Source organism: Hylobates moloch, unplaced genomic scaffold (genome assembly GCF_009828535.3).
Source record: "Hylobates moloch isolate HMO894 unplaced genomic scaffold, HMol_V3 SCAFFOLD_8, whole genome shotgun sequence".
Classification (NCBI taxonomy): domain Eukaryota; kingdom Metazoa; phylum Chordata; class Mammalia; order Primates; family Hylobatidae; genus Hylobates; species Hylobates moloch.
In genome coordinates, this window is record NW_026652283.1 from 63,961,265 (window position 1) to 64,105,443 (window position 144,179).

Genomic DNA, 144,179 nt, shown 5'->3' on the forward strand with positions numbered 1-144,179 from the left:
TCCAGCTTTATTGAGATAAAATGGACAGATTAAAAATTGTATGTATTGAAGGTGTACACTGTGATGACTTGACATATGGATACATTGTGAAATGATTATCATAGCCAGGCATGGTGGCTCACAGCTGTAATCCTAGCACTTTGGGAGGCCGAGGTGGGGGGATCACTTGAGCCCAGGAGTTTAAGACCAGCCTGGGCAGCAAAGAGAGATCTCGTCTCTAATAAAATTCAAGAAAAAATTGGCTGGGCATGGTGGTGCATGCCTGTGGTCCCAGCTAGTTGGGGGTGGGGGGAACGCGAGGGGTGTTGAGTTGGGAGGATTGCTTGAATCTGGGAGGTTGAGGCTGCTGTGAGTCCTGATTGCACCACAGCACTGCAGTCCGGGTGACAGAGTGAGGCCTTGTCTTAAAAAAAAAAAAAAAATTATCATCACCACAATTAGTTACTATTTGTGTGTATGTGGGGTGGGGAAGGGGGAAGCCACTTGAAATCCACTGTCTCCAAATGTCAATATACAATGCAGTGTTAGTAAGTGTAATCAGTGTGTTGTATGTTAGATCCCCAGAACTTAGTCATCTTAAACTGAAAGTCTATACCCTTTGTCCAGCATCTCCCCGTTTCCCCCACCCCACAGCTTTGGGCAACTGCCTGCTACTGTCTGCAAAGGAATCAGTTTTAATTTGGTGATTTTGAAAAGGAGAACCACACAAGTTTGGAGGGTTCATACAAACTCCAGAAATGGAGTGAAATAGTTGAGAAAGGGATGCTGAGCCTGTATTAGTCCATTCCCACACTGCTAGAAAGAACCACCTGAGACGGGGTAGTTTATGAAGAAAAGAGGTTTAATTGACTCACAGTTCCACAGGCTGTATAGCAAGCATGGCTGGGGTGTCCTCAGGAAACTTAAAGTCATGGTGGAAGGGCGAAGGGGAAGCAAGCACCTTCTTCACATGACGGAGCAGGAAAGAAACAGAGCAGGGGTAGGTGCCACACACACATTTTTAAACAACCAGATCTGTGAGAACTCTATCACCAGGAGAACACAGGAAATCCACACTTATGATCCAATCACATCCCACCAGGTCCCTCCCCCAACATTGGGAATTAGGATTTGACATGAGATTTGGGTGGGGACACAAAGCCAAACCATATCAAAGCCTATCAATCATTTCTCATTAAAATTACCAAGTCTAGCCACTTTTAAAATTTTTTTTTAACATCTCTAATGTCTTTATGAGTATCCCCAATTTTTAGTTTTTCTCAAACCTGACAGAATATAACAGAATATGACACAGAATATGTTATAAGGCACCTGCTGTTGATAGAGTTCCATTTTGTTTCAACGGTTAATGACTTGATGAATGTGATATTCATCTCCCTTTATGTGCACCTGTGTACATGCTCGTACACATAGTGATATGGTTTAGCTCTGTGTCCCCACCCAAATCTCATGTTGAAGTGTGACCTTCAGTGTTGGAGGTGGGGCCTAGTGGGACGTGACTGGATCACGGAGGTGGTTTGTAATGATTTAGCGCCATCCCCCTAGTGTTGTCTTGTGACAGAGTTCTCACGAGATCTGGCTGTTTAAAAAGTCTGTAGGATCTCCCCCTTCACTCTTTTCCTCCTGCTTCTGACACGTAAGATGTGCTTGCTTCCCCTTCGCCTTCTGCCATGATTTTAAGTCACCTGAGGCCTCCCCAGAAGCAGAAGCCTGTACAACCCACAGAACCATAAGCCAATTAAACTTCTTTTGTTTATAAATTACCTACTCTCAGATATGTTTTTATAGCAGAGCAAGAATGGACTAATACACATAGCATGGTCTTTTTTTTTAATTGAGAAATAATACAAATAACATAAAAGTACCTTTTTAAAATTTACATTTAAAATGTACTTTAAAAATATAATTTAGTGGATTTTAGTATATTCTCAAGGTTGCACAACCATCACCATTATCCAATTCCAGAATACTTTCATCACTCCAAAAGGAAACCTCCCACCCATCAGCAGTCATGCCCCCATTCCTCCTTACCCCCAGCCCCTAGCAACCATGTATCTACTTTCTCTCTGTGTGGATCTATCTAACCTGGACATTTCATATAAATACACTCAAAAAATGTGTGGCTTTTTGTGCCTGGATTCTTCCACTTAACATGATGTTTTCACAGCATCGCACGTATGAAAACTTTATCCCTTCTAATGGCTAAATAATATTCCATTGTTTCGAATACATTTTATTCAGCCATTCATTGGTCCAGGCATTTTTTTAGGCGGCAATAAAAGTACTCAAAATGAAGATACAGCAAAGCTCCAAATGACAAGTGACTTCACTAGCAGACAAGTGACTTCACTGTCTGTTTACTATCACGGGGAGCAGAAAGACTGCCCTGAATTGAGCTCCCCTGAGACCTAACCAAATGCACACTTGGCCCAGCCTTTGTCTGGAGAGTTTTGTGGTACCAATTTCTGTTTTAGTTTTTCTCTCTAAAGCAACTTTATTAGTGTAATCACATTTTCATGTAATTCCTAATTACCCTTCTTGGTCTGAATTCCTATTATTAAAATGCCATATTTACATACTTGGTTTAGGGCTACTCTGATTTCAGCACATCACTACCGGATTTCCTTTAGCTGTTTCTTGCTTTCCTATTTCTTGCAGAAGATAAAAAAGACAAATAAGCCCTTCTTCTTCCTCTGCACCTCTCTTATCAAAAATGGTGAGAAGATAGCAGTGGTGCTATTCCTTGTGTTTTGGGAACACACGCGTCTTTGTCACTTGGTTGTATGCACCGTAGTGGCTTCTACTGCTGATAATGTCACTGGATCAATAAATTCGTTCCTAGTGAACTCCATTTAGATTCCATACAGTGAGAGGCAAAGTTAGGGGAAAAAAATGAAAAAATTCAAAAGATTGGTGAGAAAACAATTGCTGTGAGAAAAGAGGAAAATAATTTTTTAAGAAACCAGTATCGAAATTGAGGGCAAAAGTTTTCAGAGGAGGTCTAAAATCACTAGGATTTGTTTTACTTGTTTTTAATATACTTGCTGATGATGGAACAGACATTGCACTGAATCCCTTTGTCCCATAAGCAGTAAGTTCCCCGATTTAGCTGCTTCTTCCTTGAGGCGGAACTGAGACTGGGGTGGGTGTTTGTTTGCAGGGAGGAGGGGAGGGACTCAGGAGAGATGGCAGCCCTGAGAAAGACTTGCAATGGTACAGTGAGCAAAAGGGAATTTTTTTTTTTTTTTAAGGAAACAGAGCAAATGGTTTTTATATTGCTCTGAGCTAGAAGCACAGCTTTGGAGAGGACTGAGAAACTAGCTAAAGATCATAAGTTACTGTTTCTTGGCATAAATTTGTAAAGTTAACTGCCATCTATACCTTATCAGGAAATGTGACCATGCCGTATCCCCTCGTTTCCTATCAATGCTTTGGAGCTACTATCACAAGACCCTCAAGATTGTTATCATATGAGGAATTACAGGCTACGGGCACTGTTTCATAGATGTAAGACTCAAAAGTTTCCAATTTAAGTGTAGGAGACTAGAATACGCCCAAAATATGCCTCCTTGGCATAGGATTATTTTCAGCTAAAGGCAATTGAGAAGCAGCAGATATTTTTAAAAAGCTCTCTATCCTACTCCTACTTCCCTCAAAACAAGATATAAATTTACAAAAGTATCCCTCCTTCCCTCTCCACTAGGAAACACAAAGTTTGATCACTAAAGGCAGCTTCTGTCCACACTAGAAGAATCTACATTAAAAACTTCCGTTTATTTGCCTTACCATGGTTTGCCATCCTTTCTTCTGTCTTGTTATCTCTCTAAGAGTTTATTCTTCTTTGTTGAAGATGCTATATATGCCTGAGTTCTAAGTCACCTCTTTGAGTATCTCCTATGTGTATATGAAATACACATAAATAAACTTCTGTTCGTTTTTCTCTTGTCAATCTTTGTTATAGGGGCCCCAGACAATGAACTTAAGAGGGGGAAAAGGAAAGATTATTTTTCCTCCTTTATACAACTTTACATTCAGTTCCTCATCTCTTTATTAAATTATCTTTAAAATTACAAAAATACATGTGTGTAATCCCAGCACTTTGGGAAGTCAAAGCAGGAGGCAAGGTGTTCAAGACCAGCCTGGGCAACACAGCAAAACCCCGTCTCTACAAAAAATAATTTTAAAAATTTATCTGGATGTGGTGGCACATGCCTGTAATCCTTGCTGCTTGAGGGGCTGGGATGGGAGGACTGCTTGAGGCCAAGAGTTCAAAGTTATAATGAGCTATGATTGCACCATTGTACTTCACCCTGGGTGACAAGAGCCTGGACTCTGTCTCTTAAACAAATAAATAAACAAAACCAATGTAGGCTCACTGTAACACATAAAACAATATGCAGATATATAAAAAGCTATATAAAGAAAGTAACCTCTCCCTACCTTACATGGTGAATGTTGACAGACTAGTGTATATTTTTCTATACTTCCATTCACTCATTCATCAGTAAATATTTGTTGAGCATCTATAATATTCCAAGCATTGTTCTAAGTATTTATGGTAGATCATTGAACAAAACAGATTTTTTTCCCTTGTGAAACTTAACATTTCTAGCAGGGGAGAAAGAAACCATTAAAATGTAATTTTTTAAAAAAAGTACAATGAGGTTTCTCAGGCAAATATAAAATGAACACATGTCAAAGACTCTATTTAATGTTTTTATTAAGGAGGGAATCAGTAAGATTTTAAACTAGTCCAAATAGCAGCTGAGAAGATAGGTGTATATGTGGGCAATTTGACAAAGACATGTCAGGTTCAGGTTGCTGGGTTAATGACTTACAGGACAATGAACTGTAACCATTAAGATGATTTGCTGTGCTGGACAAACTTAGTTACATCTCTAGTGGGTGAAAATGAAAAAGTTAGCCTCTGCCCCTAAAAAGGTAATAAAGAAGGGGTAAAATAACCTAGTCGATAGGAATTTAATCCAGAATTGCATGGGAAGAAAGCCACAGTAACCTCTTTTGCCTATTTTAAAGTTTCATATAATTTTTTTCTCTCTAAACCAAAAGCCATAATACATAAGCAAATTGCCATATTTCATCAAATATATGATGCCATCACATTTAGGAAGCATCAATATATTTGGTACCACTAAGAAAAAATTATTGACAAATTATATTATGCCATTTGTGGTAAAATGCATTCTGACCTTCAGGGATGTTAAAATGTGAAAAACTATAGTTTTTACAATCTAGAAAATACAGTATATGGCTGTTTATAAGATGGTCAGTGCTATGGAGGGAAAAAGCAAAAGAAAACAGGATAGGAAGCACCAGGAGTGTAGCAGGAAGGAAGGTAAAAGTTGTAGAATTAGAGAGGGTGGATCAGGACAGACTTCATTGAGAAGATGAGATCTGAACAAAAAATAGAAGTAAGAGACTTAGTCAAATGGACATGTGGGAAAAGAGAATGACAGGCAAAAGGAAGCGCTAGAGCAAAAGTCCTAAGGGAAGAGCTCACCTGGCATGCTGACAGGACAGCAAGGAGGCCACTGAGCGTGGGCCATAGTGAGTGAGCAGGAGGATAGCAGTGAGGCCAAAGGAGGGAGGCCTTAGATCATTTAGGGCAGTTCTCAAACCTTCCTGCAAGGTAGGTGCCTGCAAATCACCTAAAGATCCTGTTAAAATGTTGATTCTGACTCGACAATCTAGTGTGAGGCCTCAGCTTTTGCCTTTTTAACATGCTTCCAGAGGATGCTCATGTTGCTTTCAAATATTAATTAACCACCCCTACAGGACAGATCTAAGTTAGTACACATCTGTATCTCCCTGAAGGCTGAAGTATTTTAAAGAAGATGTAGATATATAATGCACACATTGTTTGCCCCAAATCTGTCTCCCAGCAGCACGATTCCAAGCTGATTCATGGCACTTTGAAGTTGAGAAGCAATTCACACTTCAGAGGGTTTTAGCATCTGAAAGATTTCAATGAGAAGTCTATACTCCGGGGGCAGATACTACAAGCACTTCAGCTATCTCTAACTCGGATCAATACTAGTGGCTTTAAGGATGTTTAAAAGTGAATTTTCATGGCCAAAACAAGTAATTTCAAGATGGACAGAATGAATAGAAATGTTGCCATGCCTTACATGATCAGAGTATGAGAATCTAGCGAGTCTAATAGTCTACACGCTTTGGAAAGGTGCCCTAGATTTAGGATTTCAAACCAGCCCCATATGGAGAAGATTACAAAAAGATTTTGTCACCCAACTCTAATTAGGATAGCTGAGTCTGCTATTAGAATACTGTCCCATCTTCCTGCAGCGGATGGAGCTTTCATGCAAGATGCTATTCAAGCTCCTAAACAAGGAAGTGGAACCTCACTGAATTTGTATAACAGCTCTACTGTCTGTCTTTAAACCTTGCTAATAAACGTGTGAATGTGTAGAATCCCACCTCAGACTTGCTTTTATTCTCTCTTTGTAGTGGTGGCAAGGTTATGGTGGAACTTAGACAACACATACTTCTCATTACAGAAATCTTCCAATATCTATGCAAAGTTCCTAAAAACAATGAGAGAGCAAAGTGGCTTAGGTCAAGGTCAGTTTTCTATAAGGCATCCACTACCTATGGATGCTGTATGTATTTATCTGAAAGGTGCCTGAAGGAGGGTTTGTCCTTAACGCAAGTTTCCCCCTTTACACTTCCAGATTCTAATGGCAATTACGCAATTACACAAATTATTGAGGTAGAACATTAAATAGAAATCACTTGAATAACTTTTACTGTCTTTGGTTTTCAGGTAGAGCTTGTAAAAAGTTAGTTCAAATCAAGTTGGAAAAAATAATTAAGTTGGATGGCTAAGGCTTTTATAGAACCAGGAATATATCCAAGATACTTACAGTCTACTTGGGAGTCTAAGTTAGAAACATGAAAAAGATTAATTAAAAAAACACCTAAAAGTCAAGCTGAATACAATAAATTTGACATGTTTTGATTTGAATTAAGAAGAGGATTGGTTGAAAGTAAAATTCAGGTTGATCCTTAAACAGTATGACAAGAAAAAATTATTTCTATTAAGAAAACAAACTATTTGTTTATAATTGTCCCACCGGCCACATTCTAAGGACAGAGGATTCAAGTTGTTGGAGATTCTTTTCTTTCCTGGCCTTAGACATATTTAAAATGAGGACTGAGGAATCAGTGAGGGAATACAAGATTTCTATGCATAAGAAAGGCAGAATGAGCTCAGAAGACAGCTCCAGGGGACTCAGAACTGGAACCAGAGCTATAGAGGGCTCTGTGGGGTAAGGGCTGGGAGGCAGAGAGATGTAGGGAGGGTGCCTGGGACATGCAGTGTGCTCTCAGTAAATTCATTTGTGTGTTTAATATTTACCGAGTATCTAGTATGTTCTAGGCACTGTGTTATGTGCTAGAAATATGGCAGGAAAGAAAGAAATGAAGGAAGGAAGCCCTGTTTTCAGGGAGCTGATGTTCTAGCTGTGGGACAGAGATGCTGAACAAACAAATATGTGCATTGGTGTTAAGGAAAATAAGGCAAAGTCAAAAGACAGGAAGAGGCAGGTAATGTGCTGTTTTAGACAGTGTTTTCAGGGGAGCTGTCTCTGATAAATTGCATTCAAGTAGAATTTTCAAAATATAATTATAACTCTCATGCAAATATAAAATGAACACATTAGTTAATGAGGAAACTAAAAAGACATTAAGACTGTTCAAAGAGCATTTGTGTAGCCACATACTTACAAGCAATTTTATAAAGAAATATAGTAAGATTACTAGATTAGATTTTAAAATTAGAAATGCTCTCTAGTGCAATAAGAATAAACTTTGGGGTTATCTTTTCCATTGGACAGAAAGATTTGCATCTTTGTTGGACAAAAATATACAAGTTAGCCTGTGACTTCAATGCCCCAAATCTTTAAGAGTCTGAACAGGTGACATTTGTTCAGAGACCTGAATGACATCAAGAGCAAATAGGTGAGTAAATGAATAGTGAAGAGGGGAAGCATTGAGTGTCAAACTCCCTCCCATCTCTCTCCTACTCCATTCACTGCAAAATATTCCTTTCTCATTGATATTTGGAGGAGTGGGTTTACCTTGGGGAAATGAAAGGAAATACAGAGTCCTCTAGGCTGATGAATGATTATAGAGGATACCCTGGAGCTCAGCACATCTGGACATAAGATTAGGGAGCAAGGAACAGGGTGGGAAGGCCAGCAAAGACTCAGAGGTGAGGACACTGGGAAGAGGGTGGGCCAGCAAGTAGCTGTGTTGACTGTAGAAGATTTCATGTACTGGTTGAAGGGACTCATCTGTACTCCTCCTGTAAAAGGAAGAAAAACATAGTTATGAACTCTCGAGGGATAGTGTGAAAGGCAAGAGAATCCTTCTGTCTTTCAAATCTACATCCTCAGCATGTTCTCCCGCTGTCTCCTGGTGCTTGGGTGGCAGCTGCTGTTACACCCACAGCCATTTCCTTTAACAGGGAGGAAAAACCTTTCCTAATCCACCGTCTGTCTTCCTCCCAACTTCTGCTATGTCTCACTGGCCAGAACTTGTGACCACCCTAGCAGGAAAGTAGGCTCAGAAAGTGATCTTTTTTTATTTCTTAACTTCTTTATCGAAGGTGAACAACGGAGAAGGGGGCGAGGAGTGGGAATGGATGTTGGAGCTAGTAAACCTAGGGTCTATGTGTTGTATTTCTTTTCTAACTCAGTCTTGAGGTCTCTCTCTGGGAGTGGTTATAAACGTTAGCTCTTCCGTGATGGGGTTTGGATATTTACAGTGTGCCTTCCATGGAATACTTCTTTATCCTGGCAGACGGCCTAAATCCTAGGTGTCTGACCCATGATGGGAGGTCCCTCTCACAGGAAGCTTGTTTATATTAGCAGGCACATTTGTGGCTCTTGTCTGCCCCATGTCTGGTTTATTCCAACCAAGACAGCCACTCTCTAGGAGAGCCCTAACCAGGAAACAAGTCAGGTGTGGGTGTATAGCTCTGAGACACAGAGGAGGTGAACAAAACATGTGAAATAATAGAAGCAGTTTCATTACTTACAGATCCATAAGAAGAGGACAGCATGCCTCACAGGGCCAATGAGAAGGGGGACACACATGCTCAACCAGTAGGAGGGGGACGAGACAGAGGGACCCGTGGGCCAAAGCCTTCACTGTGGTCCTGGGTCCAACATCTTAGTCCCACTGTGACTAAGAGGTGGTCACTGAGGCATATCTGCAAAGTATATGTGGGGTATTGGGGTCAAGGGGATGAAGCAAGTAGCTTGTACCTGATGGTTCGATAGGGAGGTGGTCACCAGAGGTGGTCATACAAGGCAGATGTCTGGACTGACCACATAGAGGAAGTGGGAGGAGGCAGAGAACTAGAGACTGTCCAGGGTGACAAAGCCCTGCTTCTAGTTTGAGAAGGTTAAACCTGTCCTCAGAATGGATAGTGAGGCCTTTGATATGTTCTCCCACCTCTTCATCAAGCATATTGACAAATCCTCTTTCACCAACTTGTCTTGCTGTAACCGCCCAGTAGGTTCACCTTGCCGGCTGCCTAGATAGAGCCAATTTATCAAGACAGGGGAATTGCAATAGAGAAAGCTGGCTGTGTGGGGGGCCAGAGTTTTATTATTACTCAAATCAGTCTTCTCCAGCAGTCGAGTTTTTAAGGACAATTTGGTGGGTGGGGAGGGGCAGTAAGTCAGGGAGTGCTGATAGGTTGGGTCCGAGATGAAATTATGGGGCATCACTGTCTTCTTGAACTGAGTCAGTTCCTGGGTGGGGGTCACAAGATCAGATGGGCCAGTTTATCATCTGGGTAGTGCCAGCTGATCCATCAAATGCAGGGTCTGCAAAACATCTCAAACACTGATCTCAGGAGCAGTTTAGGGAGGGTCAGAATCTTGTGACCTCCAGCTGCATGACTCCCAAATCATAATTTCTAATCTTGTGGCTAATGTTGCTAGTCTAGACCCCAGGCAAGAAGGAGGTTGGTTTTGGGAAAGGGCTTTTATTGTTTTTGTTTTAAACTGTAAATTATAAACTAATTTCCTTCCAAAGTTAGTTCAGCCTATGCCCATGAATGAACAAGGATAGCATGGAGGTTGAGGACAAGATGGAGTTGGTTAAATTGGATCTCTTTCACTGTCTTAGTCATAATTTTGCAAAGGCAGTTTCATTGCTACCTGAATGATTTTCCTAACTTCTCCATCAATCTCCTGGAAGCCTTTCTCCTTAATCAATTTCTTCAACCCTGCCAGACATGTGGCAGCTTCTTCATCAGCAGATGTGGCCTCTCCAGTTATTTTTATGTTTTTCAGTCCAAACCTATTCCTGAATCTGTGTAGCCATCCCTTACTTGCAGTAAATAGCTTGGTGTGCCTAATTTCAGCGGATCCCTTTCTGAAGTCTTCCTATAGGCTCAACACTTTCTGGCAAAACATACTGCGGTCAGCTGAAATACGTTTTCTGTTCACGTCTCCCACCCACAAATGTAATGCCTTTTCCGTCTTTTGCTATTGCACCTCCAACTACAAAAGTTACAGCCACAGTGCATGATAGGTGCTTAGTTAACTAGCACGAATCTTTTTCCTTCTTCACAATTTCATGGATAATTTGTTCTTATCACAGATTTTGGCAACCTCAGCATATGACTCTTTTTCTTAAGTCCAGAGCTTTCACCTTTTCATTTAAAGGAAGCACTTTACGGCTTCTCCTTGGCATATCTAAATTGTCAGCACCACAATTCCTGTGCTTTGCGGCCATTATTAAGTAAAATAAGGGTTACCTGAACATAAGCAGGTGTTCTCTCTCATTATCTCTGCTATACTATGGGTGCATCTGTTAACCAAAGCCGCTACTGAGTGGGTAATGGGTGGATACTGTACACAGCGGGGCTACCTGCGACAAAGAGATGATTCGCGTCCAGGGTGGGACAGAGTGGATGGCCCGAGATTTAATCGGGCTACTCAGAACGCAGGCCGTTTGAAACTTCACAATTGTTTATTTCTGGAGTTTTCCATTTAACATTTCTGAACCAAGGTTTGACCACAGGTAAGTGACACTGCAGAAAGCATGGAGGGGGCAAAACTACTGCATTAATATTAAAATTTTCAAATATTACTTTTTGCTAAATGAAATGTGATTCAGGACCATCCCTCTCAAAGATTAGGCGAGATAACCACGACCTGCGCCAGCAGCGGCTCTGCACGACTCCGCCCTCGCAGCGCAGCCAATCAAAGCTACAGGTTCAGTGACGTCACTCTCCTGAAAGTCCTCGCTAATTCCCGTACTCCTTTTCTCCGCCCTGCACCTCTACTATTTGTTACAAGTGACCAGCAGCCATTTTGGATTTGGGCGGAAATGAAATTAAAACTGTGCTGTTAAAAGCCTAAAAATTCAAGTCAAGACAAACTTGAGCATTCGACCCAAACGTCTAGAAAGGGGGCATCTTCGTGGACTAACTAGATCACTGGGGCAGTGAGTGAAACGGTGTCGTCGCGGCGCCCACACTTAAGATGGCACCGGCCTGAGACTCACCTGTGCGGCCGCTCTACCTCGGTTCCTGGTTAGTTGGCCTCATTGGTGGCGTCGGAAGGAGGAAGGTGGGCCTTCTGTCCCGTTTCCGGACCCGTCTCTATGGTGTGGGAGAAACCCGGACCCCAGAAGATTGTGGGTGTAGTGGCCACAGCCTTACAGGCAGGCAGGGGTGGTTGGTGTCAACAGGGGGGCCAACAGGGTACCAGAGCCAAGACCCTCGGCCTCCTCCCCCGCCGCCCTCCTGCAGGTAACAGGGAGCCCTGCGCTGCGCCCCCAGTCCTTGCAGGACTGCGCCGTGGGGGAAGGGGCCGGGCGGGGAGGAGGTGGTGGGCGCGCGCCCCGCTCGCGGGTTTGCGCTCTGGGGCCCTCGCGGGAGCGAGCGCGGCGCGGCGCCGGCGGCCTGTTGAGCAGCCTCCCCTTGCTGATTGTGGGGCGCCCTGTAATCTGCGCTTCGCGGGCGACCCCCGACGGGTGAGGCGCCCGCGGCCAGAGCTCTCCAAGGCAGCCGCGGAGTCGGTCCTCGCAGGGAGGTGTGAAAGGTGAGGGGCCAGCGAAGCGAGAGCGGCGCCCTGCCCCTTCAGTGACCCCGCGGGGTCGCGGCAAGCAGGGTGAGGGTGCTCGGCTGGGCGGGTCACTGTCCCGGGGCGGCAGTGCCCGAGCCCGGGGGGATCCTGGGGGCGCGCCTGCCCTCGGGAAGGCGGCCTCATTCTTGATCCAAGACCAGTGCCCGGTCCCCCAAGGCCCAGCTGGCTCCTGTCTTGGCATAGTGCTTTCTGTTTAGAATAAAGATGAAACATTTCTCGGAAGGGCATATTCAGGAATCCATGTGAAATTCTCGGAGTCAGGTCTCGAATTTTGGGAGTCACTGTTACTGCTGTTTTTAAGGACCCATGTCCTTATAAAATGTAGTATCTTGAGCTGAAATCGTAATTATTTTGGTCCATAAAGACTTAATTGTGTATTGCTTGTCAGCTAGCAATGCTGGACTGAGTTCCATAGAGGGAATATATATCTGAAACAGACGAAAGCGAAGGGCCGGAGTAATGTTACCGCTGGATACCAGAATATCGGCCAGTACAGTGCATCCTTAATACTCACAGTGCAAGCCATTATCTTTGGAACTTTCAGGCTAAGGGAGCTAGCACCAAGGTAGTTTCGATTAATTGCTGGGAAAAGAAAATATTTGGTAGAAACATTTCCCTAGAGCACACGGGTTTCTTAGTTGAGTGTATGAGTCGCCCTTTGACCTGGACAAGGGTTTTCTTAATCTACAAGCAGTCCCGAAATTTCATGTGCTGCCCAAGTAGGCAAAAGAGTGGAGGGACATTATTAAAGGGAAGACTCTGATGCATATTCAAGTCAGAGACTGTCAACTCAGCATTATAGAGTGGAGATGCTAAGTGCTACAAAATACCTGTTATGTGATACTAGGATATCCTTTTCTACCTTCTTGTAACTTTAATTTCAAAGCTAACGAGCAAGATTTTGTGTTTTTCCCCTCCTCAAAACAACAGGAAAGCATTTTGGAAGGCCAAGTGTTTTTCTTACATTTCAATAAATCAATTTTAGCTGAATTATTTTTAAAGCACTGGCAGGCATGGTGGCACATGTCTGTAATCTCAGCAACTAGGGAGGCTGGGGAGGGCGAGTAGCTTGAGCCCAGGAATTCCAGGTTACAGTGAGGTAGGATAGCGCCAATGCACTCCAGGCCAGCAACAACAGAAAAAGACCATATCTCTATTTAAAACAAAAAACAAACAAACAAAAAAACTTGTTCATATAACAGTATTTGTGCTTCTTTAGATACATTAGTGTGAAGAATTACTGCTTCAAAACATTCTCAAATTGCAATAATCAGCACACCTTTTTAATTTTCCCCCAATAAAGTTTGCACTGGGAACATACAATATAATCCTACCACTTTCAGTATTACACTGATGGTATCAGTGGACTTCTGTCAAAGTTAACATGCTTTCAAAACAAGAAAATGGCATCCTTTCTAGTTCTCTCAAGAAATTGAGTCATCCCTTTTTAATTTTTAAGTGATTTTTTTTAAGTCTTAGACCTAAAATACAGTAAGAAAAATGAATTTTAACTACTTCCTAATGCTTTTATAACTTTGTTAATTTATAATGGAATTCATATAAAATCTAAGGTTAATAGCTATTGCAAGGCCAATATTCTCACAAGGAAGTATTTTGCTATTTAGAAATAGCTAAGTAAATTAAATGTTCCTTTCTCCCGCCTCTGGTGACTGCCATTCATCTAGCCAGAGCACTGATCCTGAATCCTGGTGGCAGTCTTATCTCCCGTGAGGATTAATATTAACACTAAATAAACAGCATGATTTCCTGCCAAGAAGATATTCATTTACATACAGTCCCTTATTCTCTGCTTTTCTCTTATTGTGTGTTGATTTTGGAAAACTATGTTTTGTGGGTAAGAGAGAGAAGGTCAGACTAGCTTCAGATACTTTCAGAGTAACACTTCCATAACTCACTCTTCCAGTCTGACTGGCTTTTCAGGCAGGAGTTGGAGACCAAGTAGAGCTTTCTGCCTATGAAATGGCAATTAGTTTCAAAGAGCATAGACCCATTCAGGTTACCTGAGGAAAAGGGGGCTGGTTGTAAGGGTGTCAATGGGATGTTAGGGTATCTGGATGGAATTGGATTTGAGGCTGGGTTTCTGGTAGTCTTGAGATGGATAGTAGTAATGTGCCCCCTAAGTATGACTAAGCTACGGTCCCAGTGTTTGCTTTCTTAAATTTTACTACCAACTGACTTCCTCTGTTTGGAAAGTTTCTGACTTCATGTGGCTTTGGTTTGCCATAGCTCCAACTCCACCTCATAGCATCCTTCTACCTTTGGCTATGCTTCTAATAGGCAAAAATTGTTCTTAGTTCAAATTCCTGGGGGAGACAATGATCTGGCCAGTTTATCTCTTCACTCAGGCCGTGAAATTGATGGCTAATTTGTGAATTGACCGCCCTTTGGCCCAGGATAGGTACCTGACAACATTAACTGTGCCCAAGAAGAGGTGGCAATATCAAGTGCTAAGCATGATCCTCCCTACTCAGCAGGAGGTTGTAACAATCTGGCCAGCACTCCATCTCCAGAATAGAGGGATTAGCATTGTTGCTTTTACCCATGGTCCCACATAAACTTTTTATTTGTAGTCCCAGTAGAAAGGTGAATGTTACCATAGTTGCCATACTTGGCATTTCTTTTAGTACTGTTTTTTGCTTCTCTGTCATTTTTAAGAAAGATACATTGCCAGGTAGGTAGGAATTCAGTGAATTTGTTACAAAGCAGATTTAGTTCTTATTCTCAGCAACATTTTTAGATTTTGAAAAGCTTCAATTTTAGATAGCTTTAGGCTTTATACACGTGTTTCTTATATAACGATGGTTGTGGATCAGTAGGCATTTTAAATTTTGTTCTAGGCATGTGTTTTGAGCAGCATTACATACCCAGTGTAGAAGGTGTTGTATGGAATTTCACCGAAGTGGGGAAAAATTCCAAGTAGGGGGTCAATGTGTAATGATTATTGAGTTTATATTTGTCCAAAGAATACAGATTTTAAACAAATTTTTAAAGGCCTACATAGAATCATTGGCCGTATTTGTAGCAGTTTGCTTTCTACATTGCCAGAGTTAGTAAGAACTCTATTTTCTAATTTTTATATTATGGTAAAGCCACCACTGAAAACTGACTGCCACAGACATACGTTTCAGACATACGTTGTTTGGCCTATATAGGTTTAGAAAACATTTGATTCAACATTGAAAAATGTGGAGATTTCCACAAAACTAGTCAGGCTCTTGGTTCCTCACGATAAGTGGCATGATCTGACAGTTCTGAAACTGCAGTCCTGGTTGGAACTCTGTGATAGCCACTGTCTTCAGAATGCAAGCCTCTCACAGTAGGTCCCATGCACTCACAGTAGGTCCCTCTGCCAAGCTGCCAGGACTGCTGGGGCACTGCACATCACCTGTTGTCACCCTGTGAGTTTGTATCCCTGTTGTCAAGAAAGCTGTTCGTATTGTAGAAGGTTTGGAAGGTGCAGGCAAGTGTGTGTATAAAATTACCTATAATCTGACCTTCCACTGGAAACCTCTGTTAATACTTCAGCATATATTTTTCAAGTCTGTGTGTATGTATACATATATTTCTTTTCAAAACAACTTTGAGGTGTAATTGATACAGAATGAATGAAAAAAGTGTACAGTTTTATTTTTTGACATTTATAATCACCCATTATCATCATCATAATCAAGATAATGAATATATCCATCCTCCTAAAAGTTCCTCATACATCATGATAATCCTTTCCTCTCCCTTGGTCCCTCTAACTGTGCGCCTTCGCTAGGCAAGCACTGAAGTATTTTGTCATAGTTGCATTTGAATTCTGTGTATGTGTGGGCTTTTTTTTTTTTTAGCATTTGAGATTATTTGAGATTCAGTTTTGCGGTTTCTCCTTTTTACTTGGGATAGCTTTGAAGGGTAGTGCGATCATACTTTTTCTTATGTTTATTGTCATTTGTGTTTCTTCAGTGAGTTGTCTGTTTTCTTTCCCATTATTGTACTGGTGTTTTAGTGTTTTACTTGGTTTATATGAGCTCTTCATTTGTTAATATGTTTTTCATCATATTAACAATGGTTTTCAACATATTAACATTAAAACAATGATTTTCCTCATTATTATAAGTATTCTCTAATTTGTATTGTTTCCTTTATAATTTTAAGTTATTTTCTACATACAGAAGTTTTATTGTTTTTGAATAATAAAGTTTTACAACATTTTCCTTTGTGAGTGAGGATATTCAAGTGAGTTGGGAAGTATGAATTACCTTATTCTATTTTTGATTGCCTTTCCACTCTGAAAGTTTGTATGTAGTGGAGTTTGGGGAGGGACAGTAACTACATGTGACTAGTAATGTGCATTTTCTCTAGAGTTGTTAGTTGTTAATTAACAACCATTGCTGGTAACTTGCAGAGCATTTACCATTTTTACCGTCAAATGTCCTAGTTATGAGGATTGAAGAAACTAGTAGTTTGGGGTGGCTATGTCTGGATATCTCTTGTTGATGTTGCAGATAGGGATTTAATGTTTGAAATTGTTTTCTATTTTCTTTTAGATCTGCTTGGCTTTGAGGAAGAGTGGCAGTACTGCCTCACTGCATAAGGGATGGGATCAGAGAACAGTGCTTTAAAGAGCTATACACTGAAAGAACCACCATTTACCTTACCCTCTGGACTTGCTGTTTATCCTGCTGTACTGCAAGATGGCAAATTTGCTTCAGTTTTTGTGTATAAGAGAGAAAATGAAGACAAGGTTAATAAAGCTGCCAAGGTACCATAATAGGTGACGACTTAATAGTTAGTACTTTTTACTATCTTGTTTTCTTTAAAAAAAAAATATATGAAATTAGTAAAGTTCAAAGGAGGTAAGATCATAAGGACCAGTATTTTATTTATGTCCTTTCAAAACATTGCTCTTACTTCATGGGCCTATCTTCCATTTGCATGACATGGTCAGGTACCATACCTGTAGCCAAAAAACATCATAAAAGTCAGTACAATGGCTTTTATCATCATATTTTATTTTTCTGGTGAGAAAGTTAGGGAGACATTTTTATATAGCTAATATAAGATATAAGGAGCGATATAAGGAGTTAATCTCGTCTAGCAAAATGCAGTTAACTATTGACAACATTCTGGAGGCTTCAGCTTCCTCCTTAGGGAAAAGATCCTTATAGTTCATGCCTTATAATTGTTGCTCCAGGCAGAGGGTGCATTAGCATGCTGTCTGACACACTCAGGAGACCCTGGCCTCTTATCAGAAAAAATGATTGTACTGTGGAATATAAGTCAATAAAATAAACCCAAGTGTCTTTTTGAATTAGGGAAAATGAAGGCATTAGTTGATGCTTCTTTGGATAGCTAGCACTTTGGAAATTTAGCCATTCAGCTATCTTCTAAAAAGGGAAATGTAGTTGTATTAGTAAATTAATTCTCCAGTGTTTATTCTGGTAGGCATGCTATTTTCAGGTTGAACTTGATATCTTGATTTTGTTAGAACTATAATCTCTATTACCTTGAGTCCCTTAGTAATATCAACAGGTATGGAACATTGATATCTATTTCATAGGACTCTAAATTGTTTTTACTTTTTAAAATGATGATAAAGGATTATATTAGTAATGGAATTTTGGTCTTCACAACAGTTATTTATTTGATGTTGTATTTTTGATCAAGCATGAAATTGTTATAAGATGGTTCCTAAAGAAAAAGATGTGTAACGGTTCTCTCGAGATGCATTTCCTAGTAATGCGTTGTGGTAAAAAGTATAGCTGGCTGTTTTCTTGCTGGGTAATTTTGCTTTTTGGTAGAACCACATTTTTGACTCTTTTTTTACATCATCTAGGTATTGTTAAGAATTTTTTATTGTGATTTTACAAAAGACAAAATGCCTTACTTCACTTTCTTGTTCTTACAGTTAACGTTATTTCCATCTAATATATATTTCATCTCCTGTTATTTTCATCTAATAAGATTGTGCATTTTTTTTAATAAACTATTATAAGCAAGGTACTAGAGACTTATCTTTCTTAGTATTTTTTTCTTTATAAGATTTTTTAAAAACCGTGTTACCCTTTGTGGTACACATACCAAGAAAACTGAATAACCTAGATTGAGTTTTTAAAGGAAGAAAACACCAAGACCACTCTCCATTTTTGAGGACTTCTGTGCTGGAGGAATTGCGAAGCTTGAGAGGGAAGACTTATTCCCCCTTAATATTCATAGATATCCTTTTAAGCCATGTTTGAGTCTTTGCACATAGTTCATCTTTGTTTCTTGTTAAGCCATTCTGTGGCTTTGAAAATCTCATATGAATTTGGGAAATTTGAAATTGCAACAAAGTGATAACTTTAGATTCTCAGAATGTTTCTCATAATCTTAAAAAACTAGGTCATAGTACTTGAGAAATGTATGGCATTCGATGTGCTAGATTTTAGGAATTTGATGTCCTAGCTATCTGAAATACTAAAACAATATATTTAGCTTGCCTCACTTTCTCTAGAGTTTGGGTTGTTGGTCACACCTTTGGTAGTTTTAACAATTATTTCAAGCAGATATATAGTGTTTTCTGTGGCAGATGTTATTGGATAACAATATACACTTTCTTCACTGTTACAAGTAAAAAACAACAATCATAGTACACCAAGATGAAATGCAGGTATAAGCTCTGGCTACAAAATAATATGAGAAATACTTCGTTCTATCTGACCATCTCATTTTATATTGAATTCATCAGCTACAATTAACAGTATAATTTGCTAACTGATGATGATGACTCATATATGTAAGCCTATAAACAATGATAAATTCTAAGCCCGAATTTGGTTGCTATAGTTTGCTGTAATCTAACTGTTTAGTTAGGGCTTTGTGGTAAGCTTATAAAAGCTTATAAAAATGATTCTTGAGTGTCTTTTTGCCAGGAATCACACTGGACTCTAAGAGTGGTATATAGATGCTATATAAGTGCTCTATTTAGTATTGTTGGAGTCATTATGCTTTTCTCCATAATGAATTTGGGCTGTTGTGGAAGGGTTAGTCAGCGTATTTAAGAATGCACATTGTGTGGGCATAACAAGAAATGGAAGAGATGATGGCTATGCCCAAAAGAGCTTGCATTCTAGTTGGAGAAAGCTGTTCTCCTCTCTCATACTGACGTTTTTTTTTTTTTTTTTTTTTTTTTTGAGATGGAATCTCGCTCTGTTTCCCAGGCTAGAGTGCAGTGGTTCGATCTTGGCTCGCTGCAACCTCTGCCTCCCGGGTTCAAGTGATTCTCCTGCCTCAGCATCCCAAGTAGCTGGGATTACAGGCACACGCCGACACACCCAGCTAATTTTTGTATTTTTAGTAGAGGTGGGGTTTCACCATGTTGGCCAGGATAGTCTTGATCTCTCGACCTCGTGATCCACCTTCCTCAGCCTCTCAAAGTGCTGGGATTACAGGCGTGAACCACCGCACCTGGCCCATGGTTGACTTTTTAAGAAATTATTTTTTGCCCTTCGTAATCAGAATCCAGTGCTCTTACGTGGCTCCTGGGCACTATCCACTCAGAAGAACTTCAGAAGTATCCCCCATGCCTCAGGTATGATGGACCCACCAGATGGATGGCCAGCTACTTGCTCCCCACCACACCTTTCAGACTTCACGCTCTCCTTTTTCCTTGAATGTTAATAACCATGCAACCTGCCATTCTAAACTAATTATCTGCCGAAATCTCTAGTCTGAGCTCCAGATCTGTATTTTCACTTACCTGTTGAACATTTCCACCTAAAAGTTTTATCAGTACCTCAAATGCAAGCTCTACAGAATGGAATTTTTATTCCTTTCTCTTTCTGCATTTTATTGTTAGTTTATGATCTAACCTTCAGATAGTGGACATTTACAAAAAAAAAAAAAAAAGTATCTGTATTTTGTCTTAGATTTACATCTTCAGAGAAAAAGGAATAATATTTATCCCTGAAGATCTTTGTTCTCTAGGCATCTTGGTTATTTTGTTTACTTAACATATTTAACAGCATGAAATTATGGCTTTGTCCCATCTAAAAGCCTGCAGGTGGATTTGGGCTGTAATGCCGTGTCAGTTAACTTTGCATAGTTCTCAAAGTGAAACAGCGAATCAGAGGCAGAACAACAATAAAAAGTTAAGCCTCTGAGGCTTGAATGAATTCTCTGGATAGCTGAATCATAACTGATTCCTGATAAATGGGAATCATTTGTATTTAGGGATAGAATCTCATACTTAAGATCCCTGATTGGGTGTAGAAAAATGTCATCATTGATAAATTATATAATACTATTCATATTTAACAATAAAGGTCCTTACCCAGAACCCTCTTTCAGAGACCATCACCTAGGACAGTAAATGGGATGTAATAGGTATTCAATAACTTTGGGGAAAGTGCTTTCAAGACACAGTCATTCAAAAATAGTCATCTTCCTCTACTAGGGCAAGAGCCATTTATTTGCTCAACTGATGTTCATTGAAAAATATCCTAGTTACCATTAGCAAGTATGTCTTGTTGCTGTTCTTTAGAGCAGCAGAGGCTTGAATCAAAAAATGTCCTATTTGATTCTGAAGTGCTAGCCTTTCCTGTGAGTCTATACGCATAATTTATGCTTAATATTGAATGTACCAAAGGAGAGTGACAAATAAGGTTCTTGCTAAGTTAAGTGCCTTGTTCAGAAACATGCAATGAGTCATTTCTTCCTCTCCTTCTTTATTAAACAAGTACTCACTTTGGATCAAGAAAATTTCTAGGCATTGTAGAGTAAAACAATAAGCAGAAAAGAACATGAAAGATTTGGTTTGAAAATTATTTGAAATTTATTTGAAAATTACTTGAAATGATTCTTCAATGAAAATATGAGGGAGGCTACATAATTTTATGCAGAAACCGTAGCTCAAAACACACTTGTAGGCCAGGCATGGTGGCTCATGCCTGTAAGCCAAGCACTTTAGGAGGCTGAGGTAGGTGGATCACCTGAGGTCAGGAGTTTGAGACCAGCCTGGCCAACATGGTGAAACCCCATCTCTACTAAAAACACAAAAATTAGCCAGGCATGGTGGTGGGCGCCTGTAATCCCAGCTATTCGAGAGGCTGAGGCAGATGAATCATTTGAACCCGAGAGGCGAAGGTTGCAGTGAGCTGAGAACACACCATTGCACTCCAGCCTGGGTAACAAGAGCGAAACTCCATCTCAAAAACAAAACAAAATGAAACAAAAAAAACACTTGTAAAAAATTATTCCCAGTTAACTGCACTCATTTAACCAACTTGCTAACACAATTTTTGGTTTATCTGAATCTTTGCTGCATTTATTAGTTTGTAATTGCTAAAGAAATTTTTCTTCAATATTTTCTTAATTATTTTTTATTAAATTAACTCGAGGGTAACAACTTTCTTCCTAAGAATAAATAAATAAACCTTATTGGAGCTATTCCCAGAGTTGGCAAAATTTGAGATTATTATAAGAAAATAAAAGAAATTAGAGGCTGGGCGCTGTGGCTTACACCTGTAATCCCAGCACTTTGGGAAGCCGAGGTGGGTGGATCACAAGGTCAGGAGTTTAAGACCAGCCTGGCCAACATAATGAAACCCCATCTCTACTAAAAATACAAAAACAATTAGCTGGATGTGGTAGCGGGTGCCTGTAGTCCCAGCTACTTGGGAGGCTGAGGCAGGAGAATCAGTTGAACCTGGGAGGCGGAGGTTGCAGTGAGCCAAGATTGTGCCACTGCAATGCAGCCTGGGTGACATAGCGAGACTCTCTCAAAAAAAAAAAAAAAAAAAATGTAATTGGAGAAACCAACCCACTGAGAAGATTTTCCTATGACCCTGCCTGGAAGTAGTTTAATAGAGAAGTTTGAGGCATCTGATACAAAAATTGTACCAATGCAGGGTATGGATTCTTATGCTAGCCCATAGTCTTCCAAGAAGGTGTTTGGAACGTTCGGTACTCATTGCTTATTTATGAAAATGGCACCTGATAATATATTGAGGGTTATCTTCCAAATGAAATATTCCATCACTCTCCTCCCAATCTGATTGCTTTACAGGGCTTCCTCAGTGATTGTATAGGGTAGACCCTAGAGCTTTAATATCATGAAATTTCTTTCAGAAATTCATGGTTTGTAAGGAAAACCACCATTCCAGCAGTTTCTTTTTGCTGTAAATAAATGATAAAATTATTCAGTGTTGGGGGAATTTTGGACTGTGGATCTCCTGTTACTCATGTTAAAACTTTCAAAATACGCTGCATGGGTGGGGATTGGAAAGTCAGGATCTGATAGAGCTGTACAGGACTATCTAGAGAAGATACTCCACAGATTTAACCTCCCTTGTTCAGACACAAAATTGTTTTATACTTGTCATTTCATCTGTGTCTACTGTCTGGTTAGAAAGTAGGACAAAAAAAACAGGTCAGGAAGCGGGAATATTCCATTGTAGGGGTTTCTAAAAGTTGGGTTATCCATACCCAGTGAGTTGTGATAAAAGTTTAAAAGATGTTTAAATGTTTTATTTATTTAGACAGGGTCTTGCTCTGTTACCAAGGCTGGAGTGCCGTGACGTGATCATGGCTCATTATAGCCTCAACGTCCCCAGCTCAAGCGATCCTCTGACCTCAGTCTCCTGAGTAGCTGGGACCACAGGTGGGTGCCACTGTGCCCAGCTAATTTTTGTAGTTTTTTGTAGAGATGGGGTTTCGCCATGTTGCCCAAGCCGGTCTTGAACTCCTGGGCCCAAGTGATCCACCCATCTCAGCCTCCCAAAGTGCTAGGATTACAGGGGAAAGCCACGGCACCCAGCATAAACATTTTCAAGGGGAGTAAATAATAAATAAAAAGGTAAAATGTAAGAAAACAGAATAAACAAAATTAAAATATTTTGTAAATGTGTTTTACATTCATTGATGATCTGTGGCAGAGGTAAGCAAACTTACACCCAGATTAGCTAAAAATGGTTTTTACAGGTTTTTTTTTTTTTTTTTTTTTTGAGATGGAATCTTGCTCTCTCGCCCAGGCTGGAGTGCAGTGGTGCGATCTCGCTCACTGCAAGCTCCGCCTCCCGGGTTCACGCCATTCTCCTGCTTCAGCCTCCAAGTAGCTGGGACCACAGGCACCCGCCACCACGCCTGGCTAATTTTTTTTGTATTTTTAATAGAGACGGGGTTTCACCGTGTTAGCCAGGCTGGTCTCGATCTTCTGACCTTGTGATCCGCCCGCCTCGGCCTCCCAAAATGCTGGGATTACAGGCATGAGCCACTGCGCCTGGCCGGTTTTTACATTTTTAAAGGGCTGTTTAAAAAAAAAAAGAGAAGAGGCCACAGATACCCTACGACCTTTAAAGCCAAGATATTTATTATCTGGCCCTTACAGAAACTGTTTGCCAACCTCTGGTCTATGATGTGCCTGCATCAGGGTAAGCGTAAGGTACTAATCCATTCAAAATTGTTTGATGGCCCAGCATGTAGTCTTATTTTTGTGATTATTTCATGTTCACTTGAAAAGAATGTGTGTTCTGCAGTTCAGTGTAGTGTTGATGTTATTAGATCAACATAGTTGACCTTATTCATGTTTTCTTTGTTTTTCTTGTTATTATTTTGTGGGGAGAGGCTAGTTTTATTGAGAGAAGGGCGTTTAAGTCTCCAGCTGTGATTGTAGAATTGTCCATTTTTCGCTTTAATTTTGCCAATTTTTGCTTCATGTGTATTTTCAGACTCTATTATACAAATACACATACATAATTATGTCTTTTTAATAAATTATTTTTCTTTAAGAAATACCCATTTTTATCTCTGGCTGTACCCTTTGTCTTGAAGTGTATTTTGTCTGATAGGAATATAGCCACTCCTGCTTTCTTAATGCTTACTATTTTTGTAGTGTATCCTTCTTTATCCATTTACTTTCAATCCATCTGTGTCCTTATTTTTAAAGTCTCTTTAATAGGCAACATATAGGTGGGTATTGCTAATTTAATCTACTCTTATTTCCAGTGTTTAGATCATTAACAATTAATGTAATTATTAATGTAGTTGGATTTTATTGTTTGCTTTCTATTTGTCCCCTTACGCTCTTTTTTCTTCTGTTCCCCCTTCTTTTGGATTAATTGAATATTTTTTAGTGTTCCATTTTAATATATCTTGATTTTTTTGGCTATATTTCTTTATATATTTTTTAATGTCTGCACTAGGGATTTTAGTATATGTTAACTAGTCTTTAATAGTCTACTTGTTTTGCAAACTATCCACCTGACAAGGGATTAATAACCATAATATAAAAGGAGCTCAAACAACTCAATAACAAAAAACACAAAATAATCCAGTTTTAAAAGGGGCAAAAGATCTGAATAGACATTTCTCAAAAGGCACACAAATGGACAACAGGTATATAAAATAGTAGCAGTAATCATTAGAGAACTGCACAACAAAACCACGATAAGATACCCTCTTGGCCAGGTGTGGTGGCTTACGCCTGTAATCCCAGCACTTTGGAAGGCTGAGGACGGCGGATCACATGGTCAGGAGTTTGAGACCAGCCTGGCCAACATGGTGAGACCCCATCTCTACTAAAAAAATACAAAAATTAGCCTGGCATGGTGGTGTGCACCTGTAATCCCAGCTACTCGGGAGGCTGAGGCAAGAGAATTGCTTGAACCCGGGAGACGGAGGTTGCAGTGAGTGGAGATCGTGCCACTGCACTCCAGCCTGGGTGACAGAGCAAGACTCTGTCAAAAAAAAAAAAAAAAAAAAAAGATATCCTCTCATCCCAGTTGAAATGGATTTTATCAAAAAGATAGGCAGTAATGGATGCTGGTGATGATGTGGAGAAAGGGGAACCCTCATATACTGTTGATGAGAATGTAAATTAGTATAGCCACTACAGAAAACTGTCTGGAGGTTCCTCAAAAAAGCAGAACCACCCAGTGATTCAGCAATTCTACTGGGTGTGTATCCAAAATAAAGGGAATCAATATAAAAAAGAGATATTTGCACTCTTATATTTATTGCAGTATTATTCACAATAGCCAAAATGTGAAATCAACCTAAGTGCATCAGTGGATGAATGGATAAGGAAAATGTGTATATATACGATGGAATGCTGTTTAGCCATAAAAAGAATGAAATCCCATCATTTGCGATAACATGTTAGGACCTAGAGGACATTATGTTAAGTCAGGTGTCCCCAACCCCTAGGCCGCAGACTGGTACTGGTTCGTGGCCTCTAGGAACAGGATTGCACAGCAGGAGGCTGTGGGCAGTGGACACGCGAGCATTACCATCTGAGTTCTGTCTCCTGTCAGATCAGCAGCAGTATTAGATTCTCATAGGAGCAGGAACCCTATTGTGAACTGTGTATGCAAGGGATCCAGGTTGTGCACTTCTTACAACAATCTAACTAATGCCTGATGATTGAGGTAGAACAGTCTCATCCCGAAATAATCCCCCCACCCCTGGTCCATGAAAAAAATTGTGTTCATGAAACTGGTCCCTGGTGTCAAAAAGGTTGGGGACTGCTATGTTAAGTGATGTAAATAAGGCACAGAAAGACACACACTGCAAGATCTCACTCATGTGGAATGTAAAAAAGTTGATCTCATACGAGTTGAGAGTAGACTGGTGGTTACCAGAGGCCAGGAAGGGTAGGGGATTGTAGGGGATGAAGAGAGGTTGATTAATGGTACAAATACACAGTTAGAAGATACAAGATAGAAGATCTAGTGTTTGATAGGTCAGTAGGATGACTAGTTTACAGTAATCGATTGTATATTTTTACGTAACTAGAAGAGAATAATTCTAATGTTTCTAGCATAAAGACAAATGTTTAAGGTGATGGATATCCCAATTACATTGATTTGATCTTTACAAATTTTATGAAAGTATTAAAATCACAGGTACTCCCGCAAAATATGCATATTATCAATTTTTTTAATTCAAGAAAATTAAAAATAAATAGGGCAAAAAATAGTCTACTGTGGTTAATATTGTATCATGTCACATAAAACATAGAAGCCTTGTAATGTAGGTATCTTCAGTCTCCCATCCCTACCGTTCTTTGTTACACACATATTAATTGTACATTCATTCACAAACATTGAAAACCTCACCAGGAAGTATTACAATATCTGCTCTAAATAGTGATTAAATAACTGAAGAGGTAAAAACATGGCCTTCACCTGGGCACGGTGGCTCACGCCTGTAATCCCGACAGTTTGGGAGGCTGAGGCAGGCAGATTGCCCGAGGTCAGGAATTTGAGACCAGCCTGGCCAAGATGGTGAAACCCTGTCTCTACTAAAAATACAAAAATTACCTGGGCATGGTGGTGCAAGCCTGTAGTCCCAGCTACTCGGGAGGCTGAGGCAGGAGAATCGCTAGAACCCAGGAGGCGGAGGTTGCAGTCAGCTGAGATTGCGCCACTGCACTCCAATCTAGGCAATAGAGTGAGACCCCGTCTCAAAAAAAAAAAAAAGTGGCCTTCATATTTATTGTAATATTTACCGTTTCTGATGCTGTTCCTTCATTCCTGAAGATCCAAGTTTCCCTTTGGTATCATTTTTTCTTCCATTTGAAGAACTTCCATGAGCATTTTTTATATAGCAGGTCTTCTGGCAAGAAATATTCTGGTTTTTTTTTTTTTTTTTTTTTTTTTTTTTTTTTGTCACCAAAAGTGCTTTTATTTTGCCTTTTTCTCTGAAGGTTACTTTTGCTTAGATACAGTATTCCAAGCTGATAGTTTTTTCTTTCAGCATTTTAAACATGTCTCATTGTTTCTTGCCCTCCACCTTTCCTGATGAGAAATCTGCAGTTGTTTAAATCACCATTCTCCTCCATGTAATGTGTTTCCTTTAGCTGCTTCTAAGATTTTTTTATCTTTGATATTTAGCAGTTTGATGGTATTATGTTTAAGTGTGCTTTTTAAAAAATTTATCTTGTTTTATATTCACTAAAATTCTTAAGTCTGTAAACTTAAGTATTTAGCCAAATTTAAATTTTCATCCATTGTATTTTTTATGCCCCAATTTTTTTCTTTTCTCTTTTTGGGACTTAAGCTATATTTATTTGACCTTTTGTTATTGTCACAGGTGTCTGAGGCTCTGGTCTCTTTTTTTTCTTTCTTAATTTTTCTTTTTGAGACGGGGGTTTCACTGTGTTGCCCAGCTGGTCTTGAACTCCTGGGCTGAAGTGATCCTCCTGCATTGGCCTCCCAAAGTGCTGGGATTACAGGTGTGAGCCACCAAACCTGGCCCCTCTGATCATTTTTTAAAAATACTTTTTATTCTTCAGATTGGTTAATATTTTCAAGTTTACTGACTCTTTATTCTGTCATGTTCATTCTGTTAATGAGTCTATACATTAATTTTTGATTTTCAATCTTTTATTTTTCTTTTGGAAATTTATATTTTTCTATTTATTTTGTAACTTTTCCTTTATCTCTAGGACGATGATTATAATAGCTGTTTTAAATTCTTTCTGGTAATTCTAATATCTGAGGCCCCTTGGAGTGGTGTTTGTTGGTTGTCTTTTCCATTGAGAATGTGTTACATTTTTGTGGTTCTTTGTATGTTGAGTAGTTTGGGGTTGCATCCTGGACATTTTGAATGCGATGTCACGTAACTGCTCTGTTATAATCTTTTGGAAAATGCTGATGTTTTTTATTTAGCAGGCAGCTAATTTAGGTTCAGGCCTCATGTTTTTGAACTACTTCCTCTTACTCTTCCTGTGAATAGTATTTGCAATCTGTCTGTTTCTCAAAACTTTGTTCTGTTGGTTTGGGTCTATCCTGTGGATGCTTGCTTCTGAGAATTTGTGGGTATATGAAAAATCAGGGCATCTCTCCAGCTCTCTCCTCTCTGGGATACCCTCCTCATACTCACCTTCCTTGGTTCTTTTCTATCATTCAGCCAGAAAGATGGTAAAGTTTTTGCTGGACTTTTAGCACCTTTGTTACACTGCTTTGCAACTGGGGCCTGCCTTCATGCATATCTGTGAGAAGGGGAAAATTTCCCCAAACCACCCCCATGGGTGTCGCTTCTTCGGGTTTGACTCCCCTCCATAATCTGTTTGCATTTGCTTACTTGTCAGGATTTCAGTTGTTTCTGGCACTTCGTTCGGTTTATAGCAGTAATCGTTGAGAGATCTGGGCTCTTTTGAGGCTTACACTACCATAATGGAACTGGAAATTTCTGTAGAGTCATTTAAATGTTAGTAAATTGAATGATGTCAGAACAAGTCATAGATCTTTGCCTTATGTGAAATTTAGTGGGTAGGGAGGAAGGTAGGGAGCTCAAAAGAGCCTTAACTGCAAGTATACATTTTCTGATTTCCCACATAATGTATATGAAACTATAATCTGGTTTGGGGTCATTAACTTCAACTCTTTGGTTTGCATTTTTAAAGCATTTGAAGACACTTCGTCACCCTTGTTTGCTAAGATTTTTATCTTGTACTGTGGAAGCGGATGGCATTCATCTTGTCACTGAGCGAGTACAGCCCCTGGAAGTGGCTTTGGAAACATTGTCTTCTGCAGAGGTCTGTGCTGGGATCTATGACATATTGCTGGCTCTTATCTTCCTTCATGACAGAGTAAGTAACCTGTATAGTCTGCATCACAGACTTTGATGTAGATGGGGGTGGGGGGGTGATGTGTGTGGTAATACTTACAAATTATGGTGTGTATAGAAATTGTAAGTTAAGTGTTATTATTAGAAAACTTCCTGAGGAAAAATAGCGTGTTGGAAGGCACAAGAGGTGCTATAGATAGAGGTTTTATAGAACGGACAACTAGTTCTGTGTCCCTGGACAGTTACTTATAGAATTTTATTTTAGTTCACTGTAGTCTGTCTCTAGTTTTGGATAATTCTTTGCCTAAAAATAGCTACAGCTGGCATGAGTTACTAAAACAAAGAAAAGGTGTAATGTCAGTGCTGCCATAGACTAAAGTTCCTATTTGTTTTCAGGAGTTGTGTCCCATTTTAGATTGTGAAGAAAGAAATGACCATTTCTTAGGAAGAGGCAGAATATATACATATCCTTTCCTTTCCCATTTGAGTAGTTGGGGCCAATTGAGAGACAGCCTCTTTACATTCTGTGGTGTAACCAGTGTGCTTGGCTCTCTGATGATATTTGCTATTACTAGAAGATGGTTCCTAGGTTTACTTCTGGTCTGTTTCTTGACGGTATTACTGTTTTCTTAATGGTATTTGCATTCTGAAGCATTAAGGTCTTTGGCAGTCCACCAAGATTAAAAAATACTAGTCACGGGTTAGAAACACTTGGACTTGACTCATCTTTATGTTTTTAAATTTTTTCGATTAATTGGAGACATATTCTCCAAATAGCATGTTGGATTTATAGTCTCTTGAAAGTGTATTTATAAGGTCACATGAGAACGAGAATTATTAGTGGTTCAGTGGGGAGAAATATCTTCTTTGTTGACAAAAGTGCATACACATGGTTAAAAAGTTTGTACAGTATGTGGGTGAGGTGTCCCTCTCCCATCCTTGAATCCAGTGCCCTAATTCCTCCTTCAGAGGCAATGGTGGTAACTCGTGTATTATTCCAGAGATGTTCTTTGTGCATATAAAACAAATATCTAGTGTGTATACTTCTTCTCTTTCATTTTTTTCTCAAATGGAGATATACTATACACACTATTCTAAACCTTCCTTTAAAAAATATTTATCTTTTGGAGTATTCTCTATAAAAATATTTACATATTTGATGTATTGGGTAGAATATTTAAAGTGCTCTTTTGGCCAGGCGCAGTGGCTTACACCTGTAATCCCAGCACTTTGGGAGGCCGAGGCAAGAGGATCGCTTGAGCCCAGGAGTTTGAGACCAGCCTGGGCAACATGGCAAGACCCTATCTCTACAAAAACATTTTAAAAAATGAGCCAGGCATGGTGGCACATGCCTGTAGTCCCCCTACTCAGGAGACTGAGGTGGGAGGATTGCTTGAGCCCAGGAGGTCAAGGCTGCAGTGAGCTGTGATCACACCACTGTACTCCACTGTACTCCAGCTTGGGCAACAGAGACCCTGTAATAAATACATACATTACATACATACATAATAACTTTAAACATACTTTTTTGTCTACTGAAATGATTTTTGGTTTGGGGAAAAAAACTTAAATACCTGAATCCTGTTCCTATTTTCTCCCTTTCTTTTACTTATTTGACTGTACTATTTTTACAGTTTTTAAAATGGGCTCTTTTGTGTCTGTGGGATATTTATTTATTTATTTTTATTTATTTATTTTTTTGAGACGAGGTCTCTCTCTGTCGCCCAGGCTGGAGTGCAGTGGCGCAATCTCAGCTCACTGCAAGCTCCACCTCCCGGGTTCACACCATTCTCCTGTCTCAGCCTCCCGAGTAGCTGGGACTACAGGTGCCCGCCACCATGCCCGGCTAATATTTTGTATTTTTCATAGAGACGGGGTTTCACCGTGTTAGCCAGGATGGTCTCAATCTCCTGACCTCATGATCCGCCCACCTCAAACTCCCAAAGTGCTGGGATTACAGGCGTGAGCCACCACGCCCGGCTGGTCTGTGGGATATTTCTGGTGGTCCTTATCATTCCATTTTCCTCTTCTTCAGGCAGAATTTTTGTAATGCCTACTAACAAGATTTCAGGTGAAGTGGATCTGGGTTCGTGATAGAATGTAGGTGAGAAAGAATCTAGAGAAGAAAATTAATAAAATAACCTATGTGAGCAAAGATATATTTTATCTTTAAAAAGGCATTGGAAGCAAATAATATAGGCTATACAGACTTGTAAATATATGTTTAAGAACATGTATATCCCCTAACTCCCATAGAAATGGGGAGATGACTGTGTGCACTGGCTTTAATGTGTTTATTAACCTGCCACATGAGGCAGGGGGAGATAACAGAAGCCCTTCCATTCCATTTTCCTTTTTATCTAACTTCATTCAGTTTGTTGTTTCTTAAAGTCATAGTTCCATTTATTATGCCACAAGTGGGAAGGCTTATCATAATTTTTTTGGTGATTAGTATTTAGTTTTTTAAAATAAAGATTGTGAGAGATGGAGAAAAACATTTTTTGAAATACATTTCTATTTCAGATCCTGGAGTGGCACTCTTCCTTCTGTTCTTTTTTTTTTCCAGGGACGCCTAACACACAATAATGTCTGTTTATCATCTGTGTTTGTGAGTGAAGATGGGCACTGGAAGCTAGGAGGAATGGAAACTGTTTGTAAAGTTTCTCAGGCCACACCAGAGGTAAGCCAGGGGACAGCCCCTCTTCCTTACCTGGTTTTTAATAGTGTCTTGGTATGTGGTTCTTGCCTAGGCACTTTCCTTCAGTGTTAGCTTGGTCTTAGATTTGGAGACTTGAATTTTTTATCAGTGCCCTCATTTATAGAATTATAGCATTTTGTTCCTCAGAGGCAGTGGGGGTCATGTATCCTTTCTCCTTATTTTATAAATGGGGAAACCTGAGACTGAGAGAGGTAAAATGTTTCGTTCAGATATTTGAGTTAAATGTCCCTCCTCTTTGCCCCATAGCACCTTGTACTTACTTGGATCATACCACTTGATAGTGAAATTACCTTTATGTATCTGTCTTGTATTCCAGTGGTTGGGCTCTTAAAGGTGTGAGTCTCTTATCTTTACACCTCTACCTAGAACAGTGCCTGGCACATACTAGGTATTCAGAAAATGTTCTTTGAACAATTGTCCGAGTTGCCCAATTTCATACATGGTATCGTAGTAGTTGGATTTAGGACCTGTGCACCTTAACTCCTAGTGGGCTGTGTTGTTGCTGATGTAGTATTCCTTATACTTTTGTCTGTGAGTTCTGCATGTTTCCCTCCTAGGATGATGAACCTTTCTGTTTTGTTTTGTGTGTTCTTTTCACATTTTGCATGTTGCCGCTGCATTCACTTAAGAAAAAATAAAAACTATTTCCATCTTAATATCCCTACGGAAATGGTGGCTCACTGTTGACTTACTGTTTCAGCCTAATTTCCCCTATTCTTTTTTTTTTTTTTTGAGACGGAGTCTTGCTCTGTTGCCCAGGCTGGAGTGCAGTGGCGCAATCTCGGCTCACTGCAAGCTCCGCCTCCCGGGTTCACGCCATTCTCCTGCCTCAGCCTCTCCGAGTAGCTGGGACTACAGGCGCCCGCCACCACGCCCGGCTAATTTTTTGTATTTTTAGTAGAGACGGGGTTTCACTGTGGTCTCGATCTCCTGACCTCATGATCCGCTCGCCTCGGCCTCCCAAAGTGCTGGGATTACAAGCGTGAGCCACCGCGCCCGGCCAATTTTTTGTATTTTTTAGTAGAGACGGGGTTTCACCGTGGTCTCGATCTCCTGACCTCGTGATCCGCCCGCCTCGGCCTCCCAAAGTGCTGGGATTACAAGCGTGAGCCACCGCGCCCGGCCTCCCCTATTCTTTTTTGTGCTGCTTCCACACTTAACTTGGGCCACGTCTAACGTGCACCTTCGTGGGTTCTTGCTCAGTTCAAATGTTCTACCACAAAGACATCTCTCTGGTTATTCTGCCCATATTGGTCTCTTTCTTTCCTGAATTTACCTTGTGTATACTTCGTATATAACATGTAATCCTTTCTGTGCTATTTATTCCCAATTATTTGCCATGGGATATAAGGCCCTTTACAGTCTTTCTGCAGCCTACCTTCAGCCTCATTTACCATTTAGGTTTTTTTTGGGGGGAGTGCTGGGAAACGGAATTTCCCTCTGTCACCCAGGCTGGAGTGCAGTGGTGTGATCTCGGCTTACTGCAACCTCTGCCTCCCTGGCTCAAGTGATCTTCCCACCTCAGCCTCCTGAGTAGCTGGGCCCACAGGTGCACACCACCACGCCTGGTTAATTTTTTATATTTTTGGTAGAGATGGGGTTTTGCTATGTTGCCAAGGCTGGTCTCAAATTCCTGACCTCAGGTTATCTGCCCACCTTAGCCTCCCAAAGTGCTGGGATTACAGATATGAGCCACCGAGCCTGGCCTCACTCAAGAGTTCTTGAGCTATAGTCTGGTTACATCTTGTTCCATGCAGTTCAGCTGTGTTCCCACATATTCCTTCTTCCTTCACATTCTTCTTTGTAGGCCATTCTGTTGCTGGAATGCATTTCTTCCCCTTGGCTTCTGGAAAATGTAAACTAATCTGAGAGATGGCTTTAGTTTCCTTTCTGTGACTCCTTCCCCTAGGCATTCCCCTGCCCAACAAAATTAGTCACCCCAGTGCTTCCAGGGCACTTAGCACGTTTATGGAGATTCTTAGTTTACATTCTAGGTTATGAGCACCTGGTTGGGGGCAGAAACTTTATTGCATTCATCTTGTATTCCTAGTGCCCTAAACGATGTTCGGGACATATAGGCTCTTCAAAAACAGTCTTCAAAACTAGCAAATTAACATGCTTATTCTGTGGATGGTAGTTTTGTCTCCATAACTAAGGTTCTCAACTTTCTAATCTCGTGTGGTAGCAAGACTTAAGATTCATTTGATTTAGTGAGATTAATGACAGATTTGTTCTGTGCTAGAAAAGCCTTCTTATTGTTAATATCTAAGCAGGAAGAGAAAGAAGTGTTCTAATTTCCATATAAGGAAATCAGATGCACAGATGCCTCTGAACAGCAGAGCGTGTCTGTTAAACCAGATGAAGGGGAGAGGAAAAGGAACTACCATTTATTACTATGCCTTGTACTGTGCCAGGTAATTTGTTTGCATTTTTAAAATTAGAAGCATTTTAAATTTGTGCATCTAATGTGCGGCATTGATTTGAAGGTTTAATTGCTGCTGTTTGAATTGCTCATTGCGTATGTAACTTGATGTAAGAGATTAGTTCACCAAACATATATGAATCATTTTCTTTATTTCTCTGTCTAGTTTCTGAGGAGTATTCAGTCAATAAGAGACCCAGCATCTATCCCTCCTGAAGAGATGGTAAGATGATATACTTCACATATAATGAAGGTGCCTTTGTGTAACTATGAAATTTTAAAAAACTTTCCTCTGCTTATTCCTTTCTTTACTGAGTTATAGATGCCTCATAATTCCTCTGGCCTTAAAGCTTTCTAAGATTAATCTTAACACCACAGCCAGGGAGCCAACTTAAATTTTTTTGTCATATAAACACCTATGATATTGTTTAGAGGTAGAGATACCTCAGTGTGAACAGACAGTTATACCCATTTCACGATAAGTAGTTGTATTAGTCTGTTTTCATGCTGCTGATAAAGACATACCTGAGACTGGGCAATTTACAAAAGAAAGAGGTTTATTGGACTAACAGTTCCATGTGGCTGGGGAGGCCTCACAATCACAGCGGAAGGTGAAAGGCACTTCTCACATGGCAGCAGACAAGAGAAGAGAGCTTGTGCAGGGAAATTCCCTTTTATAAAACCATCAGGTCTTGTGAGACTTACTCACTATTACCAGAACAGTGCAGGAGAGATCTACCTCCACAATTCAGTCACCTCCCACCGAATTCCCATGACACATGGGAATTGTGGGAATTATAATCCAGGATGAGAGTCACAACCAAACCACATCATTCCTCCCCTGGCCTCTCCCCAGTCTCATGTCCTCACATTTCAAAACCAATCATGTCTTCTCAACAGTCCCCCAAAGTCTTCACTCATTTCAGCGTTAACTCAAAAGTCCATAGTCCAATGTCTCATCTGAGACATGGCAAGTCCCTTCCACCTATGAGCCTGTAAAATCACAAGCAAGTTAGTTACTTCCTAGATAGAATGGGGGTACAGGCATTGGGTAAATACAGCCATTCCAAATGGGAGAAATTAGCTAAACAAAGGGGCTACAGGCAAGTCTGAAATCCAGTGAGGCAGTCAAATTTTAAAGCTCCAAAATGATCTCCTTTGGCTCCATGTCTCGCATCCGGGTCATGCTGATGCAAGAGGTGGGTTCCCATGACCTTGGGCAGCTTCTACCCCTGTGGCTCTGCAGGGTACAGTTTCCCTCCTGGCTGCTTTCACAGGCTGGTCTTGAATGTCTGCAGCTTTTCCAGGCACATGCTGCAAGCTGTCAGTGGATCTACCATTCTGGGGTCTGGAGGATGCTGGCCCCCTTCTCACAGCTCCATTAGGCAGTGCCCCAGTAGGAACTCTGTTTGGGGGCACCGACCTCACATTTCCTTTTCACACTGCCCTAGTAGAGGTTCTCCATAAGGGCCCTGCCCCTGCAGCAAATTCTGCCTGGGCATCCAGGCATTTCCATACATCTTCTGAAATCTAGGTGGAGGTTCCCAAACCCCAGTTCTTGACTTCTGTGCACTTGCAGGCTCAACACCACGTGGAAGCTGCCAAGGCTTGGGGCTTGCACCCTCTGAAGCCACATGCCGAGTTCTGCGTTGGCCCGTTTCTGCCACGGCTAGAGCGGCTGAGATGCAGGGCACCAAGTCCCTAGGCTTCACACAGCATGGGGACCCTGGGCCTGGCCCATGAAACCACTTTTTCCTCCGAGGCCTGCAGGCCTGTGATGGGAGGGGCTGCCGTGAAGATCTCTGACATGCCCTGGAGACATTTTCCCCATTGTCTTGGGGATTAACATTTGGCCCCTCATTACTTATGCAAACTTCTGCAGCTGGCTTGAATTTCACAGGAGATTTTCATTTCTATTGCATTGTCAGGCTGCAAACTTCCCAAGCTTTTATGCTGTGTTTTCCTTTTAAAAGTGAATGCCTTTAACAGCACCCAAGTCACCTCTTGAATGCTCTGCTGCTTAGAAATTTCTTCCACCAGATACCCTAAATCATCTCTTAAATTCAAAGTTCCACAGTTCTTTAGGGCAGGGGCAAAGTGCCACCAGTCTCTGCTAAAACATAACAAGAGTCACCTTTGCCCTAGTTCCCAACAAGTTCCTCATCTCCATCTGAGACCACCTCAGCCTGGACCTTATTGTTCATATCACTAGAGCATTTTTGTCAAAGCCATTCAACAAGTCTCTAGGAAATTCCAAACTTTCCCACATTTTCCTGTCTTCTTCTGAACCCTCCAAACTGTTCCAGCCTTTGCCAGTTACCCAGTTCCAAAGTCTCTTCCACATTTTTGGGTATCTTTTCAGCAACGCCCCACTCTACTGGTACCAATTTACTGTATTAGTCTGTTTTCACACTGCTGATGAAGACATACCCAAGACTAGGCAATTTACAAAAGAAAGAGGTTTATTGGACTTACATTTCCACGTGGCTGGGGAGGCCTTAAAATCATGGCAGAAGGTGAAAGGCATGTCTCACCTGGTGGCAGACAAGAGAAGAGAGCTTATGCAGGGAAACTCCCCTTTTTAAAGCCATCAGATCTTGTGAGGCCCATTCACTATCATGAGAACAGGGCAGGAAAGACCTGCCCCATAATTCAATCACCTCCCACTGGTTCTTCCCAGGACACATGGGAATTATGGGAGTTATAATTCAAGATGAGATTTGGGTGAGAAAACAGTGAAACCATTATCAGTAGTTGCACTTTGCTGGAATCCATAATAATTGTGGAAGCAAGAACCCTAGTCCTTTCTTGTATGTCACCCAAACCATTCATCTATCTATAGCTGCCCATTACTTAGGATTTCAAGATGCACTGAAGAATGATTATTAGGAGTGCTGGTAAAGAAAGATTCTATTTACCAATAAATTCAAAAGCAGATGCTCCTTCTATAAATTTCTTATAGTGACTATAAACAATCCCCAAAGATATATTTAGTGTGCTTTACAGGAAATATGAACTCAACTATAAACTTAAGTATAGACCTAAGACTTGAAATAAATCAGATTTATCCAAATCAGTATTATGTATATATACTAGTGTTTTTAAAATTGGTGATTTGTGAGTTTTAAGTCAATTTAGGGGGTCCTGACTAGCATTTTACAAAAAAAAAAGAATAAAAGAACATATCTTTGGGCATCTTAGATAGTAAGGCTAAGCATTGTTTTATGAAACTTTTGTTTCCATTATGTGTGTATTTATGCACGTGTATGTATAGTAGATCATGATATAAGATACATTCTTTACCATGGGTTGCTGTGAAAATATTTGTAAAAGCCACCGACGTGTGCCGTACTCTGACCTTTTTAAAAATTTTTGCTCATTTTAATGTATTAAAATATTCAACAAATTCTATTCACTAGTAGTGTTAAGAACCTATACATTCATGTGTGGTGGTCTGAAGATAGATTTGAGTATAATAAATACAAACATGGGAGAAGGTGCTTCAGAGAAAATTAGAAATGGCTTATAAGGCAGATCCTCTAGTTAATTGTCTTTACTGCTTTTAGTCTCCAGAATTCACAACTCTCCCAGAGTGTCATGGACATGCACGGGATGCCTTTTCATTTGGAACATTGGTGGAAAGTTTGCTCACAATCTTAAATGAACAGGGTGAGTTGGAGTTATACTACTGCATCTATAGAATAAGTAGGAAAATCAACCATGGCCTGTTCTGTGTGGAATTCAAAGGAATACAGTCTTTGAGCATAGTAAGGAATCTTTTGCTTACCAGGTAACTTTTTTAGGGCAGATATTAAGAACAGTAAGGAAAGAAGCTTTGAGTTTCATTAGTTTGCATGGTGAAAAGAATTTTAAGTAGGAAGCACTTTGAACTATGGCTGTCAGTATCATGTGTGATTATCTTATTAATTGGTAATAGTACTTAAGCAGTCTAAATGTAGACTCTATTCCTTATTGAACCAGCCAATAAGTACATAACTATCATTAATGATTTATATGTAATAATCTGCATAATAGGGTAAAATTCATAATTTTTTGTTAAATTGGGCTTAACATTTCTTTATTCTTTCAAAGCTCATTTTATTTATTTTCCTATTACTTTAATTTACTCTTCACTTTTTTCTTTCATTGCCTCTTAAAGCTCAGGCTACTAAAGACATTGTTTTCTCCTCTCTTCTGTGTTCTGTAACTGCATGCTTGGCAGCCTGCTTCACTCTCCTGTGCCCACTTTAGGACTTTAATTTTCCACTCATTGAGTTTACTGGGGCGTGTGTCACAGTATAGGCCCCTTATTGGCCTACATCTCACATGGCTCAAGCTTTGTGCCAGTTCTAATGCAGTTTGTTCTGCCAGGCTTATGCAGTGTTCTGATTCAGCTGTCAACTCTAAATTGTCCCATCCTAAATACTTGAGAATTAAACCCTAAGGGCCAAAGGCATTCATTGTGTATAATGAACTAACTATTCTATGTATTTAGAATGGTAGCAATTATTTACTATCCTTGGAAGAATTGTAAATATAATCATTCATATAACTGTTCTGTGGATGAGGAACCCCTGTTGAGAAAGACCCTCAAACCTATCACTGTTAGCCCTTCTTCTTTGGGCCTGAGCTGGGTTAAATGGATAATCAGGAAATGAGAGGGTATAGAAGGGAATGGCACCTGGGGTGGGGTTTGATGGTTGTGGCAGGACAACTTTCTACACCTGCCAATGAGTTTTGCCTAAGGCAAGCAGGAAGCTGTTTAGCAACAGCCAGGGCTTTGTTTGTTTGGGCTTTTACAGGTTGGTTTTTGCTCTCGGCAGTCTCCAGCTATAGAGGTCCTGAAAAGAGGGAGAAGGCATTGGAAACTAACTGTAGCTCTGGATTTCAGTTTCAGCGGATGTTCTCTCCAGCTTTCAACAGACCTTGCACTCAACTTTGCTGAATCCCATTCCAAAATGTCGGCCAGCGCTCTGCACCTTACTATCTCATGACTTCTTCAGGTGAGGGCATCTGGTGTGGTGACGCCAGCTGCTTCCGGAACACTGCTGCCTGCTCTCATGCCTTGGATAAGTGGCAGTGGGGGGATTTTGGAGGACCAAATGATGCAGTTTCTGTTGTTAATTATTAGGAGAGATTGAATCATGTCCACAGGAGAAAATAGAGGAAGAAATTGGGTTGTCTGTCAGTTTCCTATTATAGATAGGAAGTTTTAGAAATCCTTGATTGTCTTGAAGGCTTGGATTTAGAAATTGTAGCCAGATTTATTAGGGCTTCTAATACTGAAGAAGCTAGGTGTGTCCACTGGTTTACAGTTGTAAGTTAATTGAAAAAGTTACTAAACCTAGTCTTTCTTTTCTGCTGCCATTATATTATGAGTTTATTATTATTCAGTTTTTCTCATGGGGATAGGGAATGAGTTCATATTCTTTGTCTAGTAATATGTGATGGAAGAGCAAATAAGTTGGTTTAGAGGGAAGGGCACAATATAATTTAATACCTTATTCGATTCAGAGATATTTTTGAACCCTTCTTCAAAATTAGTTTTAATTATGTGTCCTTCATTTTTTTATTTCCATGACTGCAGAACTTCTGCACAGGTTAGTTCCAAATTCATGACTTTTATTAGCAAAGCCAACCTTATGTTAGTTTTAAAACTAAAAAACCCTATGTGTTTGCATTTAGAGTTTGGGAAAAACCAGAGCAAAGGGCAGGCTAGTATTATTCCCAAGTGGGGAAAATTACCTCTAGGATAGAACTAGGGGCAGGTGGGGAAGGGTAATCTTATTAAATAAGTAGCATTTATGGTTACTGGGCTTATATTGTCATATTTCAAAGAAACTATTCAAAACTTTCCCATTATGATCGTCTTTTTTGAGCATGTTTTTAAAAATTTGTATTTTTAATTGACAAATTTTATATTTATCATTATGAGAGTCTTTCCAAAGTATTTCTATGCCCTTCTGGATGATTCTTAGAAATATTTTATTTCCCTTGATAGAAAGTCTCTACAAAAGAACAATCCCTTATGGTAAATAGATTCTCTCATCACTATGTGTAAAATGAGTTATTTATTAAGAGTTGTATTGTAAATTGAGAGGGGAGAAAAAAACTGAAAACATACAAACTGCACCTGCCAAAATCCCACTGTTAATGTGGAGAGAAACCCCAGTCAAGAGACAACAGTAGGAGCCAGGGTCAGCATCCCTTACAGAGGCAGCTGAACCAATTTGATTAGATTTAAGTTTAGACATCTTTGCTGCTGAACCAGGGGGAAGCCTAAGGTAGGTATAAACATAAGATGTGAAGACCCAAGTGGTATCTTTGCTTACTGGGCCTCCGAATAGGCTGTCTAGCTTGCATGCCGGAGCATCTGAGGTCAACAGTCTCATATACAGTAGGGTGTGAGCTGAGCAGTGCACAGCCTTTGGAATTCTCTGGCAGCCCTGTAGGAAACCGACCGCTCCTCTCACACTAATCCCTGCCTGGCTGAAAGAATGACCAGGTAACTTACAGCAGGAGAAATGAGAAGATTGCTGTATGGAAATTCCACTTTCCACAATCTCTTTAATAGTTTTTATTTCATCAAAGGAGACTTGAGAGTCAGCAATATTTTGTAATGGTAATGTCATTTCTCCCAGGATATTTCATTTCACATCCTATTACAACCAACAATTTGGAGGATTTTTCTGACTAAACCATAAAGCATGTTAGCATATGTGTGTTTAAACTTGTATCCTCTTCATAGATCTCTTTGATATTAAAATATTAGATTTCATAGAGGCTTGTTCCATAGTATTTGTCTCATAAGCTACTTAGTTGTAATAGAATCTTTAAATGGCAAAGGAGAATGTTTCTTGGTTGAAAATTATATTGATGTAGTCTGTGATTATGGCCTCAATATTTAACATTCTCTAATCTGTTCTGCTGAATTCCTTCTCTTTTTGGCATTTAGAAATGATTTTCTGGAAGTTGTGAATTTCTTGAAAAGTTTAACATTGAAGAGTGAAGAGGAAAAAACGGAATTCTTTAAGTAAGTTCAGAAAATTAAGAATTTAAATTGAATAACTTGGATTAAGTCCATATAATCACTTTAGGTATTCTAGAGAAGATGAGTCAGATATTTGGTTTATTTCACATTTATTGAACATTTCCTATGTGTCAGGCTTTCTGCTAGGCCCTGGGGTAGATATTTCTGGTGAAAGAAATAGATACCCAGACTGATAATCCTAAAACAGAGAGGTGGGTACAGTAGAGCTTTTGGAAGGAGTCCTGAGAACACACAGGGCAGGAGGAGGTCGTTAGAGAAAAGGTATTCTAGGCAGAGGGGCAACATGAACAACTGCACAAAGACAAGACCTAGTGTGACTTGTGCAGGAACCGCAAACAGTTGAGTCCTGCTGGGGGACAAATTCCAAGACAAGGACAGGTAGGAGGTACACCTCGCATGTGGCAGTGAGAAGTGCTGACATTATTTGTAAATAGGGGACTTCAGGCATTGAAGCCATCAAAGAGATGGAAGCAGGTTGTGAAACAGGTTAATGTCCCTTTAGGTGGATCACTTTGTTCTCTATTGAGTGGGAAGGCTTAACTCATTTAAGATTTGGATTGGTTAGTGACTATGGTAGTCCAGGCAGTAAATATGAAGCCACACATAAGGGCATTAATGTCTCCAGTGAAGAAGACACTAAGATAAACATTTAAAAAGATAAAGCTGAGAAGCCTTAGTGATTATCACCAAATGAAATAGAGAATATTGGAGGAGAGGACCTAATATGCAGGGAAAATTATGACTTCAGTGTTGGATATGTTGGTTTGAAGTATCTATTGGACTTTAGTAGAGATGTACATGGACAGTTGACCAGACAGGTCTGAAGCTTGAGAGAAGTCTTCAGCTGATGAGCTAGAGGGAAATATTAGGGTGTTATCAGCCTGTAGTTGGTGATATTTTCACAGAGAAAGTGGGTAGCATGAAAAGGACAGTGAGCCCAAATTGTAATCCTGGGGCACCCAACCTTATAAGGGGGCTGGTGGGAAGGAGTGGCTGATGAATGAGAAGCAAGGGTTAGAGAAGACTCTGAGAGCTAGGAAGGCTATGATATTCCCAAAGGGGTAGGGAATTTCACGAAGGTAGGAGGAACGAACAGGTACCTGTTCATTTAGCAGTTAGGAAGACACTGGTAACTTTATCTTAGCAAGAGCTGTTCCAGCAGTGAGAATGCATTGGGCTGAGAAGTGAACAGAAGGTGAGAAAGACACTGGAGAAAAACTTGGAGAGAAAATATTATTACTGAAGAAGCAAATGGAGTCAAGGAAGGATTTTGTAAGGGTGGAAGAGACCTGAGCTTATTAATAGATGAGGGAAAAGAGCTGGCAGGAGAATGGAGGGAGCAGTTGAAGCTGCAATCAAGTTGGGGAGACAGTTGGTGCATTGTCCTGGAAGAGAGGGGAATGCTGGGGCAGTGGCTGGATGGGGGTGGCCTTAAGTAAGAGGAGGCCCTCGGATCCTTGATAACTAGAAGGGAGGTGGGAATGAGTATCAATGTAAACCTGTTTGCTGATAGCGGTGTAGGGGTTTGAAGGTGATAATGCATGTGACTTGTTTCCTAATAAAGTAGGAGGCAAGGATATCTGCTAAGGGTGATTGTATAATGGAGTCATATTACCATTAATACCTAATATCTGTATTTCTTAACAAAGTGCCTTTATATATGTTGTTTTAATTTATGGGGATAGTGACAAAGGCCTATATTTTGTTAGTTATGGAAACTTTCTACATTGTTTAAATTTGAGAAAGTGTCTTTTATTATCTACGAACCCTGTCGTATTAGGGTAAAAAGGAGGGCACTTTGGCTATTAGTAAGGGAATAATTTGGTGGAAACATTTCCTGGTGTGAATTGGAGGTGTGCTGACTAGCTGGCTTTGCCTCACACTTTCTGTATTTTTTTTTTTTTTTTTTTTTTGAGACAGAATCTCACTCTGTCACCCAGGCAGTGGCATGATCTCAGCTCACTGCAACCTCTGCCTCCCAGCTTCAAGCGATTGAACCTCAGCCTCCCATGCCTCAGCCCCGAGTAGCTGGGATTACAGGCGTCTGCCACCACGCCCGGCTAATTTTTGTACTTTTAGTAGAGATGGGGTTTCACCATGTTGGCCAAGCTGGTCTCAAACTTCTGACCTCAAGTGATCTGCCCGCCCTGGCCACCCAAAGTGCTGGGATTACAGGTGTGAGCCACTGCACCCAGCCACACATTTTTCTTAAGTACTTGGGGACCAATCTGTTCACCTTCTCTATCTCCATTTCAAGTGCATCCCTTTGATAGAAGTGAGAGAGAGGATGTGTGTAGGCTAAACTGTACAAGTAAGCTGATACAGTGTCATGACCAGTTTCCTGGGCTTTCCCTTTTTGTCCTCAGATTTCTGCTGGACAGAGTCAGCTGCTTGTCAGAGGAATTGATAGCTTCAAGGTTGGTGCCTCTTCTGCTTAATCAGTTGGTGTTTGCAGAGCCAGTGGCTGTTAAGAGTTTTCTTCCTCATCTGCTTGGCCCCAAAAAAGGTGAATGCTTTTTCAAAGTCTTATTGCTAGTTAAGGAGTTTGGTGATTATTAGTCCATATTTGAGCAGGATGAGATTACTGTGTGGTGTAGTTAATGTTTGGTTCTAAAAACGGAGAACAATTGTTGGCCCCTGATGTGATAACTTTAATTCAAACCTGGGTACCAGAGTTCACAGGATAAATGAAGCATCTTCCCAGAGAGTCCAATTTACTATAGTAAGTGTTACATCTGACTAGAATCTGAAATATACATTTGAAGTTCTAAGGTAAGGCATGCATCTTCAAAGAACTTTTACATTTATCATAAATCATTTAGGCCTGTGCCTCCTACCTTACCAAGAGCAACCCATTTATTTTCTATTTTCAGTGAAAAGCACTGAGATCATTTTACTTCTTGGGGCTTCAGGTTTTTTTTCCAAATGTGAAATGAGGTTATTGCTTTGGAATTTTACAATTTTATAGCACTATAGATGGTAACACAACAGATTAGAGAATATAGTATTAATATGACACTAGAATTTTAAGTTAAGTAGAATCCTGCTTTCAGAATTTATTTTCGTAAAGGGATCTCAGTCCAACAAAGCATTGTTACAGTTTAGAATTTCCTTATATCTCTACTTTGATATCATTCTCTTTAGCCATGAATTTTTCTTTATAGCTCTTACATCCTGTTCTTCAGTAGGTCTTACATAGGGGTGTGCCTCTGAATCACCTATGTTGCTTTTTAAAAATTTGCCTCTTTGCTTGATCCATTGGTTCTAGAACAGAGAGCCAGGACATAGGTATACATATTTTTTAAAAGTTCCCAAATAATTCTCAATACATACCTGCCTGATAACCACTACCACAAATACTGGAAAAAGAGGACTATCCTGCATCAAAGTCCCACTGTAGCATTTAACACCTGGTTTTGCAAATAAAACTACAACAATATCAGTATGTCACAAATCTACTGTATGAAATTCCTCACTGATTAAACATAAATTTATAAAAAGTTACTCAGAATTCTATTAAAATACAAGCTTTGTTGTACACTAAGTATGATCTCTAGTATTTCAAAAACTCTACAAGATAAGTGTACTTAACATAATGAAGCGTTAAGTAATTTTCGGTCAAGAAAAGAACTTTCCTTTGGTTTGGAGCATTAGAATTTAGAAGAGTACTGGCTGGGCGTGGTGGCTCACGCCTGTAATCCCAGCACTTTGGGACGTCGAGGCAGGCGGATCACTAGGTCAGGAGTTTGAGACCAGCTTGGCCAACATGGTGAAACCCCATCTCTACTAAAAATACAAAAATTAGCCGGGCATGGTGGCGGGTGCCTGTAATCCCAGCTACTCGGGAGGCTGAGGCAGGAGAATTGCTTGAACCTGGGAGGAGGAGGTTGCAGTGATCCGAGATCGCGCCACTGCACTCCAGCCTGGGTGACAGAGTGAGACTCCGTCTCTAAAAAAAAAAAATTTAGAAGAGTACTTAGAGTATGTGTAGTTTTGGGCTCAATGTATGAATTATGCTTAATACTCCTCACTGAAATGAAAATTTGTTTTTTCATCTGTAACCTTTGATTTTTCGGGTAGATCACGCGCAGGGAGAAACTCCTTGCTTGCTCTCACCAGCCCTGTTCCAGTCACGGGTGATCCCTGTGCTTCTCCAGTTGTTTGAAGTTCATGAAGAGCATGTGCGGATGGTGCTGCTGTCTCACATTGAGGCCTACGTGGAGCACTTCACTCAGGAGCAGCTGAAGAAAGTCATCTTGCCACAGGTCAGAGGCCAAGTTTGCAGTGGGGTAGTCACAGAACCTGAGGGAAGAGTGCTGAAAGAAAGAAGGAGTTTTGGAGGTATTCAGATAATAGCTTAGAAAGCCTTGAGGCAGCAGTCTGTGGAATACAAAGTGCTGAAATTAAAATTGCATTTCCATTCCATTCACACAGGCAAATTGATTAAACTGACATATTTGGTCTTAACCTGGGAGAAACTATAATTGTTTGCTAATTTTGGGAGGGTAAATGAATAACAATAATGTATGGAGCACTTTGTGAACATAAAATATGATTATCCATAATTATTATAAAGTAATTAGAACACAGAGGAACATGAGATGATTCGTATCAGTGGCTTTCAGCCTGTTGTCATCAGCCACTAGCCTTATTATGATTTGCCCACCAAAGGGTTTCGTTAGTGAAACTAATGAAAGGTTTATATTAGTTGCTTAGGCTGCCATAACAAATTATCACAAATTATAATGGCTTAACGCAATACAAATTTATTCTTAGTTCTGGAGGCCAGAAGTCTAAAACCAGGGAGTCACCAGGACCCTGCTTCCTCTGAAGGCTGTAGGATATGAAAGGGACTCCTCTTTACAAACTTCTCGTAGTTCCCAGCAATCCTTGGTATTTCTTGGCTTGTGGCTATATCATTCCAGTCTCTGCTTCTGTTGTCATGTGGCCTTCTTACCTCCTTGTCTGTCTTTACATGGCTTCTTAGAAAGACACCAGTCATTGAATTTATGGCCTACCCTAACGCAGTATGACCTCATCTAAAGGTCACATTCTGCATGGACATGAATTTTGGAGGGACACTATTCAACCTAGTATGAGGTTTTAAAAAAATTCTTTTAAAAGACTACAATCACATGATGTCTTTCAAGTAATTTTCCTATGAGATAGATTAACATTCTCTCTGCTTTCAAGGAGCTCATAAGTGGGACATGTTTCAGTCATCTGTTGCCGTGTAACTACCCCAAAACTTAGTGCCTTAAAACAATAATCATTTTATTAATTCTCATGATTCTTTGGATTGACTGGACTCAGCTGAAAGTTCTGTTTCACATATCAGCTGAGTCTTCAGTCATCTGGGGCCCGACAAGGGTTGACACATCCAAAATGGCTCCTTGGTATCTTGGAAGGGGTGGCTGAGAGGCTGGGCCTTTCTCTCTATGAATTTTCAGGAAGCTTGGGGGGCTTGTATCCCCCCATGTGACATTTCCACATGATTTCTCTAGCAAGGTAGGTGGACTCTTAAATGGCTGGCCAGGGCTAAAGAAAATAAAAGGGCAACAGAAGCCTTAAAGTGTAGGTTGTGAACTGACAGTCATTTTTGCCTCATTCTCTCGGTTAGAGTTGGAAACGTCAGCCCAGGCTCATTGTGGGATGGGTTTACTCAAGGGCATGGCTACTGGAGGTGTGATTCACTGGGGGCTGACTTTAAAGTCTCTATGTTGTAGTAACTACAACATAGCACTTTGTATTTACATCTGCAGCAGTAATTGTTACCCTGTATGTAGTTGTGTCTGGAAATTTAGAAGAGGAATGAAGCACTTTAACTCTGAAATGGAGGTGTCATCATAGGTCTCAGAATTGGATTGAGGTCAAAGAGTAAATTTTGAGCATGTGGAAGACAATGAAAGCTCTCATTACTTAGGAAACTGCTTCCCCTAAAGAAGAGTGGGCCAATTTGTGTGTGCTAGAAAGTTAACTTTGGTAGCAGTGTGGAAGAGAGACCACAGAAAAGGAGATAAGCGAGGAAGCTGTTAGAATAGTTTAGCTAAGAGATGACAAAGGCTGGGGAAAGTGTGACAGTGGATATAGGAGAGGGACACAGAAGGGGTAGTACTCAGTTTCTCATTAGATGGAAGAGGTGTTGAGGATGACCGATTTTTGGCTTGTGGATTGCTGTTTTATGATTATCATATTCAGTGAGTAGAACTCTAATCATATGTAAAAGAAACATGTTTTAGTTTACATGTACAGAAAGTACCTGATCTGTTAGCATTGGTCCTAATAATTATCTTTTGAGTCCTGTTTGAAACCTTTAATCTTACTATATAAATGAGGAAACTAGGCCAGAAAAATAAAAAGACCACTTGGTCAAGTCACATTGAGAATTATTAGCAGAGCTAAGACCAAAACCAAAGATTCCTTCCTGATACCTATCATGCCCTGCTGCTTCCAGTAGGCAGGCCAGTTACCCTGGCCTTGTGTCTGGCTGGTGCAGATGCTTTGAAGGTCATTTCCTTCCTTATATGCACAGCAGTACTTGCCTGATATCTGCATGTGACTGTCTTCTAAGGTGTTTTTGGTTGCAAGTAACTGAAACTCATTTTAAACCAGCCAAAGCAAAAAAAATTTAATGAAAGAATGTTAAGACTACCTTAGATGGAAATCAAGTGCAGCTGGGGCTTACAGCCATGTTTTTCATTCCTTTCTTCTCTCTGCATTTGTTTGACTTTTGACTCTGTGAAGACCAGCTTTCCTTGTTTTGGTGTGCACATGGCCAAAATGGTTGTCCCATAACTTCCAAGTTTTCTGTCCTCATAAAAAAAAATTATTTTAGAGATGGGGTCTCACTGTGTTGCCCAAGCTAGAGTGCAGTGGCTCTTCACAGGCATGAACCCACTACCGATCAGCCCAGGAACTTTGACCTGCTCCATTTCCAACCTGGGCTGGTTCACCCCTCTTCAGGCAACCTGCTGGTCCCCAGCTCCTGGGAGGTTACTATATTGATGCTGAATTTAGGGCAGACACCGAATCAGCATAGCACACTACAGCCCAGAACTCCTGGGCTCAAGTGACCCACCTGCCTCAGCCTTCTGAGTAGCTCGGGCTACAGGCACGTGTCACTGCCTGGCATACTGTCCTCATTTTGAGTAAACCTATATAAACTGAAAATATAAATTCTTGTTTATATTACTGGACAAAAGATCATGATGGGCTTAGTTTGGGACAGGTGGTCCTACCCTTGAAACGAGGAGCATGGACAGGAACATAACTGTTAGTGCCCTAGATGAGTTCTGAGTGCGCTCTGCAAAACACTGCCAGTACGTGAACTTTTTATTACAGTTCTGTGATGTGAGTACAGATATGAAGACTTAACATTTAAAACCTTTTGTAGCAATTTGACAGAGTAATTTTATGTTCCCAACATATGTCTTTTTAATTTTGTTTTGATTGTATTTTTTAAAAATGGTAAGTCTGTGATGGATTGGCAGGGGAAGATACTGGTCTTTTACCACAGGTAGTTTGAGAGCCACTGACCTGGAACACATATCTAAGATAATGTAGTTTAAGCACAGTCTGTTTGCAGCCCAATTGCTCATTTACAGGGGAAGAAAGAGATAGGTATTGTGGTTGTCAACCCTTACTAACCTCATTTGCTCCTAGGTTTTGCTGGGCCTGCGTGATACTAGCGATTCCATTGTGGCAATTACTCTGCATAGTCTAGCAGTGCTGGTCTCTCTGCTTGGACCAGAGGTGGTTGTGGGAGGAGAACGAACCAAGATCTTCAAACGCACTGCCCCAAGTTTTACTAAAAATATTGACCTTTCTCTAGAAGGTAAGAATTATTAAAAGGTCTAGCTTTTTGTGTGTGTGTTTTTTTTAGATTTTTACTATTACGTAAGTAATGTAGGAGGGTCATATTCAGTCAAATGATATAAAGAAGTATAAATAAAAAGTTAATTTCCCTTTCTGAACTTCTGGGGGGGATTTTCAGTGGGAATCCTTTCATACTTTTTTTTAAGCTTGCAAAAAGACACACAGATGTATGTTTACACATGCATAGAGAGTCATGTAGCACATAAGGACGTTTTGGTCAACGAAGGACCTCCTAAATGACTGTCCATACCATGATGGTCTCATGACATTATAATGGAGCTGAAAAATTGCTATTGGCAGTTGATGTCGTAGCTGTAGTGGAATGCATTACTCATGTGTTTGTGGTGATGCTGGTGTAAACAAACCTAGTGTGCTGCCAGTCATTTAAAGTATAGTGCATACAATTATGGGCAGTATGTAATACTTGGTAATGATAACAAATGACTATCTAACTGGTTTATATATTTACTATACTTTTAATCATTAGTGTATTCCTTCTGCTTATTAAAAAAAAAATAACTGTGAAACAGCCTCCAGGGGTCCTTCAGGAAGTATTCTAGAAGAAGGCATTGTTATCAGAGGACATGACAGCTCCCTGCAGACCTTCCAGCGGAATAAGCTGTGGAGGTCAAAGACAGTGAAATTGATGATCTTGACCCTGTGTAGGCCAAGGCCTAGGCTAATGTGTGTGATTGTGTCTTAGATTTTAACAAAAAAGTTTCAAAGTAAAAATAAGTAAATAATTTTAAAAACAAAAAGCTTACAGAATAAGGATATAAAGAAAATATTTTGGTACAGTTGTACAATATGTTTTAAGCAGTGTTATTACAAAAAAGTCAAACAGTTAAAAACATTAAGTTTATAAAGTTATAGTAAACTAACATTATTGAGGAAAATTTTTTAATAAATTTAGCGTAGCCTAAGTGTAGTGTTTATAAAGTGTATGGTAGTGTACAGTAATATCCTAGGCCTTCATATTCATTCATTGGTAACTCAGAGCAACTTCTAGTCCTGCAAATGCCATTCACAGTAAATACCCTATACAGGTATACCATGTATCATTATATTTTTACTGTACCTTTTCTATGTTTGGACACTCAAATAATTACCACTGTTATAATTATCTTCAGTATTCAGTACAGTAACATGCTGTATCAGTTTATAGCCTAGGTGTTAGTAGGCTATACCATCTATGATGTTTATACAAGGACAAAATCGTCTAAGATGCATTTCTCAGAACACATCCCCATTGTTAAGTGACACAAGACTCTGTAGGATTTTTGTTTAAATGGTAAGAAAATGCCATGCACAAATCTCTAATTTGTTTTCAAGTAACAACATATCAGGGACCTGTCTCCCAATACATAGAAATCTAACTTACTCTTTGAAAGCTACCTAATATTTCATTGAATATAATTTATTCAGTGATTTCTTTATTCATGGATACTGCATCCATTTCTGGATTTTTAATCACTACAAACAGTTCTGCAATGAATATCTTTATACGTGTATCTTTCCAGTTGGTCCCCCATATTTGCAGGTTTGCATCTGCAGATTTAACCAACTGTGGATCAAAAATACTCAGAAAAGAAACCAAAAAATAAAGGTATTATAAGTAACCAAGAAATGATTTAAAGTATTATGGGATGATATGCGTAGATTATATTTAAATACTACATTATTTTCTTTAAGAGACTTGAGCGTCTGCAGACACTGAATGTCAGAAGTAAACTTGCTGGGCCAAAGGATATATTTTAAATTTAGTAGATACTGTCAGCTTACAAAAAGGTTGCATCAATTCTTACTAACACTAGATGTTTAAGTTTCTTGTGACTTTTGTTGGCCTATGGGGTAAAAAGCTGTTGACTTTTAGATACTGCAGGAAGCCCTTATTTCTTGGTATGTTCCCAGTGGATGTTACCTGGGAGGTAGCAGTAATTTCTGGTCTTACAAGAATTTTTTATTATCAACAGTGTCATTGCTCCTTTGTATAGCCTTCAAGAAGACAATGACCTTGTTATGTAATTCTGGATCTCTAACCTAGTTCTCATTGATAGTTGGTAACATGCAGACACTTAGTAGAAAAGAGTTATCGGATAGGCTTTTCTCTAATTTTGATGCTAAAAGAATTTTTAAAGCAACATTGGCTCCCTGAAGTTTTGAAGAGCGTTCACCTCTTCCTTGGTGCTAATGAAACCAGTGTCATGGCTGCAAAGAGCTTGAAAAGGGTGATGTAGAGGCTGTGGTCTCACTTTCAGCTATGAAAGGGAAATAGGAAATTAAGTCTGCCTGAAAGAGGTGGAGAACATGGTTCAGAAAAGACATCGGATAAGGCATTAGATAGGACTTCAAGGAGGATAGTGGCACAAATAAGAGTGGAGGGCTTGTAGAGGCCTGGCCTTAGAGTGCTGGGGTGAGGAGCGGGGAGATGTGTTGCTGAAGAGAGCTGGGGACCTAATCGTAAGAGTTTACCCCAGGCCATTCCCCACATCCTCACTTTTTGGCCAAACATTTATTGAATCATTTTGACTAATGCCCATTTTTTTAAGTGTAAACTTTCTGGTAAACTGTTAAGGACATTTCTTGAAACTAGTTTTTTCCCCAGTTGGGGATTAAATGTCCACAGCTTAAATTTATTATTTTAACTACTTTTAAGTGTATAGTTTTGTGGTATTCACTACATTCCTGTTCTTGTGCTTATACTCTTCAACTCTTATTCTTAAAAGGAAAGTAAGTAGAATCATTTGGTTTTAAATCTCCACCAACATGTTTTGAAGGGCTGTAACTTTTTAACTAGGTGTCCCAAATGTAATGCTTGGATCCTTTCTGTTCATCACCACCACATGGAGTGGACATAGCCTGTTCTTAAACACCTCTAGGGACAGGCAGTCCATTCCATAATGGGTGTATGTCTTCAAATGTTTGACGATGTTCTCTCCTCCATTTTATCCTTTATCTGTGTAAAAATATACCCATTTCACTTAACTATGCCCACCAACCATGTGATAGATAAGAAGCAATTTACTGTCCCTTTCATGTTTTGGAGTTTTTATTTACCTTCAGATTCTCCTATGCGTGTCGTCTGCAGCCATCACAGTCAGATCTCGCCAATCTTGGAGAACCCCTTCTCTAGCATATTCCCTAAATGTTTCTTTTCTGGCAGCATGCCCATCAACAGCAAGAAGCACATACAGCAAGATTACTACAATACTCTTTTACCGACAGGTAGAAATACTAAATTTATATAGCTTTTCCATTGCTTGGATGAATGTTCTCCTGAGACTAATAAGCTTATGGGTGTTTCGGGAGTTTTGAGACTGATTTATTTGTAATTATGTAGTCAGCTTTGGTCTCATCTTGTTTCTCCAGACTACTGGATATATACTTACCTCTTCTTTATAATTGATGAGAAGAGCAGGTTGACATTACTTGAATTCTTTTTTGCACTGATACTTTACTTTGAGACTTTTGATGCCTTAGTGCAGCATCTTCCAAATTGTACCAAGAATGATAGTTTTGAAAGATGTTAATGGGCGTGTTGTGAAAAAGAGTTCTGTGGTTAAATAAGTTTGGGGAAATGAGAGCAAAGTCATTAACACGTTGCACAGGATCTCTCAGTGCCTTAACTACTACACTTAGGGAAATCTGCTTAAAGTGAGGTTAATAAGTTGGGTTAGGCAAACTTATTTGAGCCTGCAAGACTTTTTCAGGCATATGTAATTAACATCCCAAGGATAACACTGCCTGGCTTAGAGCATTTCTATATTTATGTCAATATACTGTATGTTTGGATATTTAATAAGGGTTGAATGCGCTAGTTATTACTTACATGCTTCCACTGAGTTAATAATATAAGTATTATGTAATTATTTGGATAACATGTGACATCGTTGATCTTGAATAATGTTCTGCTAGGATCTCTTTTGTTTAGTATGCATGGATATTTCCAAGTAATTAGATCTGTACTACTACACTTCCTTAATGCTATCCTTCCCCTAAATGTAGTTCTTACCTTTAACCAGTATTTTATGAGAATAATTCTTTTCCCTACAGGTGATCCATTTTCTCAGCCTATTAAATTTCCCATAAATGGACTCTCAGATGTAAAAAATACTCTGGAGGACAGTGAAAACTTCCCATCAAGTTCTAAAAAGTCTGAGGAGTGGCCTGACTGGAGTGAACCTGAGGAGCCTGAAAATCAAACAACTGTCAACATACAGATTTGGCCTAGAGAACCTTGTGATGCTGTCAAGTCCCAGTGCAATACCTTGGATATGGAGGAGTCATCTTGGGATGACTGCGAGCCCAGCAGCTTAGATACTAAAGTAAACCCAGGAGGTGGAATCACTGCTACAAAACCTGTTACCTCAGGGGAGCAGAAGCCTATTCCTGCTTTGCTTCCACTCACTGAAGAGTCTATGCCTTGGAAATCAAGCCTACCCCAAAAGACTAGTTTTGTACAACGGGGGGATGACCCAGACCAAATCAAGCCGCCAAAAGTGTCATCACAAGAAAGGTCCCTTAAGGTTCCATCAGAACTTGGTTTAGGAGAGGAATTCACCATTCAAGTAAAAAAGAAGCCAGTAAAAGATCCTGAGATGGACTGGTTTGCTGATATGATCCCAGAAATTAAGCCTTCTGCTGCTTTTCTTGTATTACCTGAACTGAGGACAGAAATGGTCCCTAAAAAGGATGATGTCTCCCCAGTGATGCAGTTTTCCTCAAAATTTGCTGCAGCAGAAATTATTACTGAGGTGAGTACGTTTTATGGAGTAAACTGTGCTACTAGCTTTAGGATTTCCCTCATAGGTCCTAGTTGCAGTATCCCATTTATAACAAGCAACATGCTATTTCCCCATCAAGTCAAGCACAAAATTAACAAAATCAGTTTCTGTCACTGGTATCTTTCCTTCCCCCAGAAAAATGTAGCAATGCTTAGTTTGTTTAATGAGCTATTGTACCCTTTTTATTTGAAAAAAAAGGGGGGGGTTAAAATAAGGATATGGTGTCATCACACTGATTTTTACTGGATTTTATGGTTTTTGAAAAGCTATTTTCCAGTGCCATGGTTTTATAATCCTACTTTTCAACTTTCTGTTAGAGCTCTTAAGTTATTTTACTTAGTACAAGGTAGTGTTTCAGACATCAAAAGATAAATTTTAAATTCCTGCTTTTTCAAATTTGCATGATTTTTGCATATGATTTGTTTCAGTGGGTTTTTGGTGTGCTTTATTTTGTTGCAGGGAGAGGCTGAAGGCTGGGAAGAAGAAGGGGAGCTGAACTGGGAAGATAATAACTGGTGACAATAGATGTGAGTTAAACTTTAGGAAAAAGGATTCCCTTTTTTTAAAAAAAATCAATACCTCAAAAGCAGGCTTTGGGACAAGAAAACCCCAAAGTGGCCTGCTTTTCCCATCCCAGGAGCTCATTATCCGGTCTGTGCCAACTGAAATATGATACTGACTGCGAGTGCTGGCTAAAAGCCCTGGGTGGTGAGGCTCACAGTACTGGTTTCCAGGAGGAAGAAGAGCCTTTGTGCATTTGACTGAGGCCAGTTTCTATGAAGAGCAAGTAGCTGAGGACAGGTTGAACTTACTGCTTTTTCCAGGACAATTCTGGAAGTAAAATGTAAGAATTCAAGCTGGTTAGCTTAATTTTGTGCCATTCTTTAACATAAGAGTAAGCTCTATTATGAAATACAACAACTTTAAAAAATTCTAGCTGTAAATTATATAAATGATTTTAAATTGCTGAGGTTTCCTTAGGCAGCTTATTTATTTGTTTACAGTTATACTATCTGAGTAAATGGTTCTTTGTGGACCTGGGCAGTTCCTGACTGTTCCACATGTAGTACATTGTACCAAAGTTCTTAATAAGAATATTCCCCACGATCCTGTTCTCTAAATGTCAAATAAAGATTATTTTCACTAGATTCAACTTTACAAAATTTGTTTTATATCTGTTTGTTTGTTAGAAAATGTACAGACATAAGTAAGTATTTTCAGTTGACAAAGCATCAAACCCAGTTCTGCCTAGTGATAAGTTTCACCCTAGAGTATGTACATAACGTTTTAGCTTATCCATCCTTTCTTGGAGCGCCTCCATTTCCATTAAAAGCCAGGCTGGAGCAGGACCCTTTTGGAGTAGTGACTCAGTTGCTTCCAAGGCCCCTACTATTGTATGCAGCGCTGAACTGTACTCTTCTTCCCAAGGGAACTCTTGACGAGCTCTTTTTGCATAAGGCTGGAAAAAAAACGTAAGTAATATCGTAATATCCATTCTAAATATAAAGAACCTTCCTTTTGGACTGGAGTAAAGCTTACATGCAAATTTTATTCTAGTAATTGGATCACAAGGGTAGGAGGATGCACCCCAAAACCCCTACACAGTCATCTAGAAAAAGATGTAAAGGCATTTTGGTTTATCATAGCAATTCAGAGTGCTACTACCAGTGTCTTAGTTTGTATGTGGTATACAACAAGTATCCTGTCCCAAAGGGCTCCCAATGAGAAGTGCTGCATAGTCCAAGCTTACATGTCTTATAAATAAGTTCATAAATGTATTTTCTTTTTATGAGAGTTTGACTAAAACTTATCAGAATGTTGTTCTTCATAAATTACTACTATACTAATTACTATACTAATAGTGCTTAAAACAATATTTTGAATATCCTTACTGATGTCAAATTCTGCCTTTTAATGGGTAGATGTGATCTTTAGATACTGCCTAGAATTATTAGGAGACTCATTTGATTAATAAGGCAAGGAATCAAACTAAACATTTAGGAGTAAGTTTCTTTCATTTTCTTCTGTGGTTCAGTAAAAACTGCATTTATAGCATCACTGGTACAATATGTAACTTACTTCCCTTAAAGGTTACTACCAATAATTCAAACATACTGAAAATATATTTGATATGGTGTAGTCCCACTTCTGAATTTTAAAAGCAACTACCATAAAACAGAATTTTACATGTCTAGATCTTATTTGATTTGAAATTCAACATGAGGCTGGAAACCACACTGGTTTGTTTCATCAGTAAGTAAAAAGGGCAGAATTTGCCTTGTTAAAATTTGGCCCCCATTGAAATCAGCCCATACCTGTAAAGATGACCTCTTTGCTTCTTCTACAGTCACATTAGCAAAGGGTTCCCAGAAAATACCTTTTTCCTGTTTCACACGTTCCACTTTGGCAGCTTCAGTTTCATCTACAAACTCAGTCTGCCAGGGACCATGAAAAACCAAGCAAACAGAAACATGTTAGCACTCTACTAGATATGAAATGGCCACGTAATTTGTGTAAGTGCTGAGTGTTCAACCATACTAGGCAAATTCTGGAAGTCACATGGACTGATCTATAAATACTCAGTATAATCTGGATTAAATCACTCTACTGTATTCTTCCTTACAAAAAAGTTATAGAGTCGTCTTTGCAGGAAAAAATGATAGTCTGCTAACCTTTACTGTATAAGCTAAGAAACTGGCAACAGCAGTGTATACACATGTACTTAAAATCCAGCTTAGATGTAATATAAGTAGGCCAAGTGTGGTGGCTCATGCCTGTAATCCCAGGACTTTGGTGGGAGGAATGCTTGAGCCCAGGAGTATAAGGTTACAGCGAGCTATGATCACACCACCCACTCCAATCTGGGGGACACAGCGAGACTCTGTCTAAAAAATAAAGTTCAGTGAGTCAAGTGGGCCCATTCCACCTAAAAAAAAAAATATGTAATATATGTAAAATATATAACATGTGCATCATTACATGTAATATATAAAATAATTCAGTTTCTCCTGGTAGTTTAAATTTGTGGTTTAACAGTTCCACTAGTATTTCAATTAACTATTATTTCCTCATGCTAAGTTCCAAAGTATGCATAGACATAGGAACCCTGTGATTCAAAATTTTGGTTTTAATTGTAAAAACAGGTCTTGGCTGCAAAGAGAATAAAAAAGCCATCCCAAAAGAAAAAAAAAAGGACCCTGAGCTTACCCTGGCTTGGGAGGCTGCCAAAAAAAAAAAAAAAAAAAAGCCATGCCTAAGTTATACCCAAAATATGGTAGTAAACATCCTCTCAGGCCTACCTAATGATGTGATCAAGTGTATTTAATTATGATTATTAATAGCTTAGGGATCCTCATTAGTCATCTCACTGCCTGGATAATCAGTGCTATTACACCCCAAACAACAGGCAGAGGAACTACAAGTATTCTTTTTTGAGACAGTCTCGCTCTGTCACTCAGGCTGGAGTGCAGTGGCACGATCTTGGCTTACTGCAATCTCTGCCTCCCCAGTTCAAGCAATTCTCCTGCCTCAGCCTCCCGAGTAGCTGGGACTGCAGGCACGTACCACCATGCCCGGCTAATTTTTGTATTTTTAGTAGAGACAGGGTTTCATCACGTTGGCCAGGATGGTCTTGAACTCCTGACCTCGTGATCCACCCGCCTTGGCCTCCCAAAGTGCTGGGATTACAGGCATGAGCCACTGCGCCTGGCCCCAAGTGTTTTACTTGTGTGGCCTCAATTGCTTAGTAAAAGTCTGTCAGCACTGTGCTGAGCACTGTGAAAAGTTTAAGCTAAGACAATACTCAGGTTGGTTACAGTTACATAATTTCGGAAAAAAAAAAAAAATAGGGCAAAGAATAAAACATGAGCCACGTAAAGAAAGTACCTTCTCCAGAAAGGATACAACTTTGTTCCTAGTTTCTTCAGAACTGAGACACTGTGGAACTATCTCTTCATGATTTGTTCCCTATTAAAAAATTAATGAACAAGACCAATTTTAACATATTTCAACAACTTTCAAAGACAAATAGATGAGTTTTATGAGCTACCTTAACCAAAAATTCATTTTAAATAAGAGTCCCAGAGGATCCTCAGAGGTGTAAACTCATGATTCCTTCAGGGTCCCTAAGGATAATACAAAATTAACTTCTGTACCAGTGTTCTAAGCTTTAATTACTCCTGCTGGGTCATACTAATGCTTCTGGACTCCCTTATGATCATAGGCATGACTATACAGCAAATGCAGTAAGAGTAAAGGAGCAACCCATCTTACAGGTTTAGGTTCATCAGCCTAACCCTTATGACTGATAGCACAAAATGAAATGTATTATCATTTGAGCCAAAAATACTATCTGCTGGAAGACTGTGTCTGTGTTTGTGTCAGTAGGCCTGCTGTGTATGCCTGTTCTGGTCCTTGTTTATTCAGAGGACCTTAGGAAATTCACTTCATTTGTCTTAAGCCTCATTTTGATAAGCTGTAAAAGAGATAATGAGTAATGTACCCTTCAGACAATTTTCCGATTGCAATACAGAAGCAGTTCAATAAATGTTTTGGGATTGTTCTGGAACATCTGAAATATTAAAATGGTTTGAAAGTCATTGTGATAAATCAGTTTTATAATTACCTCAGCAAACTGAGTAAATGCCTCCAAGGTATGTTGTTCTAGCAGCCAACTCCTGTCAGCTAGCAGTAAGGCAAAAATACAGGACAGGTTGGGCAGAATTCTGTCCTAAAAGAACCAAGCCTTATTATAATAGAGAAAAGAAACCATAATAGATAATCATAAAATAGCCATACATTCAGTAAGCCCAGTGTTGTCAAGTTTCCATAATCCTGTCCCAGGGGGCACACACTAAAACATATTAGGTAATGTCACTCTTTTACTCAGATCCTTCCAGTAGCTCCCTATTTCCCTCATAGTGAAAGCCAAAGTCCTCAAATGGCCTGCAAAGTCTTGCTACCTCTGTGTTAGCTATACTTACTTCCCTGAATATGAGGCATGCTCCCTTCTCCAATGCTTTGCATTTCAGGTTTTTACTTGCATGTCACCTTGGTGAGGACTTCACTGACTATATATCCCATTTCAAACTAGACCCCCACATTCATATTCCCTATCTTCCTTCCCTGCTTTATTTTCCTCCATAGCACTCACCACCATTTAATATACTGCACATATCACCATGTTGTTATTGTTTATTGCCTCTAAACAGGCTAACAGTGGGGATTTATTAGTTTGGTTCATTACTGCATTGCCAATGATTAAAACAGCACTGGATACGGCAAAAACTTATAATCTTTCCCAAATGGATAAATCAGTCAATCTCATTTCATAGCTTTAAATGCCTCCTATGTTCTGATGAATATCAAAAATTTCTTCAGGTCTTGACCTCACTCCTGGGAATATAGAAGGCACTGCGATTTCTGCTTATAAAACATTTGTTTCATAATTTCTCGGCCTGTGCATAGTCCATAGTGGTTCACAAATGAAGCAGCATTTTGGAATAGATTTATTTCATGGTAAAAAGACAGCTCAGATGCCAAGTGTCTTTGGATATTTTTGTCAAGAGAGTTGAAAAGAAGCTGTCAACATTCTATGCTTATCTCATGAAATATAACCTTAACATGATGGAGACAGATGGGATACTGTTAACTTATGAACAAATAAAGGAGCCCCTTAGAAATTAAATTTTTGGTTTCAAAGAGTTTAATCCACATGTTATGAGATACTGTCTATCATGTGTTTGCTTTAATTATGTAAGAAAGTTCTCATTAGTGAACTCTTTATAGTCGCTCCCTTGGAGATTAAGTGTCAATTACTAGAATTACTGAATTTTGGCTATAGTAATAAGGAAGGCGTAACTCTCAATTTATGAAGATCTCTTTGCTGTAAGTTCTTTAAATTGTGTACTGGCCTGGTAATATACATTTACTGAGGTTTTAAAATTCAGTAGATGTGTATTGCCAGGCTAGTGCAGTATAATTTTATAAATAATCCATTTGTCAGCTATACATACTTTGCAACATTTTCAAAAATACTGTCTTTAAAAACAGGTTCTCTTTCTTGGATAAAAAACGAAGAGAATAACTTTAATAAATTACCAAATTTCCTAATTACGTGCTGTTCCCTATAAGACAAATACACAGGAACTGTGTATTAGAACCCAACTGGAATAAGAATCTAATATGGTAGACTACAGCCAACTAATAAATTATTTGTGTATCAACATATATTTTTCTAAAAGAAAAGAACTTAAATGAGTTGTATTGTAAGTTATAAATAGATTTTATAATCTGTCTGGAACATAGTTTTTTTTTTCCAACTTTGTCAGTAATTGCAAAATTTCAGAAAAAGCCTAAAAATCCCTTAATCACTAACTCTTATAGAGATTTTGTTTTAATAATACAAGAACAGAGTTAAGCAATATTACCTGGATAGCTTCAGGTATAAAAAGTTTTCCTAGGGAAGATACAAAATCCAACATTGCCAAACGAACATAGTCAGGAGGCTCTAATTTAAGCAGTGAGGTCTGCAAAGTTACTACCTACAGAGGTGAAGACCAAAGAACAGTTATAAATAATACCAGTATTTTGTACAGACACAATAACTGCCTAAGATCTGGATGGAAATGTGGGGAGGGGAAACAAAACCAAACCCAGAAAAAAACAAACACACCACAGCCCCTGAACTTCACTGGCAGAATTTAAATAAGACAATCCTATGAACAAGTTAACTGTTACAGCATTATTCTTACCACACCCTCCTGCCTCCAACCACGTAAAAAATAAAAGTATACATGTTCCTGAAAAACCTTATATACCAAACCTTTAAAAAATATTGTGTACAAACACTATTTTATGGTGCTTTGATTTATTGCACTTTGAAGATACTGCATTTTTTTTTTTTTTTTTTTTTTTTTTTTTTTTTTTACAATGTAAGGTGTGTGGCAACTCTGTACTGAACAAGTCTACCTGTACCATTTCTGCAACAGCATGTGCTCACTTCATGGCTGTCACAGATTGGTAATTCCTGCAATATTTCAACTTGTTCATTAGGATTTTATTATGGTGATTTGTGATCTTTGATGTTACTACTGTAATTGTTTTGGAGCACCACAAACTGTGCCCATATAAGATGGCAAATATAATAAATTCTGTGTTGTGACTGTTCTACCAACAGGTAGGTCACCAGCCTCTCCCCCTCTCCTTGGGCTTCCCTATTCCCTGAGACACAATATTAAAATTAACCCTAAAATGGCCTCTTAAGTGTTCGAGTGAAAAGAATAATCTCATCTCTCACTTTAAATCAAAAGCTAAAGATAATTCAGCCTGGTGCTGTCAAAAGCCAAGAGAGGTGAAAAGCTAGGCCTCTTTTGCAAGTTAGCCAAGTCGTGAATGCAAAGGAAAAGTTCTTGAAGGAAATGAAAAATGCTATTCCAATGAACACGGAAAGTCTTATTGTTGATGTGGAAAGTTTTAGTGGTCTGGATAGATCAAACCAGCCGCAATATTCCTTAAAGCCAAAGCCAAATCCAAAGCCAGGCCCTAACTCTCTCCAATTCTGTGAAAGCTGAGAGGTGAAAAAGCTGCAGAAAAAATGTTTGATGCTAACAGAGGTTGACCCCTGAAGTTTAAGAAGCATCTCCGTAACACAAAAGCACAAGGTGAAGCAACAAGTGCTGATGAAGAAGCTGCAGTAAATTATCCAGAAGACCTGGCTAAGATCACTGATGGAAGTGGTTGCATTAAACAATATATTTTTAATGTAGAGGAAGCACCATTCTATTGGAAGAAGATGCTACCTAGGATTTTCATAGCTAGAGAGGTGAAGTCAATGCCTGGCTTCAAAGCTCAAAGGACAGACTCTCTTCTTGGGGGCTAATGCAGCTGGTGAAGTTGAAGCCAATGTTCACTTACTATTAAAAAAATCCTAAGGCCCTTAAGAATTCTGCTAAATCTACTCTGCATGTACTCTATCAATGGAACAACAAAGCCAGGATGATAGCATACCTGTTTATATCACTGTTTACTGAATATTTTTTGGCCCACTATTGAGAGGCCTACTGCTCAGAAAAAAAGATTTCTTTCAAAATATACTGCTCATTGACAATGCACCTGCTCACCCAGGAGCTCTGAAGGAGACGTATAAGATGAATATTGTTTTCATGTTTGTTAATACAACAATCATTCTGCAGCCCATGAATCAAGGAATAATTGTGACTTTCAAGTCTTATTGTTTAAGAAATACGTTTTATAAGGCTATAGCTGCCATGGATAGTGATTCCTCTGATGAACCTGGACAAAGTAAATTGAAAACCTTCTGGGAAGGAGTCATCATTTCAGATGCCATGAAGAACATTCATGATTCATTTGGAGGAGGTCAAAATATCAACATTAACAGGAGTTAGAAGTTGATTCCATCCCTCATGGATGACTTTGAGGGGTTCAAACCTACAGTGGAGGAAGTAACTGCAGATGTGGTAGAAATAGCTAGCAAACTAGAAGTAGATCCTGAAGATGTGACTGAATTGTTGCAATCTCATGATCAAACTTGAATGGAAGAGGAGTTGCTTCTCATGAATGAACAAAGAAAGTGGTTTCTTGACACATAACTACTGGTGTAGAAGATGCTGTGAACATTGTTGAAATGAAAACAAAGAATTTAGAGTATTACATAAACTGAGTTGTTAAAGCAATAGCAGGAATTGAGAAGATTGACTCTAATTTTGAAAGAAGTTTTACTGTGGGTAAAATACCATCAAATAGCATCACATGCTACAGAGAAATCTTTCATGAAGGGAAGAGTCAATTGATGTGGCAGACTTCATTGTCGTATTTTAAGAAATTGCCACAGCCACCCTAACCTTCAGCAACCACCATCCTGATGGGTTAGCAGCCATCCACACTGAAGCAAGACCCTCTACCACCAAAAAGATTATGTTTTGCTGAAGGCTTATATGATCATTAGCATTTTTAGCAATAAAGTGTTTTTTAATTATGTACATTTTTTACACATAATACTATAATACACTTAACCTACAGTATAGTGTAAACATAACTTCTGTATGCACTGGGAAGCCAAAAAATTCATGTGACTCACTCACTTTATTGTGGTGGTCTGGAACACAACCTGTAATCTCTCTGTGGTATGCCTGTATTTAAAATTCTATTGAGAGAAAAGGACTGGTAAGCTTTTTCTCTAACAGGCCAAATAGTAAGTATTTTAGGCTTTGTAGGCAACATGTTCTCTGTTACATATTATTTTTTATTTTGCAAACCTTTAAAATTCATGCCTAGCTCTTGGGCTGAAAACAGGAGGGCAAAATTTAGACAGGAGGGCAAAATTTAGACAGGAGGCCGTAATTTGCAAACCCCCAATTTAAAAGAATCTTGAGGTGAAATCTTTTATAAAGGAAGCAATACCTTTTGAACAATCTACTTATTTCGAAATTTTAGAACTTTATTTGGGTTTTTTAAAGGTAGGCACATTCTATCAAAATTATTGTATTTTTTCTAAAAGAATATTAGAGCTTTCAGAATCAAATTGTTGCATTCAATGAGTTAATTACTGTATTCTGACTCTTTATAACTTAGTAAAATCCATGTTATACATATGATATAGGACATACTTCTTATTGCTAACTTCTTCATATACACACCATTAAAAAAAGCTACTAAAAGCAAAGCTGTTACTAGTTTTATTCCTTTCTGTTCTACCACATACTGTGACAGGAATCATCTCTTCGATCATCTTCATAAATAAGAAGGGTAGTTTCTCCTCTTAACAGTTATTGTTTCTTTCTTACCTGACCCTGAGCTTAAGCTAACTCTTAATTTGGGGCGTCAATTCTGTCTAGTATGGACTCATTCCAAAGCCTCTAAATCACTTCAGTTTAGCTGAAGGGCTTTCCCATTTTCTCTGTCATCTTAGAACCTCCAAAAGAAAGGCACAGCTGAGGCACCACGACAAGGGTTCCCTAGACAGTGACCCAGGCTCTGCCTGTCCTAGCCATGTAAGCTGGAGGCCAAAGAGGAAATTCAGTAGTGCTTTTCTTTCAAAATAATTTTATTTTTTCAAAGAAACAATGGGTGCTATCTTTTAATCCACACTGGTTAGATTCCACATTCCCACAGCTGCTGAAATGCCTTTGAAACTGCTATGAATGCAGGGTTCAACACACGAACTGACTCCTAACCTCAGGGGTTTGTGGGGGGTAGTTAACAGTAATAACAAAAAGTATTGACTGCTCAGTATAGGGTGACAGAGAAGAACAGATAAAGGCTGAATTAACAGCACCATATATTAACAATACTGTAAGGAAGAAAGAGAAATGAGATATCCTTGATAAAGACAAGTCAACATATGACATAACAAGAGGAGGTTTAAAAGAAATATTTCTAGAAAGTTATTTTACATGATAGCAGTTTTAGCAACCTCCTTAGCAAACAAAGTATCAATTTGGTCATTATTCTTACCTGAAGTATCAGTTTAGGATCTAGGGTTTGAATGAAAAATCCCAACAGTGGAAGTAAAAGGCTGAATGTCTGTTGAACATAAGGTTGATCTGCTACCTAAGAAACACAAAGTAATTTTGAAGAAAAATTTTCAATCACATAAGAATTACTATAATAATAGCAAACTTTTATTGAGCACTTATTATATATCAGGTAATATGTTTATTGAGCACTTATTATATATCAGGTAATATGTTAAGTATTTTATATTTATTACCTCATTTATGCCTTACAAAACAGCTCTATGAGGTAGATATTATTACCTTCACTTTACTGATAAGAAAACAGGGTCAAAGAGGTTAAATAATTTGTTCAAGATCACATGGCTAGGATAAAAAGCAGAGCTGTGACTGAAATCCAAATTTAAGTCTAAAAGGGATCTAATTACTTGTCTGTCACTGAAAGGCTTGTATGTTCCTTAGTAATCTTAAAATTTCATTTCTCTTCTTCATAATTTTGGTTTACATTATAATATTGTAAGCTATATCCCCAGCACAGATATCCTGAATGAATACTGAATGATTTGTGAACATCAGGGAAAGTACTTGCTGAAGTCAAAACATTGCAGTAGGGCAATCTGACCATAAAAAACAATAATAAAACATTATCTGTAAAATCATTTCTATCATTTCCCAAAAGTATGGCTGTTGCCTTTAGCTTCCACTAGCTGCCAGAGGCCAATGTTAATTTCTACTTAGTCAAAGAAAACAAACAGGCTATTTATATTTTTAAACTAAGAAACACGTGTACAACCATGTGTGGGATGCATATCATTAGTTTTAGATCATCACTTGGCTTTTCGGCTTTTCTGGGAAAGAGAAATACAAATTAGCCACATCCATTCACTAGCCCTTTCCACCTTTAAGTCAGCTCACTCTCCATTGCCCAAAAGATTTATTAAAGGTCCTAGAATCACAGAAATAGGATACATTAACCCAAGACAGAACAGAAACAATAGGGGAAGAGATTGGGGGTGGGGGGGGGGAAGGGTATAACCAGTTAGGAAAGTAAGTAGATGGACTGCCATCACATTATGTATTCTAATTTTACTAATATAATGCTATCACACCCTGAAAGAAAGCTGCCTGAGAGAGTACAGATACTTTAAGTTCTTATAAAGGTCTACCAAGCACCCAAAAGAATTAGATACATTTTACTCTACACTGGAAAATTTCAGTACAATCCTCTTTTTTTGATATTTTCTATTTTTTGATAAGGAAAGAATCAGTTGCTTTCCTTACCTGTTTAATGTTTAAAAAAGCCCAAAGCTGACTCACAACTTCCATAATTGCAGTTTGTTTTCCTGTATCCAAAGCTTCACCAGCAGAATTACATATTGCAAGCAAAGCAGACAGTACTGTGTTCTAAAGGACAGAAACAGGAAAGGACTTGAGTTTAAACACCAGTCTAAAGCACCACCAAGAGCCCACTTACCTAGGTTATAAAAGGTACTTTTAACTCTTCATAAAAGTCCATGTAGAATAATACTTCTAAGAGCCAAAGCCATCTTTTCAGCTATTTAATTAACACAAGTATATATTAAAAATAATTTTCCTTGTACACAGAAACATGTGCTTTATTTTTCTAAATAAACTTTTTTTTTTTTTTTTTTTTTTTTGAGACGGCATCTCGCTCTGTCACCAGGCTAGAATGCAGTGGTGCAATCTCGGCTCACTGTAACCTCCAACTCCCAGGTTCAAAAGATTCTCCTGCCTCAACCTCCCGAGAAGCTGGGACTACAGGCACGTACCACCACACCCAGCTAATTTTTGAATTTTTATTAGAGACTCGTTTTTCACCATGTTGGCCAGGATGGTCTCGATCTCTTGACCTCGTGATCTGCCCGTCTCGGCCTCCCAAAGTGCTAGGATTACAGGCGTGAGCCACTGCACCCAGCCATAAACTTCCTCTTAGGGTGAAACGCTGGTAACCCAAAGTTACCAAATGGAAGCAGAAATGTACTTTAATAAATAGCTTTGATACAAGTGGTCAGTATAATCAAGCTAATTTATAATATACATCAACAAAAAGTTGTTTTTTCACATTACGCACCCAGCAATCTTTATAGGTTACTAGATTTTTATTTTTCCTGTTGTTTTAAAATTTTAAATGCCTCAGCAACACTGCATTTAATAAGCAAAGATAGTACTTAAAAAATACTAGTATTTGAAACTAAAGGCAATCTTTTCTGGATTAACTCTTACCATGTGTGGAAATCCTCAATTCTCTCTCTGACTGGCCAGGAATGAGGTTGTTTGAGGTGTAGTGGGGGTACAGAGAAGGTCTTACGAGAATGTAATAAACAGTAACAATGAATGCCTTTAATCTATTATACTTAGACAACCACACTTAATTTTATGCAATTACCATACAACTTCTTAAGATTTACTTATTTCCTTTTACAAATAAACATGTTCTAGATGCAGAAGTCCTTAAAATGATACTAGCAAACCAAATTCAATAGCACATCAAAAATTAATTCAACATGATCAAGTATACTCCATTCCTGGGATGCAAGGTTGGTTCAACATATGCAAATCAGTAAGTGTGATTCACCACATAAGCAGAATTAAAGACAAAAACCATATTGATCATCTCAATAGATATGGAAAAAGCTTTTGATAAAATCCAACATCCCTTTATAATAAAGGCCGTCAAGACACTAGGCATCAAAAGAACATACATCAAAATAATAAGAGCCATCTATGACAACCTCACAGCCAACAACATACTGAACAGGCAAAAACTGGAGGCATTCCTCTTCAGAAATGGAACACGACAAGGATGCCCACTCTCACCACTGCTATTCAACATAATATTGAAAGTTCAAGCCAGAGCAGTAAGGCAAGAGAAAAAAATAAAAGCAGCACACAAATAGGAAAAGAAGTCAAACTATCTGTTTCAGGATACAAAATCAATGTACAAAAATCAGTACTATTTCTATACGCCAATAACATTCAAGCTGAGTGGCAAATCAGGAACACAAGGCCGAGTGCAGTGGCTCACGCCTGTAATCCCAGCACTTTGGGAGGCCGAGGTGGGAGGATCATGAGGTCAGGAGATCGAGGCCATCCTGGCTAACACAGTGAGACCCCGTCTCTACTAAAAATACAAAAAATTAGCTGGGCGTGTTGGCGGGCACCTGTAGTCCCAGCTACTCGGGAGGCTAAGGCAGGAGAATGGCAGGAACCCAGGAGGCAGAGCTCGCAGTGAGCCAAGATCGCATCATTGCACTCCAGCCTGAGTGACAGTGCAAGACTCCGTCTCAACAACAAAAAAAAAAAAACAACACACAATCCTGTTTACGGTAGACACACACACACCCCTAGGAATACATTTAACCAAGGAGGTGAAAGATCTCTACAAGGAGAACTATAAAACATTGCTAAAAGAAATCACAGATGACACAAACAAATGGAAAAACATTCCATGCTCATAGACTGGAAGAGTCAATATCATTAAGATGTCCATACGCCCAAAGCAATCTACAGATTCAATGCTTTTCCTACCAAACTACTGACACCGTTTTTCACAGAATTAGAAGAAACTATTCTAAAATTTATATGGAATCAAAAAAGAGCCTGAATAGCCAAAGTAATCCTAAGCAAAATGAAGAAGGCCAGAGGCATCACATGACTTGACTTGAAACTATACTGTAAGACTACAGTAACCAAAACATCATGATACTGGTACAAAAACAGAAATGGATCAATGAAACACAATAGAGAACCTACAAATAAAGCCATATACCTACAGCCACGTGATCATTGAAAAAGTCAACAAAAACAAGCAATAGGGAAAGGACTCCTATTCAATAAATGGTGCTGGGATAGCTAGCTAGCCTACATGCAGAAGAATGAAACTGGATAGCCACCTTTCAGCATATACAAAAATTAACTCAAGATGGATTAAAGATTTAAATATAAGACCTCAAACTATAAGAATCCTAGAAAAAAACCTAGGAAACACCATTCTAGACATCAGCCTTGAGAAAGACACCAATAGCAATTGTAATAAAAACAAAAATTGACAAGTGGGACCTAATTAAAGAGCTTCTGCACAGCAAAAGAAACTATCAACAAAGTAAACAGACACTTGCAAACTATGCATGTGACAAAGGTCTAATATCCAGAATCTATAAGGAACTTAAACACCTGAACAAGTAAAAAACAACCCCATTAGAAAATGGGCAAAAGACATGAACAGACACTTCTCAAAACAAGACACACAAGAGGCCAACCAATATATAAAAAAACTATCAGGGAAATGCAAATCAAAATCACAATGAGATACTATCTCACACCAGTCACAATGGCCATTATTAAAAAGTCAAACAACAGATGCTGGTGAGGCTGCAGAGAAAATAAATGCTTATATACTGCTGGTAGGAATGTATATTATTTCAGCCACTGTGGAAAGCAGTTTGGAGATTTCTCAAAGAACTCAGAACTACCATTCTACCCAGCAATCTCATTACTGGGTACATATCCAAAAGAAAACAAATCGTTCTACCAAAAAGACACATGTACTCACATGTTCATTGCAGCACTACCCACAACAGCAGACATGGAATCAACCTAGATGTCCATCAACAGATTAAAGAAAATGTGGTACATATATACCATGGAATAGTATACAGTCATAAAAAAGAATGAAATCATGTCCTTTGCAGCAACAGAGAGCAGCTAGACACCATTATCCTAAGCAAACTAACACAGGAACAGAAAACCAAATACCACATGTTCTCACTTATAAGTGAGAGCTAAACACTGGGCACTCATGGACATAAAGATGAAAACAATAAACACAGGACTACTAGTGGGGGGAGGGAGGAGAGACGGTAAGTGTTGATAAACAGTTGGGTACTATGCTGAGTACCTGGGTGATGAAATCATTCATATCCCAAACCTCAGCATCACGCAATAAAACCAGGTAACAAACCTGCACAAGTATCCCCTACATCTAAAATAAAAGTTGAGGCTCGGTGTGGTGGCTCACTCCTGTAATCCCAGCACTTTGGGAGACTGAGGTGGACAGATCACCTGAGGTCAGGAGTTCGAGACCAGCCTGGTCAACATGGTGAAACCCCATCTCTACTAAAAATACAAAAATGAGCCAAGCATGGTGGCGGGTGCCTGCAATCCCAGCTACTCGGGAGGCTGAGGCAGGATAATCGCTTAAGGCCAGGAGGCAGGGGTTGTGGTGAGCCAAAATCATGCCACTGCACTCTAGCCTGGGCAACAGAGCGAGACTCCATCTCAAAAAATAAAATAAAAAATAAACGTTGAAAAAATTTTAAAATAAAGGCATATGTTGAACAACCTGCTGAACTAAAAAGCTGTGGTCATACTTCAAAAAGTTTACTTATAGGGCTTTTACTTTACCTAATATAAAACAAAACATCTTTTGTCCTTACTATAGAAATTGGTATACATTAAATGCAAAACTCGGACACATTTAACCTGTTCTTAACTAGGTATTTAATACTTTTTCTAAAATAAAGTCACATAAAAACATTTCCTTTGGATAAGTCTGGGCATGGTGGCTCACACCTGTAATCCCAGCACTTTGGGAGGCCAAGGCGGGTGGATCACCTCACATGAGGAGTTCGTGACCTGCTGGCCAACATGGTGAAAGTCTGTCTCTACTAAAAATACAAAAAATTAGCTGGGCATGGTGGGGGGAGCCTGTAATCCCTGCTACTCAGGAGGCTGAGGCAGGAGAATCGCCTGAATCCATGAGGTGGAGGTTGCAGTGAGCCAAGATCACACCATTGCACTCCAGCCTGGACAATGAGAACAAAACCTCATCCCCCCCCAAAAAATTATAATAATTATGATCAAGTGTCATTACATATAACAGTATCAGAACATTGGTACTCAGCATGGAAACATATGCTCTCAGAAAAACCTGAACTCCTAATTTAGAACTGCAAATAGATCTCTGTCCCTTTGAATGCCCTATCCTTATCCTTGCTTTTCTCTACTTAACATAAATTGGCATTTCTTATTTTACTGTCCACTGCTAAGCTCAAATGTGAGTCTATGAGAGTAGAAATTTTTGGTTCCCGATGTACCCCCAATGCCTAGAACAAAGTGGCACATAAAAGTACTCCAAATACATTTGTTGAATGAATGAATGAGCATATGAACACTAAACTGGAAATTTCAACTACATGTACTATATCCAGTCAACTTTTAAAAATCTCGCATTTCCTACTTCTTCTAGTAGATGAGTCTCTTTTTATTATTCCATTATTTTATGAGGGAACATTCTATGTAAAAGGTACATAAAGGTTCAGAGTAAGTTAGCATAAAATGGGGGTTGTATTTTGTCGAATGGAAGAATTACATCTGCCTAATCCAGAGATGCATCAGCAAAAATACACAAGTGAAGTGTTCCATAGTGTGTTTCATCATGTCTCAACATATCTTAAGTGACACAGGAAACAACCCCCCAATATAATACATCAATTAAAGTAACAGTAAGTTTCTCACAAATTATTTTACAAAGTAGAAATCTGAAAATCTTACTAGGTTCTAACAGAAACAGAGAACAGAGAGTGTGTGCATCTTATTAACAACCTATCCCCAGTACCTAAAACAATGCTCAATAAACAGCTGCTGAATGAATAAAATCAATCAAAATTATTATCTTACCAGAGATTCTAGTTCTCCCAAAGTACGACTGCTGCTCAGCCATTTCCTGCATTCTGCTGTGCCTACTGTGGTGACCTCATGGACAGTTTGTTCCCTAAGCTCAGCAGGTAACGCCTGGAAGGAAATATGCTGCCATAGAGGCAGATTTTCTGCTTCTTTTGGGGAAAATTTCTGGATAAACTCCAGCTGAAATAAATTGTTAAAGAAGAGTAACATGAGACAAGTCAGAGGAATGGATACACAAAAGCTAAGTATTAGTTTCCACATTTAATATTTCAAGAAAGCTTTATAATGAATGGTACGGTAATATCTACGTTCCAGACCAAGGTAACATAAATGAACATGCTTTATTATTGTTGTTGTTGATGCTGCATTGGTTTCCAAAACAAAAACACAGCTTAAGTGGAGCACAATATAAAGGCACCCAAGACATTAAATAATGTATTTCATTATTAGTTATGTCAGATATCTTATCATGCTCCTACTTACCAATAAGTCTTATTTTCCTATATACTCTTCACCTTGTACAATTAAGTCAAAAGTAATATTCCAAATATACAAACTGGATTGATTTAGTCAACCTTCATAGCTTACTATTATCTCACTTGATTATAGCAGAGAACTTAAAGAAGCAAAGATTCAGCTTTCAAATGAGTTAGCTGGTTTTGTCCTACTTTAAACAACATACTAAATCAGTTTCACAAAGGTAAGCCACAAATCAAAGAGTGTGGTTGGCAAATCCATTCCACCACTGAAATAACCAAAGTGTTTAGTAGGTTAACAGAAAAGTACTGTTTTGTTAAAATGCAGATGTTAGAGACTAGATAAAAATGGAAAACAAAAGTTGTAAGAAACAGTTTAAATGTTGAATCAGTTTTTGGTGGAAAAATAGTAAAAACCAATGGTGCATTTAATGATTAAAATAAGTATAATCCAACTAGGAAGTATATTAATTAGTGTATTTTCTAAGAAGTAGAATAATTCAATTTAAAATACTCAAAATCTACTTGATGAAAACTTTTCCCACACCAAAAACTAAAAACCCACCAAAAAAAAAAAAATTAAATCTGACAGAGAAACTTTTCTGTCATATGCTATATTTGTATTTCAATTTTATTTATTTTGTGGAAAATATTTACCAGTCAATGCAAGCTAGAAATCATGTGGCTATCTGCTGTGACAGAGGCTACACCCAGAAAAACAGATCCCTTGATGAGCGAGTGTCTATTATAAAAAGCAGCTTTATTCATAAAACCAAACTACATCAGGAAAGCCAAGAGAACTGTGCCAGCTGGTAAACATCAGTTCAAATATCACCTTTCTTTATAATAAAGTCCAGTAAGTGAGTGAACTACTTCCCTTTCCAAAATAGAAACTAAAAAAATAATGTCCTGGACAACATAAAAGGGTAGGTATTGCCAAAATTTGTTACAGAAAGAGTTCAAGATTCTATTCTGAGGTTGAAAACCCTGGTTTCAACACAATTCTAAAGACTTAAAACTGCTATGACAAAATAGTTCATAAAAGACTAAAGTATAAGGGAACAATACACAGAGAATTATGACTTCTTTTCTTAAAACCGGAAAGAGAATACACTTGTGGGTTTAAAATGCAAATGCAGTAATTTTTACTTCACATTAAAAAGGTAGTACAACTATCAGTGTGCTTAGATAAGGCATATTAAATACTTTTCCCTCAAGTAGGTAACCTCCTTGTATTTTTGCTTTTCTTGATACAATGGAATACTACTAATAGTTACATACTAAAAGAAATAATGTGATATTCAATAATTACTATTAGAACAGTAAATGCATTCTAACATCTATTAGCATTTTCTTCCAAATTAGCATCATAGACACCTTTGTTTTTTAATGTATATTATCACCATACTGGGATTAACTATTTTCATTTATGTTAAGGTGACATCACTCGTAAAAAAATTTGGGTTATTTTACTATTTAAAAAGACACCATCTTGTAATGCATATAGCTGAATAATTATTTCAAGTTTCATTGCTCGCTTCTCCTTTTTTCTCTAATATGCTTTCTTACCTTTGCTTCTCTAGTCCCACGACCTTCCACATTCATCCTGTAACATGTACCTCAAATGCCATCAACTCCCAACTCCTATGCCTACCTGTTCCCATACTGCACCTCTTCAGAAATGACTGTCTCAGCTACGAACACCGAAAAACATTTGATTTGTGCCTCAGTTTTGGCATTCATCACAAACCACTCTTTAATATGAGTATCTTTATAAATTTATAATTTCTACTAGATTTTATGTTCCTTAAGATATCATGAGATAGTGCAGTGGTTTCCAAGCTGTTTTTTTACAATAAGACAGTCTTGCTATGTTGTCCAGGCTGGACTTGAACTTTGGGCTAAATAAAACGATCCTCCGATTCTCCTGCCTCAGCATCCCAGATCAGCTGTTAGGTGTGAATTTGTGGAAGTTATTTAATTTCCCCGAGCTACTGTTTCTTCATCTGTCAAATGGACACAATATTATCTATCACAAGGCTGCTGTAAGGACTAAATGAATTAAGTGCCTGGCCTGGTACAGTCTCAAAAATATTATTTCCCTTCCTCCTTCCTTTAAGAGAAAGGATAATGTCTTAAGGGGTAAAAAAAAGAGCCAAGCAGGAGAGGAGACCTAACATTTGTTAAATGGTCTTTTCATGCCATATGTATATCTTATCAAGTTTCTTAACTGCCATATGAGTATTAGTATCTATCTCAATTTTATAATTAACTCTCCTAAGGACTCTCAAAATAGGTATTCAGATTCAGGTTTTCTTAAATTTCATCACAATAACTTGTACATAAACAAAATCTGCATATAATAACTGAAGATACAAATTAAAAGTAACTCCTCATTTACCTATAATTTACATATCTGATAGCCTCAATTATTTGGAAAAATTTAGAAAACTGAGAGTAAGAGATCTCTAGGCATAGACTATAATTTATCTAATTTAGAACACTGCTTCTAGACCTCATAGCTAATTCATTCTGAGTTATATTATTTTAAAAGTTAAAATTTCATAACCACCTTGGGAAAATAATTTTATTCCTGTTGTATAAATAAGAAAATTGAGGTTAAAAGGAAAGTGGCAGCTGAGCTCAATAGCTCACACCTCTAATCCCAGCACTTTGGGACGCCAAGGCAGGAGGATCGTTTGAGTTCAAGTTTGAGACCAGCCTGGACAACATAACCAGACCTTGTCTCTATTAAAAAAAAAAAAAAAAAAAAGGAAAGTGACTTTCTTAAAGTCTTATGACATGTGACCCTTTCCCTCCCAGTCCCACTTCTTCTAAGAGATCTGGAGTAGAAAATTCTTTTGGAAGCAAGCAAGCTCCCCATGCTCTTAGAGGGCTAATAGGTGGGGCTACCTTTAAGAAAAAGAAGGCTAAGAGGTAGGTGTAGTACCTCTGGTTCCTGGCCAACCACTCTAGGGCAGGAAAAGACTTGGACTTGAGGCAAAAACCCTAGTCAGAAATAACTCCTAGCATTTATTGAGCACCCTCTTAAACCTAGCACTATCCTGTTTTCCATGTATTATTTCCAAGTCTTTACAAACTTTTTCAAAATAGTTATACATATCTTCTGCTTTGCAGACAATGAAAATGAAGTTCAGAAAGGATGACTTGCCTAAGGTCATGGTATGCCAGGATTCAAACCAAGGACCATAGGACCTTAAAGTCTAATCCTCTTCACTAATCTAGTAGTTCCCAAGCTTAGATCCAAGTCTGACTCACGCAGGAACTTAATGATAGTACCAACAAAAACAAATTATTGAGCCTTACTTCATACCCATGCCTCCATACCCACCCATCCACAGATTAGAGTCCAGGAACTTATATTTTTAAAAGAGCTCCTACAACAGTTCCAATGTGAGCAGTCTGAGGGACTGCACTAGGCCATACAGGTTTATGTAAGTAAAGACCATTAAGAGCAAAAATAATATTCTAGCTCTTCAAAATAAAAGGGGCAGGGGATATAGAACCATTTCATTTCATGTATCTCAAATATATATGAAAAACAAGCAGAAAGATCTATTTCAGGAAGATAGAATTAGAATAATTATCTATAACTCGAAGCAAGGACATCAAAATCTATACCCAGCAATAAGCAAAGCAATCAACATGTCAAAAATTTATGCTTAGATCACACCAATATTTAAATTTAAAATAAATGGAGGCAAGGCCAGGCAGAGTGGCTCACACCTGCAATCTCAGCACTTTGGAAGGCAGAGATGGATCACTTGAGCCCAGCAGTTTGAGACCAGCCTAGGCAACTTGGTGAGACCCAGTCTCTACAAATAATTTTTTTAAAAATTAGCCAGGCGTAGTGGCGTGTGCCTGTAGTCCCAGCTACTCAGGAGGCTGAGGTGGGAGGATTGCTTGAGCCCAGGAAGTCGAGGCTGCAGTGAGCTGTGATCGAGCCACTGTAAAACCAGCCTGGGTGACACAGCGAGACTCTGTCTCAAAAAAATAATAAAATAAATTTTTTAAAATGGAAAAAAAAAAAAGGCTATCAAAGGAGTCTGAATCCAACTCTGAGCAGCTTCATAGACAGTGACAAAGATAATATCCCTCCTTGCCTGATGGGGTGGCGCCATGAAGAAAAAGAGACGCTTCAACAGTATTGATAGGTTGATGAGTTGATAACATTCTCCAGGGCACGACTTTATCTGGAAAAAGACATGAGAGAGGAGAGAAGAGACTGACTAATTTAGAATCAGAATTTTTACAAGAAGAGAATATGCCAAAATATTAATAGCAGCTCTTTCTAGGGGAAAAGATGGTAGGTAATACTGACTTTTAATTTGGGGCTTTTCTTATCTTCAATGAATCTAAATTTAGAATGAGACTGAAATTTTGACATTATATTTAAAAATAACACTGTAATTTCTACTTCTAATTATCATTTTGATGATAACTGGGTATGTCAGTCCTCCTACTCAAAGACAATTCATGGAACTTTTTCAGATCTAACTACAATAGTAGAGAGGTAGATAAAACTCTACAAGACAGAAGCTTCATTAAAAGATGTTACAGGGGCTGAGTGTGATGGTTCACAACTGTAATCCCAGCACTTTGGGAGGCCAAGGTGGGAGGACTGCTTGAGCCCAGGAGTTTGAAACTAGCCTGGGCAACACAGCAAGAACTGCATATCCACAAAAAGTTTTAAAAATTAGCTGGGCATAGTGGTGCATGCCTGTAGTCCCAGCTACTCAGTAGGGTGAGGGAGGAGGACCATTTGCACCCAGAAGTGAGGCTGTAGTGAACTATGATTGCACACAACTGCATTCCAGCCTGGGTGACAGAAAGAGATCCTGTCTCTAAGAAAAAAACCACCACTAACAAAAAAATTTTATAAACTCAATTTTATCAATTCCTATCATAATATAATATCATTCCATCCTGGAATCAATTTTTATCATAATGAACTAGAAGAAATCCATTCCTACACCATAATGCACTAAGAAAGCTTTTATTTAAAGGAAACTTGATACATAAAACACATAACATGAAAATCACTTTATCTGCTTTGTGAAAGATATGTTAAGGATTTAGTAAAGTGTGTAAGTGATAATCCGGACCATCAGCCATGGAGACATAGATGTCAGCTGTTCAGGTTATTACACACCTCACTGGATCTGATCTACAAAATCCTTTAAAGGTTAACCAAGAAATATATGATACAGTAAGACTATTAGAAAACAAAAGATGTATGGCCCACGTAAGATCTTAAAGGCCAGGGACAAAAATACGTAACAAATAGGTCATAATCATCTTATATGGAACACATAAAACACCTCAGAATTTAAAAGCAAAAAATGTTAATGTTAAGAAGATGAAATCATTATTAATTTTCTGTCTGTACCTATTCATAAAACATGACTTCTTTTGCCAAAAGCATCTATCAATGTCAAACTCAAGTTCCTCTCAAATCATCTTGACTTAAAAAAAAAAAATACAACAAAATCAAGAGTCGGCTTGTCTAAGGCATATTAGAGAGACAGAAGAGAGAGACCTCTTGGCCATCAATTATAAGTCGCTCTTATTTTCTACTATGCATTCAATTTTAAATGTAATCTCAATTAACCCAGTCTTTCCTTCCCAGAACAATTACTGAAATTACATAAAATCCTGAGAATATGAGAAAACATCCCCAGTTTCACACTAACGATTTTTTAGTACATCCTTCTTAAAAGTATCAGCATTAATACAGGACAAAGACAGTCAAAACAATCTTGTTACTATGATATTTCTCCCGCTGATATTCACATTCTTAAAGATTATTATATCCCCAAAGGAACTGCATATAAAGTGGGTATTTTAGGCCTTCTAATTCTACGCACCAGATGAGCCACTATGGTGACATGGTGTGCACAGAGTTCAGCAGTCCCATATCTGCAATATAAAAGAGAAGGCAACTACATTTATACAATTACTCAGAAACACAAGGAGATGAACTTGCATAAAGCACTAAATATTCTGATGAGGACATTAAAAACTGCCATTATTTCCATGACCAAATAATATCACAATATACAAAACTCCCTAAACAGTACTCATCTATTGGCTTGAACCAAAGAAAGAACTTGTTTCCTAATTTAATGCTGTAATATGAAATCAAAGCGTTTCGGGAATTATTTTTAAAGGATTACTGAAACATAGTTTTTCTATAAGCTTACAATTATAAAATTATCTACTGTCACTACTAATAACGAATCCAAAGAACAAAAAAGCAAATATGTTGTACCGAGCAAGGAAGCACCATGCATCCATAGCTAACAAAGAGGTGATCATATTAGCACTAAGTACAGCATTCAGCAGAGCAGCATCCTAATCAAAAACAGAAAAATTAATTTATTTAAATACTAAAGTTCACAATAAGCAATAATATTATATTTCTCAAAATAAAACAAGAAAGCACTATCAGAATTCAAATAACAGATCCTCAATGGGAAAGTTCTACTTTCTAGTATCTGAAAGGACACTGCCATTCCCTCAATATTTATTGAGCACCTACTATACATTAAGTACTGTGCTGTGCTATGGAGAGTTCAACATGATTTTAAATGTAGTAACTCAATCACCAGGATCCACAAAGATTCTCTAAGTAGCCTGAAATATTCAAAACAACATAAATAACATATATGCTTATTTTATTATTTCTGCCTTTATTCACATACAATATTTAATAGGTGCTAGATATTGTGTAATATCTGAAATGCTACTGATCCCTAAATTTCAGATATTACAAGTATCAAATTCCTAGAATTTCTTAACCTCTTTTCAAATCAAATTCTATTTTTTTGAAAATCTACATTATGTCTGAGATCTATGAGACCTGATACTACAAGCTATTTACTTTTCTTTTGAAACTTACTTAAGTACTACATATTTTTCCTCTTCTCACATTGTCTTTGCATACCTCCCCACCCAAAATGTTTTCTCAAATATTTTAGCCAAATATTAGATCTAAATAACATAGGAATCTGGGATTACCATTTTCTAGGACACAACTAAGTTTCATTCAAAAGGAATATACTAAGTATATCCACACTTTCTTCTGTATATGAATCACAATTTCAATGAAGAGAAAGCAAAAGTGTAACCTTAGCTTAGCACAGTTAAGTAATATGCTTACCAGTTCAGCAAACAGTGAGGGATGAAAGGAAGTAATAAATGTACACAGATGAACACAAACATGCTGATACAAGGTGACAGCCACCTCAGCTTTCCCCTTACTCTTTAATCCCTGTAAATGAACAGGTAGAGAGAGTTCACCAGAACACTGCCCAAAACTGTAGAAAATGGCTTTGAGTAGAGATATCCTGCAGGGAAATTGAGAACATTGAACCCAACATTAATAACATTTACTAATTAGCAAATATAATAATAATATGTAACATGGAAGGTTGTTTAAGCAGAAAATGTTTCAAGAGGTATAATCAGCAATAGTTTCCAACATGTGTGAATATGTACACATAAAAGGAAAATATATTCACTGTCAAAGAAATTCCTTAAAGGAGAATTTTCCTGGACATTTTTTGCATCATTTACCAACTGTTTATCTTGGTAATGAGTTACACAAAGTCAAAGTTCCTCAAGGAACTTGAAACTTAAATAGCTAAATTAGATATTATATGGAAAACAGAAAATAAGTAGCAGACAAGGAGGAGTCATTTTAAGATTAAAATGGTTGAAGAAACTTAGAGGAGTTAAACAACAAATTAAAAATAGTCAAGTTATGGGCAGGGTGTAGTGGTTCACGCCTGTAATCCCAGCATTTTGGGAGGCCAAGGCGGGAAGATCACTTGAGCCCAGGAGTTGGAAGACCAGCCTGGGCAACATAGTGAGACCTTATCCCTAGAAAAAATTTAAAAATTAGCCAGGAGAGCTGGCACACACCATTAGTCCCACTTATTTAGGAGGCTAAGGTAGGAGAATTACTTGAGCCCGGGAAGTTGAGGCTGCAGTGACCCATGGTCGTGCCACTGCACTCCAGCCTGGGTGACAGAGCAAGACCCTGCTCCAAGCAAAACACAACAAAACAAAACAAAACAAAACAAAACTGTTCAAATTGTAAGTATGTAAAGAAGACAAAAGCACGAGTAAAAGCACACAAATAAGGAGTGTGACAGAAGCAAGGAATATGTGTTGAAAATGAATTCAAGAATGAGGAGCAAAAGTAGAAGATGACAACAGTATGGGACAGGCTTTAAATCCAGCTGAGAAGTTCTAACATCATGTTTCAGTTTTTGAGCAGAATAGGAAGCTCAGAGCCAGGTTTAGGGAGACTAACCTCATTGTGGTACATAGAATGGGATAAAGGAAGAGGTGAAAAATTAGAGCACAGAGTAATCCGGGAAGAAAGAAACTAGAGCCTGGACTATGGTGTTGGCAAGGAAGATGATTAAAGGTTAGATTTGCCAGGATATACCTTACAGTGTCTAGTATTCTATTTATCAGAGCTCGTTTTTAAATGTTTCTACTTACAGCTACTCTATTACAATCAATGTTTATAATGCTATTAAGCAATACTGAACAAAATTAAAATATTAAAATATTTTTAGCATCTAATATAGTTTTATATATTTTATATTTATCTATTTTTATAAAGTAGCAATGTATATGTGTGTGTGTCTACACAATAACTATTAACATAAATTTCTGATTAAAAAAAACCCCACAAACTTAATTTCAAGACCATTCCAAACAATAGGGCATTCTCAACCATTGGTAATATGACTGGATAAAAACATGTTTGCTACCTGGTTGTAGTTTCTGAGATCTGGCTGTCTGTGCACCACACGGTTTGCACTTCCTTAGGCTGAGATGGCAGCTTATCCATGACAACAACCAGAAGAAGACATTGTGGAAACTGTAGTTCATATGGCAGGTCTTACATGTAATAAAAACACATTAATTCAGCAGAAATCTGATTAATACGTAAAGGAATAATTTTTGTTTGTTTGTTTGAGACAAAGTCTCACTCTGTCACCCAGCCTGGAGTGCAGTGGTGTGATCTCAGCTCACTGCAACCTCCACTGTCTGGGTTCAAGTGATTCTCCTGTCTCAGCCTCCTGAGTAGCTGGGACTACAGGTACATGCCACCACACCCAGCTAATTTTTGTATTTTTAGTATAGATGGCGTTTCACCATATTGGTCAGGCTGGTCTTGAACTCCTGACCTCAGGTGATCTGCCCACCTCGGCCTCCCAAAGTGCTGGGATTATAGGCGTGATTCACTGTGCCCAGCCAGGTATAATTTTTAAATAAGAAATATGTTTCAAGAAAAGAAAGTAAAAGAAACTTAATGAAAATTTCTTAATTGTAAAAAAGAATGGCTAGGGGAAATCACTGTCTCTAACATGTCATAATAGATGATTTATCATTAAATCTGTTTTGAAGCTTACCTAATTTACTGTCCAAAACCACCTGCATGAAAGGCTGAAATGTGAGCAGCTGACTGACAAGTGGATCCAGTGTCACTAGGAAAGCACCTGCTATTTCCTCTTGGTGTGCTTTAGAAATCCTGGTAGCATAAAGGCTTGGAGGAAACTTGCTGGACAGGGAGAGAAAAAAAACTCATTCATTAATAGCTATCTTCTAATTTTAGGTAGAGTAAGTACTATAAACTGATGTTCTGGTAGTAAAAATATATTAAAAACTAAATTTTTAAAAATAAGTCTGCATTTTATAAAACAAAATTCAAAGTACTGAATTGATACCAGAATTGGATCAAGATCTCTAAACTAAACATAGCCATAGTTCTATAAAATGATAAGTTGATAATCTTAGAGAAATCTTTGTTGCTTTGAGGCACTGATATAATTTTGACAATGTCCTTAAAAATACTATAAAAATCTAAATCTTAAATCAAAAGATTTTATCAAAATCAAAAGTAAAAATGTATATTGAAAAGATTATTACTGATAAATTCTAGCTTATTTCTATTAAAAGTTGTTTTTTAGGCAGAGCGTGGTGGCTCATGCCTGTAATCCCAGCACTTTGGGAGGTTGAGGCAGGTGGATCACCTGAGGTCAAGAGTTCAAGACCAGCCTTGCCAACATGGTGAAACCCCGTCTCTACTAAAAATACAAAAATTAGCTGGGTGTGGTGGTGCATGCCTGTAATCCCAGCTACTCGGGAGGCTGAGGCAGGAGAATCGCTTGAAACCAGAAGGCGGAGGTTGCTGTGAGCCAAGACCGTGCCATTGCACTCCAGCCTGGGCGGCAGAGTGAAACTCTGTCTCAAAAAAAAAAAAAAAAAAAGCTGCGTGTGGTGGCTCACACCTGTAATCCCAGCACTTTGGGAGGCTGAGGTGGGCGGATCAACTGAGGTTGGGAGTTCAAGACCAGCCTGACAAACATGGAGAAACCTCATCTCTACTAAAAATACGAAATTAGCTGAGCGTGGTGGCACATGCCTGTAATCCCAGCTACTTGGGAGGCTGAGGCAGGAGAATCGCTTGAACCTGGGAGACAGAGGTTGCAGTGAGCCAAGATTGCACCATTGCACTCCAGCCTAGACAGCAAGAGTGAAACTCCGTCTCAAAAAAGAAAAAAAAATGTTGTTTTTAAATAGGCAGAAAGCTGAATTTACTATGAATTAATAGTTTCTCAGAAGCAAGAGCTTTACAAGAAATAAACCGTATACTAACACTGAAGAATGGAAAGATTATTTCATGAAAATGTCTCAGTAACTGGATTTTAAACTAAACTTCAATCAAAACTTATGTCAACTAAGATATGTATTCTATATTTTTTGCCACATTAATTGTAAACTTGCCAATACATGAGAAAACTCTGTCTAGCAGAGGATAACAGCATTTTAAAGTACGCACTTAAGATAAACACTTGAGGTTTTTGTAGAGTGATGGAAAAACCACCAATCTGTCAATTAGTTACATGACTTTGGTTCATTCATTTGCCCTCCCTGAGACTCAGTTTCATCATTTGTGACACTGATTCTGAGTTACTGTGAGGATTAAATTATAAGTAAATAAAAGATATACAAATAAATCATAGTAATGAAATTCCATAGACTTGAATTACATCTACTAAGCATCATTTCAAGAATTTATTTTTTCAATCAAATATTTTTAAATTAATTTGACAAATGTTTACTAAGTGCCTATGTATACATGCCATGCACTGTTCCATGAGTGGGTGATACAGTAATACAGAGAATATACAAGTCATTGTCTTTAAAGTTTACAAATTCTAATGAAAGGGGACAGTTAACAGACAAGTGTACAAGTAAATAATATAGCAGAGGTTAATTCAGTGCTATAGAGAAAAAAATAAAACAAGGAAAGAAAGACAAGAAGTTCTATTGATGAAAGTCATCTGAGGGGTTGAGCAGAGAAGGCACATCATCTGATTTATGTTTTTTATCATTTACTTTGGCTACTGTGTGGAGAACAAACTAGCGCGAGGCAAAGATAGAAAGTTTTTTTGCAAAATCCAGGCAAGAAAATAATAGGGGGTCAGATCAGATGGTAGCAGTTCAGGAGATGAGAATTGCGTGTACGTGTGTGTGTGTGTACCCTGAAGGTAACATTGACAGAACATGTTAAAGGGGCAAGGTTTTTTGGCCTGATCAATTTGAAGAATAACATTGCCACTTAAACTGAAATAAAGAAGTTACAAAAGGAGATTTTGTTGGGTATGAGGATGATATGGATGGAAATCAAGAGTTCAGTTTGGGACAATTTAGTATAGATGTCCTGACTGGTAGTTAGACATTAAAGGAGACATAAATTTAAAGTCTTGAGACTAAATGAAAATAGATAACAGGCCTGAGGAGTAAGTGCTGGGACACACTTAACTTAGAAGAGAAACCTGCTAAGGAGGCTGAGAAGGAGCAGCTAGTAAGACTAGAAGAGAACCAACAGTGAGACATGTCCCAGAAACCAACAGAACAAAGTGTTCAAAAAAGAGGATCAAGTGCTACTGACAGGTTACAGAAGGACTATAATTGACTACTGGATGCAGCAATGTGGTGGTCACTGATGACCTTAACAAGAACTATTTTGATGAAGTGTTGGTACAGAAAGCCTGATTGGACTAGATTCAAGAAAGAGACGAGACAGGGGTATAAGACAACTCTTTCTAGAAATTTTGCTGTAAAGAAAGGCAGAGAAATGAGAGGGTATTTGTAGGAGGATGTAGAGTCAAGAGATTTTGTTTTGTATTGTTAAGATGGGAAAAAAAACAGCATATGTGTATAATCATGAGAGTGACCCAGTGTGGAGGAAAGGCTGATGATGCAAGAGGGAAAGGGAATAATTGCTGGTGCAAGGTCACTGAGCCTGTGAGAGAGGATGAAATCCAATGCACAATGGAGAGGCTAGTCTTAGGGGCACAGTTCACTCATGGGAGTGAGGGAATGAATATATGGGTCTAGATACACATAGAATAGTAGATGTGTTAGAGCAAACATACAGCAGCTCTCTTTTAATTGCTTCCATTTTTCCTCAGTGACACAGGAAGTGAGGTCATTGACAATGAGGAATTGGGAAGGTGTTGGGAGATACAGGAAGTTTGAGGAAGGAAAGGTGTGAAAAAGTTGTCTGGGACACCAAATGAATTATGAAGCTGCAACAGGACTGCTGGATAAATGAACTCACTTTGTGTCAAATTTAGGGCTCTTTGGAGGAAACCATCAATTTTAGAAGTCACTTAGCCCCCATCTAAATTTTGATACCTTTCTGTAATTCAATTTTTTTCTGAGATGGTTTCAGAAAAAAGACCGTCTTGTAAAGTGAATTACAGAAAGGTATCAAAATTTAAATTTAAATGGAGGCTAAGTGACTTAAACTTCATAAAAACAAAATAAAAATAAAGATTAAAAAATGCCAATATAAAAATAAAGGTATATATAAGGTATACGTATATTTGTGTATATATATATTTGCCATTGGATTTTATCACCTACTAATTATTTATCGCTCCTGTATAAGGTACTAATAAAATACAAAGATAAGCATAACTCATGTGGAATATATCTTTCAAAAGCCTCTATCTCCAATTACTTCAAGCTAGCAGATAAAAATTACTAAAACCTTAAGAAAAACTCTGTTTTATCGTAAAATGGTAGGTACTTAAGCACTGCATGGCACAGATGGCATTGTTATATCTTAATAATGATATGGCATTCTTCTTACCTGTGTATCTGAAGATACAGCTGGTGCAAAGTACAGCAAGAATCAGAGAGGAAAGGAAGAAATTCCTAAAATAAAACAACTCTATTCATTCTTTGCATAAAAATGTGTCTCTTTAGTACATACAATCTCACAAAGGTATGTAAAATAAAATAAAATCCTGAATGTGCCCCCTTTTAAAAAAATTATTTGTTTTTCTTTCTTTTCTTTTCTTTTGAGACAGAGTTTCACTCTTGTTGCCCAGGCTGTAGTACAATGGTGTGATCTCGGCTCATGCAACCTCTGCCTCCTAGGTTCAAGCAATTCTCGTGCCTCAGCCTCCCAGGCAGCTGGGATTACAGGCATGTACCATCATGCCTGGCTAATTTGGTATTGTTAGTAAAGGAGGGGTTTCACCATGTTGTCCAGGCTGGTCTTGAACTCCTGACCTCAGGTCATCCACCTGCCTTGGCCTCCCAAAGTGCTGGGATTATAGGCATGAGCCACCGCGCCCAGCACTAAAAAAAAATTCTTAACATGAGAATGAAAGGAGGATGAGGCTAAAAAACTCATTGTTCTATTTAACCACAATGTTCAAACTTTAAAAACTGTGTCATAATTTTAAAGAGGCCTGCATATTTGAGAGTCATCAGAACAGTAGCGATAACTGTAAAATAGAAAAGTTGTCGACCAGGCGTGGTGGCTCACACCTGTGATACCAGCATTTTGGGAGGGCAAGGCAGGCAGATCACCTGAGGTCAGGAGTTCAAGACCAGCCTGACCAACATGGTGAAACCCCATCTCTACTAAAAATACAAAAATTAGCCAGGTGTGGTGGCAGGTGCCTGTAGTCTCAGCTCCTCAGGAGGCTGAGGCAGGAGAATCGCTTGAACCTGGGAGGCAGAGGTTGCAGTGAGCCGAGATCACGCCACTGCACTCCAGCCTGGGCAACAGAGCGAGACTCTGTCTCAAAAAAATAAATAAATAGAAAAGTTATCAAGGCAGATCATTTGCAAAGATGAGCAGAGAATGCTTACAGCAGCCAGTGAACAAAACATTATTAGTAAAAGATATTACTGGTTTTTAAAAAAACATTGTCCTTGTTCAATTTGTTTTTGACCTTGTCTTCTTCTGTTTTTGACGAAAGATAAGGGTTTCCAATGACGATTTATTACAGCCAGAATGCCATGGCTGGTACCCTGGCTACTGATACACTGCCATCCAAATTGGTCTTTCTGGGCAGCTGCCATTTAAGAGTAGTTGGCTGCTTCTTACACTGGGCTCCCTGCAGCTTGCAGGGTTTGTATTCCAGTGGCAAAGACACATTGTGGGAAATGCACCAATGGCACTTGATGGGTAGTTACCCATCTGATATTTACTTGGTGTGTAGGGAGGCAAAGTTTTCCCTAACTATGCTGCTTGTCTTTTTGAAAAAATCAATTCTATCAGGGGAATCTTTAAAAATTTTCAAATGACCATCAGCTTTTTCCTATATCTTATAATACAATAAAAACTATTTTTTTTTTTTTTACTTTCTAAGACATTGTCTAACCATAAATGATAAAGAAATCACACCTGTACTTAAATCCCAGCCTTACCGGTTTCTAGATATGTGACTTGATCAAGTTATATGCTATCTGAGCTTGAGCTTTCTATTCTGTGGAATGGGGATAATAATTCGTTTTCTGAGAGGACTACAATTAAACAAAGTAACGTATAATAAAGCCTTACCTTAGCGTAGTGCAAAAGGGAGTTGGCAAAAAAACGACACAATTTGAGTGTTTTCTGAAATAATCTGTAGTCAGCATTATCCTGATCCAAAAAGGGAAATAACAAAGCATAATAAGAAAAGAATATAAAATTAGCTAAGCTTACAAATGAGATAATATTTTCTAAAAACAAAACAAAACAAAAACCCTCTTAAACACAGTATAAAATTTTTCCAAGAAAGTATAACTCTGAATGATTAGGTGCAATACAAATAACAAATGACAACAGAGGTATTAAATTAAATTCTACATTACTGAAAAGAAATCTTAACCTCTGATAGCAAAAGAGGTGATCCTTCTCGGTTGATCTGAAAGTGACAGAAATTTAAATACCTTATTCTTTGTTACATGGGGATCAATTTAACGGATGGTCAAAAGAAAAAGGTCTTACAAATCAAAGAAAGAATGATATATAGAAGAAAACAGGTAAAGACATAAAAACACATTTCACAAAAAAGACAAAACAAACTGCCAATAAACTACTACTGAAAAATATTCAAATTACAACCTAATTATATATATTTGAGGAAGGGGGAGGTTTGAGGGTTATTTGATTAGCAAAGATTAAAAAGATTGATAATATCCCTACACTAGTAAGGAAGTAAGTTAACAAGCACTTTCTTTTACCACTGGTGGGAGCATAAAATAATACATTATTATTAAAAGTTGAAATGTTAAAACACCTTGAGTAGCAATTCAATTTCTGGAAATACAGTCTACAGAAATACTAGCATAGGTATGCAATGTGACATTTTTCGCTGCTCTGCCTATGGAGTAGCCATTCTTTATTCCTTTACTTTCTTCATAAACTTGCTTTCATTTTACTCTATGGATTCACCTTGAATTCTTTTTTGCACAAGATCCAGACCTCTTTTGGGGTCTGGATCAGGACCTCTTTCCAGTAATAACTTCCTGGCAAACCCCACAGGGACAATACTGAGGAGACCTCCAGCCCCCAAAATTAGACTGCAGCACCAATTAGTCAACTTTCATTAAGTGGTGGGGTACCCAGGTGATGAAGAGGATTGGGTTAGAGGCCTAACTTACGGGAGTTAGAGTCTCTCCTAAGACAGGGTGGGTTTAAACGCCCCTCTTAATAAAAGGAAAGGATGCTTGACTGAACTTTGGTTTGTGGCTCAACTTAGGAAAATTAGACTCCTTCTTAAGATTTAGAGGGTTAGAGATCCCCCTCAGTAAAGTCCCTCTTGGCTAAGAACTGGTTTGGCACTACAGGATATTAACTGCTATTCTCTTTGGATTACTCGGCCTTGCACTCTTGCTGACGGCTGTGGGTGACAGGATTAGGCATGTACAGAATCATGGGACATGGGGAGCTTTTATCCTCCCCAAAAGGGGAAACTTGAGCTGATGGAACTGCTGAAAAAGGTCCCTTCACTACAGACAAGTGCTGCCTGAACTTGATTCAGTGTCACTGCAATGGAGGGGTCTTTCTCAGGCCTCCCTGAGCTCCTCACCTTCCCCACCCTGCCACAAGCAATGCTTTTCTCCCATTCTCTGCTCTCCCTTTCTTATCTTTTCTGTTACTCAGATCAACTGTCCACTCTTTCATCTTGCCCAGAGACCACATGTTGAAAAATATCCTTAGGAGCTTGACCTTGTAACCATATGGCAGTACTTTCTCTTTGTCTCTACCATCCAGAGGACAGGAATTTGGGGATTCATGTTTTAATTAGCTCTAAAAATTATCTTGAGCCTTTGCAAGCTCAAAATTGGCTGCTCTGGGCTCCTTCTGGAAAGAACAATGGAAATTGCCTAGTGCTGGAGCTCAGCAGCTAAGGCTTTGCCATTTTACAATGGCTGGCAGCCCGGGTTCAATCTGGCAAAGGCAATGAGTACTTTCTGGTTGATATCTGTGTGACCTTTACCATTTATTGATTCTCTTCCCCTCCATGAACTGTCTTGAATTTTTCTTTCTCTGAGCACCTGGAAGGTTTCCTTTGGTAACATTCAAAAGCCAGAAATATTGGCACTTTGGCATGGCTAAAGTTGGGTAATAGGGGATTTAAAAGGACGTTTTAAAAAGTGCTATGGTTAAAAGTCAGCTTAACTGAAAGTAGATATTCAAGCTCTAACAGCCTGGGACTCCATCAGAAAACAGAGGGGGCACCACAGATCCCTTTTTAGTGAAAACCTCTATTTTCCTCATGGAACCCCAAGAATTAAAAGTGCATAGATCCCTCTCAAAATCTAAGGCTCTGTTCTGTTCTGTTTTGCATTGCATTATCTGATGTTTTCCACTTTGGAGGTATCATAAATTACTTCACAGAGCCTTGGTATATAACTAGGTAGGAAATATACTTTTGGCGATAACTAATGGCATGAGGGGGATACTCAGATCTTTGTACATTTGGATCAGAAGCATGCTCTTGGCCACTTAGAAGGTATGGGGATGTCCCCACCTTCCCCTCAACCCCCATTGAGAGATACAACTCCCATGAGTGATGGGCTAATCACAGAATAGACTGATTGGCTTTGGGTTACTTTGCAATGAAATGCATGGTAAAATCATTGGACTGCCTTGTTCCATAGTGTTTCTCTTTTGGGAATCCAGGATCCAGTATACAAATGGGACACTTAATTTTGGGGGATCTGTTTTGCATTCCAACTGTGCCTGCTTATTAGGCTGTAGAAACTGCATGCTTTCCCGGCCCTGTTCCTCTAAGGGCTCTACCCTAAAGCCAGTAATCCAATTAAGAAACTGGCAAATGAGCCAGGGGTGGTGGCTCACACCTGTAATCTCAGCATTTTGGGAGGCTGAGGCAGGCAGATCACTTGGGGTCAGTAGTTCAAGACCAGCCTGGCCAACATGGCGAAACCCTGCCTCTACTAAAAACACAAAAATTAGCCAGGCGTGGTGGCCCATGCTTGTAATCCCAGCTACTTGGGAGGCTGAGGCAAGAGAATCACTTGAACCCAGGAAGCAGAGGTTGCGGTGAGCTAAGATCATGCCATTGTACTCCAGCATGGGCAACAGAGCAAGACTCTGTCTCAAAATAAATAAATAAATAAATAAAACTGGCAAATGAAAAATCTTATAACTATTGGATCTCTTCTTCTGTGTATTTATATGTATTGTGCATGAAATAGAAAAGAGCTTTGATAACTGGTTTAAAAATAATGAACACTTAAAATATTTTGTCAGAAAAGTAAAAAGTGGAATGCCTTTTAGTTCATGTGACTAAAGTAATTTCTGGGAAATACAGTTTTAAAGATTATTGGTAAAATTAAAATATCTTCAAAATAAAGACATGTGGTTTAAATTAGGCAGGTTAGATATTAGGTTTGCTAAATGCTTTAAGGTCATAAACTGCTTCTTTCACTTTTGAAAACTGTTTAACTTTGGAGCAGATTCTAGGTAAGGCCTGGGGACATGTGGTGTTAGCCATGCCCCCTAGCTATGCTACAAAGAGTCAGACCTTATCTGCACTTCTGTTCTGTGTCCTAGGCTCCATACCTAGTACATAATTAGAATTCCTTACTTACCAAGGTTTTCCACCATAAGTAAAAGTTGCTAAGAGTTAACATTGTAACATGTAATTGAAGACTACTGAAGAAACAGTTTTACATTACAGGTATGTAAGGAAAGTGAAATGTGTTTTTGGTAAAAGATTATAAGAAAGCATGGGAATGTGGATTTTTGACCTAGATTAAAAAGGGATAGGATTGTTTTAAGTTAAATAGGATAACGCTGAAGGTTTGAGCAAGTTGTACAACATTTGTAAAAAATTAATCTTGAAAAAAAAAATCTGTGTGAACATATTGGCTAAAGTTAAAGGGGTATTATTCAGTTTTTCCATAAATTGAACACTGGAAAAAAATCACAACAGGATTTCCTGAGGGCAATAATCTACTCTTTAACAAAAATTGTAAAGAGTTGTATGTAAATGGTTTATGAGAATCTTACCTTATGGTTATACTGATTAAAATTAGAGTTTATACTGATTAAATTTTATACTGATTAAAATTAGGTTTGTCTATACAGTTTTATTAAGAATTGGAGTTAACATTAATAGGACACTAGTGCAAAGGTGAAACTTGGCTTTTTTGGTATAAAAATCATACAGGAAGCATAGTCAAATATAAAATGATGTTTGGCTTTCTTTGGGCTATATTTGTATAAATGTTACTGGCATGTGTTCCAAAATTATGGGAAACAACTATCACTCTGATATGACTTAATGTACATTATAATTGTTATATAAAATTGTTATCAGCCACAGAAGTAACCAAAATCCCCAGTCAATTATGGCTTTAACAGAGGCTGCCCTAAGGCTTTTTGTCATCCACAGACAATTGTTGTCTTGTTTTAATCAAAAGGTGATTTTTAATCAGCTACAGGACTTTGACAGGTGCTTTTCAATGCAGGTTTCTGATAACTTTGGCAATTGTGACATTAAAATAGAGGAAAGAAATTTTCAGGACTCTCATGAAGAGCTGGAGTGTTCGTGGATATCAAACAGCGCAAGTGTTAACTACATGGACTGAACTAATAGAAGACTGAAGTAATTTTTTTTTTACTTTTTGTTTAAAATGTTGCTGATCCTTTGTTTTATTTTTCAGAGTCAAGAAAACTTCTTTTGAGCTGTTTTGAGCTTTTCTTTGAGCTGTTTAACAACTGAGTAAAGTATATCGCTGTGAATAAAATTTGGAGCATATCTGTTTGTGACTTCTCCAGAATTTGGAACCTATTTGTGAATATTCTTAACTTACAGCAATATAGTTATTTGCATAAGTGCAATACGAATGTTTTCTTTTGCAACAGGACACAACTGGAGAAACTGGTTATTTTACCAAGGCTTTGGCTGGAATAGTATGCTTTCCTTTAAGGAATCAAACTTGACTTATAAAGCCAATACAGGCCCTTGGGAAAACTTGCCTCATACCTTGTTTATGCAGTACCTGTACAGGGTTCCTTACCTGTAGTAAGTAAAGAATGTCACTTTCTGACAGGCCTGGGAGCCCCAAGTTATCTTGGGACCTCAAGAGGAAAGGAATTTATCCAATTCATATTTTAAAAAGTCTTATCTGAGTTTCCTTATGAAACAGAGTTCCATCAAAGCCAATTTTAAAAAGCTCATATGAAAAATAATTATTCTTGCTGTACTTTATACAGATAATCAGGCCAAGTATAAAAAAGCAAATCAGTCTTATCATGATTTGCCTTTAGTAAAAATGGGAGACTGGAGAGAGAAAAAAAATTATGTTTCAAAAACTATGGTACACCTGTTATTAGGTGTTTTTGAGTGTTTTTCTCATCAAGTGTTTTTGAGCTTTTTTTCTGCAATTTAGACTAACCCTGCTTATTCCTGTGAACCAACCAGTGATCTCTGGCTGCTGCTCAGAAGAAACAAGAGGGATGGTAATGTGAAAATCTGGATCAGTATTCTAATTCTGGGCTCATACTGGAATCAGCTTGGATTCCAACAGTTGCCCAGTTCATGGAAAGCCTTCTTACTTAGTTTACTTGGGATAATTTTACTTATTTTGCTTTACTGTTGTGGAATATACTACTGTTGTTCTCTGTGTAGGAATATGAGATAAGCTTACTGAATGTTTTATTAACTCGAACACTTACTAATCTTCCAGATACCACCGTTTTTTGGAATTGAGAGTTATGAATGGCCCTCATCATACTGACACTTTCTGACTGATCTCCTCTCTACCCCGAATATAAGAGACCCCAATAGTTAGACAGGAATATCATCATCCCTATTCAGCCCGAAGAAGTTATAGAAGATGTCTATTTGTCCCTCTACAACCCTTAGGATTAAGGGTTCCCTTATAAAAGGGAGGAGGAAAATATGTCAGAGGTGTTTCAACCAGAGGACTCCATCTTGAGAAGGGGCTGGGTAAAATGAGGTCAAGACCTACAGGACTGCATTTCCAGGTTAGGCATCCTACGTCACAGGATGAGATGGGAGGTCAGCACAAGACAGGTCACAAAGACCTTGCTGATAAAACAGCATGCAGTAGAGAAGCTGGCCAAAACCCACCAAATCTAAGATGGTGACAAAAGTGACTTCTGGTTGTCCTCACTGCTCATTATATACTAATTATAATGCATTAGCATGATAAAAGATAATCCCATCAGTTCCATCACAGTTTACAAATACCCTGGCAACAACCAGAAGTTACCCTACATAATCTACAAAGGGGAGAAACCCTCAGTTATGGGAATTGCCCACCCCTTTCCCAGAAAGGGAATAATCTACACCTTGTTTAGCATATGAATCAGGAAATGGCCATAAAAGTGGTCAACCAGGAGACTTTGGGGTTGCTCCACCTATGGAGTAACAATTATTTATTCTTTTCTTTTTTTTTTTTGAGACAGAGTCTTGCTCTGTCACCCAGGCTGGAGTGCAGTGGCGCGATCTCAGCTCACTGCAACCTCCACCTCCTGGGTTCAAGAGATTCTCCTGCCTCAGCCTCCCGAGTAGCTGGGATTACAGGCGCCTACCACCGTGCCCAGCTAATTTTTGTATTTTTAGTAGAGACAGGGTTTTACCACGTTGGCCAGGCTGGTCTCCAACTCCTGACCTCATGATCCACCCACCTCTACCTCCCAAAGTGCTGGGATTACAGGCGTCAGCCACCGCGCCTGGCCTTATTCGTTTACTTTCTTAATAAACTTGCTTTCACTTTACAAAAAAAAAAAACAAAACTTTTCTTATATAGTGAAAACTGAAATGAACCAAGTGTGCATCATGTGGAGAACACCTAAATACAGTTGATCTTTGAACAACATGGGGTCTAGGGGTGCCAGCCCCCATGTGGTCTAAAATCCGGGTATAACTTTTGAGTCTCCCGAAACTTAACTACTAATAGCCTACCACTGAGTATAAGCCTTACTAATAAAAACAGCTGATTAACATATTTTATATGTGGTATGTATTAACACTGTCTATTTATAAGATGAATCATCTGTCTGAAACGGCAGGTAATTGCAGTTGCAGACCTCAATTTACAATATGTATCAAGGAATTCTTGGGAGCACTTCCAGGATCACTAGTGGCACTTCTTATGGGTTTACTGTATTGCATTAAAGATGATGAAAAAATATGGAGGCACCTCAAGCGATAACTTTTTACTGAGAAAAACAATGTACTTGCTGGAGAGACAAACTGCTCATGTGGGGATGGTTAGTATCACATGGCCTTGCAACACTTGAGTTCACAGTAACGGCAACAGGAAGTGGCTATGAAATTATTGCATTATATTGAATATATAGAAAATAATGGCAAAAATTGCAATTACTTTTGCACAACCTAATAGTACTACAATATGTACCACAGTTAATTTTATGCAGTTATGATTTAATACTGCATCTTTACCTTTGTTTACATTTCTCTCAACTGCATGGTACCGTGTATGGTCTCTGTGTGCTAAGTTTTGATAAATTTTAACCTTTGATAATAGATTTGTATTATTTTATGGTAATAAATGACAATTCAAAAAAATCTGCATAAGTTGACCTGTGCAGTTCAGACCTGCATTGTTCAAGGGCCAACTATAAATTTATAGTATAATCATATAAGTAAAAAATCAAATTGTAAACAATTTGCATAATGTAAAAATTAATTACACAAATTGAGTCATTCTTGTCATATCCAACTAAACCAGAGTCAACAGGCCTAGGGGAAAAGCACTCAGGGCACAAAACATTTCTCCCAAAATGTAATTCTCTGTAGGCCTGGCTGCTGAAACTGCCTGCTGTAACCGAAAACCAGTTTTATCTAAGGGCTACTGAAAAAACCTGGTGCAACTCTAAGACCAGTGTTACCCATTGCCAGCACTCACCAATCAGAGCTTGACAGCTCCCCAAATCTAGTGCCAATGGACTTTCTTGAAGAGCTATATGTAATATTTCTCCTTTTTTATAAGACCGCTAACCTTCTCTTTTTTTCTGTGGACATACCGAACAATTGGTCTGCATGAATGCTCCAAAGTGCAATTACTTCCTCCCAAATAAAACCTTTTGTTTTCAGAGATTTGTCTATTGACTCTAATGATAACATAATCCTATCATTATTTTTAAATGTGTTAAATGTTAGTTTTCTCCCACCCCCAAAATAAATCAAAACCTTTCCTGTGACTCTTTCTAGTAGACAAAAATAGGATTTCACTTTCCATGTTAGATACTTGTGTAATATGTGTGAGTTTTCTGATTATGTATTACATTTGTAAATTGATAAAACAGTGGGTAGTGCCAATAGTATGCAGGGAAGGCTATAGATTCATCTGCCTGGATTTAAGTCCTGGTCCTACTACAACTACTATATGATCTGGGGAAAGTTATTAAATCTTTCTGTGGCCCAGTTTTCTCATCTACAATGAGGCTAATACAGGATTATTGTGAGATTTAAACAGTGTCTGACATTTAAGCAACTTAGCTCAATAAATATTGGTTGTTCCACCACCCAAGTTTATAATACACACTATAATCCAAACAGCTTTAAATAGTGCTGTAAAATTAAGTCTAAATAAATTACTGTCTTTAATTTGTGAATTATTTCATATGAAAATAACATAACTTACATGTTAATTAGCTATGTTTCTTTTCCAACAGAGCAAAATCTTCATTAAACCCAATCAAAACAGAGTTGGATGGTTCACTAATGGAATATGATCCCTCATTTTGACCTTTATTAAAAATATTTGAAAATAGTCCATTTTCCTCAGCAGAAATAGAGTAGATGAAAATTCACCTTTCTTTGATCATTTTTTTTTTTTGAGATGGAGTCTCACTCTGTTGCCCAGGCTGGAGGCTGGAGTGCAGTGACACCACCTCGGCTTACTTCAACCTCCACCTCCTGGGTTCAAGTGATCCTCCTGCCTCAGCCTCCCAAGTAGCTGGGATTACAGGTGCGCACCATCACTCCTGGCTAATTTTTGTATTTTTAGTAGAGACGGGGTTTCACCATGTTGGCCAGCCTGGTCTCGAACTCCTAGCTCAAGGGATCTGCCCACCTCAGCCTCCCAAAGTGCTGGGATTACAGCCATGAGCCACCACACTCAGCCTTTTTGATTATTCTGAACATGAACTCTCTAATACAGTGCTATGCAAATTTAAAAGCACAAAGTTTAATCTATACTGACCTTAATCAGCATAGACGTCATCATATCACCATAAGAAACCTTTCCTGATTTCATCACTGGGTCCCTATCTTGTACTCCCATGAGCCAGCCAATACCCAGTCCTCCAAAGATCATACCATTCTATAATAATTACCTACTTATTTGTGTCTCAAGCTAGACTCTAAGTTGTTGAGGCCACCTACAACATTTCCTGGCACAGAATAAGCACTCTGGAAATACTTGTTAAATGACTGAATGAGTGGTGACAAACAACTTATTTGTTTGCTTACTTTAAATTTTCTCTCTCATTCAAGAGGAAATTACACAAGATTTGTTCGAAGCCTCTAGCTTTACTTCATTACTAAATAGCATACTACTAATTAAACCTAGAGTTTTATTTTTACATTTTCAAAAAGCAGGTAAATAACAGTCCCATCTTTGATTTACTCAACTGTTTAAAACAAAATTTGCATCTTAATGCCAACAAAGAAGGTGTGGGTAATATAAGCAAGGAAGACCATTTTTCAATGCTTTAAAATATGAGCACCATTCTTTCTTTCTTTGTATCTACCTATCTATCTATCTATCTATCTATCTATCTATCTATCTATCTATCTATCCATCTATCTAGACAGGCTCTCACTCTGTTGTCCAGGCTGGAGTACAGTGGCCCGATCATGGCTCACTGCAGCCTCAGTCACCTGGGCTCAATGCATCCTCCCACTCCACTCTCCCAAGTAACTAGAACTACAGGTATGTGCCACGAGGCCTGGAGAATTTTTTTATTTTTTATAGAGATGGGGGTCTCCCTGTGTTGCCCAGGCTGGTCTCGAACTCCTGGGCTCAAGTAATCCTTATGCCTTGGCCTCTCAAAAGTGCTGAGATTACAGGCACATTCTTTCTTTAATAAAACAATTAAAATACTAATAAAATTTAAATGTAACAGGCAATAAAATCTAAGTGTAGGTAACAGATATAATAGTATATGTTTATTTTCTGAATAATACAAATTTCTAAAAGCATTATATAAACATAAGTAGGAATTAGAGTGGAAATTAAATTATTTCTAAGGGTCACACAAATTTCCCTATGTTTAGAGAAAAACTAAATAACTGGGGGCTAAAGAACTATATGTTAAAACTATACATTAAAAACTCTAATAGCATATTCTCTTTTTGAAACCAATTTCAAGACTTAATTGAGAATAAATATCGATTTTAGGGGTTGTTATGGGTTGAACTGTGTCCCTCCCAAAAAGCTTTAAGTTCTAACTCCCAATACTTCAGAATGTGGCCTTATTTGGAAATAGGGTTATTGAAGACATAATTAGTTAAGATAAGGTCATACTAAAGTAAGGTATGCCCTTAATCACTATCACTGGTGTTCTTATAAAAAGATGTGAAGACACAGAAAGCCAAAGTAAGCTAAGGATTGCCAGTGACACCCAGAAGCTAAGAGAAAGATATGAAATATATTCTCCCCTAAAGCCTTCCAGAGAACATGGCCCTATTGACACACTGTGAACTTCTGCCTCTAGAAATGTGAGAGAATAAAATTCTATTGTTTTAAGCCACCTAGTTTGTGGTAACTTGTTATGGCAACCCCAGGAAATTAATACAAGGAATGATACATCACATGCTTCTATAAATAGTGTAATATTAATTAAATCTACTGGTCTTATTTTGACTTTTTTTCAAAGTGAGATGATATGGCTTGAAGATTGGTGCCCTCTCAGACACCTAACACCCAATGTGATACTATTAAGAGGTGGGGCCTTTGGGGAAGTGACTAAGTCACAAGGGCTCTGCCCTCATGAATGACGTAAGTGCCCTTACAAAAGAGGTTGAAGGGAGCTGTCTTGACCCTTGCACTAAGTGAGGATGCAGCAACAAGGGGCCATCTTTGAAGCAGAGAGCACACACTCGCCAGACACCCAATCTACTGGTGCCTTGATATTGGGCTTCCAGCTTCCAGAACTGTGAGACATAAATTTCTAATATTTATAATCCCCTACCCAGTTTAAGGGATTTTGTTATAGCAGCCTAAATGGACTAAGACACAAAGTGAAAACTGCTTGGAAAACTTCAATACTTTACTTTGATTGGTAAATAAATATTAATAGTGAACAGCAGAGGGCGTCGCTGATCAGAATTTGGAGTTAAGATTGAAGAAATTATACAGTCCACCTCAAAGCTCCATTTCAGGCAATGGACAGTAAGCAGAACTGGTCATTTATCAGTCCCAAATTTGAACAAATGAGTAAAAATATGAGAATTTTCTTGGACAGTTAAGAGAATTTAAATTTTCTGATTTCCATCTATAAGCAGTTTATATAAACTGAAAATATACTTTATGTACAGCCACCCTGGCTAAGCAGCCCCCATACTCTCTCTCTTGCCACTATAGACTATACTGTTGCCTAGGCTTTCTTCATCTTACTCCTGGTCCAGTATCTCTGTTTAATTTTCCTCTGCAAGTACTAGCTGCAAAGTCTGTGGTGTCAAGAGAAGCAAGAAGGAAACTGAAAAAGGAGGAGGTTGGGGTTGAGAATATGAATCTATAGGATAAAGGTAAAGAAGAAAACAACCTTCCTGCCATTGATATAGGATAACCAAACAAACTTATCCTTTTAGCAAGGTAACAGGAATCAGGAAGGATGCACGAATGAAGTGAGGACAAAAAAGGAAAGGGAAAAAGGAAGAAGGGATATAAGGGGAGGGGCAGGTGAGATAAAGAAGAGAAGCAAGAAGAAAAAAGTTATCCGCTTCCTAACACTACTCCTCATTTCCTTCTTACTACCTTCAGAACTTCTTTTTAAAGTTCCACCCTCCCCTAGGGTCTGTCCTTCCATATCAGCCCTGCCCTAGGAGTTGCTACCAGTTTTAGGACTTGGATGAACCCCTACAGTTTCACCCCCATAGCTGACTGGCAGAGAAGAACACAGGTACAAAGGAATTCCCTGTATCAGCTTGCAGATGTACAATAGAAGGGGCTATGTCGTTGCTATTCAAAGAAGAAATATTCAATTCATGGTCCCATTAAAATTATTACATATAGGGTGGGCGTGGTGGCTCACACCTGTAATCCCAGCACTTTGGGAGGCCAAGGCGGGTGAACCACCTGAGGTCAGGAGTTCGAGACCAGCCTGGCAAACATGGCGAAATCCCGTCTCCACTAAAAAAATTAGCCAAGCGTGGTGGCAGGCGCCTATAATCCCAGCTACTCAGGAGGCTAAGGCAGAACGATCCCTTGAACCCGTGAGGCAGAGGTTGCAGTGAGCCAAGATCGTACCACTGCACTCCAGCGTGACACAGTGAGATGCCGTCTCAAAAAAAAAAAAAATTACATGTAACTGTTAGGTCCTGAGTACTATTAATTTTATAATTTAGGACTATTATAGTTAAATAAAATCAGAAGGCTAGTCTGAAAGCAAAAGGTACTATGTATAACAGTGTTACAGGAAAATGAGTTATAATTCCCAATAATTGTACTACAAATTTTTAGAATATAATGTTTCATAAATGGGATACCAATTCAACACTTTAACTTTTCGAAATAAAAACAAACATATGAATATATCAAATTTAAAAGACTGATACATATATATACACGCATAAACATACTTGTATCCCTAAAGGTTGCAATGCATTGGTGAAGAAAAAATGCAAGATTGATTGCAACTATATCAGATCTTATATAAATATGAACAAAAGAATTTTTGTTCTCATGCAGAAAAGAATGAAAGGATTCTGAGAAGAATGCTGTGACCAACCAGTTACAATGCAAAGAGGGAGCCAGGTAGACCCCAGAGGCAATGAGAGCAGTTAGGAATCTAATGCAATGCTCTGAGTGAAAAGTAATTATGGGCTATAAATAATCCCACAGATCAAAAAAAAACCCAAATGAAATAAATTAAAATCCTCTTAAATAGACTGACCCAGACATTCAAATGAGATTTACTAACTGCCAAAGAAAATAAGAGTTGCTGTTTAAAATGCTATTAGCCCAAATTTTACCTGTGCATCTGACTGTGTCATCTGCTCAGCTAACTGTAAACAAGAATGGAAGGAGAAAAGAATGTCTTCACACAAGCTAGTAATTATATCTTTGTGTTTCAACTGGCTTTTTATTATGGACTGGTGCTTAAGGCTCTGCCTAAATGAATAAAAAGAAAAGAATACAATCACCACAAGTAACACATCAAGTAACTTAGGACCACTAACAATATCTACCTTATAGAACATTTAAAAAAAAATCACAAAGCATCATATATCACATAATATAACTAAGATGTGCCTAGTTTACCTCTGAAGCAGTTATATTTGTTTAAATAAGTTGCTAATTTTTTCTCTGTGTAAAATATTGAATTCTTACTATGTACGAGGCATTCTACTAGGACCTGGAGACAAAGGGGTCAAACAAATGGGAACAATCTCTGCCTTACCTGCATGAAACTTGTGGTCTAGCATGACAGAGAACGTTAAATAATTTTAAGAATAATTAATTAGGGCTATGATTTGTCAAATGACAGAGTCTAAGGTGCTGCAATAGAGAGACCTAATCTAACTTATTCTTAGGGTAAGGATATCAATCTAACTTATTCTTAGGGTAAGGATATCAAAGAATGTTATCATGAAGATATAACTCTTAAGCTGAGAACTGAAAGACAGTAAGCAGGAGTTAGCAAGGTATACAATAGGAGAGAGAAGCATCCTAGGCAGATGGAAAAACCACGAAAAGGCTCTGGGACAGAAGAGTTTGGTATGTTTGAGGAACTAAAAGCAGGGAGAGCGGCATGAGACAGGCTGGTGAAGGAGGCAGCGTCCACAGAGGATTAGGTTGTTATTCTTAGTAAAATGGGATAGACTTTAAGCAATAGAGTGACATGATCTGATTTACTTTTTAAAAGATCATTCTGCTGGGCAGAAAATGAACTGGAAGAGGGTAAGAGTGTAAGATAATCAGTGATGATGATAGTGATGTGACTAATTCCTTGAGCATTAACTATGTGTCATGTACATTTCTAAGCATTTCACAGTGATGAACTCAATTCTCACTATAACCCTGTCAAGAAGTTGCTATTATTATTTCCATTTTCAGATAAGCAAACTAACATTCAGAGAAATTAACCAAATAGCCCAAGGACTAAATGATTTCAATCAGAAGGACTAAATGATTTCAAGAATGGATTTAAGCACATGTGATACAGCTCCCAGGCAACACTCTTAACCACTGAATGGCAACTTAATGTCCTGGTAGTACAAGAAAAGCACCTAAGACCTGAAAATACACTGACCTTTAATGTTTTATGTATGTGTATAAAGTAGATATTCTTAACCATTTTTACATCTCAACCACATCTCCTCTCACCCCTAAGAATCTGAAGAATGCTATGGGCACTATCCCTGGTGACCCTTTAAATGCTTCAGTTTCAGAAAGCTAAAATTACTGTATAAATGGAATTAGGCATGAACAACTTAAAAGTACCTAATCAAAAGATTATATTCAGTTTTAATTATAGTTATCAATTTATCTAATCCTAGAAATAAGATACTTGATAGCTGGTTAAACAACAGTAGCAGCAGGAAAGTGGTTAAGTTCTAGTCTGGCCCATGGCCCACTATTTCTGAAGTACTAGCTAACTAGGAAGAACACTTTTTTTAATTTTAGAGGCCACAAGGTAAAGAAGTCCAATTTGACTTGAGAGCTACCTGTAGAATATCTGGATTATCAGACAGCAGTGTCAGTGAACATTAAATTCACACAAAATGTTTCAAATGCAATCTAAAGAAACACGAACAATTAAGATTGGGGAATATGGAAAACATTTTCTAAAAAGTAAAAAATAACATACTTACTTAATTATAAACTTCCAAGTATTGGCATGAAATGCATGGTCCATACTGGAAATAACAGAGCAGATATCCAATAAAGAATGAATAACTGCAAAGAAAGATAACAGAACTTTTAAGACATCCAAATGTCATGGGGGTGAGTTTCTCCTATAATTAAAACTATCTACTGAACAATTTCAACATTTGATTGAATTAAAATACGTAACACAATTTGGAAATAGTTGTGTCAAAAGAATTATTTAAACTAAGTGTCACACTTGTTAACGGTTTTTATAAATATTGAATATTAACTTCTGAAGTTTATACCTACCAGATGACCTAAATAAAACTAAAACTGTTTAGTGGAATAAAAGCTGTACCCTATTATAACTGAAATATTCTACAGACATAATTCCAATCCAAAATGACAAAACAAATTGCTAAGGAAAGAAAATCTAAAAAGGAAGAATTCTAATTAATTTCCATGGTATTCATGCAAGGCTTTTACTTAGCCTGTGGTAGATTATTTATAAAAATGGCCACAATGACTTCCCTTTGTGAATCCACACTTTTCCACAATGACTCTGGGCTAAACGCTATGACCTGCTGTGGCCCGGGGGACAATAATAAAATTAAGGCAAGCAGAAACTTGAAAAGTGCTAGCATACAGCGACCTGCTCACTCTTTTGCTACTCTTAGAAACCCTGAAACCACTACCATCAACTATCTGAGATGGGGTGAGCCTGCTGGATGATGCACATGGCTTTCTCAAGTACTTCTGCCTCTGCCAACAGCCAGATGTGAATGAAGTCACTGAAGTCACATGGGTGAGCTAGTGCCCCAGGTGGATCACAGAAAGTTGTCTCAGGGCATCCCACCCTAAACTGCAGACTCACAGAATCATGAACAAATAAATAGTGAATAAATAGATTTTGAGGTGGTGTGTTGCAGAGCAACAGGTGCCTGATACACTGCACAAAACCAACTTACTCTCTTTATACCAAAGTTTTGAATGCAAACTTTGCCTTTATATTGTTTTTCAAACTCTTGGTCATAATCCATTAATGAGTGATAAAATCAATGAAGTGTGTTACAACCAGCAATTCTTTAAAAATAAACTAGTATTGGCCAGGCACGGTGGCTCATGCCTGTAATCCCAGCACTTTGGGAGGCTGAGGCAGGTGGATTACCTGAGGTCAGGAGTTCAAGACCAGCCTGGCCAACATGGTGAAACCCCGTCTCTACTAAAAATATAAAAATTAGCCAGGTGTGGTGGTGGACCCCTATAATCCCAGCTACTCATGAGGCTGAGGCAGGAGAATCGCTTGAGTCCGGGAGGCGAGGTTGCAGTGAGCCGAGATTGTGCCACTGCACTCCAGCCTGGGCGACAGAGTGAGACTCTGTCTCAAAAAAATAGAATAAAATAAAAATAAACTAGTATAAAGTGCATCACATGTAAAATGAGATATTTCATTATAATATGTATACGAGAATAGACATATTTACATACACATATGCACGTATTTATATGTATTCTGGAAGGAAATATAAACTGCATCTCAGTATCAGTTATGGTTAAAAAAATGTGAAAGTTATTGTCTCTGAATATGGACAACTTCAGAGATTATAAAGTTATATAAGTTAATCATTGTGGAGAAATTACAGTAACTAAATGCGCAAATCTAGGTTAAGGTACCCAAAATAAATTTTACAAATTCCAAATTTAAAGATTAAAAATTTATTTGGTAAGATTTAAATCAATTTTAATGCATAATTAGTAAGAAAATAACACGAATCATTACGAGACAATTTTAACTGATACATGATTTATAGTCACCGTATACTAAGCAGAAAGTTTTCTTCACTCACCTATTACCATATTCAAAATATCATCATTGTTATCTACTAAAGGGTCCATGCAAACCATGTCCAGCAGTTCCATCAGCTGCTTTTGAAGTGAATAGGCCTCCTTGAAAAGAGCCTGGAGAAGGTCTGAAACTAGGTGTAAACACCCAGAATACACAGATTCACTATTCTGATTACAGATAAATAAAAATGAGAGAAAAAATAAATCATAAAAAGCTCAAGAGCCAAATTTACTTTAATTCATACTATTAGAGATCATAAATTTACCGAATCACATATTCATTCATTATTTAGTGAACATCCATTAAATATAGTGTGCTTCAAGAGATGCAAGCATGTATAAAATATTATTTCTGATTTCCATGATCTTGCAAATATATAACTAAAAAAGGGTAACATTAGGCCAGGTGCATGACATTTTTAGCATCCTATCAGCAAAGAGAGGTATTAATTAACTAATGATTTTCATTCGCCCAACAAATAGCAATATTAAAACTGTCTGTGCCCCATAAATTCTAGGCAAGCTTTTGTGCCTCAAGGCTATCTTTGGCATGTAGAGATGGACTAAATAAGGATTAACTTCCCTTTATAAAAGGAAGTTCTGACATCTAATAATAATGGTAATTGAATATTGATCAATGCAACATGACATAACTATTTCAGGATCCCTATGTCTGTCTCAACACAAATTCTTAAAACTTCTTTCTTCATAGCAGGAAAATAAGATAAAACTAAAAAACCCCAAAAAGCCACTTTTTATGACTTCCTTAAAACCACTTTTTTTGAAACAATTATTTACTAACATGTTCTTTATTCTATGGAAAAGTCTATCTCAATATAGACTAAAATGTAAAATCTTATACAAACATTATTTTACTCAGCCCCTATGCACATTGATTATATACCATTCAAAGTATAATTAGAGTTTTACTCACCTTACAATGCACAAATGTGCTTTTAATTATATGAAGGACTGAGGAGGGGAGACTCTGAATATTTTCCAACATGATGGATTCCTGTGTGGCACAGACATGCTGAACACATCCTGTAAGAGCTCCTAAGAGCTGCACCATCGTCTGTGAATAAGGAAGGAAATTTCATTCAGAATATATTTTTTGTGCACTGAAAAGGTATTAGTCAGTATGCTAGGTGCTACAAATACAACAGTGAACAAAACACAGTCTGTTCCTCTTTTCACAGAACTTTAGTCTATCAGAACTACAAATACTGGAACAACTGTCTAGCCATTTAGAATCCTAACACAAACTTCAAAACACATGGCAGGTGTTCTACACATATCCCTTGAAAATACAGGTAGGGTCAGCTAGCTTGATGACTTGTCTTCTTATAAGAGTTTATTATTCAGAATTCATGTTTCTATATTCACGTCTTTAATTCTATAAATTTAATTCCAACATTAGGCCATTACATAAGAATACATGGCTAATCAGTATCAGTATAAAAATTTTGACATTCTTTAAGCTCCCTCTCTCTCCTGTTTTCTAATACATTTGACTTACTTGTAAAATATTCCTTAGAGTGGTCTGGATTTCCAAATTTTGGCTTGACAGTCCTCTGGCTTGACTGGTTAATTCATACATCATGTCATCAAATAATTTCACAGTCTGTAAAAACAAATCAAGTAATAAACAGGAATAAGAGAAATCACTAGAAAAGACAAGACAAAACTTTACAGAGAAAACACAATACGATAATTTGATTTTGCACTAGTAACATCCACGGGCTATCATCTAGCTTAACAATTGTACCTAATTAAGCACAAAATATAGAGAAAAGGTATTTTTACAATATAATCCCCCCAAAAGCCTCAAACAGAAATTTATTTTCCATTTCTATGGTTTGAATCTATTTAATAGCATCAATTTTTTTAAAAAATCACTCAAAGTTCATGTTTTAGAGATGCAAAAAATAAAAGTATTACTTTTGCACAATAAGTTTGACTGTCTTGAAGAATCCACATTCATACAGTCATTTACAAGGGTATTTTCTGGAAGGAATTTGCACTGAATCGCCTATTCACCACTCACTTATTTTCTAACCAGTTTCCTTTTGACCCAATTCAAGCTAACCTTCCCGAATTAAGGGTACAGAATTACAAACAAGCTTTTTGTCTGTGAAAAGTTAGCCACCCTAGATCTTAATACTTGGATCTTTCTAACAATTTAAATGACCTAAACATTACAAGAATAGCAACATAGTCAACAATACAATGTAGTTAAAGAAAATACTGTTTCCCATAGGCCTGTTAACACTCAACATCCATTTTCATCTATATAACAGTTGAATCTTTTTCTGGTGGTCAAGAACAAATTCTAAGAAATATTTCAGATAGAGAATCATCAAGTGACTATGAGTACAAGAAATTTGAAAGATTAGGTTTAAAAGCTAAAGTTAGAAACCCATTTCAATATGAGATTAATTACAAATAATGTTTCATTTTGGCACCAAAGTATCTTTAGTTCCCTCCATTTAAAACAAAAAAAGTATGCTTGTGCTTTTCAGAGAAAACATACACCATATATATCTAAAAAGTAATAATGTATTCCGCGAATTTAATGTTTTCTCTCAGTTACTTGATTTTGCCAATATTCCAGCTTTTTTTTTTTTTTTTTTTGAATTGAGGGTTTCACTCTGTCACCCAGGCTGGAGTACAGTGGCTTTAAAATACAAGAGCATTTAAAATTGACTACAAATAATTTAAATTCAGTTAGTAAAAGAACCATACAATCCGAAAATATAATTTTTTCTTTTTTTTTTTTTTTTTTTTTTTTGAGATGGAGCATTGCTCTTATTGCCCAGGCTGGAGTGCAATGGCACGATCTTGACTCAGTGCAACCTCCACCTCCCATGTTCAAGCAATTCTCCTGTGTCAGCCTCCCTAGTAGCTGGGATTACAGGCACCCGCCACCACGTCCAGCTAATTTTTTGTACTTTGAGTAGAGACGAGGTTTCATCATGTTGACCATGGGTGGTCTCGAACTCCTGACCTCAGATGATCTGCCCACCTCAGCCTCCCAAAGTGCAGGGATTACAGGCATGAGCCCCCGTGCCTGGCCTATAACAGTTTTTAACTGCCTAATGATCACACTAACACCATTATAGTCTCACATGAGATCTAGTTACTCCTTATTTTTATTTTGAATATATTTGATATATTAGAAAAACAGAGCCATAATTAATAATAAATTATCTAAGACTGAGGCTAGATTCCTTATAACATGTATTTTCAGGTAATAGTATTATACCTTTGGTAACACTTGTGAAAAGAAAGTCTGTTCCAATGTCAGGTGGTTCATATGAGGTAAAAACATTTCTACAATAATTTTCAAAATTTCTGTAAAGCAAATAACATTTTATAAAAATATTGTCATGTCAGTCAACAAAGGCCACTGTCTTTTATTAAATGCAAGAATACTACCAATCTAAAGCTTGATACACTTTCCAAATACCACATTCTATATAGATAAACTATTAAGTAATAGCCAAAAAAAAAAAGAGAGAAAGGAAACAACCTACATATCCAACAATTGTGGACCAGTTAAATAGGTGTGTGTACATCTATTGAATAGGATCTGCCATCATTAAAATGACATTTTAAAACATGAAAAATGTTCACAATGTAGTTAAACAAAAAGTTTCCAAAATATAACACCAATTTTAATATAGATAAACATGTACAAAGAATGATGGATAGGCTGGCAGGAATATACGGAAATGAGATGAGACTGTTCTCATCAAAATCTTAAACATTTCAGATTAGATGTTTTGTAATCTTTTCTGTTTTTCTATATGTTTCATATTTTCCACAATGAACATGAATCACTTCTATACTCAAGATAAAAAAATAATTTACTTAAAAAAAATTAGGCCATGCATGGTGGCTCACGCCTGTAATCCCAACACTTTGGATGGCTGAGGCAGGAGGATTGCCTGAGCCCAGGAGTTAAAGACCAACCTGGGTAACATGACAAGACCTCATGTCTACCAAAAAATAAATATATAAATAGAAAATTAGCCAGACATGGTAGCACACACCTGTGGTCTCAGGTACTTGGAAGGCTGAGGTGAGAGGACTGCTTGAGCCTGGGAGATGGAGGCTGCAGTGAGCTATGTCCGCACCACTACACTCCAGTTTTGGTGACAAAGCAAGACCCTGTCCCCCAAAACAAACAAACAAAAATATAGGCTAAGCATCATGGCTCAGACCTGTAATCCCAGCACTTTAGAAAATGGAGGCAGGAGAATAGCTTGAACCCAGGAGTTCAGGCTGCAGTGAGCTATGATCACACTACTGCTCTCCAGCCTGGGCAACAGAGTGAGATCTTGTCTCGAAAACAAAACAAAACAAACTTTGGGGCCAGGCTCAGTGGCTCATGCCTGTTATCCCGGCACTTATGGAGGCCGAGGCAGGAGGATCACTTGAGCTCAGGAGTTTTGAGACCAGCCTGGCCAACATGATGAAACCCCATCTCTACTAAAAATACAAAAATTAGCCAAGTGTGGTGAAGCATGCCTGTAATCCCAGCTACTTGGGAGACTGAGGCAGGAGAATCACCTGAACCTGGAAGGTGGAGGTTGCAGTGAGCAAAGATTACACCACTGCACTCCAACCTGGGTGACAAGACGAGACTCCAACAAAAACAAAGGAAAAAAAAATTAGGTCCCGTTACACAACGTAGATTCAAATTATAAATGAATATTCCACAACCAAGTGAACTCTAAATAGAAAAGCTAACTCAAAATATGAGTAAACTGAGCAGTCTAGTCTTAACTCTCTTCTGACTAGAAGAATAAATCTCACCAAGTGAGACTGATGAAGGCATGAAAATGAGAAAGTCAACTTCCTCCAAATGATAAATTTGTTATCACCTAGACAATCAGCTTTCGGCAATTTAGAAAGCATCTTCTAAATGACACTAAACATGTTAGAGGCTGATAGTTATTCAGTAGACAGCAAATCATGTTTTATATAGGTCTAATCGTAACAACTAACGTTTAATATTTACAATTTGTTTATACATACATCATCAACAAAACACTTTTGGTATTTATCCAAAATGTAATTTAAAACTTTTAAGTGCTGGAATTTGAAGGAATTTGTTCATTTCAAGTAACTGAAGGTTATAAAGGCTGTAACACAGAGAACAGTTACATTTCAAGGGAATACAAAACTGTAAGGACACATCCACTGAGGTATGTGGGGACTCAGACCTTAACATCAAAGTAAATCATACAGTTAAAACGATTTTACTTACGAATATGCTCAATCCAACTGTCAGAATGTTGAGACGATGAGTAGGATAATTAAGGAAGATACTAGTATCATAGTAATAGGGTATTCATTACTCAGAACAAACTTAAAAAAAAAAACCCTTTTGAAATTTAAGCAATGACCCATAAGAGATTGGAACTGGACTCAGATTACTGGCTTAATTTTGCTTTTAAAAACTTAAGATTTATTAGGTAAACAGTATTGTGAAAATACATTAAAGAAATATTTTGAAAATTGCCCAGGGACAAACTTGCCTTTCAAACTATGCATAGTCATGAAATATTTTTGACAGATGAGAAACAGTGCTACAATAATCCACAGATTTATGATTTACTTATTTTTTTTTAGAGAGAGGGTCTCGCAAAGGGCCGGGCGGGGTGGCTCACGCCTGTAATCCCAGCACTTTGGGAGACCTAGACGGGCAGAACAAGAGGTCAGGAGTTCAAGACCAGACTGACCAATATGGTGAAACCCCGTCTCTACTAAAAATACAAAAAAATTAGCTGCGCATGGTGGCGCATGCCTGTAATCCCAGCTGCTCAGGAGGCTGAGGCAGGAGAATCACTTGAACCTGTGAGGCAGAGGTTGCAGTGAGCCAAGATTGCGCCATTGCATTCCAGCATAGGCGAGACTCTGTCTCAAAAAAAAAAAAAAAGAGAGACGGTCTTGCTGTCACCCAGGATGGAGGGTGGTGACATGATCACACCTCACTGCAGCCTCAAGCTCCTGGGCTAAAGTGATCCTCCCATACCAGCCTCTCAAGGAACTGGGATTAGAGATGCACACCACTATGCCCAGTTTGTACTTCCGATTTCTATTACAAGAAATTCCTCTTTCCTTAACATTTCTATAGTACTTAATTTATACCTAAGTCACTCATCACCTTCTATCTTATTTTCATATTACTTACATACCTATCTTACCAACCTTATTTGACTGAAATTCTTCTGCACATAGCAGCTTACGAATACATGACAATAAATTCTTCATATACACACCATCAAGAATAACTGTTAGAAATGTTGTACTGTAACAGCACTGTAAGAATCATCAAAGAATGTCAATAAGAAAAATGAATAACCTGGCCGGGCACAGTGGCTCACGCCTGTAGTCCCAGCACTTTGGGAGGCCGAGGCAGGCGGATCACGAGGTCAGGAGTTCGAGACCAGCCTGGCCAACATGGTGAAACCCTGTCTCTACTAAAGATACAAAAAATTAGCCGGGCATGGTGGCACGTGCCTGTAATCTCAGCTACTCGGGAGGCTGAGGAAGGAGAATCGCTTGAACCTGCTTGCTGTGAGCTGAGACTGCACCACTGCACTCCAGCCTGGGTGACAGGGTGAGACTCCATCTCAAAAAAAAAAAAAAAACCCATAATCCTACCACACTAATACAAGAATTCATTCCTCTTCTGAAATCGTATTTTCCACATATATTTTTTACAGCAGCAATCAAAATGAGGTCATCATTAACTCAAATTTGAGTTCAGTAGGGTAGAATCGGCCTCATGAAAAAATTTCAGTAAAGCTCAAATAATTACTAGCTGTTCCAAAATTAGTTATGATTATGCAAACATGCAGGTAAGGCCTGGAAAATATTACGTAAAATGCAAAACATGAAAATGATTTTGGGGGGTAATGGCATTGTAGATTTATTGCAAATTTTTCATTTGTTAAAATAGTGAGGCTAAAATACTACCATAAGCTGAAAAAAAAAGTATTGTCTAATTAGACTCACAAGTATTTTTAAAACATGAAATATTTTTAGCCCTTTAACCAATGCTTACTATGTGTCAGGCACTGTTCTAGGTGCTGAGGATAACGCTGTGAAGAAAATCAACATCCTGCCTTTATGAACTTTGCAACATAATGTGTAGAAGTGGAAAATATACAAAGCAAACAAGCATTTCTTTTAACGGTAATGTGCTTTTTAGAAAACTGAACAGGCCAATGTGATACAAGTGTAAGACTGGGTTTGGGGGAACTGCCTCAGATTGAAGGCTCTGAAAAAGCCCCTCTAAGGAAGTGACATTTGGGCCAAGACATAAACATGAAATATGCAAAAGGCTGAGAAAACAAATCAGGCTGAGCAAAAAGATCTTGAGGTAGGTGAGCCTAATGTATTCATGAACGGAGTGTAGTTAACTAAGTATGCGAGAAGGGCAAGGCTTAGATCACCTGGAGCCTTGAAGGTAAAGTGGTTTAAAAAGGGAAATGACGAGATCTGTATTTTTCCCCTCTTAACTTTTTTGGAATAATGAACTATGAGTAGAAACAAGGAAACTATTAATACTCCAAGTGAGAGGTGCTAAGGGTTTGGAATCAGAGCGATAGCAATGAGGATGGAGATAAACGGATTGATTCAAGACATAGTTTGGAATCAGAAACAATAGAACTTACTGATCGGGTGTGTGAGAGAGTATTCAAGGTTTCAGTCTGTGAAACCATTTACTCAGACGAAGAAAACTAGAGGAAGTTTGGGCTTTTTTGAATATGTCGTTTGAAGTGCAAAGCTAGGTGGGAATGTTGACTTTCAACTTAATGGTCTCTCTATAAGCTTGTGGGGAAGAAGAGGAATCACGTTCCCTGTCTCTGTTCTCCCAAAGCCTAACACCATGTCTCACACACATTATGCATGCAGTTTTAAGTGTTTTTGAATGTTTTGAGGGTGGCTATTTGTTTTCAAGTTGAAACTCTTTGAAGATGGCAATTCTGTATCTACACAAAAACTAAAAAAGGGGGCTTTGGCACCTTCTGAGATTTTGCTAATGTCTAGGTGAATGACTTCTATGTGATTATATGGGGCTTCAGCTGCACAATATTTGTGCAGTATTGAGATTCTCTCCAAGTGAAGGTTACTTTTTTCTTTTGAGTGTAATTGTATAAAGCTGGGCTCAAATGTTGTGAAAAAGATACATCTACATATGGTTTACCATGAAAGGCTAGGATTCTAGGCACATTTACAACCACAAAGGCATGAGACCAATCAAGAATGTGCTGCACCCGGACGAAGAAGACGCTAAGCGCCTCAAATCCAACAGCTGAAAGCCAACAAGCGGAAGCAACTCTTTCAGAAAGACTCCAGCCTGGACGAGAGGAGTGAGAACTTGTCAAAAAAAAAAAAAAAAGAAAGAAGAAAAAGAGGTCTGAGAGGGGAAGGAGGAAAATCATTTTTATTTACTGAACATCTTTTAAAGATTTCACACCATAGAACTAGCTCCTTTAATTCTCATAACGCTAAGAAAGGCCTTATTCATATTCACCACCCCTTTTACGGGAGACAAAAGCTGAGTATCTCGCTTCACCTCAAACTATTAAGAGCCAGAGCTATCCTCATACCGCAGGTCTCAGTCCTTCCCTCCCCCATTACCCACTAGCAGAAGTATTTACACTTAATTGCAAGCAACTAGTACAGAAAAACTCAAAGAAAGAATGGAAGAAAACGCCACATCCACTGCTAAAACCTTGGGTCAGAACACGTCCGCGAGCCTTTCCAGGGCCAAAGCCTCAGATCTACCACGGTTGTCGCTTCCCCTCCAGTCCCTCGCTTTTCATCCCACTCATTGACAAAGAAAAGAGGGGGTTCAGGCCGCGGTAATATAACCCAGCCTGACGGTGGGTCTGAAGGGACAGAAGAGAAAGGTTCGCGACCCGCCCACACCCGTCTCTAGGTAGAAGTGACAACCAAGGAAGGATATGAGGAGTCGCGGCAGGACGGACGGCAGTTCCCGGCGGCATAGCTCCTCTGGCCAGCTACTTAATTCTTCCAGGGGAACCGCGCTAGCTGGGACCGCGCGTTCCTGAGACATACTTTCGTCAAACAGGAGAGCTTCAAACCAGTCCCGCCAAAGCCGAGACCGGAAACTCGCAGTCCCGCCAACCCTTGCGCGCTCTCCGCCGGCTCCAAAACCATAGAGAGGAGGACGGCTGGTTTCTTGGTGAGCCCGGGTCTCTAAGGCCGGAAAGAACGTCGGGTTTCTCTAGCCCCTGGAGGACTCGACTCACTGGTGCGCGATTTAGGTCCGGAGGAGGCGTCATGAGGTGAGCTTTTTCAGACGCGCGATCCCAGGACACGTCGGGAAGCTAGCATCCCCAGGTCTGGATCACTGTAAACATTACATTCAAATGGGGAGGTGAGGGCCAGAAGTCCCCACTTCTGGAGTCGGATTTGTTCTGGGACCTGCAGCCGGAAGTGACTCCAAGCCTTGCAGCTTGGTGGGAGACAAAAGAGGCGCGTTCCTAGCCACGGGACTGGGTGACCCGCCTCTCCCCCAAATTGTAAATCTTGTGTAAAGGGAACAAAGATCCCACTTGCCAGAACTGTGAAAATTGAGGCAGATAGTATAGTGTCTAGCGCAGTAGATAGAAGATTCTCGATAAAGTTGCTTCTTATTTCTACAGGTCTCTCCAAACTACTGCAGTGCCCTAGTTTGCGTTTGCTCTGCCACCAAATTAGTCTTTACTAATTATTGCCAAATTACCCCCACTTCCATACACTTAGGGCTGCTGTTCTCGACTAAATGTTTGGAGTGAAGTCTTGGATGAATTTACACACACCAGGCCATACCTATGCATGTTTCTAAAGGGACGCTCACTTACCAAAATAAGATACTGCACGTCTTTTGTAAAAGACAGAAGTGAAGTTATTCTGGAAGCTTAGGGGGTGAATATGATTGGACACAATCAAGACAGCTGAAAGAGAGCAAGTAGCTAGGCTGTCCTGTCTGAATATCTTGGACTTTATGTTTGTCCAGGTGGTGGTGGTGGTTGTTGCTGCTGCTGTTGTTCTTCTGTTTGTTTTTATAGTTGATTTTCTTCTCCCACTTTTGAACCCTTAAGGTGTGTATGAGTGTCCAAATCTCTTATCTCTCTCTCTTCCCCACGACTTTTTAAGAAAAGGCAGCTGTATAGTGGGACGGGGAGGGGTGGGGGTGGCTGTTTAATATTACACTTTAGTGAAATGTGCCATTTTGCTTTAATCATCATTTTCTTTTTTTTTTTTTTTCTTTCCAGAGCTGCATGGAAAGAGGACCAAAGACGTCTAAAAAGTCATTTGGAAATATCTCTAAATATTTGTTACCATGTATAAGCTGCTAAAGAGAAATTGGGCCCAACAAAACTAATTGAATAATTAAGGCAGGTTTGTGTGTATCATCAAATTCTATCCAGAAGTTGAAGAATCTGAATTTAAAGATTGTGTGCATTTAATATGAGGATGACCTTTCAGTTTAATTTCACTATAGAAGACCATCTGGAAAATGAATTAACACCCACTGGAGATGGAGCTTTGACCCTGGATTCCTCAAAAGAGCTGTCAGTCTTAGAAAGTCAAAAAGGAGAAGAGAGGGACAGAAAATGTTCTGCAGAACAATTTGACTTGCCTCAGGATCACTTGTGGGAACATAAGTCAATGGAAAATGCAGCTCCCTCTCAAGACACAGACAGTCCACTCAGTGCAGCCAACAGTTCAAGTACCTTGGAGCCACATGGAAGACAGCCCTCCTTGAGAGCTGCAAAAGAACATGCTATGCCTAAAGATTTAAAGAAGATGTTAGAAAATAAAGTCATAGAAACATTACCAGGTTTCCAGCATGTTAACTTATCAGTAGTGAAAACCATCCTGTTGAAAGAGAACTTCCGTGGAGAAAACATAGTTGCAAAAAGCTTTTCTTCTCACTCTGATCTGATTACAGGTGTTTATGAAGGAGGCTTAAAAATCTGGGAATGTACCTTTGACCTCCTGGCTTATTTCACAAAGGCCAAAGTGAAATTTGCTGGGAAAAAAGTCTTGGATCTTGGTTGTGGATCAGGTTTACTGGGTATAACTGCATTCAAGGGAGGGGCCAAAGAAATTCACTTTCAAGATTATAACAGTATGGTGATTGATGAAGTAACATTACCTAATGTAGTAGCTAACTCCACTTTGGAAGATGAAGAAAATGATGTAAATGAGCCAGATGTGAAAAGATGCAGGAAGCCAAAAGTAACACAAGAACTATATAAATGCCGATTTTTTTCTGGTGAATGGTCTGAGTTTTGTAAGCTTGTACTAAGCAGTGAAAAACTTTTTGTAAAATATGATCTCATTCTCACCTCAGAAACCATTTACAACCCAGATTATTATAGTAATTTGCACCAGACTTTCCTTAGACTGTTAAGTAAAAATGGGCGTGTACTTTTGGCCAGCAAAGCACATTATTTTGGTGTAGGTGGAGGTGTTCATCTCTTTCAGAAGTTTGTAGAAGAAAGAGATGTTTTTAAGACCAGAATACTCAAAATAATTGATGAAGGATTAAAGAGGTTCATAATGGAAATAACGTTTAAGTCTCTTGGTTAACGTTCACTGCGTATCCAAAATGAAATAAACAGAAGGACCAAAAATTTGAGTGTTTGATTTCTGTTTTGCTATTATTTTTTCTGAAATTTTGATGTTGTTTGTTTAGTTTCGTTTATCCAAATCATAAGTGAGCTATGTTACCAATCTTGTACTCACTAGGTGAAACTGAGAGAGTATCCTTGTGCATTTGATGAGATCTCCTGGGAAATCATTTTGTAGGAAAATCCGGTATTCTCCATCTTCATTCTATTTGACCTTTTACCACCTTTGACATTACATGAAATTGTTCCCAGGAAATCCTGCCATTTCTTCTCTCAAGTCTGTGAATTTCTTCCCAGTCTTCGTTAGTTCCTTGTTCACATTAATATACATCACTAAATATTAGGTTGAGGCCTTATGTAAATAGGAAGAGGTTTTTGTTTCATTTTGTTTTTATATTCATTTACCTTGTGTAGTAAGGATCAGAATGGTGAGAATTTCACTAAATTCACATAGAGATGAGGAAACAAAGGGAATCTGTGACAGAGTATAAAAGTGATACAGAGTACTTGTACTACTTGAGGTTTACCCTTTATAGCCAAGTAAGAGATCCTGCGGTCTTGGTAGGAGGAAAAAGAATAAGAAAGGAGAATTCCAGATTTGGGGGAGTATAGACTTCTCACCAGTTGTTAAATAGTAGGAAAGGAGAAAGTGTTTTGTTGATTCAAATGCAAAAAATTTCACATTTTACCACATTGGGAATTGGGATCTGCCGTGCTCTCTATAACAACAGTAAAATTGACAGCATTTTTTTCTCTCTTGGAAGTAGCTAAAATAATCGGACATCATGGATTCAATTGAATGTGATATTTACTGGACATTTACGGTTAACTAGTTACTTTGTATAGCATCTTGCATAATACTTAAAACATTATGAGGTATATGTCATCCCCATTTTAGTAGCGATCATAATAGCTAACAGTATTTAGCATTTACTGTATACAGGGCAGAAGAGTTTTACATATGTTAACATTAAATATTCATAACTGCCCTATAAGACTCCAAGAAGTTAATTGATTTGCTCCCAATCACATTTCTCACCTAGAACCAGTATCTGAAGGCTTTAAAATCTTTACACTCTTTCATCACCCAGTGGTCTCAATTCTACCAATGCCTATTTTCATCACAAATATTTCTTAGCACCCTCTTACTATGTTAGAATGAAAGTCATAGTTAAGGAAACTTACTTATATACATTATTAAAAAGTATATTCCTAGTTTATATATAATTATATGTGATATTCACAACTCTAATATGAAGAAAGTAATTTATAATCAAATAATTTATATCTCATCAGATACACACACACAGATGTAGCTACACAGAAGACATGCAGCAGCCAGATGCTTATACCTAGGAACAGGGGACCCTGATGCCTGGGCTGTGGACCAGTACCAGTCCCTGGCCTGTTAGGAACTGGGCTGCACAGCGGGAGGTGAGTGGTAGGCAAATGAATATTACTGCCTGAGCTCTGTTTCCTGTCAGATCAGCAGCGGTGTTAGATTCTCATGGGAGTGCACACCCTATTGTGAACTGCACGTTTGAGGGATCTAGCTTGCGCACTCCTTGTGAGAATCTAATGCCTGATGATCTGAGGTGGAACAGTTTCATCCTGAAACCACTCCCCTGCCCAGCCCTTCATGGAAAAATGATCTTCCACAAAACTGGTCCCTGGTGTCAAAAAGGTTGGGGACTGCTAACCTAGAGTACCATTACTGAAAATGCCACAGCTATAATTCCAGACTTACCTACTAGGTAAGGTAGAACAAATGGGCCTTGACAGCTGGATTGGGAATTGAGGTAGAAATCACTGGATAGAGGCTCATAATACAATAATCTGTTTCAATGATTTTGAGACAAATAGGTATCTCTCAATTCTCCAAGAGAATTAGACTTTTAATGAGGTCTTATCCAGGAGGCCCATTCAGGAACAGCAGTGACATAGCCTCTAACTAGGGGCTCAGGACACAGTTTCATTTCCCAGGGAGAGGGTCCAACAAGTGCAGAAAGGATCAAAGCAAAAGCCCAGTCATGGGAACTAGATAATTTGGGGCATTAAAGATAAATTTGGGGCCAGGCATGGTGGCTCATGCCTGTAATCCCAGCACTTTGGGAGGCCAAGGCAGGCGGATCACCTGAGGTCAGGAGTTCGAGACCACCCTGACCAACATGGAGAAACCCCGTGTCTACTAAAAATACAAAATTAGGTGGGCGTGGTGGTGCATGCCAGTAATCCCAGCTATTAGAGAGGCTGGGACGGGAGAATCGTGAGAAGCACTTGAACCCAGGAGGCGGAGGTTGCAGTGAGCCGAGATCGTGCCATTGCACTCCAGCCTAGGCAACAGGGAAAGACTCTGTCTCAAAAAAAAAGAAAAAAAAAAGATAAATTTGGGGAATTTATATTAAACAGCCCAAAGGGAACACACCTACCCAAGATAGCTGGCAGCAAAAGGGACTTGAGGCACAAATTATGGCTACAAATCCAGAAAACGGATACATAGCTTTCTCATGTAACAGTAAAATTTAATCATTTAAGGGTTAAAATTAAATTTCTCCATCTGTAAAACAAGGTTTATAATATTATATCCCTAGCAGAGTTCCTTGAAGATTAAGAGTTAAGCGTTTGTCATGGTTCCTATCAAGGTTCCTATGTATAAGTGGAAATTATTATTTTTAATAATTCTTACTATTTATTCACCTATTTTCTGAACCAGATAGGAAGTCCCGCTCACTTTTATTAAAAATGGTGTTTGTGCCTTTACAGTATACAAATCTCAGTTCAGAACTTGAAGAAACCACTAAGTTCTAAACCTTGCTCTGCCCACCATTAATCTGCACTCTCTCTCATCCCATTCCCCTCCCTACTCCTCACCTCTGCATTCCTAAATTGTCTTTTTTGGAAGCTTTGGTTGCAGATTATTTAGGATGAAGAAGAGTGCATCTTGTAAATTTGCTTCTAAAACCCAGTCACATATGTGCTATGTTCTGCCTTTAAACTGCCCATTTCTCATATGTGCCTGTCCTCTAAGTTCCAGTTTTCATGTCCCACAGATGACGTTCTGTCCATGGTTCAGAAACTCATGGAAATGTCTCTGTGCTGACTGAGTTATGACCTCTCTGTGTCAAATGTGATGGCCAGTGACACATCTGCTGTAGGGTCTGTGGGGTGGGTAAGTGTCAGCGTTTCATCTAGAGAATTAGATTTTCGAGAATATTAAACCTGTCTTCACTTTTCAATGCCCTCCATAGTATTTTCTTCAGGTGCTTACTAAATGGTCATTTGAAAAAGAGGAATAGGAAGGAAACTGACTCCATGAACTTGATTCTTTGCCTCCACTTCAGCTGGGACATTTTGAATTTTTTATACCATGTTTATGATGGAATTGTGATTGTTGATAATAAGGATTTTCTTTGGGTAAAAGTACACATTTAAAATTGCCATCATAACTAGTGCAGCCCAGGAGAGAAGTTGCTCTGTGCTTTGTAAGACTCCTTTACTGCAGTCCAGGGATGCAGCTTCTATACAGCCCAGATGGTTGGGGAAAGACACAGTATATTTATGACTACTAGCTATCCAATTTCTGCCTTTTCAAGGAATTAAAATTCAGATAGCCCTTAAAAGGAGTTTCATCATCTATACGGGAGGTTATCTAACAAAAGTGCTTTTTCTGTTTGAAAGAAACTATGTAAAAATTACAATTACAATTACAAAGACCAACTTTATAACTTAAATATTACCGAACTTAAATATTACTAAAGAAAGTGGGGCATTTTACCCCTCACAGAGCAAGGTGAGTGGCCAATTTGTGATCTGCAAAAAAAAAGATATGATGTAGGGATACTGTAGCTATCCTCTTCCATTTACTGATGGGATGGAAAAAGTGGATGTAAAGGCTTGCCTTTGGCAGTAAAGTTGACCCTTGAACAACATGGGGACAGGGGTGCACATCCCCCTGCAGTTGAAAATCCACATACAACTTTTGACTCCTCGAAAACTTAACCACTAATAGCATACTCTTGACCTGAAGCCTTACAGATAACATAAACAGTCAACTAAGACATATTTTGTATGTCATATGTATTATAGATTGTATTCTTACAAAAAGCTAGAGAGAAAAAAGTGTTAAAAAAATTAGGAGGAAGAGAAAATATATTTACTATTCAATAAGTGGAAGTGGATCATCATAAATGTCTTTGTGCTTGTCATCTTCAAGTAGACTTCAAGTATCTTTGAGTAGACTGAGTAGTAGGAGGAAGAGGATTGGTTGATCTTACTGTCTCAGGGGTGGCAGAGGTGGAAGAAAATCTGCATATAACTGACCATGCAATTCAAATCCATGTTGTTCAAGGGTCAGTTGTATATATTTTAAGCCTTTACAATAGAATTGCATGTGCTTAGTCTCATGAAACCCCAAATACCTTGGCTGTGCTGCTGCTAGACTGTGTGGTTCACAGTACAAAGATAAAGATGCTCCTTCCTCCAGGAAGATTCAGCCCCATGATAGGGGGAATGGTGGGATAAGTCAAACAAAATCTGTTTCTAGCCCACTTGCCCTTTCAGCTCTTCTTAGTCATCTTGTGGCTTAGTACTACAAACTTCCACAGTCTTCCAACTGATAAGATATAGGAAAATGGGCAAAAAGTGATCAACATAAAAACAAAAAAACTATGTAACATACATCACATGTAGGAAGGGGGCTGTAAGAGATGGGTTTTCCTTCTTGCAATGATTTGGTGCTCAAAAAAGCCATTCCACTGAGGACATCCAGCATGGCAAAATGGAGTAAAGTTTTAGTAATCTCATTGTGTAGTAGATTGTTAAAGAAAAAAATGGTTCAATGATACTTGTTTAAGCATGGTAAGGCAGACTTTATTCATTACCATTGAGATAGGTATAGGGACCATGGCAATGGGATTTTGCAGTAGGGGGAGAAAATAGGCTTAACTGCAGAGTATGGGCAAGTGGGAATTTATAGCCAAGGAGCAAGGTGGGTCAAGGGGTCAGTGGATGAAAAAATACTAAGAGGAAGCATCAAGGGTAAGGAAGATTCTAATCTAACAGAACCTAACAGAATTCTTGCTGAAGACAAGCCAGACATTACCAGGGAGGGAGATAGTGACTTTTGAGATGGGGATTCTTGCTAAACTGACTTAGCAGAGTTCTTTACTAAAACTGGATTTCACCAAAAAGTCCACAGGTGGGCATAAGAGAAAGCCCAGAAGCCTAACTAAATTTTGGCCAAGGAAAGAATCTGTCAAGGTGAATGCAGAGTTTGAACTGGAAATTAGGGCTACAGAAGCAAGTATTCCTGTGTGAGCCTCCCACCACTGCACACTGCACACTGCACCCTGCAGTGAAATCATCAAAATGAGCACTGAAGTCAGATGGCTGCTGAAATCTGTCCCTATTGCCCCATTCAAGAGTCTTAGATGTTCTCTGCCTGTCCTGGCTACACTGCAGCAGCAGCAGCATAGTTCTGAAAGCCTCCAAAGATAATCCAGTTAGCCACACAGTATCTGTGTAGCTCTAGTAATTTTCAAAGTCTGCTCTCAAACCTCCAGCAGGTCTCCACCAGTAAAGTTCTACTGCTGGTCCCAGTACAGTGGTCATGGATCATTCAATCAGCTCAGTCACCTCTCAGATCTTCCTAAGGCTACAGAGGAGAAATCAATATGCTTCACAATGTATAGATAACAAACTTGTCCACTGTAAGATCCTGAAAATTTTATTCAAAGAGATAAATAGGAAAAAAAATATTTCTATTCTGTCATGTCTGGTCGAGACTTGTCCAGATTCTTCTTTCTGCAGGTCTAAAATGTCCTAGAGCTCAAAATTCTTCTAGATCTCTGCTATTTTAGGATAAATAACTTCTAGTGAATTTCTATAAATTAGATGGTGCACTTATTTTAAATTGCATGAAAAAAAGTATTCAGTGTGTGTGTATTTTTTTAAAGGGAAAATGTGTGTGGAAAGGTAGACTAATGCCTAGAAATTCAGAACACATCCAGTCAGCTCAGTGGCACAGCAAATTGTCATTAACCAATCTCTATGCCAGCTTTTTTATTATCATTGCTATTCCACCCTCTTTGTGTTTTAAAAATCTTCAGAGGAAGACCCATTTTTAATGATTTGCTTTTCTTCCCTAAGCTTTCCACAGATTAAACTCTGCATCCTGTTTGCTTTGCTGTGTTCAAGCTTCTCCAGGATTTTTACAATAAGAACCAAAAATATCCTTACTTCTATGGAAAAATACCTCAGAGATGCATTTTCTTGGAAGGGTGGTCAGACGTTTTGAATATTCTGCATTTTATTTGCTTTAACAGGAAATAGATCCAAGCCTGTATTTTAAATATTAAAATAACCACTCGTTTAACTTTGTGACTAGCTTTCATTTTCCCAAAGTAGGAAAAAAATGTTATTTATATAACCTCCCTCTTTGTGTTTCCGAAATACTTCAGAAACTCTTGTGTCTTATCTCCTAACATAGTTCAACATAAAGAGAAATAACCTTAGTTACAGTTGAAATCATTAGAGATTCTTAAGTTTCTGGTAATTTTAATTAGGTTCACTATCATCTATTACGGTCATATAGATATTTTACATGATTGCTTAAAAAGAAATGACAAAACCAAATATAAAAACCTGAATGTAAATTATTTTACCCATAATTGGTCTAAAGAAACATCCTGGATCAGCCCAGTATTTGATTACATTGATATGCACAGGAGACAGGCAAATACAGGTTCCGTGGTAAAGGCCCCACCTTCAAGCCTGAAAATCCATAGCCCTAAGTGAGAAGAGGCATTCCCGTTTTTTGCACCTAAAAAGTTCCCTTTTGGCCTGCCATGCCCCTTATTGTGTACCATATAAACCCCAAACCCCAGGCTCCAGAGGGAGACAGGCAGATGAATGGCAGAACAGCATGGCAGAGAAGGAGAGAAGAGGAGCATCTGAACATCGAGAGGCTGGGGACGACTGGAGAGGAGATCGGCTGCTGGACAGCCAAACTCCAGAAGAATATCATCTTCCCACTCCGTCCCCCTTCCAGCTCCCCATCCATCCCACTGAGAGCCATCTCCACCACTCCATAAAACTCCCACATTCATCCTTCAAGTCCATGTGTGACCTGATTCCTCCTGGATGCCAGACAAGGACCTGGGTACCAAGAAGAAACAGCTGGTTAATGCTTAAGCTGCAGACAGCAAAGCTGAAAGAGTGCACTGTAACACATGCCTACTTGGGCTTCAGGAGTTGCAGGCACCCACCTCTAGACAGTACCATGGGGCCAGAGCCCAAAGAGCTAGGCCAGCTCCTGCACCTTCCCGCCTGTGTGCTTCCCCTTCTATGAGGGGTTTGAGCTCCAGGTGGTGCAACAGAAAGCCACCCCCCGTCACACATCCTGCGAGGGGGGCCAGAGAACTCTCCCATCTCAACATGTACACAAGGTTTTTATTTCTCTGGGACATTTTTGTAATAGGAAGAATTGAGCCCCTTCCCCGGTGCCACTTCCTACATGTCAGTCCCTTTGTGTTTTATTTTTCTCCAATACTGGCGGATTAAACAGAATTCTACCTTATACTAAAGCTCAAACATATTCTCATCCCATCAAGAATGCACTGAGTACTTACTATGAGTAGAGAAGGTAATTTCCATTTTCAATTATTCCTGTAAAAAAAAAATTACCACTTATAAGAAAGTTTACCCTTGTGTTGTATAGTAACTCAACACACTTCCCTTTCCACTTCATTTCTCCTGGATTTCCTATAAAAAGCTGTGTGATGAACAGAAAAGACCCTGGGTCTATTTGTGTTCTGTGTATGCCCCTTTTACTGTGACTTGTGCATTTCCTTTGTTAGTCAAGGGACTTTGTCAAATTTAATTTATGAAGGTTCGGAGATTAACTAACGGGAAACAGAACAACAGGCACCTGACAGCTTTGGACTCAAGCCTTCTCAGAAAAAGAGAAATGTATTCAAGCAAGCAAGCAAGCAAGCAAACAGACAAACAAAATTGGATGGAAGGGAGAGGAAAGAGATGAAGAATGATAGACAAACACATATGGAATTGCATGAATTAAAATTTAGAGCAGCAGAAAGAGTGCTGGGAAAAAAAAAATGGTAGAGCCCAAGGAAGAAGACCAGGCAATCAGGGAGTCAAGGAGTTGCCTGCAATTCACACAATACTTGTGAACTTTTAAACAAGTGACTGTGGAAGATTGCTGGTGACTCATGGTGGTGGAGACAATCAAGAAACAGGGTTGGCAAGAGTGCAAGGAGAGGCCCTTGATGACAGCCCCAGTGACCTTGCTGCACCCTACATTTGACCTCAGTTGGAGTTTGGGATTGTGGAACAACACTGCTGAACTTTATATGTAGAATAATCCACATCCCAGTTTGCTTGAGACAGTGCTGAAGTATGCATCTGATTTAACATTCTAGCATTCTTAAAAGTGTATTGATTATGGCCAGGCACGGTGGCTCTTGCCTGAGATCCCAGCATTTTGGGGGAACTTGGTGGGAGGATCTCTCTAGCCGAGGAGTTCAAGACCAGCTTGGGCAACATAGGGTGACCCTGTCTCCTCAAAGAATTAAAAAGTTAGCTCGACATGGTGGCACACACCTGTGGTCTCAGCTATGTGGGAGGCTAAGGTGGGAGGATTGCTTGAGCCTGGGAGTTCAAACCTGCAGTGAACCGTGGTCATGCCACTCCACTCCAGCCAGGGTGAGAGAGCAAGACCCTGTCTCAAAAAAATGATAATAGGTGTGTTGATTATGGTCAGCTTGTGTATACCAATTCTGTAACACTATTCTTATTCTTATAACTTTGTTGAGTGAGTCATGATTTTAAAACAATCACTTGATAAATAAATATTAACTTCAAATCATGTGTCAAGCACTGGGTGTGAAAATAGAATCTAAAGTTAAAATGATACGTTCTGTGCTTTTGGAGAGCTTCCATTCTAGGGTGGAAATACACAAGTGAACCTCTTGTGAGAATGTTTTACATACTGTGCAGGTTTCTGATAGGGTCATCCTTTTGAGCTATAGAGTAAGACTATATCCCTGTAATAGGGTGTATATGGAAGAAAGTTGAAGAGGAAGAGTATGAGTGGCTATTTCTCAGTATAAACCATCTCCTGGTGACTTAGTAGATTTTCAAATGGAAGTAAAACTTAGAAAGTTGATCAAAGAGCTAGGAAACCTTGCTTCTTTTCTGACTCTGAACTTCAAGAATTGAGACAGTTCCTGACAGTGAGAGAACAGATGGTCTCTGCCAACTGTAGGCAGGCAATGGGGGACTAAAGGCTAAAGATGAGCAACATAAATCTCAAGAAAAACATTAGGAGAACACTCTTCCCCCTTTTCAAGAAGAGCCTCCCCTCCATTGCCAACCTCAAAGGCCAGCAATTTTGTTCTATTAGGGGAAATGACTAGTTTCCTTAAAAACATATATATGAAAAACAACTAATATGAAAAAGACTAGAATAATGACAAGTCAACTGGGACAGTGCTAAGATAGAGGAGAAATTCCTTTGGGCCAGTGAGGGAAGACTTCTCAGAAGAGATAACACTTGATCTCAGACTTACATGTAAGCAGATTTTAATCAGACTAATAGGGGAGTGAGATTGGAAGGGTGGTGAGCTGAGTGCTTAAGAGGCAGAAAAACTAGTCTGTGAAAAAGCACTAAACTTTCGGAGCATGTTAATTCATTAATTCGTGAATTAATGAATTGCACCCAGGTGTTCAATATGTATTGAGCACCTACTACATGCCAAGAATATTCCAAGGTGCTGGGTTCTAGGAGGAGAGTCTGCATGTCCAATAGGTCCCACCTGATCCTGATGCTTCTAGATAATGGATAGCAATCTAAGTAGCAAAGCTACAAATCACTGAACTGTATGACCTCAGTCAGATATGAAGCTGGTTCAGTGACTGATGAAAGACCTTCCAATTATTTATTTTTCCTGTGTCAATGAAAAAAGCCAAACTCTATAAAATATTTAAAGGAGTTTACTATGAGCCAAATATGAGTGACCAAGGTCTGCAACACAGTCTCACGAGTTCCTGAAAACATGTGCCCAAGGTGGTTGGGTTACAGCTTGATGTTATACATTTTAGGGGAACGGAAGTTACAGGCAGATATCCATCAACACATATAAGGTGTACATTGGTTCAGTCCAGAAAGGCAGGATAACTCAAAGGAGTGGGACTTTTAAGTCATAGGTGGATTCAGAGACTTTCTGATTGGCAGTTGGTTGAAAGAGTTGTTATTATCTAAAGACCTGGAATCAGTAGAAACTAATAGGATAAAATAAGGAGCTGTGGAGACCAAGGGTCTTATTATGTTGATGAAGCCTCTAGATAGTAGCTTCAGAGAGAATAGATGGTAAATGTCTTGTGCTGGGCACGGTGGCTCACGCCTGTAATGCCAGCACTTTGGGAGGCTGAGGTGGGCAGATCATGAGGTCAGGAGTTCAATACTAGCCTGGCCAACATGGTGAAACCCTGTTTCTACTAAAAATACAAAAATTAGCTGGGCATAATGGCATGGATCTGTAATTACAGCTACTCAGGAAGCTGAGGCAGGAGAATTGCTTGAACCCAGGAGGCGAAGGTTGCAGTGAGTTGAGATTGCGCCACTGCACTCCAGCCTGGGCAACAGAGCAAGACTCTGCCTCAAAAAAAAAAAAAAAAAGATGCTAGCCTCTTAGTTAAATCTCTCCTGGATCAGTAAAAGACTTGGAAAGAGAAGGAGATTCTGTACAGCATGTCAATTTTCCCCACAAGAGACAGCTTTGCAGGGCCATTTCAAAATATATCAAAGAAATATATTTTGGGATAAAATACCTTGATTTCTTCCAGGGCCTGGCTCTCTGCTACAGTCTGGCTTGTCAGTCTTAAGATCTGTGTTTTAATGTCAATGCTGACATTCAGTTGTGCCTGAATTCCAAAGGGAGGAGAGAATAATGAGTCATGTTGGGCTTCCCCCACCCACCCCCAATCCTGGCCAAAACTAGTTTTTCAGGTTTACTTTGGTATTCCCTTGGCTGAGAGAAGCAGTCTATTCAGTTGGTTGGGGGGGCTTAGAATTTTATTTTTGTTGTATACCTGTTAAAATTTGCCATGAAATTTTATCAAAATTTCATCTTACCGATCTAAATTACATGTTCTGTAGACACTTGTAAAAATTGGCATTCTTTTAAAACAGTCTATCACAGTTTAGCACTTTAGTTTTATATTTCATTGGGAAATAATTTTTTTTTTTTTTTAAGTTTAGTCTTTGAAAAACCTGTGGGCTGGGCACAGTGGCTCACGCCTGTAATCCCAGCACTTTGGGAGGCTGAGGAGGATGATTCATGAGGTCAGGAGTTCAAGACAAGGCTGGCCAAGATGGTGAAACCCCATCTCTACTAACAATACAAAAATTAGCCGGAGACAGTGGCAGGCGCCTGTAATCCCAGCTACTTGGGAGGCTGAGGCAGGAGAATTGCTTGAACCCAGGTGGCAGAGGTTACAGTGAGCCAAGATCGTACCACTGCACGCCAGCCTGGGCGAAAGAGTGAGACTCCGTCTCAAAAAAGAAAAGAAAAAGCTGCATACACTCATGGTTGAAGGAAAATACTGCCCTTCCTACCTGTTAAGCCCACCTCTGAGCATAAATCCTTGGATTTCACTTATCACACATAATGATCAATCTGTGAAGTGTTTGTTTCTTGTAAGCGAGTGACTGTGATGCAAGGCTGGTTCAACATACACAAATCAATGAACGTAATCTATCACATAAACAGAACACTTGGACACAGGAAGGGGAACATCACACACCAGGGCCTGTCGGGGGGTAGGGGACTGGGGGAGGGATAGCATTAGGAGAAATACCTAATGTAAATGATGAGTTGATGGGTGCAGCAAACCAACATGGCACATTTATACCTATATAACAAACCTGCACATTGTGCACATGTACCCTAAAACTTAAAGTATAAATATAATTTAAAAAACCATAGTTCTCTAATAAAGAAAGAACAAAACATTGAACTAAAGTGCAGAAATAGCCCTCAAATAGCCATCCGATTCTCAAATCTTGCTCCAAAGTCAGTTAAAGGGTAAGAGTTGTGAAAAGCTGATCAGTGGAAACTTGAGTTTATTTTTTTGATTATGTTTTATGTGGAGCTCTCTTGACCTGGCTGTATTTCCAGGAGACTATGGGGTTAAACCACAGTGGTCACAGTGAACTTCATGTCAGTACGACAGAAACAAACATATTATGCACGGGTTCTATCCCTGACCCCCGATTAGTCAGTTTTGCCTGGAGTGGACCATCCAAGCATGTTTTTTACTACCATTTTTCAGGAGACATTTCCCACATTCTAAACAAAGGAAGTCTGGCCTTTTCTCCGTGACGTTCCTTTATTGTTATTTTATGCTGAATCACACTGCAATGCCTTACTGTGCACCCATGCTCCTTGCTGGGTATTGGCAGTGCTCCCAGTGGGTACCACTGGTCCTGGCATCTCTTATCAAGCACCACCATTTCCCACAGGGCACAGCTCCAAGATGCCAAAGTTGTTCTGATGTAAAGTGCAGACACAAACTTCTCCTGCTTCCTCTTTTAGATCACATTCTATTAGTACAAAAGCTCTTTCAGATGTTTTTAATTTTTTTTTTCCTGCAAAGCACCCATCTTCATCTCCCCTGGATTCTGTCATGTCTTCATTGCAGATCTGGGCCAGGATAAAAAACTGGGAGGAAGACACTGACTCTAATTACAGAAATACCTCCCTTCCATCACCGAAGGACTTATTACAGAGTCAAGATCTTTCAAGAGAATGGATTAGTTCTGTACCAGGTAGAATTGCCAGATAAGATACAAATATTTCAGTAGACATACTAAAAAAGTATTTGTTGTTTATCTGAAATTCAAATCTACCTGTGTGTCCTTGATTTATATTTACTAATTCTGAAAAACCTACTCCTAGATGTCTCAGTCTCTTACAGAAATTATTTTTGGTGAGTTCAGCTAAGAGTCAAGCCAAAAGTTCAACTGTATTTAGTTATACCAGTGCAAATGTTTGTCCAATTTCCTGCACAGATGAACTGATATAAAGGGGGCTGCCAAGGAATACTAAGATTACACAGAACAGTCAGACTGGAAATGGAATATGCCCCATGTTGGGAAGAAAATCATTTTTATCCTAGTAAAGGAACTGACCATTAATGCCTTAAGTGATCATTACCTGTCATTATTTATTGAATAGCAAAATGCAATATCCCTTCAAATCCCCAAAGGAGCCTGAGACTGGAAAAGCATATAAAAGAGGTAAAAAGAAAGCCAGGCCAGTGTCCTGGAAACAGACAGAGGAACAGAGGAAAGACGGACAGTGTCAAATGCCGTAGGTTGGCCAAGTAAGATGAATGCCACTGGATTTGACAACGTGCAGGCCAACAGTCATATTAATAAAGGGTAGTTTTATGGCCAGGCATGGTGGCTCATTCGTGTAATCCCAGCACTTTGAGGGCCTGAGGCGAGCGGATCACTTGAGGTCAGGAGTTTGAGACCAGCCTGGACAACATGGTGAAACCCCGTCTTTACTAAAAACACAAAATAGCCCGGCGCAGTAGCTCAAGCCTGTAATCCCAGCACTTTGGGAGGTCCAGGTGCGCAGATCATTTGAGGTCAGGGGTTCAAGACCAGCCTGACCAACATGGTGAAACTTGGTATCTATTAAAATACAAAAAAAATTAGCCTGGCATGGTGGTGCAGGCCTGTAGTCCCAGCTACTTGGGAGGCTGAGGCAGGAGAATAGCTTGAACCCGGGAGGCAGAGGTTGCAGTGAGCTGAGATCGTGCCACTGCAGTCTAGCCTGGGCAACAGAGTGAGACACTGTCTCGAAAAAAAAAAAAAACACACACACACACACACACAAACAAAAACACAAAGCAATTAGCCAGTTGTGGTGGTGCATGTGTATAATCCCAGCTATTCAGGAGTCTAAGGCAGGGGGATCACTTGAACCCGTGAGGCGGAGGTTGGAGTGAGCCCAGATCATGCCACTGCACTCCAGCCTAGGTGACAGAGTGAGACTCCATCTAAAAAAAAAAAAAAAAAAAAGAAAAAGGGAGTTTTTGGTTGCGCAATTGGAGTGAAAATGATAAATGACATAAATGATTATGTTCAAAACAACTGAGGGAGGGGATCTGGGGACAGAAATCATATGTAACTAGTTAGAGTAGTTTATCAGCAAAAAGAATTAGAGAACTGAGGTGACAACTGGAATGAGAAGTGGGATCTGGAGAATGATCTCTTAAGCTGGGGAACAACATAAAACACAGCCTGTGTGTGTGGTGATGGACTGATACTGCAGAAAAAGATTTTTTTTAGTTGTTTTATATATATATATATTTATTTTATTTTATTTTTTTAATTATACTTTAAGTTCTAGGGTACATGCGCACAATGTGCACGTTTCTTACATATGTATACATGTGCTATGTTGGTGTGCTGCACCCATTAACTCGTCATTTAACATTAGGTGTATCTCCTAATGCTATCCCTCCCCCCTCCCCTCACCCACAACAGTCCCCAGTGGGTTCCCCTTCCAGTGGGTTCCCCTTCCTGTGTCCAAGTGTTCTCATTGTTCAATTCCCACCTATGAGTGAGAACATGCAGTGTTTGGTTTTTTGTCCTTGCGATAGTTTGCTGAGAATGATGGTTTCCAGCTTCATCCATGTCCCTACAAAGGACATGAACTCATCGTTTTTTATGGCTGCATAGTATTCCATGGTGTATATGTGCCACATTTTCTTTTCTTTTTTTTTTTTTTTTTGAGACGGAGTCTTGCTTTTTCACCCAGGCCGGAGTGCAGTGGCTCAATCTCGGCTCACTGCAAGCTCTGCCTCCCGGGTTCACGCCATTCTCCTGCCTCAGCCTCTCCGAGTAGCTGGGACTACAGGCGCCCGCCACCACGCCCGGCTAACTTTTTGTATTTTCAGTAGAGACGGGGTTTCACCATGGTCTCGATCTCCTGACCTCGTGATCCACCCGCCTCGGCCTCCCAAAGTGCTGGGATTACAAGCGTGAGCCACCACGCCCGGCCTATGTGCCACATTTTCTTAATCCAGTCTATCATTGTTGGACATTTGGGTTAGTTCCAAGTCTTTGCTATTGTGAGTAGTGCTGCAATAAACATATGTGTGCATGTGTCTTTATAGCAGCATGACTTATATTCCTTTGGGTATATACCCAGTAATGGGATGGCTGGGTCAAATGGTATTTCTAGTTCTAGATCCCTGAGGAATCACCACACTGTCTTCCACAATGGTTGAACTAGTTTACAGTCCCACCAACAGTGTAAAAGTGTTCCTATTTCTCCACATCCTCTCCAGCACCTGTTGTTTCCTGACTTTTTCATGATCGCCATTCTAACTGGTGTGAGATGATATCCCACTGTGGTTTTGATTTGCATTTCTCTGATGGCCAATGATGATGAGCATTGAAAAAGAAGACTTTTTTTTTTCCCTTTAGGAGCTACTCTGTTAATTGAAGAAAAGGAAAACTTGATGGAAGAAAATGAGAGAGAATGAGAGAATTGCTAGAGCAATGACCATGAGCTGGTAAGAGCTGATAATATTCAAAACTGAAGTGGAAGGGTTAGCCTTAGATAGAAACACAGATAGGCAGTACATCCGTGGTAATGAGAGGAAATGCAAAGTACATGGTACGGGGCTAGATAAGGTAGTAGAAGTTTGTGGCTTCTATTTTCTCAGAGAAATAGGAAACAAGATCATCAGTCAAAAATGAGGGTGGGGAAGAGATAATAGCTGTATGAAGAGAGAGGGAATGGTATGGAGAACTCACATGAATGGAATCGGGGAAATGTAGTATGACTGAAAGGCATACTGTCACATAAGAGCCCGCTTGAAGTTAGCAATTCTAAATTTAAATGGAGACCTGTTTAAATTTAAAGGGAGCAAGGCTTTGTAGATTTTCTCCAACTATGATCTAGTAAATTGGTGAAGACCCAGAGTAGGTAGATGGTGGGATTTAAGCAGGGTTGGGATCTAACGAAGAGAGATTAATGACACGAAGTTCAGCAACTCCTCTGTAGCATCAAAGTGGGAGTACTTGTACCTGGAATATGTCTTCTCCCTAGTGCAAGGGAACAACGGTGGGACCTTGAGCTGCCAACAGACACTTGATGGTAACACTTAGTAGGATCCTTGACTGTGTGTTGCCTGAGGTGGAGGATTAGCATAAACACACACATTTGGCACCTCCAACAGCAATAAAAATGTGATCCAGTCAAGACAGCCTTCACAAGAAATGCTTCTACTCAAATTTCCACTCATTAGTGCTTCCTATCTTTTGCAGTTTGCTAACTTGGATCAGGATGAAAAAATTGGTTGGCTCCTGCTGGGGGAATTTTTTAATGTCACCATTCAATGTTTTGTGGTTTCCTGTATTAGAAAATGGCTGTTTACTCAATTTTGATTGTTGATGAGAATAGACATAATATCTGTTTTTGGTGGCTCTGAATATTTTCACACATTGATTAACCCATCAACAACATTTACTAAACTCCTACTCTATGCAAAGCCCTAGCTGATAAAATAGTGTAAAGAACACTGTTCCTCATGTTAATGGCCTTAAAAGCTTACTGGGGCCAGATATTGCGGCTCATGACTGTAATCCCAGCATTTTGGGAGGCCACGGTGCTCCCAAAATTGGGAGGATCAATTGAGATCAGGAGACCAGCCTGGGTAACATAGTGAGAGTCCATCTCACAAAAAATAAAAAATAAAAAGTAGTGGGGTATGGTGGCACATGCCTGTAGTCACAGCTACTCACTAGGCTGAGGTGGGAGGACTGTTGAGCTGGGAGGTAGAAGCTGCAGTGAGTTGTGATCACACCACTTCACTCCGTTCTAGGCGACAGAGTAAGACCTTGTCTCAAAAAAAGAAAATTTTTATTGGGTAGGTAATAAACAGTAAAAACCTTTTTACCTAAATGGCCAATGAGAGAAAAATTTTTCTAGCAGTTCAGAGAAAAAGCTAGGGTTTGAGTGGTTAGGACAGGCTTTATAGAGGTAGGCCTTGAGATACAGAAAATGCTAAATTGGGGAAGAAAGTGAAGTGATCCTGGAGAAGATATTTATATAAAGGAAGGTTTGATAAGGAAATGCTGAATGTACTCCAGGGGAGGAAAAAACTCATCCTGGTTAGGGCAGTGTTGTTGAAAAGGGGAGTTTGAGCTAAGTAACAGAGAGTCTTAAGGGCTGACTAAGGAATTTTGCCTTTTTTTTTTTTCTTCATTAAAAGCCATTGAAGGTTATTAGCAAAGGAGCAGTGGTGTGAAACACTGAGACTTTATAGCTGATCTCCTCACGGTGCCTGGGTATCCTAACAGAATGTTGTTAGGCCAGGCTGTATTTTGGACAGTGGCTGAAAATAAATAATAGCTATATAATATTCATTATATGTCTGTACCACAATTTATAGTCTCAATCCATATTTTTAAAGCATTTTCCCCAATTTTTTTAGCATTAAAAGCAATATTGCAATAGGCATGCTTGTGTGTAAACCCTTGTACACATGCCTAATTATGCTGGACAAATTAATAGGTCAGAGTATATAAATATTTTATTTTTATTTATTATTATTTTTTGAGACGGAGTTTTGCTCTTGTTGCCCAGGCTGGAGTACAGTGGCACAACGTCAGCTCACTGCAACCTCCACCTCCTGGGTTCAAGCAATTCTCCTGCCTCAGCCTCCCGAGTAGCCAGGATTACCAGCATACGCCAACGTGCCTGGCTAGTTTTTGTATTTTTAGTAGAGACAGGGTTTCACCATGTTGATCAGGCTGGTCTCAAACTCCTGACCTCGGGTGATCCACCCGCCTCGGCCTCCCAGAGTGCTGGGATTACAGGCATGAGCCACTGTGCCTGGCCTATAAATATTTTTAAAGTGTTCTGATCTATATTAATTACATGCCTAACATTGGTGTATGAAATTTTTTTTTTCTGAAACATTCACAGCTCAGTATTCTTACAGATTTTGGTTATTTGTGGGAAAAGGCTATTTCCTTATTTGATGTTTATTTCTTTGGAAGTTTACTTCTTTGATAAGGTTAAACTTTTTCACATATATATATGAACAGTTTATGTTTTTTTGTTTTGAATTGCTTTTAGCAGTTTAGTTTTCCATTGGGAGTATTCATTGTTTTCTTACTGTTTTGTAAAGGCTCTTTTTGTATTCATATATATACATATATTTGTCATAAGTACTACAAATTTTTTGTGTTTGCTTTTCAACTTTGTTTATAAAAATTTCTGATATATATTAATTTTAAAAATTAGTATTTTATAAGCTTTTCATTTATGGTAATGTGGCACTATGTTAAAAAATGTCCCATCAGCCCAGCTCTTTGGGAGGCTGAGGTGCTTGAAGGCAGGAGTTCGAGATAAGCCTGGGCAACAAAGCAAGACCCCTGTCTCTACAAAAAACAAAAAATAAGTTGGATGTGGTGGCGCATGCCTGTAGTTCCTGCTACCTGGGGGGCTGAGCTGGGAGAATCACTTGAGCCCAGGAGTTCGAGGCTGCAGTGAGCCATGATCATGCCATTGCACTCTAGGCTAGGTGACAGAGCAAGACCCTGTCTCTGAAAAAAAAAAAAAAGTCCCATCAAAAGACTATATAACAATTTATATTTTCTTCAAGTATTTTGTGGTTTCTTTTTTTAAAAAAATTTAAATGTAGTACATCCGGAATTTATTTTAATGTAAGATGAAGGCAGGAACCTAATTTTATCCTCCCTCCTTTCCTTCCTCCCCTCTAGTGATTAGCTATTTGTCATAACCCTATCTATGCCAATTTTTGCTGATTTGAAGTATGTCATTTTTATCATACCTTAAATCTTCATCATAATTAAGTATAGTTCTGGTCTTTTTATGCTGTTTCATTGCTTTGCTGCCTATTGTTACACTAGTATTAAATTGTTTTCATCAGTACACCTTTATAATAGAATTTTGTATCTGGCAGGCAAGACTCTCCTTGATTTCTGTCCTTTTCAGACCTTTTTTTTGGGGGGGAGTGGTGGGGTCCCATTCACTATTCATACATGCTTATTTTTCCCAGGTAAACTTTATAATTATCTGACAATTTGTAAACAATTCCTAAAATATTTCGTTTGACATTGTATAAAATGTATACATTAATTTGGTGAGAAATGGAACACCTAGAATATTAAATATTAGAATCCAGTAAAATGGTCTGTCTCCCCATACATGTAAGTTTTTTTTTTTCTTAAGGCCATTATTAACATCTTTTAGTTTCTTCACATATCCTATAAATGTGTTAAGTTTATCCCTATGTTTCTTCTATCTTTTTTTTTTACATTGTTAAAGTGAATAGGATTTTTCCCCGTTATATTTTTAAGCTAGTGGTTTCTGGTAAATAGGAAAGCTGTTTATTTAGGACATTTCCCTTTTTTTCCTAAGCTTGTCTTCCCTTGGCTTTATGACCCTTCTCTTTTCATGGAATGCCTCAGATCTCACCTAGGGAAGCAGTGTGGAGTAACAAGAGAAGCTTTGGTTTAAAATCATGTCTTTGACTCTTGGTTCTGTATCTTAGTAATTGCATGACCTTGAACCAGTTGAATATCAGTTTCTTCTTCTGAAAAATAGGGATCATAAAACCAACCTCATGGGTTTGTTGTGAGGATTAAATGAAATAATATGTGCTACACTTACTAGGTTCTAGTCCCTAGCATGATGCACATATAAATGCTCAATAAATGTTTGTTGAATAAATACTGTTAATAGAGAGCCACAATCTCCTAAAAGTACACCATGAGCATTTGTCCCTTGTACTTTTTAAGAGAAGAAGGTAACACATTATTAGATAAAAGGTCACTGAGCAACTTTTAATCTGCAACCTGGTGCCATGAATGAACAAACTGGGAAGTAAGAGTAGGGAGGCTTCCTGTCATGGAGGTGGCTACATAAATGGAATAATTCCAGGGGACTCAGAAACCTACTGTTCATACCTGTTTCCCAGCCCTTGGCCACAGTGTCTGAAATGAAGTTGAGAGCCTGCTGTTGGGCCAGACAGCATTCTCCCCTTAGGCTATCTTTGAAAATACAATCACATTTGGACACAATATAAATCAGTTTATCAAATCACTTTTTTTTTTTTTTCTGTAGAGATGAGATCCAGGGACCATGATATTTCTGGTGCCTATGGAAAGGGAAGACACAAAAAATGGAAAAGGAGGATTTCAAAGATTAATTTTGCTTGCATGACATTTTCCCCAGTAGTTGCCCTGGGCAAGGGAACTCATTTGCAAATGATGAGCTCTCATTTTCAGTTGAGGATATTTCCTATTAGTCAGTTATTACGGCTTATAAATAAATATGCCCATTGTAAGTTTGCTAAGTATACAACAATTCCCCAGAGGCTGGTTAGTCCTTGGTAAGTTTATGAATTTAACAATTTCAGGAACACGGGGTCGAAAGGTAAGGACAACAGCCATGAGGTTGGAAGGAAAGAGCTAACTAACACCCTGTGTCTTACCGTGTTAGTCACTGAAAGCTATTGTTTGATTCCTATGGAAAGTGTCTTCTTAAAACAAATCTTCTCTGAGAATTGTCTTTCCACTGTTGTCTAGACCAGTTAAGTATACTGGTCATTTTCTTGTTCTTGACAGAGTTTTGGGAACAGTAAATCCTAAGAACCCCAGAGAGTCTTGAACTTTCTAATAGGAGCTTCAAGTTTTCTGCTTTTCTGTCCTGAACAGAAAGTAATTTTACAGTTATTAACTTCAACCCAGTGAAACACCAAAAATGCTTCACTAGGAACATGTCCAGTATCAGTGATCACATTTAAAAATCCTAAGTGAACAATTACATAAATCATCTAAGGACTCTTCTAATGTCTTACTTTCCTGTCTAACTGACACCATAGAATAAAAATCCAAACTCTTCTTTCTCCAGTGTTGTTTTATTTCTACTACCAGTGTCCTCTTCTTGGCAAATCAGAAGTCTTCCATTCATCCATCCATCTATCCATCCATCCATCCATCCATCCATCCATCCATCCATCCATCCTTCCACCCATCCAGTCATTCAGGCGATAAGAATTGAGAACATACTTAAGAGCATACTTAAGTGCACCTTACCTAGCTCTTTCTAGGTAATGTAGAGGTACAAAAAGCAGAATAAAATACTATCCCTGATCTCAAACTATTTACATTTCCCATAGAAAGACAAGACATGCTAAGACTCTGTGTCTGTTTCCTTTCACAGAAAAGTGTCTCAAGAATTGTCTGTGCTTGCAGGTTATATTTTCTCATTTTTCATTATCTCCTCAATCTACTCTAATTGGTCTTCTGTCTCACCACTCCACTCAAAGTGCTCATCATATTTCCAAATCCAATGGTCACTTTTCTGTCCTTATATTATTTGACTGCCCAGAAGTTGATGACTGCCTCGCCTCTTTGACACCCTTCTTCTCTTGCCTTCTATGATGCTTCATCTCCTGGCTTTCCTCTCCACCTCATTGGGTGTTACTTATTTTGCCAGTTTCTATTCCTCTTATAACTGTCTAAATGTACACAAGAGTCCTAGGCCTTCATTGCCTCCTTATCTTCACCTACTTTGAGAATCTCATCTACTCCCCTGGCTTTAAATACTACCCATATGCCAATGATCAGATTAATTTCCTTTTCCCTTACCTTTCTTATTTATTTATTGAGACAGGGTCTCACTCTGTCACCTAAGCTGGTTTACAGTGGCGAGATCTTGGCTCACTGCAACCTCCACCTCCTGTGCTCAAGTGATTCTCCCATCTCAGCCCCCCAAGTAGCTTGGACAACAGGCATGTGCCACCATGCCCAGGTAATATTTTGCATATTTTGTAGAGACAGGGTTTTGCCATGTTGCCCAGGCTGGTCTCAAACTCCTGAGCTCAACTGATCTGCCTGCCTCAGCCTTCCAAAGTCCTGGGATCACAGGCCTGACCTACCACACCCGACCCTGTCCCTTACCTTTCAATGAGCTCCACTCACCTGAAATCTCCACTGGGATGTCTAATAAGCCTCTCAAAATTAATTTGCAAAACAAAGCCTGTGATTCTCAATCTCCTTTATCTCAGTTCACAGCACCTATTTATTCAGTTGCTCAGGTACAAACCTAGGAACCATTATTAATTTATTTTATTTTTTTTACTCTCATATATGATCCATAAACCAAACCTATTATAGACTCTACCCCCAAAATAGAATGCCACTTTTATTTCTACAACTACTGTCCTAGTCTAAGCTACCATTATCTCAGTAGCCCCAACTTAGTTTACTCCTACCTCATTATAATTAATTCTCCAGAAGTATCTTTTAAAAATACAAATCACACCTCTCACCCTAGTGCAAAACCTCCAGTGATTTTTAAATCCTCTTGGAATAAAATCTGGTTGCCTTATTATGAGCTATAAGAGACTATATTATCTGGCTCTGCTTATAATTCCAATCTCAGCATATAACAGTTTTTTCCTCTTTGCTTAGTATGCTACAGGCACACTGGCCTTCTTTTTGGTCCTTGAACAGGCGAAGCTTGCACCCAATGGCATTTGTATTTGCTATTCAGTCCAAAAGTTCTGTCCCCACATTTCTGCACACCTAGCTTCTCGGTATCCTTCAGGTTGCAGCTCACATGTGGTCTCTTTCTTAGAGAGATCTTTTCTAACCATGCAAAGGTAAGCGGCCTTCCTTCCAGTGCCTTTTCACTGTCCATTACCTTGTTTCATTTTCTTCACAGTAGGTATCATTGTCTGAAATCATCTTGTTAAATGATTTGTTTATGTATTTATTGTCTACCTCTCCCTCTCTGGAATGTCAATTCTGTCAGATCTAGGATTTTGTGTGTCTTATTCACTGCTGTATCTTTACTGCTTAGAATGGTGTTCTGCACAGAAAGGCTCAAAACATTTTTTCAATGAATGAATAAATGAAAGATTCTTTAGCAGCTCCTCATTACATTTAGGGTAAGGTCCAAGATACTACATAGGTTTTAGAAGCCAATCCTTGCTGCTTTCTCTAGCCTTATTTTTCACCACTAGATCCCTTCTGAATTCTGCTTGGCTTTGACTATGTAGTATTACTTTTTACCATTTCTGTACTTTTGCACATATTGTTCTTTTCCCCTGGATGCACTTCCTTCTCTGTATACATCTTTGCCTGGATAATTTCTTTTTCTCTTTTTCTCTTTCTTTTTCTTTCTTTCTTTTTTTTTTTTTTGAGACAGAGTTCACTCTTGTTGCCCAGGCTGGAGTGCAATGGCATGATCTTGGCTCACCGCAACCTCTGCCTCCCGGGTTCAAGCGCTTCTCCTGCCTCAGCCTCCCGAGTAGCTGGGATTACAGGCATGCACCATCATGCCCAGCTAATTTTGTATTTTTAGTAGAGACAGGGTTTCTCCATACTGGTCAGGCTGATCTCAAACTCCCGACCTCAGGTGATCCGCCCACCTCGGCCTCCCAAAGTGCTGGGATTACAGGCGTGAACCACCGCACCTGGCCTGCCTGGATAATTTCTACTTACCTTTTAAGTCTTAGCTTAGAGTCCACTCTCTGTGGTGGCGGTTGGTAATCTTGCCAAGCTGCTTCCCATCAGACCAGGAAGATTGGAGTCCTCATTTAGAAAGTTCAGAGGTCTCCTTGTCTTCTTGGAATTGGATATTTCCATAATTGTCAATAGCAATAAAAATGTTGGTGGTTTGACTGAGACAATGGTGTGACAATTCTTAATGAAGGCTTGTTTTAAACCATCTATCACCATAGCAATCAGAAAATAGTTGTAGTGACTAATATAGTAATAAAAATAAAAAGATTAGGTTAAACAAGGTGTTTCCTATGCAAACTGATGGCTTTTGGTTTCTCGCCCTTCTGCTCTTGGGCCTCTCAGATCTTTACTGTGTTTCCTAAGAAATGCTCATGTTCAGGAATTGGTCTCTAATCACCAAGTTTCGTGACTGTGTTTCTAGGTCAAAGCCAGACATCTGATTAAATTAAATTGGTCAAAAATCCTTGCTCTTGAGAATGGGAGTTTGTCATCTATAAAAGTCATTCCTTTCTTCAGGGAAGACAACTGAGGAGGAAAAGAACAGGCAAATATGATCATATTTATCATCCATGTGTGGCAGGTACCTGTAATCCCAGCTACTTGGGAAGCTGAGGCAGGAGAATCACTTGAACCCGGGAGATGGAGGTTGCAGTGAGCGGACATCGCACCACCGCAGTCTCGGCTGGGAGACAGAGTGAGACTCCGTCTCAAAAAAAAAAAAACTTTTTTAATGTTTCCTCCTTGCCTATAGGAAAAAGGCTCTGACTTCCTTTCTTCCATATATCTCTCCTGAACTTCCAGGCTGGATTATGTTCCCCATGGTCTCTGCACTGATACTTCTATCACAGATTTACCACATTATAATTATTTTTCTACTTGCAGATTACCAAATAAAATTTCAAACATATCTATAATCTATATAAAATCAATAATCTTTTTCTAACTTGGCATTTAATAAATATTTGTTGAGTTTGTTGAACGAATAGGTTATGGAAGAAAATTAAAGTAAACATGTCAACAAAAAATATCACAAGATCATATGTAAGTAAATGTGATTTACAGAGTCAGAAGAATGTCCTGAACTGCAGAGTAGTTAAATATCTCTGTGGGCTGAAGTAGCCAGGGGAGGCTTTGTAGGAGCACAGCCTTAGAGGTTGGATATAGTTGAGTAAACAAGATGGAGAGAGGACATTATTCCAAAAATAGTGGCAGAGAGGCACAGGCCAGTGAGTGGACAAGTACTGCAGTGGAATTAGTGCCATAAAATCAGGTTAAAGTCCATTTAGGCAGAGCTCTGATGCCCAGGCTAAGGAGTCAGAGCCTTTTTCCTACAGGCAAGGAGGAAACATTAAAAAAAAATTTTTTTTTTTTTGAGACCGAGTCTCACTCTGTCTCCCAGCCTAGAACGCAGTAGTCTGATCTCTGCTCACAGCAACCTCCACCTCCTGGGTTCAAGCGATTCTCCTGCCTCAGCTTCCTGAGTAGCTGGGATTACAGGCACCTGCCAAACTACACCCAGCTAATTTTTGTATTTTTAGTAGAGACAGGGTTTCACCATGTTGACCAGGCTGGTCTCGAACTCCTGACCTCAGGTAATCCACATGCCTCGGCCTCCCAAATTGCTGGGATTACAGGCATGAGTCATCACACCTGGCCAAAAATTCTTAATTGTACAAATAATATGCTGTACATTTTATTTAAGGAAAACTTATTTTGTCATGGAATGCAGGATGTGTTGGAAGGAGGAAGGAAGGCTTACATTTAAGCAAGGGGCTTTGGAAGGAGTATTGGGATGAGAAGGACAGCAGCCAGTCATAGAGATCCAAAGCATTAGGGAGTTGATAATCCACTGATCCTTCCCTTAGAAGGATAAACATACATGACTTCCTGGTGGTTTTTGTGGACTCCTAATCCTATATTCGTCATATGCCTAGAGTGTCAAACATCCTTTATCATTTTAAAATCTAAACTCCAAAATCCTTCCTATTAGGGGCTTCCCTCCCTCGTTTCCTTTCTTCTCCCCTCCCCACTTTCTTCCTTCCTCTCTACTGAAGTATAATAGATATACAGTAAACTGAACATTTTAAAAGTGTATAACTTGATGTTTTGACATATATATGTATGCACCTGTGAAACCATGCCACAAGATAATGAACATATCAATCACCCTCAAAAGTTTTCTTATGCCCCCTTTTTAATCCAGTTGTCCTTTCTCAGATACTCTACGACACCTGCTCCCCGCTCCACCACCAGTGGGCAAAATTGTTCTGCTTTTTGTTACTATAGATTAGTCCTCATTTTCTAGAATTTCAATATAAACGGAATTATTCAGTATGTATTACTTTTGTCTGACTTTTTCCATTCAGCCTTACGGTTTTGAGGTTCATCCTTGTTATGTGTTTATTCCTTATTCAACCATTTATTCCTTTTTACTGCTGCATAAAAATTGTGGATATACCACAATTTGTTTATGTATTCACTTATTGAAGGACATTTAGGTTGTTTCCAGTTTGTGGCTATTACAAATAAGGCTGCTATAACCATTCATTGTATCAATATATATAAAGAGGTTTATTTTAAGAAATTAGCTCATGTGATTATAAGGCCTAACAAATCTTTAGGCAGGCTGGCCGACTGGAAACTCAGGCAGGAGTTGAGGCTGCAGTCGGGAGGCAGAATTTCTTTCTCTCTGGGAAACCTTACTTTTTGCTCTTAAGGCCTTCAGCTGATTGGATGAAGCCCACCCACACTATCAAGAGCAATCTCCTTTACTTCAAGTCAACAGATTGTAGCTGTTAACCACATCTACAAAATACCTTCACAGACACACCTAGATTACTGTTTGATTCAGTAACTGGGTATTATAGCCTAGCCAAGTTGACATACAAGGCTAACCATCACCTTTAAATACTGTGTGTGGACATGTTTTCATTTCTCTTGTATAAATACTTAGGAGTAGAGTGGCTGGGCTGCATGGTGGTTCTATGTTTAACTTTCTAGAAACTGATAAAATGGTTTTCTGAAGTAGACACTTCATTTTACATTCCTGCTAGCAGTGTATTAGAGTTCTAGTTCCTCTAAGTCGCCTCTGTACCTTGGCTTTGAGAAAACAGCAAGCGTGCCTATCAAAGAATGGGGAGAGAGCAGAGAGTGATTTTTTGGGTGGGGGCTGGAGGGCAGGGTTGGTGCTAAAGCTCACTCAAGCTCCTTTGGCAATAATACGTGTTAAATAATATACTTTGTTTGGAACTTGGGGTGAGTTTTAAATGAGCCTGGCTTTGGTATATCACAATGTCTTCCATCCCTCACCATGGCCTTTGTTTATCTGCTGGTTGTAGTTATGAACTAGAATTGTTTTCTCCCCACTTCTGTCTGTTGATTGGTGGAAAAATATCTGATGACTTATGTTATAGTTCAGGCTAGGTCAAAGGCCATGTTTGCCAGCAGTCTCAGCTCACTCCAGTAAAATGAGGGGAGTGGGGGTTATTGGTCCGATTTGTTTGTTTCTTCTCTGCTCTCAGCTGTGTTCTTAGCTCTTAGCTTAGCACTCTAGGTTGGAGTGCAATAGCACAATCAATCATAGCTCATTGCAGCCTTGAACTCCTGGGCTCAAGTAAGCCTCTCACCTCAGCCTTGTAGGTAGCTGGGATTAAAGGTGCAAGCCACAGCATGAAATTGGTGAGGTTTTTTTTTTTTTTCTCAAAAATTAATCTATCCATTTTCTCCCTTGGAGAGTGAAAACATATTGTTATCCAAAGTTTCCTCTTAGCTAGTGCAAGAGGCTGTGTTTCTGGATGAATAGCTGTTGAAGTCGCTGATATAGTTATATGGGGAAGAGCCCTTCCCTGTTTTCAGTACTGCTTGCCTTTCCTGTTTCATTTCTTTTGCTCATTTCATTTACGAAGGGGGAAGAAAGTTCTCTGAGCTTATATTTGCATAACTGTCATTTTCAGTAGTCGTATAGCAGATATTAACAAAGCTATCCACTAGGTAAACTCATCAACTTTATGACATTAAATTTTTGATGTGTGGTATATCTGTTATTTTAAAATAATTACGGATTCACAGGAAATTGCAAAAATATATGCCAAATGTCCTGTGTTCCCTTTACCCAGTTTCCCTCAATGACAATGTTTTGTATAACTGTAGTCTGATATTGAAACTAGGATATTGATGTTGGCACAATGTGAGGAGCTTCTTCACATGCCACCAGTTTTATATTCTCTTGTGTGTATGCGTATGTAGACCCGTACAATTTTATCACATGTAGATTCCTGCAATCACGACTACAACCAAGACATAGAATCCTTCAACCACAAGGCTCTTTTGTGCTACCCCTTTATATTTACACCTTACCCTTTTCTCACTCCCCATCCCAAAACACAGTACCCACTAATCTGTTCTCCATCTCTATGATTTTGCTATTTTTAAAATATTAAGTAAATAAAATAGTACAGTATATACCATTTTGAGATGCACTTTTTTTCCCAGTCAGCATTAATTCCTTTGAGATTCATCTGTGTTATTGTATGTATCAACAGCTCTTTTCTCTTTATCGCTAAGCATTATTCCATTGTATGGATACACCACCGTTTGCCTAAGCATTCACCCAATAAAGACATCTCAGTTTTTTCCAGTTTTTTATGAATAACACTTCTATGAACTTTCATGTATATATTTTTGTGTAAAAAAAATGCTTTTTTTTTTCATTTATCTGGGACAAACGCTCAAGAGTACAATTCCTCGGTTGTTAGCACATGTTTAATTTTCTAAGAAATTGCCAAACAGTTTTCCAGAATGGCTATATCTTTTCACAGTCCCACCAGCTTTTGGTCATGCCTCTCTCCTAAGCTCTGGAATGTTGCTTCCAACTGCCTCTTGGGTAACTGTGCCTGGATGTCTCACATCCGGAACTCAAGAGTGTTAAAACTCGAGCTCATTATTTTCCCCTTGACACCAATTATTCCTTTTTTATTTTCCCTCTTTATTAATGAAAGTGTTTACTGCCTAAGCCAGACAATGACAGCCACCATGTATTCCTCTCTCTCTCTCTCACATATTCCCACGTTTAATCCATCATTTGGATTCGTCCATTTTATCTCCTTTTTCTCAAATACAGGAGAAGACAGATTACCATCAACCAGCAATTGTGACTATCTACATATTCACATAAGGATTTCCCAACTTGGGGTATTTTTGTCAAGTTGATACCAGGCATTTTGGAGTTAGTAAGTATAGTAATGTTTAAGGCAGAGAGAAGTAAAACAGACAAGCTGGTCACATATAAGCAGCCCTAAATTGCCAAGTGAACTCAAATCTCTGTATGGAGTAGCAGATTGCAAAACATAGACCTATTCTGGGGAAAGTTCTGGCCTTGGGTCTGTGTAGAAAGTGCAAATGAATTCTAATGTATTTATGAAACAACTTATTTTACCAGTGTGGATACTGTTAATTAATCTTATATAGCAGAGTGTGCTGGCTTGGATCCACTATTAGTTGTAATGTTTTATAGAATAGTCCTTAAAAGTCACCTAAGGGTCAAGTTAATAATAATTGTGCCTTAGTGGCTTTGCTACTAAGAAATCTTAGCTACTAGGATTTTTGAAGAAAATTGTCAAGTTCCTTGTGAGATAAGCTAGAGCATGCTTGTTCCTGGTCAGCACTTTGGTCATTCAATAGAATTTTAGGGCCATTACTCACTGTTGTTACTAGGTACACTTATGTCACTAGCTGAACGTATGTCACCTTCATGACTCCAGACTCCAAACTAGGTCTTTCTGGCCAGAGGAGCAAATATCTACCAACACAATTCTCAGAGACGTGACATAATGCTTGTGAAACTGTATCCTGAAATAAAGGCCCTGCCAGTGCTGAGAGGTAATATAAGGAAAAGGGGAATCCAGAGGCAGGTGCCAATCCTTTTAGTGGCTTCCTGGAGATCAC

General features: G+C 38.8%; 3 protein-coding genes and 1 long non-coding RNA gene across 15 annotated transcripts; 2 read left to right on the forward strand and 2 right to left on the reverse strand.

The window, feature by feature from the left end:
* Window positions 1-11,659: 11,659 nt before the first annotated feature.
* Window positions 11,660-56,746, forward strand: SCYL3 (SCY1 like pseudokinase 3). 2 transcript variants are annotated; one of them, XM_032161037.2, is made up of 14 exons: window positions 11,660-11,812; window positions 16,703-16,917; window positions 28,540-28,725; window positions 31,270-31,383; window positions 34,011-34,067; window positions 37,411-37,513; window positions 38,736-38,847; window positions 40,800-40,877; window positions 43,262-43,401; window positions 44,976-45,160; window positions 48,558-48,729; window positions 51,834-51,995; window positions 52,824-53,524; window positions 54,014-56,746. In XM_032161037.2, the coding sequence occupies exons 2-14, from the start codon at window positions 16,753-16,755 to the stop codon at window positions 54,071-54,073; spliced, it is 2,235 nt and encodes a 744-aa protein (XP_032016928.1). In that variant the 5' UTR covers window positions 11,660-11,812; window positions 16,703-16,752; the 3' UTR covers window positions 54,074-56,746. The 2 variants fall into 2 exon arrangements, with proteins under 2 accessions (XP_032016928.1, XP_032016925.1); XM_032161034.2 differs by lacking the exon at window positions 51,834-51,995.
* LOC131383985 (uncharacterized) lies at window positions 34,691-51,913 on the reverse strand. 2 transcript variants are annotated; one of them, XR_009214422.1, is made up of 4 exons: window positions 51,828-51,913; window positions 47,548-47,702; window positions 45,012-45,211; window positions 34,691-36,378 (listed from the first exon to the last, which is right to left on the reverse strand). It is a non-coding gene; the product is annotated as an uncharacterized LOC131383985 (long non-coding RNA). The 2 variants fall into 2 exon arrangements; XR_009214421.1 differs by lacking the exon at window positions 51,828-51,913 and having other exon boundaries at window positions 47,548-48,089.
* FIRRM (FIGNL1 interacting regulator of recombination and mitosis) lies at window positions 54,703-112,122 on the reverse strand. 6 transcript variants are annotated; one of them, XM_032161026.2, is made up of 24 exons: window positions 111,949-112,122; window positions 108,235-108,274; window positions 106,225-106,313; window positions 104,479-104,583; window positions 103,894-104,034; window positions 102,962-103,127; window positions 101,117-101,201; window positions 99,275-99,413; window positions 86,125-86,205; window positions 84,418-84,482; window positions 80,663-80,811; window positions 80,018-80,147; window positions 78,391-78,577; window positions 77,500-77,582; window positions 77,096-77,147; window positions 75,332-75,421; window positions 70,726-70,911; window positions 65,308-65,430; window positions 64,028-64,123; window positions 59,983-60,096; window positions 58,179-58,283; window positions 57,440-57,520; window positions 55,870-55,989; window positions 54,703-55,013 (listed from the first exon to the last, which is right to left on the reverse strand). In XM_032161026.2, exons 1-24 carry the CDS (start codon window positions 112,057-112,059, stop codon window positions 54,816-54,818), a joined length of 2,736 nt encoding a protein of 911 aa, XP_032016917.1. In that variant the 5' UTR covers window positions 112,060-112,122; the 3' UTR covers window positions 54,703-54,815. The 6 variants fall into 6 exon arrangements, 4 of the variants coding, with proteins under 4 accessions (XP_032016917.1, XP_032016918.1, XP_032016921.1 ...); XM_032161027.2 differs by lacking the exon at window positions 106,225-106,313 and having other exon boundaries at window positions 111,949-111,981; XR_004249276.2 differs by lacking the exons at window positions 54,703-55,013; window positions 55,870-55,989 and having other exon boundaries at window positions 57,448-57,520; window positions 58,179-58,278; window positions 111,949-112,107.
* On the forward strand, window positions 97,201-114,631 carry METTL18 (methyltransferase 18, RPL3 N3(tau)-histidine). 5 transcript variants are annotated; one of them, XM_058442174.1, is made up of 3 exons: window positions 97,201-97,236; window positions 110,048-110,168; window positions 113,264-114,622. In XM_058442174.1, exon 3 carries the CDS (start codon window positions 113,460-113,462, stop codon window positions 114,585-114,587), a length of 1,128 nt encoding a protein of 375 aa, XP_058298157.1. In that variant the 5' UTR covers window positions 97,201-97,236; window positions 110,048-110,168; window positions 113,264-113,459; the 3' UTR covers window positions 114,588-114,622. The 5 variants fall into 5 exon arrangements, with proteins under 5 accessions (XP_058298157.1, XP_032016929.1, XP_032016930.1 ...); XM_032161038.2 differs by lacking the exons at window positions 97,201-97,236; window positions 110,048-110,168 and adding an exon at window positions 112,202-112,346 and having other exon boundaries at window positions 113,264-114,631; XM_032161039.2 differs by lacking the exons at window positions 97,201-97,236; window positions 110,048-110,168 and adding an exon at window positions 112,202-112,291 and having other exon boundaries at window positions 113,264-114,631.
* Window positions 114,632-144,179: the final 29,548 nt, after the last annotated feature.

Bases quoted from the DNA above. Each gene is read 5' to 3' on its own strand.
- SCYL3 (XM_032161037.2), top strand. From the start codon at position 16,753: ATGGGATCAGAGAACAGTGCTTTAAAGAGCTATACACTGAAAGAACCA. The intron at 28,726-31,269 runs GTAAGTAACCTG...TTTTTTTTCCAG, and splicing joins TTATCTTCCTTCATGACAGA to GGACGCCTAACACACAATAA. The intron at 48,730-51,833 runs GTAAGAATTATT...ATTTACCTTCAG, and splicing joins TATTGACCTTTCTCTAGAAG to ATTCTCCTATGCGTGTCGTC.
- FIRRM (XM_032161026.2), bottom strand. From the start codon at position 112,059: ATGTCTCAGGAACGCGCGGTCCCAGCTAGCGCGGTTCCCCTGGAAGAA. The intron at 84,483-86,124 runs GTAAGGCTTTAT...GTTTTATTTTAG, and splicing joins CCCTTTTGCACTACGCTAAG to GAATTTCTTCCTTTCCTCTC. The intron at 80,812-84,417 runs GTAAGAAGAATG...CTCCCTGTCCAG, and splicing joins CTGTATCTTCAGATACACAG to CAAGTTTCCTCCAAGCCTTT.
- METTL18 (XM_058442174.1), top strand. From the start codon at position 113,460: ATGAGGATGACCTTTCAGTTTAATTTCACTATAGAAGACCATCTGGAA.